Source organism: Xenopus laevis, chromosome 9_10L (assembly GCF_017654675.1).
Source record: "Xenopus laevis strain J_2021 chromosome 9_10L, Xenopus_laevis_v10.1, whole genome shotgun sequence".
In the NCBI taxonomy this organism is placed as follows: domain Eukaryota; kingdom Metazoa; phylum Chordata; class Amphibia; order Anura; family Pipidae; genus Xenopus; species Xenopus laevis.
Genome location: NC_054387.1, coordinates 62,591,577 through 62,735,755, shown reverse-complemented (window position 1 = coordinate 62,735,755; position 144,179 = coordinate 62,591,577). Strand labels below are relative to the sequence as shown.

The 144,179-nt window shown below is 41.7% G+C and overlaps 5 protein-coding genes and 1 pseudogene across 6 annotated transcripts; all 6 read right to left on the bottom strand.

Moving 5' to 3' along the window:
* Nucleotides 1–3,312: 3,312 nt before the first annotated feature.
* Nucleotides 3,313–12,275, bottom strand: LOC108701831 (annotated as a pseudogene).
* Nucleotides 12,276–17,889: 5,614 nt separating this feature from the next.
* Nucleotides 17,890–30,739, bottom strand: prkag3.L (protein kinase, AMP-activated, gamma 3 non-catalytic subunit L homeolog). Its single transcript, NM_001086963.1, is given in 13 exon segments — nucleotides 17,890–18,839; nucleotides 20,777–20,870; nucleotides 21,274–21,420; nucleotides 21,604–21,641; nucleotides 22,093–22,258; nucleotides 22,368–22,494; nucleotides 22,614–22,668; nucleotides 23,375–23,420; nucleotides 23,506–23,564; nucleotides 23,692–23,773; nucleotides 26,647–26,753; nucleotides 27,368–27,413; nucleotides 30,452–30,739. Coding segments are annotated over 13 exon segments (1,023 nt in total). The 5' UTR covers nucleotides 30,485–30,739; the 3' UTR covers nucleotides 17,890–18,816.
* Nucleotides 30,740–49,048: 18,309 nt separating this feature from the next.
* On the bottom strand, nucleotides 49,049–81,694 carry ttll4.L (tubulin tyrosine ligase like 4 L homeolog). 2 transcript variants are annotated; one of them, XM_018235711.2, is made up of 19 exons: nucleotides 81,504–81,692; nucleotides 76,850–78,265; nucleotides 76,341–76,432; nucleotides 75,983–76,046; nucleotides 75,499–75,623; nucleotides 62,583–62,693; nucleotides 61,568–61,644; nucleotides 61,229–61,423; nucleotides 60,641–60,723; nucleotides 60,381–60,509; nucleotides 60,184–60,306; nucleotides 54,996–55,094; nucleotides 54,643–54,777; nucleotides 54,145–54,282; nucleotides 53,469–53,562; nucleotides 53,172–53,382; nucleotides 52,809–52,876; nucleotides 50,862–50,929; nucleotides 49,049–50,172 (listed from the first exon to the last, which is right to left on the bottom strand). In XM_018235711.2, exons 2-19 carry the CDS (start codon nucleotides 78,178–78,180, stop codon nucleotides 50,016–50,018), a joined length of 3,300 nt encoding a protein of 1,099 aa, XP_018091200.1. In that variant the 5' UTR covers nucleotides 78,181–78,265; nucleotides 81,504–81,692; the 3' UTR covers nucleotides 49,049–50,015. The 2 variants fall into 2 exon arrangements, with proteins under 2 accessions (XP_018091200.1, XP_018091201.1); XM_018235712.2 differs by lacking the exon at nucleotides 75,983–76,046 and having other exon boundaries at nucleotides 75,499–75,627; nucleotides 81,504–81,694.
* An 8,255-nt stretch (nucleotides 81,695–89,949) lies between these two features.
* Nucleotides 89,950–97,669, bottom strand: cnppd1.L (cyclin Pas1/PHO80 domain containing 1 L homeolog). The gene is given in 8 exon segments (NM_001095880.1): nucleotides 89,950–92,947; nucleotides 93,841–93,958; nucleotides 94,186–94,247; nucleotides 95,241–95,369; nucleotides 95,756–95,876; nucleotides 96,014–96,095; nucleotides 96,230–96,332; nucleotides 97,462–97,669. Coding segments are annotated over 7 exon segments (1,194 nt in total). The 5' UTR covers nucleotides 96,258–96,332; nucleotides 97,462–97,669; the 3' UTR covers nucleotides 89,950–92,293.
* A 3,800-nt stretch (nucleotides 97,670–101,469) lies between these two features.
* Nucleotides 101,470–119,326, bottom strand: abcb6.L (ATP binding cassette subfamily B member 6 (Langereis blood group) L homeolog). The gene is made up of 20 exons (XM_018235710.2): nucleotides 118,936–119,326; nucleotides 117,950–118,490; nucleotides 116,998–117,135; nucleotides 116,458–116,641; nucleotides 116,208–116,300; nucleotides 115,907–116,099; nucleotides 115,689–115,810; nucleotides 114,690–114,799; nucleotides 114,468–114,533; nucleotides 113,420–113,545; nucleotides 113,256–113,332; nucleotides 112,739–112,802; nucleotides 112,567–112,652; nucleotides 112,306–112,363; nucleotides 111,880–111,984; nucleotides 105,625–105,799; nucleotides 104,477–104,589; nucleotides 103,461–103,555; nucleotides 102,960–103,028; nucleotides 101,470–102,183 (listed from the first exon to the last, which is right to left on the bottom strand). The coding sequence occupies exons 2-20, from the start codon at nucleotides 118,466–118,468 to the stop codon at nucleotides 102,027–102,029; spliced, it is 2,550 nt and encodes an 849-aa protein (XP_018091199.1). The 5' UTR covers nucleotides 118,469–118,490; nucleotides 118,936–119,326; the 3' UTR covers nucleotides 101,470–102,026.
* Nucleotides 119,327–131,061: 11,735 nt separating this feature from the next.
* retreg2.L (reticulophagy regulator family member 2 L homeolog) lies at nucleotides 131,062–143,836 on the bottom strand. The gene is made up of 9 exons (XM_018235709.2): nucleotides 143,353–143,836; nucleotides 140,765–140,871; nucleotides 139,690–139,720; nucleotides 135,347–135,491; nucleotides 134,492–134,576; nucleotides 134,277–134,408; nucleotides 134,045–134,139; nucleotides 132,612–132,747; nucleotides 131,062–132,137 (listed from the first exon to the last, which is right to left on the bottom strand). The coding sequence occupies exons 1-9, from the start codon at nucleotides 143,613–143,615 to the stop codon at nucleotides 131,638–131,640; spliced, it is 1,494 nt and encodes a 497-aa protein (XP_018091198.1). The 5' UTR covers nucleotides 143,616–143,836; the 3' UTR covers nucleotides 131,062–131,637.
* Between the last annotated feature and the right edge of the window lie 343 nt (nucleotides 143,837–144,179).

The window sequence follows — 144,179 nt, the reverse complement described above, 5'->3', positions numbered from 1 at the left end:
GTAAGATGACAGTGTCTGTTCCAGCATATCATTTGGTAACTGTAGGGGAATATGGTCAAGTGCAAAGGCACATGGCAAATTAAGTCCTTCCTGCAGAGCCCACATTTTAACTCCTTCTGGGGTAATAGCAGACATTGTGACTGAAATTCCACAAATCTTAATCTCAGCAGTGCTCTCCAAAATGTAACCCTTTCTTGGCAGGAATATCCAGGGCCACACTGTGGCGCTAACAGTATAGATCCTAAGCCTCCACTAAGTGGGAGATTTGCGGGCTTTGGATAAGTTAAGTGCCTCCACCCAGGGCTAAAACCAGATATTGGTGGCATACAACTCCCTGGGAACTGCAATAGCAGTGATTTTGGTACCAATTGTAGCAGACAATAAACCACACAATAGGTAGATATGCAGTAATATGTAATATTAGAAATGCAATATATGCAAATGCAATAAGAACAGTGAAATAACAATAATACAATGAATATTAGACAATATAATAAGTATCACCCTTTGTATGAATATGTCCACTGTCACTTTAAGAATGGTGAGTGTGCACACTAGGGGTCTGAGGGGATATACCAAAGTAGTAAGATCAGAGTTATGTGTTGCAACACTAGATTGATGCACCCCGGGGTGTGTAAAGTGAAGGTCTCACCAACTCCCAGTGATAGTGAAAGAAGAAAGATCCTGTGAGGCAGAGCAGATGCAGGGAAGCAGCTTGGAATGCTGGTGTAGGGAAAGGCTTCCTGAATTACTGAGGAGATCCACTGCATGTGTTACGTCCAGCTGCTATACCTTCCGACCAGAAACTAAAATACACAATAGTTCCGGGTTTCAGCCAGAGAGCAGATTTCAGTGCACCACCTGCAGGTAGTCAAGCTAAATGCAGGCCTCGCGAAAGTGAATGGATGTTGCAAATAGAATTCATAATGTATAAGTGGAGATAAGCAGATTCACAGGTAAAATGAGACATATGAGGGCTCCTAAAAATAGTAATAGCAGTAGTATAGTGAATTTTCTCACTCCCTATCTTCTTTATGTGATAAGCTGTTGGTTTATTAAGCATTTACTTTATTAGTATTGAAATAATTTTTACTGGTATAATGCAGATTGTGGTATTTTAAGCAGATTTTGTGTGTGTGTTGGGGACGGGACTGGTCAGCATTGTGGAACTTTGCTAGTCAAGGAACTGTGAGATAATAGGGGCCAAGTACAAAGCAAAATGCAAAGCAATGCATAAAAAGGACAAAATCCGGCATTTTTGTGCACACTGCATTTTGTAATGTGTAATTTGCTGCACTCCTGCAGCTGGCCCATTGAATAGAGGGTTGCCTGCATTAGACTGTGCTCTATCCAAGATGGGTGGACAGAGGAGGCACGTAGGTGTCCCTTCTCCTCACCCTACCTGTTGTTCCAAAACTAATTTAGGCAAAAATACAGACAGTAAGATAGAGATGCTCTTGATGCTGACCTCTGCACTGAGCACTGGAAAGAGCAACATTCCCCAGGACACAAGTGAGCACTAAGTGGCACGCTCTAGCACGTGCATCTCAGAAATTAAAAAATGCTGAAAAAAATGTGCTGAAACCAATTTAAACAATGTTTTGAGAGTGCTGGCTTTATGGTGTACTCTCTCTCTCTATATATATATATTTCTTCCCGGCTACCAGTTCTCTCGATAAAGTCATTATATGTGCCTGGGTGCAGAAACATCAAAAATTCTTGATAAATGTCCAAAAGGATCCGCACTCACAGGGCATATAAAAAAATATAGTATTTATTTTCAGAACTTCGACCTTAGGTCGAACTTTTGAAAATAAATACTATATTTTTTTATAAGCCCTGTGAGTGCAGAGCTTGTTGGACATATTTATATATATACATATATATATACATATATATATATATATATATATATATATATATATATATATATATATATATATATATATATCCCAACTTCTGTATTCCATAAAAAGCTACCAGCTTCCAGTCTCCCCCCACTCTGAGGCAAAGCACTTTCACTTATATAATTGGCACTTTAATAAATGTGGCACTGGCTCTCGCATACAAACAGAAATTATTTTTGATGAAGCTTAAGCTATTCAGTTTCAATAACAATAACCATATAACATAGCAAATCAAGCCATTAGTTGGACCAATTTTCTCCTATCATTCGGTGCCCTGTGTTATAATAACACAACTACCAAATAACTTAGCTGAGGAGACTCAATGCTCTGATAATTAACCGTGTGAGCATGTAGCCTACTTAGTTCCCTTTCACTCTCTTCTTCATTCTTCTTCAAAGATGCACCACATCCATAATTTTTGGATTGGATTGAAAATCAGATATTCTTGGAGCATGCTGGGAATGTGAGGACTAGCAGCACAAGAAGTAACAGGCAAATAAAAAGAAGAAGGTGTTGATATGAAATGTCACACCCTACAGACTTCAGTCACTGACATAGGCTGAGGGAGCAGTGGAGCCCAACCTCACTTCAACAATAAGAATATTTCTCTGCTCCCAACAGTTGTTGGGTTTGCTTCCTTAGTCAGTGATAAGGGCCACCACTACTCCAGAGTAAAATGATCCTCCAAGTAAGACTGGCAAACAGCTTACAGGAAGAATGACTACACGGTCCGGAAATCACTGTGTCCTCAAGACTATCCAATCAACAGGCATATAGGGAAGAATAAAAGAAGGGTAGAATTGAAACCAATGCAATTAGAGAAGGCAGGGGAGAGGAAAAATCCAAAATAGAATGAGTAGGAGTGAGAGAGAGAGAAAGGCAGAAAGTAAATGGAGAAACGTTTCTGAGGTTTCCTAGTGGGACCCGACAGACCAAGGCACAAGAGAAAGTATCCCACCCACTGGATACATTTTTGCAATGCAGTGGACAACAGTTTCATGAACGAGAGCAGCAGATCCGCAGTAGCTGAGACTTGTACACAAAGATATTTTATATGATGCCTGTTTCCCTGCTTTCTTAAATATGATACACAAGTTACACCTGAACTTGGCATCAAATAGGATAGGTTTCAGTACAAGACCCGGGGCACACTGATTTTATTCACTAGGGAATCAGCTTGTTTTAATCCAATGTACTGCCAGATCTAAATGTCCGACAAGAAGCAAGAATGACAATCATTTCTAACAAATAAATAACTGTTTATTGCATACAGTGATATGAATGAAAAGATAAGGTCCGTATTTACTTAGCAGCTATCATTACTGAAAAGGCTGGATATGTACAATGGGTTTAATCTTCATAGGGAAATTTGCAACAGTCAAAAAACTCAACCAAAAGCAGCTTCTATAAGTCACAATGTTTGGGCAAGTGCTGCTGTATAGACAAAGCTGTTGAGTAATGTAACACTTTGCTGTACTCATGGTCCAAGGAACTCGATGTTGGGAGTCTCCATGTCCAACAATGAAAGAGTCCAACGATCTGACAGTGAATCTATAAGAATGTTGGCCATTTGTAAAATTTTCATCCCAGTTCTGGTTCTTTTATTGAAGGTTTAGCTGTAAGTAACTGTTCTACTTCTACAGACCCTTCTAAACTCACATAAGGTTGGGAAAAGAGCTGGCTAAAGGGGTACACAGTGGGGAAGTGTCTAGTCAGAGCACTGGGAAGACTGTATGATTTGGCCATTTCTTCCTGATGGGTCTTCGGTGTATCTTACCCTCTGGCTGGGACCCAAAAATTGATGCCTGAATGCAGACCTCTTTCGAGCAAAGTTCCTGAATACACAGATAGTATTATGACATAATCAGACTTAGCATAGATGTTGAGGGTGAAAAAAAGACTTACAGTTAGCATGTTCAATGCTTACAATCTAATAACTTTTAGGGTGAAAGGGTTGAACTTGATGAACATAATTACTTGTAATTTCAACCCTCACCTATGATAGTGTTTTCCAGAACAAAAGAAAATAATCCTCCAAGAAAGGTTGGAACTGTCAATATGGACAGAAGAAACAAGTCAAGGATAGGCCAACCTGCAGAGAAATTGGGAGACAGATTGAGTTACTCTGCATGCCATGAAGAAGATATGGGAAGTGAGTCAGTCTTAAATCTGTCTCACACCAGTGGCTAATTGATCTGGATGTGCTTCCAGCCTGCATGGTATCAACAACGCCATGAATACAGCAAACCCCACAATAAAGATGTTCCTACCAGAGTCTATATCTGTGTACAGAAAATAGGAAACTCACCCACCGCCATGGCATATGTAAGGCAAAAGACTCCACCTGCAGGAAACACAAAAAGTTGTTGGCATTTCCATGAATATGCTGCATGTTCTGAGAGAGAGCAAGAAAGAGAGGCCAAGGCGGACAGGATGTCATTTGTAGCAAATCCACATACCGGACTCTTCTTGGCCAGGCTGGTGCAATTATAATTAGTGTTGCCTGGTGTTGCCTGATCTTTTTGATTAATCTCACAATTATTGCAAGGGGAGGAAAAATGTATGCCAATGTGAAATTCCAGGGCTGTATCAGGGCATCCAGAGCAACTTCTCCATGATTTGCCTTTAGGAATTTTTTTCACTTTGTTGTTCTTTATCGTGGCCATTAGGTCTATTTCTGGACTACCCCAAAGGCCATAGATTTGAGATAACACTTCTGGATTTAAACTCCATTCTGTTGGTGAAATTTCCTGGCCATTTAAAAAGTCTGCTATTGTATTTGTGAAGCCTTATATAGGTCTTGCTGTTAATTCTTCCCCAATACCATTTGCTTGCATCCATGGTTATTATCTTTGCCTGTTTTGGAAACAGATTGGTTCTTTTTTTAAGGTTTTCTGGTAACAGACACTAGTTGAGAGATTCCTGCTGATTCCAATTTTGGATCAAGAAGTCTTCTAGAGATTTTGCATGGGCTTTGGCCCAAGGAACTGCCTCTATTGAAGAAGCAAAATTTGTCTCACTGTAGATCTTCTTCTTTGAGTAAGCAGGGATATTTTCTGAATTATCTTTTCAGATTTTTATTCTGGATATTTTCTGAATTATCTTTTCAGATTTTTATTCTGGTAAAAAAAATCTTGCCTATCTTTGTATCCAAAAATCTTCTGAGTTGGAAAAAATACTGACTTTTCCCAGTTTATAATCCTGCCTAGGGACTCTAAGGTCTCTAGAATAAAATAAAGATATTCTTTTAAAATGGAAGGGGATCTTGCCTTATTTATTTTTCCCTTAAAAAAGCTGCGCACATAGAGCGCTTGAGATGCTGAAAGGGACTGCTGTAAACTGTAGATATTCCACTGAATGGTCTCCTTCTATGGCTACTCTTAGATATTTTTGATGACAGGGTCTTATTGGAACGTGAAGGTAGGCATTTTGTAAATCCAGTGTGATCATGTAGTCTCCTGGAGACAGTGATGCTATTACAGAGCGGATTGTTTCCATTTTGATTTTTTTCTATGAACTGGTTTAGGAACCTCAAATCTAGAATGGTTCGATATTGTCTGTCTGGTTTGGGAACAAGAAACATAAGAGAATAACCCTTAAAAACTTTTCCACTGGAGGGACTGGAATGATTTTTGAATTCTTGAATGGCTTCTGAGAGGGCTTTTCTTTGAGAACTGATGAGTGGCTTTGGGGTCAACTTTTACTTGTTCTGTGGTTTGGTTATAAACTCTATGGAATAACCCTTCTGGATTGTTTGAAGGACCCACCTGTCGTTTGTTATCTTTTCCCAGGCTGATATAAAGTTTTTCAGTCTGCCCCCTACTGGCCTGGTGTCAGGAGGAAAGGGGTCTTTGGTTATAGCCCTAACGTCCTCTGCCTCTTTGTTGCTTTCCCCTGTAAGAGAAAAATGTATCCCTACTGGATCTGATGCCTCTTCCTTGTGGTCTGGTTTTATGATGCACCTTGTTTCTATCCTGTGGAAGACCACTGACTCTTTCCTCTGATTTCTTCCCAACAAGTAGATCTAATTCTTAAGAAGACGATTTTTGGAAGCAATATCTGCTGCCCAAGGCTTCAGCCATAGTGCTCGGCTGGCCAAATTAGTATAAGCAGTAGTTTTAGCAAGAAAATCAATATTGGTTAATGCCGCATCTGTAAGAAAGTCTGTGGCTAATGAAAGTATTGGTAAGTCTTCAAAGAGATGTTCTCTTGAAGTTCCCTTTTTTAATCCTTTTTGTAATTGATTGATTCATATTTTTAGGGATCTGGCAACTGAGGCTGCTGTAATTGCTGGTTTGAATGAGGCTGCAACTGGTAGATATGACTTCCTAAGGGCTGTTTCAGCTTTCCTGTCCATTTGATCATTTAGCCCTTAGCTATCTTCCAGGGGTAATGTGGTTCTTTTATCGGTCTGGGCCACTGGGGGATCCAGCTTTGGTGTAGCATCCCAATTTTTTGAGTCTATTGTATCAAAGGGAAAGGGAGATTCAAATCTTTTAGAGAAGGATAGTTTTCTGTCAAGTGTTGACCAGTGGCTTCTTATTCTTTCAGATATAGCAGAATCTAAGGAAAAACAAAGCTTCTTTTTATTGTTTTCTGCAAAAAGCTTACTAGTCTTTTTGGGCGGTTCTTTTGATTCCTCCATACCCATAGTGTCTCTGACTGCTGATAGAAAAGGTTCGATTTCCTCAATAGGAAAAAGTACTACTACTACTACTCAAAGTAGTTCATCTTCCTCTAATTCTGATGGCATTTTCCTTTTAGAGGGACCTTCATCTGCTGGACTCTCTGAAGAAACGCCCTCAAAGACTGACTCCACCACATGTCTCCTCAATATGTGAATGCTTAAAAGAATCAAAGGTTCCTTGCATAGCGCCTTTCTGTTTTGTTTTGGTAGCCGAGGATGAGTAGAGTATCACAGTGCTTTATTAGCAGGCTCATGCAGCCATTACAAAACAATAAGCAACTCTAACACCACAAGCTGTATAGAATAAGTCTTGAGCACAGTGACATCTACAGGCCATTTGTATAAACACCACACTTTCATCCAGGTAACAAAATCTTGAATGGAAGGCACAGGACTTTTAATTTTTTCAGTACACAGTTTGCATAGTTTTTAATTTTCCAAGGGAATAAACACAGTCTGTGGGTTACTGATAATGATCAATCATCAGAGTTGTGAGAACCATCAAAAAATAGAGAAAGTGGTAGACAGTGTCGGACTGGCCCGGTGGGCCTGACCCTTAATGGGCCCATGCCGGGCCAGTCCCCTCTCCTGATCAGATTAGTGGGGGAAAAGTTTTTTCAGGCGCCGCACAGCGCCATCTGCGCATGCGCGCGGCACCTATTGATTTAGGAGCGGCAGCGCCTTTATCCATGCATGCTCGGCACGTCATAGTAGGGGGGCGGGGGGTCGGACGGGGCCCTGGACATTAGTCCCGGTGGGCCCTGGGCCCCCCAGTCCAACCCTGGTAGTAGATGTAGTTTAAAACTTATTTATTAGGACAAGCCTAATGTGGGCACTAACTCATATGCTTACTCAGTATACTCAGTATGAGTAAGCCTGTTAGTAATTCTACTGTATATCTTTTAGTTATGGGTGGTTTCTGATGTGGTATAAATATAATTCAGAAGTTTGTGCACTGTATAATTCCTACAATATATAGAGTATGAAGTAAAGCCTCCTCATTGTATCACGAGAGGTGTCATTTTTGCATGCATGCTATTGCTAAAAAAAATCAGCTTCTGACTACAGCATTGTTAGGCAATGGGTATTAAATCTGTAGCACTTTAGACTGGCCTAAAGAGAGCAGTCCTGAACTATAACTACAACAATAAGCATTTGACTTTTGACTTATACATAATGTTAGATAATTCTCAGTGGTTCCTGTGTGTGACTGTACATAACCTTCAGCCACATTTTGGAACATAATTAACTGTATGAGAATTCAGCTCATTCTACTGACATGGTAAGTACCGCATACCTATAGATGGGACTTGAAACCAAGGGCTCAGTTGGATTTTGTTCTCTCCAAGGCCAGAAAGAGAATCTTGAGTTCTACCTTCTACCAGCATGGATCCATTGTGCTTCAATCTGACAGCAGTAGGAAATGCTGGGAGCTCACCAATATGTTCCAGAATTTTAGAGGCAATTATAATGCATGTAACTGGCATAAAAATCTGTTGGAAAAAGCAGTGACGCATAAAAGGTCAGTAACAAGCCGCACAAAAAAGAGAAAAACCCTTAATTGTACACATTAATAGAATTATTTCAGTTAATTGAGGCTGCACATTTCAGACACACACATAGGGGCAGATTTATCAAAGGTGGAAGTGAATTTTCGAAGTAATTTTTGGGTACTTTGACCATTGAATAGTCCAACTTTAAATCGAATTTGAAAAAACTTCGAAATTAGAAGATCGAATTTTTGAAGTACTGTCTCTTTAAAACTTAGACTTCGACCTGCTAGAACCTGTATGGAGGCAATTGGGGGAGTTTGGGAGATCGAAGGTCGAAGTTAAAAAAATCTTCGATCAAAGTACAATTGTATTTTTCGAAGTAGGCTGATTTTGGCCCACTTCGACCCCAAAAAACTTCGACCTCCATTCGATTGGTATTTTTGAATTCGAAGTTTGATGTTTTTTTAACTTTGAACTTTAACCTTTGATAAATCTGCCCCATACAGTAAAGTTATGTTATAGGGCTCTATCTGTGTCCTCTTCTGTTTCTGGCACAGACATATCTAAACCCATCCTAAATACTGTTCTCATGATTAGCTCAACTACACATACAGTATAACTAATGACTGTTATCCAGAGAAAATATACAGCAGAGACAAACTAGAGATTACATTATATTTTATATATGTTGGTGAACAGTTTAATCTTTAAAAAAAAAAAAAAACTACTGACAACATGCGGAATATTGGCACATATTTCTTTATCCCTCCCTCCTTCCTCTTCCATGTGTAAACAGGCAGGTGGCATGAGCGCAATGTATGAGACAGGAAAGCAGTTAGTGAGATGAGTCTACAAAATAGAAACACCACAGGATAATATGGAAGTTTATATCTATACTCCTCCTTAGTTGTAGTGGAGCCCTGGGGAAAATAGACTTTGGGGGGGGGCTCAGTTATTTACAAAAAATAGCCCTTCGTCTATAGAGCTCATGTCTACTGTGTATTACATGAAGTATGTCATCTTTCCCTATCATCTACATCTTGTCCTTCTGTCTCCTCTTGTTGTGTTATGTCTGCAGTACCACCATTACAGATTCTGGTATTCCCATTGGTAATTCAGACACCATCTCTCCCTACTATACCTGCTATCCCACAGCCACAGTCCCTTCCCAGAGGCTATTATCCCCACTGTTACTATAGGCACCATCTCTCCCTACTATACCTGCTATCCCACAGCCACAGTCCATTGTTCCCAGAGACTATTATCCCTACTGCTACTATAGGCACCATCTCTCCCTACTATACCTGCTGTCCCATAGCCACAGTCCCTTCCCAGAGATTATTATCCCACTGCTACTATAGGCACCATCTCTCCCTACTATACCTGCTATTCCACAGCCACAGTCCCTTTCCAGAGACTATTATCCCACTGTTACTTTAGGCACCATCTCTCCTTACTATACCTGCTTATACCACAACCACAGTCTTTTGCAGATGGTGTTATGCCAGCTGTGACTCCATGTAACTCCTTTTCAAGGAGCATTATATTCTTTATGGCCCCACTATGTGCATCAGCATTGATGTCACACCCCCCCCCCCTTTCCTTGACAATAACTGGCTGATTACAACAGGTATAAGACAAGGGAGCAATGGGATTCATGTATCACTGGATGGGATACATACATCAAGGAAATGGCCCAGTTTGTTGAGGAAAACAAGGCTGCAGGTTTGTAACAAGAGAGGCCAATAATGGAGAGAGAGTGCTTGATAAAATCACAGGCCCACAGTTCTGCAGGATCCAGCCGCACAGACCAGTAACACCAAAGAAAGCCTGCAGCCCTCCTGAAACCACAAGAGCCCCAGAAACCTGCAGGAAACAAGAAATAATGAGTATTTAATCAAACTTGAGTTTCAGATGTTGCATCCTTTATGATTACAATTTGTAGAATGCTTTACCCACCTCCTTGACTGCTTGGGTGCCTTGCTGATGTTTGTCAAACCCACTGTCTTTGCATAACAGGGATCCCAGAGTGTCTACAAGAAGAAGTGAATGGTTATTATGCCTTGGAAGGGCTTTTACAGATTTGGGACATAATTTTTCAGGTAGTGAGTGTTGATTTACTGAATAGCTCCTGAATAGTCCCACAGAATTGTGATAATGGAATGTTTTATTTTGAGCTAGGACACTGATAAACAACTTTGGGCAATTATTATAAAGTTGACAGGAGATTGCTGGAAGTTCTACAATGTCTCAATTAGAATGCCAATCATTTCCTACCCGTGATCTAGTATTCCAAGTACAACTTGGCCTGGCTGAATTTAGTATTTACACACACTGAATCTGATTAATCATTAGTTATCTGTCATGTGCTTCTACTCTTCATGGCACAGAGCTAATTCATTGACACATATTCTCTGGAGAGACTGTCATATTTATAGGACATGCACCCAGTGGAGTTTAACGTTGTATCTGCCGACTGCTGTTTGTATTTGTATGTGTTTCACCGCACAGCAACGCATGTTAATTGATTTGAACACTTGTTTATATATTGAAATCAGTTATTAAGATTTGCGTTGCTGCATGTCAAACACAACTTGGGTATATAGGAACTCTGAGTTTCATAGGCCTTTCTCCCTGATACTATATTGAGATTGATGCTTCACTTGCACTTTCAGGATTAATAGTGCTCCTCTGCTTGTGAGTGCTATTGAGTTGGCCATATTGTCATGACTGGATGCTGATGTGCGTGACTGGGCACAGGGGACCATGTTAAACATACCTGGGGAAGAGTCTGAGGCCCTCTTTTTGTTGTGAAGCCATTTTTTGATCAAGTGATTCATTAAAAATACGTAGTACACATACACTATACACTACAGTACACATTTAGGGGCAATGACCATGAATGTTTTTGGTGATATTTTTGAGAAGGTGGTGTAGAGGTGGGGGTACTCTCTGAGTTTCAATTCTGAAGGCACATTCTGTTGCAGATCTAGATGCACTGTGATGCTATTTTGGGCATAATCTCTGTGCTACATTACTGGTGGGATTTGCTTTGATGTCAGGGCAGGATGAAGGGGTTGGCAGCAGAGGGTGCATGAATTTGGAGGAAGGAGGCTCAATTACACAGCGGTTTATTGCTGTGCCACTGATGGTAGTAAGTAGTAAACAGTATATTACTGAATCTATAGGCACAAAACAGACCCCCATGGTGTGACACAAACACCCTATTGGTTAACTATCACTAGGACTTCCCTTTCTTAATAAACTGGTCTGCTGAATTCTGATGTTATGTGAGCAGTAAAATATTTAATAATTCATAGAGCAGATATGACTGAAAGAAGATAAGCAGTGGAATTGGAGTGGTCTTGTAGATTAGCTTTTCATTAAATTAGCCCTCATCCTTCCTATATAACTACATCTTCCATTATTCCTTCTACACAGAAGGTAATGGTGCTGTGGGCTTCTATGAGACTTGGTGCCATCGTCATCTTGGATACCAAAGCTCCTTGACCTGACTCTGCTTGAGGGACACTCTATGAGTTAAATTTACAGAAGCACTGTGACATTTTGTGGAGTACTCTTTTCACAGCAGTTTTGGAGGCCACTTTGGTGGTCACACTGTGTTGCAGTTCAGGGGATACTATGTGCTTCTTGCAACAGTTCTAAAGACACAGACTTTGACTTTTTTGTTAATGATACAGATGTGTTTCTCAAGGTGGAAGGGGTTGAAATGCAGTTCCGGATGCATGCTTTTGATACAAGGACAGTCTAGCCCTCTGCATATTGGCCTTCTGGGATTTATATTTTCCACCTGTGGAAGGGAAAGGATCCTACCTAAAACTGTACTAATACTTTCTACCTTCAGCTCTTTAAAATTCCGAACATCAATTCACCTTTTATGAAAGTCTCGTTCTCTTGTGGGTGCTTGTTGAGAATCAGTGCTGGGATAAGTAATTCAAAGGTGGGAGCTTGGACAAGAGGCAGTAAAAAGAGATTAGAGCAAATTCAGAAGCACTGAAGCAGACTGTATCATGTGTCTGTCTATGGACAATATAATGTTTCAGGCCTGTGTACCCAGCTCTTTTGCTCTCCACATTCAAGGAGAAATCATTATCTGTATAAATACCTGGTGCCAAGCCCAGTCTGCAAGGAGGTGGCAATGCCGCATGCGAAGAGGCTGTTGGCTAGTAATTATAGTTTACTTTTTCAGAAGATATACAAAGTGTTCTATGGGTGATATTCAACCCATTGTCACTTTTACACTTCAGCCCCGCTGCCAGTGGGCCACTGTTGCTACTGACTGGCACAGACTGCTCTGTGGGGGAGGTAACAATATTGGCAGCAGTATAACTAGCAGAGGTTTTCCTGAACTACTACCAGTCATGGCCATATCAATTGCCATTTTAACACATGCCATTGTCTCACACACCTCGTTTTCTCTGCCTACTCTCTACCCAATTTGCACATGAGTGTAAACCATATTTTCCAACCCAGGATTTAACTATAGTAGAGCTAGAGGTAGATGAACTACAGCAATAAATCATACACAGAGCACTGGGAAGAGAGTCTGGCAGGTTTCAAAATGCATCTTCAGGACTACCACGTAGTGGCCCAGAATCCCCTCCAGTAGAAATGCTCAGGTAAATACTAGCCTGAATCTGTCTTCTCACTGTGGTCCCTTCAATCTAAAGCTAGTTTTGTCTGGGAGAGCTACCTTCAGCTATTATGCTAATTGGAGCAACATTCCAGAGGATATATATATTCTCAAAGGAAAATTTACAAGTCATTCTGAATTGAGAAAGCCAGATGGTTGTTGTTCAATTCCAAACATCTTGCTCTACCATTGCCATGCTACCCTATGAGAATATCTTTCCCTACTTGACCAGCTATTCCTTCACTCTTCGTACTCAACCTATGTTCCAGGGGACCCCCTACTGGAACTAAAGATGCAATGGAAAAACAAAACTCAAAGAAGAAATAATTGACTGTGTTCGGCACATGGCAGGGAGTTACTAATTAAACCTCAGCCCTGCTGAACAGAGCTTTGAGACATATGCAATTTTATGCTCATTGCTTCTTTTGACCCCTTACATGTGCTTCTGCACACTCGTTATTTAAAATTGTTTATGAAGGGGGATGAGTGGATCTAAGTTAATATTGAACTATGAGGTAAATTTATCACAAGGGTGAAAATAGAGACTCTCCAGTTCTCTATTCACTTGTATCAGATTTGTAAGTTCATATTCATCATTGGTGACATTAGAGCCCACCATAGTTCACTAGAGATAAACACACCAGTTCCAGCTTGACTTGTACAGAATTTTTAAGAGCCTGTTCAACAATTGGTGGTAACACAGCCATCCACTGTTCACTGGAGAGGACTGTCCAGCTCTCTATTCACTTATGTATTGATATTTATCTCAGGGTAAAAACAGCATCTACTATACCTTACCAGAAGGGGTTTCCATCTCTCTATTCACTTGTACAGAATTTTTAAGGTTGCAAATAGAGCCCACAACTTTCAAGTTCTATTCACTTGTATATGATTTTTAAGAGCATATGCATCAAAGGGTGACAATGTATTAACTTACATAACATTTTTAAGAGCATAATTATCAAAAAGTGAAAATAGAGCCCATCCATGTTCACCAGATTGAACTCTCCAGATACAAGGGTGAGACCACAACAATTCATCGTCCAGCAAACTTTATTTTATCCTTTTCCTTTGGCAAACTGTGATGAACTCTATTTCAACTCTTTTGTGCAACCTTCTTCAGGACTAGCATGACAAATATGTATGTCATATTTATCAAAAGGTGAAAATAGAGCCCACCCCTGTTCACCAGAATGGATTCTCCAGCTCTCCAGATACAAATGTGAGACCACGACAAGTCACCGTCCAGCAAGCTTTATTTTCACCTTTCCCTTTGGCAAATTGTGGCAAGCTCTATTTCAACTCTTTTGTGCAACCTTATCCAGAACTAGCATGACCAATATATATGTATAAAGGAGGGTCAATATATTCTTGGGAGCCTATCTGAACTCATCCAGGGCCAGGCAGCAACTACAGTAGCAGAATCCCATAAAATAAAATCTTACCAATGAAAAAACGAATGTAAATAAAGTCAAACTGCATTTTTAAAATATCTCAAAATGTTACTAGATGGTTACTGGGTGGAAATAAAAAAATTAACCCAAAGCATCAGTACTAAAAATGAACATGGGGGTAAAATAAAACCATTTATCCATTTGCCAGAAGTTATGTAATGCCACGTGGAGCTGAGCAGAGTTGTAAGACTTACGGTGAATATAAGACTTCTGTTTATGAGTAGCAGAAGGGGATGGGCCACAGACCCCACCCACTTCATAAGCTCACATAGTGTAAGGTCAAAACAATAACAGGTATTGTTGCGAAACATGCACCTCCCGAAATCCCACAGTCATCACTAATGAGTTCACAATTAGAAAGCAATATTCTGATTGTGTATTAATGTAGTTTTATAAACTCTTAATTATTTCAAAAAATAAAAACGTCAAGATGTATGAAATAAACCATCGGATTAAAGGGGAAGTTTATTTTACAATAAGATTTTGAATGGTGAAGATGTATTTAAATCAACAATTATTTGTAATAAATTAAACTTGTCATACTGATCAACAGAGCACATCTTGAATATGGCTCTAACCTGTTAATCAATAGGCCGTTTGCTTCTTAGACAGATGTATGTAACCAGTAAAGACACCCTGCCCCTCATTATCCAACCACCACTTACCTTTCAGGTCCCTCATGCATGGCTTTCCTATTCTTATGGGAAGGCAAGCACACAACAGATGCATGTTTAACTATGAAATTATGATGAGGAGGAGGGCCTCAGAGAAATCCAGAAGGTAGGTTGAAGTCCTTGATAATTCATACATTTACTAGCCCTTTACTTAACTGAAAATCTACAAATTAGACTAAATGCAAACATCCTAAAAGTACTACTGTCTAGAACAATCTAAAACTTCCACTTGGAGACCAAATCCTAAAGAAAACAAAAACAAGACCAACCTACAACCTAGCAAAAGTTCATTTTTATCTTGGTTTCCACAATTAAAGCGACATTGGTTGTCGATCCAGATTGGTTTATATGTACCTGAATGGCAAAGAAGAAGCTAAGCAGCCAAGGAGGCGAGTGGTGCAGTCTGTAGGATGGGACCCGAGAAGTTCTGGTACCACAGCAGATCATAGACATTTTAGCCCCAGCAGCTCTGCCTTGTGGAGGAGCCTAGGAACCGGCACCAGTATGGGACGCACTTGGTACCAGCAGGTCTTCTACCCAGTGACCCATCTGGACTAGAAACTTTTGTTTGCTTCCATTAGCCCCATCCTCTGATTAGGTATTAACGTGGATGTTCTGGCTGCCTGCACTTCAGTTTTCCAGTAACCCATGGCTCTCTGTCTGTGTCTGTCCCTGTATAAGGGGATCTGCTAAGCAGCATTTTGCTGCAAGTCAAGGTGAGAAAATATAATTTCATATGCACCAAAATCCAGGAGGGAGGCAGATATTATAGAAAGGAACAATGTGTCATTTTCTGTAGTGTAGAAATCATGTTCTCCAATATATACACAAGCACACTATAATCAGTACTGAAACATTGAGGATTTGGACAACAATGTTCATCTTTTGTTAGCATAACTGCCCATGACTATGACCAGTGGAGGATATACTAGGATATACTAAGTTTTTGGAGCCAAAGAATATTTGTGTAGAACTAAAACACAACTTTTATATCATTTATTGTGCTGCATTATGTCTTTCATGTTCCTAGGCTGCCACCTCTCCTATGATTAGTTAGGAACTGGGCATGGACCTGACCAAATGTGCTTCCACCAAAATTCTAATTCACTCACTCATCATGTCTCAGGTTTGTACACCTCACCTCTGACATAAATCTCTATCAAACCCAACACTGGCTTCTGTATCCAGTATTAATAACCCTCTTCTAGTATCTGCTCCTCAACATTAGCTCTTCACATACACACTTTTCAGAGCTTCACCCTTCTCTGTAATTTTCCACTATCCATCAAATTATCACCCAAACAGTCTCTTTAAATATGTTTTACAGTAGTCCCCCTAGTGACATTGGTGATATTGTTTGAAACACAATATGTTCTACTCCAGGAAGAAGGGACCAGGCTCTATTCAGTACCCCTCTTAGCCACGATGTGGCCTAATAAGCATGCACATCAAATATCAACCGAATTGGCCTTCAACCTTCCTCTATAATTTGGCCAAATTTGAGAGAACCTTTTCTTTATAGATAAAATCAACCAGCCTTAAAATGTCTACAGAGATCAATGTGAATCATCTTCTTGGTTATTTGTATCTATCCACATTCTCTGTGGAACCAAGGGAAATAAATCAGTCCTGCAGGATCATATTTTATACCTGGTTACATAACAGACTGAGTCTGGAAACTGCTCTCACTTATGTGAACTGGCCCAGCAGGGGATCTCTCTCTCCAGAGGAGAACTTAAAAGCAGAGACAGTCATCCCATAGCTGAAATATAATAGTCCACTCTTTATTTTCCAGCAAGGCTAACATTGCAAATCAACCCTTTCTGTTATTTAAAACCTCCCCCAAGCCAAGTGAAAATATCCTTTTCTCTAATATGACAGTTAATAAGATACAGGCTGTACTCTGCAGCCAACTCCAATCACCATCTTAAAATACCCAATAGGTTATTCATAGCAAGTACTGACATCAGCATTACCTATGGCTGAGCAGCCTGTAGCACACACTCCGGGATCTGCCTGTAGGTCTGGAACAAGCAATGTGGGACCCTCCAAATGTAACTAAACTACCTTCCACTGTCAATGGTTTGCTGGGAATTGTAACCACATCTCTAGGGCTCTCCATTGCTTTATGATGCTGTGACATTATATTCCATTATTGCAAAATCTAAGTATTACTACCATACTGAAAACTGCACGAGAAGAATTTATTTATAAACCTCAGAATTCCTTGCTTCACAATTTGGCCACTGGGGACATGTTCCTTGGCATCTATGGATATTTATGTATTTATTTTCCATATTAGAGCTACCATTCACTATTACCACTATTTAATGCAAATATATAAAAATGTAAGTAATGTCATCCAAAATAAATTCCCTCCATAATGACCCCCCTGCTTATCTGAAAGTCAAAACAGACACAAAAAAAGGTTGGAAGGATGAGGGCTGAGTAAACAGAGTTCATTAACTCTATTTAAATTACCGTATATACTCGAGTATAAGCCGAGTTTTTCAGCCCCCAAAATATGCTGAAAAACTCTACCTCGGCTTATACTCGGGTCAAGTGCAAAAACGGTCGCCGGCATCTAAGAGTAGTCAACGGCGTCCAAGAATAGTCGCCGGCGTCCAAGAATAGTCTCCAAGAATAGTCGCCGGCATCCAAGAATGGTCGTCGGCTTCCAAAAACGAGACGCCGGCACCTCCAAAGGGAGCAGAAACCCTCAATGTATTTGATTGAAACTTACTAGGAGCTGCTGCATTTCTCACCCTAGGCTTATACTCGGCTTATACTCAAGTCAATAAGCTTTCCCAGTTTTTGGAGATAAAATTAAGTACCTCAGCTTATACTCGGGACGGCTTATACTCGAGTATATACGGTAAGTAATGATAGAATACACAAGTTCCATTTATTTTGCTGATGTTGAAAAGGGTGTATATAGACATATACTACCAATTTAATGTTAATAAAGGGTAGCCACAAAACGTATTCATATGATAAACACACAAACATTATTTCTGTCATTTTTTAAAAGGTATTTATTTATTATTGTAGTATTTTTGCTATTACCCTACTGTGTTCAGTCAACCTTTATTAGTAGTAGTCTAAGCAAAGTCAAACCTGCTGAGTTCAGTAGAACATTATACAATATACATTCATAGTTTGGGACACAAAGCACTACAATGGTAAAGATCTTGCAATTAAATATCACGCTTTCTAGAGATTTTGCAGACTAAGTGAACTCAATGGGTAAATGCATAAAGGGCATTTTCTGGCATTAATTTTCTTTTCATTTGGTAAAATGCTGATCAGACTATTATTCCCTTAAAGAGAATTGCATAAGCCATTGGCTGACTGGTACCAGAAAATCCAGCCTTGAACTCATCAGCTCATGTTAAACTATGAATCCCAGGATCCCCGACAGCCAAAGGTGCCTACAAGATGGCCTTCCCTAAATTAGAGGGGTGTAAACATAATCTATATGTAGGTGACTGAATGTCCAATGATCCACTTCTTTACCAAGCATCGCCAATGCGTGGCTTCATGTGTGGCTGATGGTTCCAGCTGAGCCATCAACCCAAGAACATCCATCCACCTGACAACATCCCATACTCTGTTCAAAGATATTAATGAATAAAAAAGGTTCCTTTGTGGCATGTACCATGTTTGTAAAACAGTTGGGGATTGTCAGTTTATGAGGTGCTGGATGGAAGAGGCTTTGCAATATGAAAGATGTCCCATCCACCTCTCAACAACCATTCTTCATCTTTGGCCTCCATCAGTCCTTCATTGCCTGGAAGTATCTACCATAATCTTCTAGACCTTGATAGAATGTTTCTCTTTCAGACTATGTCCAGAATCATCCTTCTGGTTACAGAACCACAAATACATCCAATCACACCAATCCAATCCACGAGTGCAACATACTTAACATCCTGAGCTTCAACGGGTCACAAGGAATTGCGGTCAATACCTGCAGGACACAACAGACAATATTTAAGTCTACACAGCAACATGAGAATTCGGTGGCAAAGACTGGGAATGACCAGTAGACCATATTCTAGGGTGCCAATTGGGTAGCGTGATGTAGCAGTGCTAAGCGAAGCTATAAAGTAAATGGAATCTGACAACCTTGACATTATCAAATAAGTCCAATATAGATGAAACCTTTTTCTATGTAAGTGATTATTGTTACCCGGTACTTTAAACTTTAGTTCTTAGTATTTCCTGTTCCTGGAATGCTCTTCCCCCCCCCCCGATGGGTTGATTTTCCATTACATTGACCTAGTATGAAGCAGGATTATAAAGATATGGACACTTGAGTGGTCTACTGCACCATAAATCTTCTTTACGCAGTGTACCCAGGCTAAAAGTAATCAAGGCAAGAGAATATGAATAATAACAATGGGAAAGAGAATAGCACACTTGAATCTCGGTAAGTATTCTGAAGAGATTATATTCACTTGCCCAGGGTTAAGTTTAAAAACTATCTAATGCAAATGGTCCTTGGTTTCATTCCAAGTGGTTACATCATCACCAGAAATATTTTAGTAGCCCTTTAGGTTAATAAAACTAATACTGTCCTGAAGGATAAAACTTGTCTGATTAGGACAAAAGAAGACAAGGTGCTGAAACCTCGAGATAGAGTATATCTGAGTGGGAGAGAAATGATTCAGCTCTGTGATGGGCAATAAGGTGGCACCTGAAACTACCAACCAGCAGAAGAATTAAAGGCTAATTTATAGCATAATTTAATAATACTTAGGGTAAGTATAATGCTGTTCAGATGGCCAATTTAATTAACATGTAACTATATACAGAATTGCATGATGGTAAAAAGTACTGTGTTGAGGCCAAGGCATCACATTAGTCAAACTGGCAAAGCAAAGGACTCAACTAGCACTCAGTAAAGTAGCAAAGCACCAGCAGAGTGAGGAGCAGAATGGCAGAGCTTGGCATGCAGGGGGAATGGAGATAACATACAAATAACCTGATGTAATTTAGGGTAAAACATAGCTATACAATTTCATGTAGGTCGTAGGATGATGGAGGAGTCATGATTTAATTTTTGAGTGATTTATCATTATCGTAAAATATACTAGACCTCATTTACTACAATGTGGGCATGGTACACTTTGTACTTTGCCTGCAGATTGCAGCTGGAGCTCATATAAAGAACCGTAAATGTCTGCCCTTGGCAGTGATGAATCCAACGGTAGGATTCTGGCAATCTAGCATGTGCCAGGGTTGCATGGCACAGATGGCATACGGAAGACATTAATATTTTTATTTTTATAGAGGACTGCTTGCATCACCAATGTGGCACTGTGGGACTGGTAAAGGGTTTGTGCCCAATTAAGAAACAGATCAGGGGAGGAAGCTATCTATTTACATTGACCTCTGTGAGTCTGGAATGCAGTGTTGATCAATCAGATAGATATAGATGCAGTTTAAACACTCCCCTAACAAACCAGCTTCAACTCAGGAGCAAAACAGATGCTCCTCTGTCTGACCATGGGAAATATACTGGGGATGTACTTCCCAAGGGGGGCTCCGAATGTGGCTAAGTGGATTTGGTTTTGTGGCTGATGTTGGGGCTCAAGGACAGAGATAAATAGTCACAGGGATCCACATTTCCAAACACAGAAATGTAGGGGATCAGATATGCCAAATAAAGGGATGCAGGGCTACGTAGTTGTGGGATTCACACTGCCAAGTACAAAAGAGAGGGGTTCATCAAAGCCAAGTCAGACACACGGCAGAGAGGAGCAGTGCGGACAGTCTCCAACACCCACATTTGCTCCTGTCTTACACAAGGGGAAGCCTACCTGTGCCTTTGGGAGGAAGAGGAGGTGCAGGGTGAAGGTAGAAAAGAGCCTTCCCAGGGTTAGGAATTAAGGGCATCAATACCTGCGGGAGTGAGCACCAGCGCTTGAAGAATGTCAGAGAGAGACACAATACCCAGAGGACGACGCTCTTCATCCACCAGAACCAGGCGATGAATCTGGGATTGGGAGGAAGTGGCAAGAAGAAGACAGGATATGAGGCAGAATATACAGGTATTTAATAATATAAGGAATGTGAGAACGTACTGTCTGATTAAAGGTGAAAGAACAAAGCCAGACACTTGCCTTTAGGCTCTCGCTTTTACAGGGATACTGTCATGTTCATTACCCTTTATATTAGAAATCCTAAATAATAGTTTGATAGAAGCTTATGATACGCTGGGTTGTTTTCTGCAACATAAGCGATCATGCTTCCACCCACAGATCCATTACAGACATTATGGATCTAATGGTTTAATTTTCTAAGCCTTGTGCCTTTATAGTATTATTATTGTGGAACTCCCCAATTATCCCCACTTTCTGCAGGAGATGCTCTGAGATGCTAGGCATAATAGTACATACCTGTTCTCGTACAATTCGATCAATGACCACCTCCAGACTTTCATGGGGATAACACATGAGGACCCCCTCGATACACAGGCTACGCAAGCGCAGAGCATCTAGCACACTGATATCCAGGTTGTTATAGATCTTCTGTGCTGCAAGATGCTGAAAATAAAGAGATTTATGTACCCATATGTGGTATCAAGGGCAGAGAGGGAACTGTTAGGCACCAGGAAGAAATAATATGTTACAGGGAAAGCACAGACTTTGAGTGATGTCCTCTCTGACCTTCCGGAAGGAGCTTAGTTATTGATCTGCCATGCATTAAGGGAGTGGAAGAATACTCACTATTACATCGAAGCGGGAATATAGTCCAACCACCTGCCCTGCAAAACAAGCACATAAAGGTAACTCTGATACAAATAAAACACAGTGGGGCAGAGAGAAATAATAAGTGCTGCACAGCCTTGGGGTTCTGCATAAAAATGTAGGGATAAGCAGTGCTGGAAATCATGCATAGTAGGGACAAACTGGCCTGAGTATTTGCCATAGTAATGCCAAGGTGGTCTGTGAAGGTGCATAGTAATGCAGGGACAGATTGGCCTGCAGTGGTTTATAGTAAAGCAGGGACAGGCTAGCTTAGTGTGTTATTGCAATGCAGGTATGGTGATGCAGAGTAATGCAGGGACAGGCTGACCAGAGGAAAGTACATAGTAATACAGGGAGAGACTGACCTAAGGGACATACAAACAGTGTAATAATGCATGGACAGGCTGGGCCAAAGGATGCGCATAGTACCACAAGGACAGTCTGGGAAAGACTCTGCTTAGGACTCACCAGATTCATTCACTACAGGGAGGGCAGAAACTCTCCTCTCTACAAAGATTTCCAGTGCATTGTAGACAGAAGAAGTGTCCTGCACTACTGCTATATCCCTGAAAGTGCCGATGCCCAGCTCCAGGATGGTCTTCTGCAAGAACTGTGGCCTAGGCAGAGTGTCACCCTGCAAAGGACAAATGCATTGTGGCACATGAATACTGTATGTATTTGCATACATACTGTACTTGTAGTACATACTGTATACGTCCCGATAATACAGTGATTTGACTTACAAAGAGGTGAAGGAACTTGAGTAGGCGTTTATGCGTGAGGATATGCAAGATGTTGCCAGATACGGGATCCATTACTGGTAGCCGGTGGATCTTATTCTTGATGAGTGAATACACAGCTTGGAAAAGGCTGATGAAGAATCAGCAACATGATTAATAGCATCTTACAAGTCTCTCACTATATTTTACATTTTACAGTCCAAAACAACTGACTCCGACACAAAGCTGCAGGACTCATTGCTCTCTTACCTGTCTGCTGGGGAGATATAGATTAATGGCTTGAAAGAACTTTGCAGGTACACGTCTAAAGAAAAGGAGATCAGAAAAATAATACTTTCATATTTTTTTTTTAATTGCACCTTACTTATACATTTACTTTAATGTGTCACATGGTATACTGTAACCTTTAAGGATATTTGAAGACACTGAGGGGTTCTGTGACCATATAAACAAACAAGGCTGCAGTCTGAGTTATACAGGGAACTCTGAGTATCACTCCTATATTAAAAGGGATAATGTACCCCCTACTGCAAATTATAAGGATCTTAGATGACACTGAGGGGTCCTGGGATCATATAAAGGCACAAGACTGCAGGCTGAGTTATACGGCGAACTCTGAACATCACTCATATATTATAAGGGATGATGTACCCCCTACTGTCAATTATAAGGATCTTAGATGACACTAAGGGGTCCTGTGACCATATAAAGGCACAAGGCTGCAGGCCAAATTATATAGGAAACTCTGAGTATCACGCATGTATTATAATGGATAATGTACTCCTACTGTAAATTATAAGCATATTAGAAGTCACTGAGAAGTTCTGTGACCACATAAAGGCACAAGGCTGCAGGCTCGGTTACATATGTCAGGGATTTCTGGGGCTCATATTTTGAAGTAGCAGGAACATTAATTTTTATAATACTGTAGTTTTAACAAATCACATAAAAAACAATAAAGGTTTTGCAATGTATTCCCCATGTAGTGCAGACATCAGATCTCACATTACCTCTCCATGTTTCTATTTTGTGCTCCTCCAGTTCATATATCTGAACCTATAGCCAGATACAGAAAACAAAGTATGAGAAATAATATTAGAGACTAATATAACGGAAGAGAGGAGGAAATTGTGGTTCGTACCAAGGGCGCCTTGTAGTATCTGTGCAGGATATTAATGAAGTCGGTGATGGTGAGCATACCTGGGGAAAAGACAGTTGCATTGGGTCACACCAGTTGCATTTAATGAGATATTTAAATTGTATCAATGTTGTTAGGGGCCCCCCCACTCTTTTGTCATACCATTAACCTGGACTTGAGAGTACTTACCCACAAAGCAGTGTTGTTTACTGTCCCAGAGGGGAGCTGCCCGTACTCCATTGGCCACAAGTGCCAGGAACGCCTTCTTTATCTAGGGTGAGACAGTGAGCAGGAAACAGCGCCAAACAATAAATAAATCAGAAGGAAGGAGTGATATGACAGATTTGTAAGGGAAAATAATACAAAACAGAATACAGGGATAACTCCATGCCATTTTAAACCTAGGCACACGTAAAACCCACATGCTGTAGGGCTAGTAATCAGATGGCATGGGTTCTACATGTTTGCACAGAAACCAGTGTGGTCAGCAGCATGCATATAAATGAACTGATGAATCAGCAGGGATGATGTGAATTTCTTACATATCAACTTTCAAAAGACTTAGCCGGGGACCTTAATTAGGAAACGTGACCTGCACCGTTATCCAATCCCATTTTGGCCATTAAAACTTTATGATGTTTGTATGTGCAGCTATTAAAGGGGAACTCAAACCCCTTAAAGGGGGTTCAGTGTAAAAATAAAAACTGGGCGAATAGATAGGCTGTGCAAAATAAAAAATGTTTCTAATATAGTTAATTAGCCAAAAATGAAATGTGTAAAGGCTGGAGTGACTGGATGTCTAACATAATAGCCAGAACACTACTTCCTGCTTTGCAGCTCTCTTGGTTTACATTGACTGTTTAGAGACTTGGAGGGGGGGGCATATGGGTCATACTGTTGCTTTTGAATCTGAGCTGCATGCTGAGAATAAATTGCAAACTCACTGAACAGTAATGTCCCATGTGAAAAGCAAGAAGTAGAGTTCTGGCTACTATATTAGACATCCAGTCACTCCAGCCTTTATACATTACATTTTGCCCAACTAACTATATTAGAAACATATTTTATTTTGCACAGCCTATTTATTTGACCCAGTTTTTATCTTCACACTGAACTGTTCCTTTAAGGAAAAAAAATTCATGATTTTTTGGATGGAATTCCCCTTTTACAAGAACTTGACAGCACATTGAGATGACAATGACTGACTAGCGCCATTCCATTCTCTTTGGTTCTACGACTGATGGAAAGATAAAGGTGCATTTTTCTGTCCTCACTGTGAAGAACCCCCCACGTTGCTTCAAATGAAAGTTCTTTTCTTCTAGTCTAAAGGGGTGGCCTCTGCTACGGTGATCCACTTTATGGGTAAAAAGGTCCCCTGCTATTTGTCTATAATGTCCTCTAATGTACTTGTAAAGTGTAGTCATGTCCCCTCGCAAGCGCCTTTTTTCCAGAGAAAACAACCCCAATCTTGACAGTCTACCCTCATAATTTAAGTCTTCCATCCATCTAAACAGTTTAGTTGCACAACTCTGCACTCTCTCCAGCTCATTTATATCCCTCTCCAAAAAGTCCAAAACTGCACTGCATACTCCAGATGAGGCCTTACCAGGGACCTATAAAGAGGCATAATTATGTTTTCATCCCTTGAGTTAATGCCCTTTTTTATGCAAGACAGAACTTTATTTGCTTTAGTAGCCACAGAATGACACTGCCCAGAATTAGACAACTTGTTATCTACAAAAACCCCATGATCCTTCTCAGTTAAGGAAACTCCCAACACACTGCCATTTAGTATATAACTTGCATTTATATTATTTTTGCCAAAGTGCTTAACCTTGCATTTATCAACATTGAACCTCATTTTCCAGTTTTCCAATTTAGACAAATCACTCTGCAAAGTGGCAGCATCCTGCATGGAACCTATAGTTCTGCACAATTTAGTATCATCTGCAAAAATAGAAACAGTACTTTCAATGCCCACCTCCAGGTCATTAATAAACAAGTTGAAAAGCAAGGGACCTAGTACAGAGCCTGCGGTACTCCACTAACAACACTGGTCCAATTAGAAAATGTTCCATTTACCACCACTCTTTGTAGTCTATCTTTTAGCCAGTTTTCTATCCAGGTACAAATACTATGTTCCAGGCCAACATTCCTTAATTTAACCAGTAACCTTTTGTGTGGCACTGTATCAAATGCTTTAGCAAAGTCTAAGTAAATCACATCCACTGCCATCCCGTTGAGGCTGAAAACGGGATCCCTTTTTGAATAGCAGCACTATTCGCCATTCTCTAGTGACCATGCCAGACCTCAATGAATCCTGAAAAATTAAGTAAAGAGCTAAGCTCGCTAAGTACCCTGGGATGAATACCATCCGGACCTTTGTTTATTTTGTTAGACATATCCCAAAGCATAAAGTATGCATATACATATCATAAGCATAATCGCATAACTGCTTAATTAGCAGTGCTCTTATAAAATTCCATTCCATATAGGCCATTAATATAACCCTGGCACATCAACCTGGTACCACAGAGCTGATGTCCAAACCTTAGAATTCCCTTGAAGAGATGTACATCTCTTTAGAGCCCCTGGCACATCAAAAGACACTTCAATGACAAAGAGCAGGTGGATAATTTAAAAGTAACAGTATGAGTTGCCCTAATAAAGGAGCATTTTGTGGTACCCACAGTTATATTTTAAACACCTGCTGTTCTACAATCCAGCCAACAATAGCCGGCTAGTTAGCTAATGGCCTACAAGCCAGCAAGGGCATAACTAGAGATGAGGCAACCACTGCAGCTGCAGGAGGGCCCAGGAAGTATAGTTGCCCCATGAGGCTCTGATTCATATACAATTGAAATAAATTTTGTCAAAATAGCTCAACATCTAAACATTTTGGGAGACTAAAATTAGCTGTAGGGCCCAGTAAAATCTAGTTATCCCACTGAAAGCCAGACTGTATTTTTATAATTCATTGTAACTAGCCAACCAAATTCCTCCTGATTGCTTTCTATAAAGGTGAAATTACAATTATCAAGGAGGGCAATAACCTATTTAGCATTTTAGAAAAATAGTTGTCTTCTTTTGGTTGATTCCTCCAAAAATGTGTTTTTCTTTCGTCTTTGAGATCTCTTTACTGACCTGGAGTGTGGTGTCAAACACGACCAACTTGCAGCTAGTAGGAATGGCATTGTAACAGCAATTCTTCATCATGAACTCCATGTAAAGGCTGGCATCTTCCCCCAGATCTGCAGGAGAGGGACAGCATGACTAGGACAGAAATATTTAGATATTGATGCAGACAGGAGAAGGGATCTATGAGCAAGGCACTGAGATCAAGTGGAGGTGCTAACACTCCGAAAGGTCTATATTTAATATAAAACAGTTTTCTGTTAGAGATATTTACTTTTTTTTTTTACACACAATTTTCAAGCAAACCAACTGTCCATCAGTAACCCTGTGAGTAACCCTAGGGGACTGGATAACAAAAAACTGATATGATTACTTAGAACTACAGGGATATCAGCTGACTCAATGACATATGGGAAAAAGTATCCATTCCTGGCATGGCTGCAACTTTGGGAGAAATATATAAAACAGGTAATAATATTCCATAGCTGCCAAGCTGCCATGGTTTTCAGACTTTAAAACTTGCCCTGTGGGTGAGTGCCCAGAGGTAGTGCCCAGAAAGTTTAATCCAGTTCAAGGTGCTGAATGCATTAGGGCCAATTTAGCGCTTTAGCACTTGTATTGGGGGTCTTAATATATAACCCTGCCACCAATCAGATGCTCAGAGTCAGCCCACATGATTCTGGCCTGAGAAATACCTGGCAACACTGGGAAGTATACAAGCAGATCGTACCTGGGGCTTCATACAAGGGAGGTCCTGCTCCAAAGAAGATGGGCACCTTAAAGATAAAAGAGTGTGAGAGCTTATTACAATCCCACCCTATATTAACCAATGAGTGCCTTGAAACTGGAGTAGCAAGCGAAACTTCTGTTCACAGCATCCCCAGCAGCTTAGTTTTCTTTGTAAAATACTCTGCAATAAGCTGGGTATAATCAGCGACAGTAAAGTAATAACCAGCATGGCAGCTTCATTATATTAATTGTAAAATAGATTAATCAAAAAAAATCACATGCAAAATAAGCCATCTAAAGACCAAAATATACATTTTATGTTTATTTTTATTCATACAGCTCTACTTTTGTACGCAGCCCTATACAGTAGAACAGTGCTGTCCAACTTCTATGGGACTGAGGGCCGGAATTTTTCTACTCTACATGGTGGAGGGCCGATAACGGAAGCCAGTGTTAGCCACTCCCTGTTTTTAGACCACACCCACTTTAAACCACACCCATGTTACCGTAAGACCATGTCCACATTAATAAAACACCAAAAAACAGATGGTTGGTGCTCACTGTAGGGATCAGGGCTGGAACTAGGGGTAGGCAGAGTAAGCGGCTATCTAGGATGCCATCATTGAGGGGCGCACTTTTAATGGGGGTTTTTTTTTTTTAGTTTCATTTTTTTCAAGCGTTTATTTGATCATTTGTTTCAGTAATCATGGTCACTCAGTCGGGTGGAATTCCCCTCCTTCACCTTCTCCCTCTTGCCAGCAAGTAATAGCTCCTTCTGTGTGGTGCAGCAGTGCAGCGTGACGTGCGTACATGCGTCAATGACATCACTGATGCTGTTGGGTGTCAGAGAGAGACAGAGAGCTGGGGGGCTGCTTGGTGTGGCTCTCGCTGCTCTCAGCCTTGCACAGTTGCACTGAACTGAAGACATTCTTTCTATTACTGTAAAGTGTGAAGCTTCCTGCTGGCACAGCCAGGTACAGATTTGGGCCCATTTGTTTGCTGTTGGGCTGGGCGCTGGCACAGGTACATAAATACTTGGGGGCAATATGATGTGATCAGATTTATTTTTGGCTTCTGCTGACACAGGTAAAGATTGGGGGCAATATGATGGATGCTGGAGGACTGTATGATAGATGGCTGCTGAGCTTGTTGGTACAGGTATGGGGAGGGGCAGTATAATGGAAGGCTGCTGGCACAGGTACAGGGGGGCAGTATGAGGGATGGCTGCTGGGCTTGCTGGTACAGGTACAGGAGGCAGTAATATAAATGAAAAAGTGCTGTACATTTTCTTGCTTTCTTTATTTAAAAATCATGGTAAGGATGTAAATGGTAATGCAGGACTGATTGAAGCTCTTGCCTAGGGTGCCGAACTACCTTGGCCTGGTACCGGCAGGGATGTCACTCATATGTGAAAAAAGTTAAGTCATATTAAGACATACCCTTAAATCCATATGCCTCCTCCACCCCTGTGTATAATACAGTACCCCAGCATATGATTAAACACATTAGGGGCCCCTAACAATAATTTTCAGATGCTAACAAACCCCCAGAACAAATACCAGGCTTATGTTCCATTGGGATCATAGGGCAGGCAGAGTGTGGCAAACACAGGGAGCAAAGTCAGGCAAAGTATGACACACACAGGGAGTATAGGGAAAACAGAACAGAGCAGGAGACAGGGAAAACTATCAGTCTAATATGTACTACATACAGTGACACAGTGCTGGTGCCCCCTTACCATTTTGAATAAGGTGTGAACAGGTGAACAATGTGGGCAGTTTCAGTCTGGGTCTCAGGTGTGAACAATAGAGGTGTCACAAGTGTGAACAATGCAGGGGGGATTACATGTGTGAACAAAAAGGGGATTTGAGTCTGAATTTGAGGTTTAAACAATGCAAGGGCCAGTTAATCTCTGTACTGATACCTTTTAAATTTTACACAAGGTAACAGACACAGCAGGCAGACTTTGATATGGAGGGCCACACAATGGGGGGTCTCGAGTTGGACAGCCCTGCAGTAGAACTTTGTGCACTTTGCTCTCAATCATAGTTCTTCTGTAAGATCCTGGAGATACAACAGCCATATGTCAATAAAGTCAACCTCCATTTCTCCACAGCCCTGACCAATCACTATAAGGATACTGGGGCACATATGACTGCCCATAGTCTATAATGCTTTATTAAGGACACAGAGCCATATAGTGGTGGCATTACAATAATCTAATAGATAAATGAGTTGTTGAAAACAATTTAACCAATGTGAGATCCAAGCTCTTGTTCTGAGGCAGTAAATCCCAAGAATTGAAATGTCCATGGGATCCCCTGCAAGGAGTGGTAACTGTACCCAGATGAATAGGCTGACAGGCTGCAGCTGATAAATCTCCCTTTCTGTATCAAGGTCAGACAAGGGTCTCAGCAGGATCCCTTCAATGCATTGTCCCTGTCCATGCAGGTTATGCTTGCACTGAAAACGTTCCCGTGGATTGCTAAAAACCAATGCTCTGGTTGGTTGTTGCTCATGCAGTGTACCAGCTTTAGTTGTGTTTGATTGGCTGTCCAAGTGTACTCCAGTAGGAAAAGTCTCTAGGAAATAGGCACTTTCGAACTGCAGTGAGACTGCTGGGGGCAAAATTGTTGGGGTAGGAATCATGTTGCTTGCTTGTCATTGGATAAGGATCAGTGCTTATTTCCAAGGTCATGTTAAATCTCAGTCAGGCCCGGCAATCACCTTTTCCCCCAACTTTGAATGGAATTGTAGAACTAACAATACCTAATTAGCAATTAATATAGATGCATGATGAAATCTGCACTGGTGTCCTGTGGCTTTTATATATGTTTAGTTTTAAAGGGGCAGACATACCGTATATGGGACAGTGTGTCTAGTAAGGCCAGGTGGTGTCACTATCCAATAGCCCCAGCGCATTATTTCTTGCCATAAGATGCTGGCACCTGTAGCACAACAGCAGCCCCATCTACAGGAATTTAATGGAAGCCTAGGGCCCAGTACAATAAAGAAGAGCCCTGCTGTTGGCCCTTGAATTGGCCCAAGTGTGCAGGAAGCATATTATACTGTAGGTATCACTTACCTGCTGAGACTCCTCTTGCTCCATCACTTCCATCTTGCAGCCTTGGGTTGCTTGGAGCTCCTTCCTTTATGACTCCTATCCCATACTGTTCCCAAGCTCTTCTCCCACCCTCTCACATGGCATGGGTAGGAAGAATCTAACAATCCAGCTTGAGCTAAGTGGGTCAGACAGCTTTATCCCAGTCTCCTTGCTCTCTGCCTTTCTGTGCCACCCCCTTCAAATAAGCAGCACCCTATGGCCTCAGCCCCTGCTCCCCAGCTGTGATTCCTGGGGTACCCTCTCTCTGTCTATGCCGACTCCTGCCCTCCTGGTTTATTCTCTTGCTGTATCTTTCCCCTGTCTTCTTCATGTCTGAGTCCCCCCCCCCCAGTGTCGTGTTCTTCCTCTCCTCCTCCCTCCCTCTCTGCAGGTCTGTGTTGATAACATTTGCTCCCAGTATAGAATGTCACTGCTGGGCTGCAGCAAATTGTGCTGCCAGGCTGGAGGGTTCTGGGATGGCACCTTGCACTGGCACACAGACACCTGTGGGGGGCACTGCCTGGCAAGCCCCATATTTCTTTTTTATATTTTATTTAAATACCCCCACAATTTCCAGTATATATTAATAAAATATGGTTTTATAGTTATGTGTGAATGTAATTGCTGTTGAAAGCAGTGTCAGTCCCTTTCTGTAGCAGCCGAATGCTGCTTTCAATAGCTATTATTTACACCATACTAAAGCTTAAAGGGTAACTATTATTACAAAAAAAAAATGTAGTATAAGCTTCAATAACTCCCTCCATGTACCCTCCTTCCACTCTATGCAGGGACTTTGCTATCAGTGTATATAAATCTGCTAGCAGTGGCCTGTAACCTTATTCCATAATTGCACAACCCTGTTCTACAGGCCCCAGCTTTGTGAGATCTAATAATAAGAAATTATTTTAACCCCATCAGGGTGAATAAGAAAAGAAAAACAGCCTTATTTAGGTGTCTCTTGCCGTGTGATGCAACACTCCCCCCGGTAGCTGCCCCAGCTGGTTCCCATTGTCCCCTGTCTAAAATAGGTGGCCCAGACCTAATAATGGATGTAATCAGAATATTTTGATGATTCCAGGTCTAGTTACTGGAACAAGAAATGGGAAAAGAGAGGGATTCTCATTGGATGATTCTCTTGCATTTGTTGGGCCAGTGACCCTTGGGTTTTATTGCATGTAACCCTGATGTTGCTGGGATGTGTAGTCTAGTAGCATTAGGTACAACATAACGTTTGGTTGAGCAAACAGTGTTTTCCTCCCCTTTAGTTTAAATAGACATGTATGAAGGCTTCCAAGTAAATACATTAAGGCAGGGCTGTCTAACTGGAGGCTTACTGGTTAGATATGGTCCTCCAAGGTATTTTAATGGACCATGAGGTGCATAGGTTTCATTTGTTTAACTCATTATACCTATATATGTCCTGGGCTTGTCCAATGTATCCTGGGGGAGCTATGGATCAGTGAACCAAAGCAGAGTAACCTCACGAGTGAACCAGTGACCTTGCTTGCTCCTTGGATCACATTGCCCTTTGATCCCTTTGTTGTTAGAGCTGAAAGGCAGTTGTCTGGACCAGTCACCATGCTGGGTTTATTTTAGGATGAAGGGCACAGGTGTTCACAAACAAACAGAACCAGGGGGGTTTCTGGCCAAGTTAAATCTAATCTGATGACCTGACTGCTCATACTTAAACTGGACTCAAGCTGGGCCATCTCCCGACCTGCCACTAACCATTCAGATCAAATAAAGTAGTTAAAGAACAGATCAGCCGATGTTCTGCCCCTGACAGCAACTGTATGAAAGTTATGTCCGACCAAAGCTAGTGACAGTCTCCCACTGAAAAGCGTACGATCGGCAATACATGCAGAGAAATTTTGGAAGTAAAAAGAGGGACAACAAATTTTTTTCGCACATATTGCAGCAATTTTGACCACGCCCTTTCTGTGGCCACACCCCCTAATTACCATGTTCATTTTACAAAATTTGGCAGGTTATGAAAGTTTGAAAATAATTCTCCTTATCTAAACTGTTTTTTTGTGACTCAACATTGTTACAAAGTATATTATTTGTACCTGTTAGCTCTTCTGTGGTCTCTGCTAAAAGCCAATTAAGTGAGAAACTTTGTTTCTTTTTCTGGCTGTTCAGTGCAGAGAAAATAGGGACTTTCCAGTACAAATACGGAACTGCAGGTGGAGCTGTCAAAAGAGGGACTGTCCCTCGGAAAAAGGGACAGTTGGGAGGTATGCGTGCATGAGTATATACACACGTGTTGAGGAGGAGTGGTGGATAGTAGTACAAAACATACCTGCAGGTGGTGAGGGGGACAAGGGCTTGGACTAGGGTAGGTGACAGAAATGTACGTGCCTATCGCCCCCATTCACTGTCCTTCCTAGGCCTCTTCTACCTACCCCTAGTTCTGGCCCTGGTAGGAGTTATCACTGCTCAGTTCTATTGTTACATTCCAAGGAATCCAGGATAAAACTGGGCAGAGAAGTGGCAGTGGCCAGCTGGTGGACAGAATGCCAGAAGCTTAAGTTACTGATGAAGGAGGTGTCTCCTGTTGCTTCTTTATTCAAGAGTCGTGGGTGCAAATTTATGAAATAGAAGTAAAATTGAAATGAACTCTGAATTGTCTCTACTAAACATGATACACTGTTTAAAGGCACAAACTTTATTTTGAAATGATTGTGTCCCTTAAGAAAGCAGGCCCTTGTACTTCTCACAGAATGATAATGGCAAGACAAATGATCTGCCCTTCATCCCAACATTCCTCTCACCCCTCTGAGGGTGCACATGGCAACTCTTTCGTTTTAAGGGCAATCTGTGAATGCCCCGATGTGCAGGTCTGAAAGCACTCATGTCTAGGAGAAAGGAAAGTACTGGCAGTGCCTCTGGGGATATGAAAAAGGTGATCTGCCCTTCTGGCAGGAAAATGGCTGTTTTGCTAAATACTGCCGCTTATTTGGGTTAAAGACTTATGATTCAGGCCCAAACTTGCTGCAGTTCTGAAGGTGGGAGGACTTGATCCAATAATACAATATAATCTGTTATAATATTGAATTAAAGTACCCATCACTCCTGTATTCGTAAAAAAGTAAAAAAAAAACTTCACGCCATTGCAAATCATTCTTCTTTTCAAAGGGAACACTCTCATTGTACACTGGTAGCTTGGGTTGATCGCACATCTCTGAAATTCCCATTACAATATCTCCTCCCAGTTATTCATTCATTTCTTACTTAACCCATCAAATGTTTATTTAGAGATTCTGCGTTTGGCCACTAGGTGGCACATGCAATTAATCCTAACAGCAGAGAAAATTCTGCTAATAGACTTGGAAAATGGTTTTGCTGCAAAGACTCCATAAGCAATAACATGAAGCACATTGTCTCCATACGGCTCTTATGGAAAATTTGTTTTCCCCACCAGAAGTGCAGGATAACAGAGCCCATACTCCACATAGCGCTGTGCCTTCTACAGTAGTTGGCCCATTCCTGGTGAAGGGAGGGGGGGCATGCTGGGGCACACGCATGCACTTAATTGAGGCTTGCTTACCATATGCATGATGTAGAAATCGCATGGCCTAGTTCCAAAAAAATATTATTGTTCCTTACATCTGGAGTATGGATTCTGTGTGGCGCTTTAAATGACCAGTAGTGACAGAAAGAAAATATACTCTAAACTCCACCCAAAAACTTTTTGTATAAACTGAAAATGTCATTCTAATTGACTATCCAAAATAGACCTTAAAACGACTGCAAAAAGCAGCATTTGTTTATCACTTTCTCCTGGGGTCCTTTTGAAATAATGTAGTAGAAATCAGATCTCTTCCAGGGCTACATAGTTTAGGAGCCAGAACCATCAGTGCATCCAGGATATATATATATATATATATATATATATATATATATATATATATATATATATATATATATATATATATATATATATATATATATGCGCTTTAGGTATTAGTCAGCAAGACAAGTACATTTTGAAACAGGAAGGAGTTCAATGTCCTATGAGTTACATGTAGCGCTAAGCCAGCATTTATAGCAAAAACGGGTTCTGGCTACTCAGAAAACATTACTAAGATTGAAGTGTCTTTAGCAAACAGACAGCAGCAAAGTCTCGGTTTTACTAATGTGAGTCTCAAATATGACAGGGCAAAAGGGTACCAAGCTCATGCTGACCAGGTAGAATCTCTGACCTTTTGCTGACTTTTGATTGTGGAGCCTATACGTCAAAGAAGCAACACTCTTAGGGGAACATTTATCAAGGGTCGAATTTCGAATTGAAAAAACTTCGAAATTCGAATTCAAAAAGACCAACCAAAATTAAATTTTTTTTGGTCGAATAGGTCCGTATTTGGTTGAATCCGAATCGTACAAATCGAAGGAATAGCGCATTTGATCTAATTCAATTCAAAGTTTTCCCCTTAAAAACTTTGATTTTTCAAAGCCCACCAATTGACTCCAAGTAGGTTCTAGGAGGTCCCCATTAAGGCTAAAACAGCAATTCAGCAGTTTTTAGATGGCGAATGGTCGACGTTGAATTTTTAAAGAGACAGTACATGATAAATTTCGATATTCAATTTTTTTTAATTCTTTTCAAATTCTAATACAATTTGGACCATTCCCTAGTCGAAGTAAACAAAAAATAGCTTGAAATTCGAAATTTTTTTCATTCGAAAATTCACCTTGACTTTTGATAAATCAGCCCCCTAGTGTATGGGGTTCCTTTGTCCCAAATACATTCTGTACACAGAAATATCCTTAGTACACCGAATGAATGTCTTTCAGGGTACCAGTTTTGTTTTGTAGGTGTAGAAATCCCAGTGGCACAGTGTTACTGGCCTTTAAAGTCAGAATCTGACACAATGGTACCTATGGAAGGAATGTGGGCCCACCATCAGTTAGAAGGGCCCTGCCCCGGGGGTCCATTTATTAGCTCACTGGTCACCCGGGCCCCCTTGATGGTGGGAAAAAATGTTCTTCAAACAAATATTCCCAACCCTGCATACCACCCAATGTTTGAAAATGGGAAAGAGGGACAAAAACTCCTGCCCTGAGCCTATGCCCCTGAGCTGCCCTGTCTCTGCCCCCTTTGTGCCAAAACCTTACCCATGGTCTGCCTTAATACTGCCAAACATACACAAGCCCTGGCCCTTAATGATCCACAAATTGTTTATTTGTGTCTTTTGGTGCCCTCCTATGCCATGGGACCTCTTGTAGCCCCAATGGTGGATCTGGCCCACTGAGTTACAATAGCAAATCAAGTAGAGGCCTTCCTGTTGTAATGAAATTAAATTTTTGGGTAATCAAATGTTGAAGTGAGTTGTTATTTGAAGGGGGGCCATAGAATACTATTGGAGAACCGTACCAACAAAAAACAACCTAAATATGAATGCCATGGGTCTACTGAACAGTTTGATTCCAAATATGCGCACAGAGGCCCCCAAATGTATATACAGTATAGAATAGAGGTCAAAATTTTCATGGGCAAAAACAAGTAACAAAGAACAGTGCAGAATGCAATAAAATCACTGAAATCCAATAAAACCACTAAAATAAGCGCTTGTTTTCCCCCCCCTAGTTTAACCCCCTTCCTGTAATGGTTCCTTGGTGGTTGTACAGCAAAGGAATTCCAACGGCACACAGGACTGTGAGAAATCTTCAAAAATGTATTTCAATGCGGAGTGCGATGCAACGTTTCGGGGAGTAAAACCCCTTTGTCAAGCATACGTGATCTACATACAGAGTGCAAATAAATAGAGCAGTGCATTGTTCAATTAGCGTGTCATCATTAATTATCCAATCAGTGTAAGTTAAGAACCCATCTAAAAAAACTCTCATATATAGTTAAAATGATCCAATAGATAGTGTACAATACATAAAGTGTCATAAAAGTACATACAATAGAAAAACTAATACCCACAGAAGTGTACTCGATGAAAGGAACAAAATCACAATGAGTAATCAAAAAAATTACAATAATACTAACTGTGTCACACAGCAGCCATAAATGGTTAAATTAACCCTTGCAGGGATTCTTCCAGAATGAATCTTACCCTATACAGGGAAAAGGGGAGGCTGACCCTGCTTTCAAATTATGCTGCCATTTGTAGTAATTATCTGTAAAAGAGAAAAATTTAAAATTAAAAATTTGAAAACTGACTAAACTAAACAAAGTTAGATTACAAAAAGCATGACATGTTAAAATCCTCATTGAGTCCCTTCGGATCACGAGTTTGAAGAAGCCAAATCCAAAAACATTCTCTTTGGAGAAGTAACTTTTTGATATCCTGCCCATGCCTTGCGGTAACCTTTTCCAATATCTGCCATCTGACTTGTGACACTTGGTGACCATGGAAGAAAAAATGTTTAGCCAATAGTGTCTCTTTCTTTGTCTTGCCCTTCTCTTTGACATCACTATTACTATCTGCTTTAAAATTTCGTATAACAGATTTGTGTTCATTTAAACAAATTTTTATCGGTCTAGTGGTTTGTCCTACATAGGACTTACCACACGGGCATTTAATACAGTATATGACATTCTGGCTGTCACATGTGGAAAAGCAGTTAACCTGATGTTTGGTACCCAATGATGGGTGCATTACCGCATCACCTGCAATAATCCCGTTACAATGACCGCATTGCCTACAGGGAAATGTACCTTTGATATTAGTGGTTACATGCAAATCCCCTCTCCTAGTGGTGCGTGTTCTAATAATATCCCCAATATTTTTTCCCCGTCGATACGAAAATATGGGGGGAAGATTAAATATTTAAATAAATTTGACAGAGTTATGCACACTATTCAGATAGTTAACAAACTCCATCAAATTTTCATAACTGCTTGTCCATAGAAAAAACGTATCGTCCACATACCTCATGAAGGAGTGTATGTGGACTGAAAACTCACCATGGGAAAATATAAAGGTTTTTTCAAATTGGTCCATAAAGATGTTGGCATACGCCAGCGCCATGTTGGCACCCATTGCGCAGCCTTGGGTCTGTAGATAATACTCCCCCTGAACTCAAAATAGTTGTTAGTCAATACACAATCGAGTAGAGTGCATACAAAATTGATCATATGTGTTGGTAATGGTCCTTAGAGAATCCCTCTATGTACAGTTTGTGGCTTATCCGCAAAGAAAACCTTCAGTTTAAGCGCTCTGATAAACCTGAACACATCGATGGTTAAAGAAAAAGGAGACACAGTGTGTGCAGTGATAAAATTTAAACCCTTATTCAAAGTCTTACGTTCAAGTTCAGTCAGTTCATATGAGGAGAGGTTAAACACCATATTTACCTCCTCTGATTCGGCAAACGTCTGCGTCCCCGCCAACTTGGAGCCAGTTTTTCGAAGGCCCCTCCGGATCTTGCGTTTTCCACAGTCCGGCCTTTGCCTAAAAAAGGAGTGGAAGGAGTAGAAGAAAGTTGGGATATTATTAGAACACGCACCACAAGGAGAGGGGATTTGCATGTAACCACTAATATCAAAGAGAAGGGCAAGACAAAGAAAGAGACACTATTGGCTAAACATTTTTTCTTCCATGGTCACCAAGTGTCACAAGTCAGATGGCAGATATTGGAAAAGGTTACCGCAAGGCATGGGCAGGATATCAAAAAGTTACTTCTCCAAAGAGAATGTTTTTGGATTTGGCTTCTTCAAACTTGTGATCCGAAGGGACTCAATGAGGATTTTAACATGTCATGCTTTTTGTAATCTAACTTTGTTTAGTTTAGTCAGTTTTCAAATTTTAAATTTTTCTCTTTTACAGATAATTACTACAAATGGCAGCATAATTTGAAAGCAGGGTCAGCCTCCCCTTTTCCCTGTATAGGGTAAGATTCATTCTGGAAGAATCCCTGCAAGGGTTAATTTAACCATTTATGGCTGCTGTGTGACACAGTTAGTATTATTGTAATTTTTTTGATTACTCATTGTGATTTTGTTCCTTTCATCGAGTACACTTCTGTGGGTATTAGTTTTTCTATTGTATGTACTTTTATGACACTTTATGTATTGTACACTATCTATTGGATCATTTTAACTATATATGAGAGTTTTTTTAGATGGGTTCTTAACTTACACTGATTGGATAATTAATGATGACACGCTAATTGAACAATGCACTGCTCTATTTATTTGCACTCTGTATGTAGATCACGTATGCTTGACAAAGGGGTTTTACTCCCCCGAAACGTTGCATCGCACTCCGCATTGAAATACATTTTTGAAGATTTCTCACAGTCCTGTGTGCCGTTGGAATTCCTTTGCTGTACTCTGTTGTGGGGCTGCCGAACCTCTGCCAGTGAGCACCAGGCATATTGCTGTTATCTGTTGGGTGTGCGGGATCCTGCTTTGTTCCTTCCTTGGTGGTTGTGCCTTTAACAAGCCCGGGAACTACCAAAGCACATACAGTATTCACAATTCATACAGTATCTAGTAGACATTAAATGTCCAGTTGCCTTTGACTTAATTCTACTAGATCCTGCAGTGCTGTCCTACTTCTGTGGTACTGAGGGCCGGAATTTTTGTTGGCTTCCTGTATATGTGGCCGTCAATATGTGGAAAAAACATTTAGGAGAATGAAAGATAGAGTTTTAGAACATGTGGCATACAGAAAAGATGTTTCCTCAGCAATAGCTGACCATGTTTTGAGTGAACATAATGGGAATGAGAGGTGTATTTCTTTTCAAGGCATAGAACATGTGAAATTAGGAAAGGATGTTCACCCTGGAAACAGAACAGCCGGCAGGATTGAACAAAGATTAGGAGATCTAATATTATCTGGATAACTAACATAAAAAATATACATAATAATTTAAAAACTAATCCATTTTATACTCATGATGTGAAAGACTAAATTGAGGAGTTTGGAAAGTATATTTAGAGAAAAAGAAAAATTAGGTAACTAGAGATAAAGTAACACATTTCACTATTATATATTAGAGTGTTTTAAACATAAAAGATTTTTTATTGTGTTCTAAAGGAATCCAGTGGACATTTTCCAAAAAGTGTGTATAACTTGAAATGTTCTTGAGATGGCTTCTATTGCTGTCTATAAAGTTTGCTTTTGTTGTAACAAGAAACTATGCTCTGAGGAAGTGACCCTTTGAGGTTACGATACACTTCAGCAGCCAGTTAATCTAAGCACTGCACCTTTTGCCATAATGTAATGGTCTTATACAGATGAAAATAAAAGTTGGAATATTTTTACTACAATTGTGGCTGATCCATGGCTACAAATATAGTGTATAAATTGAAATCCTGTTGCTGAGCGGGAGTGGCCAGGATCCCACGAGAGGAACGGGAGATTGGTGTGTTAGGACTTCTTTGTCGCATACCCAGAGATGATTCGGAATTTTTGTTGGCCTACGTGGCCACAGGGCTGATAATGGAAGCCAGTGTTAACCACTCCCTGTTTTTAAACTACACTCACTTTAAACCACACTCATGATACCACAATTGTAGTAGCACACCAAAACAACAGATGGTTATCACCTATCACTCATACAAGTTAAGTCATATTAAGACATACCCTTATATCCATGTGCCTCATCCTCCCCTGTGGAAAGCACAGCACCCCCCCCCCCGGCACATGATTAAACAGCTTAGGGGCCCCTAACAACAATTTACAACCCCCAAAACAAATACCAGGCTTGAGTTGCACAGGCAGAGCAGGGCACACATGGAACATAGGGAAGGCAGAGTAAGGCACACACAGGGAGCATAGGGAAGGCAGAGTATGACACACACAGGGAGCACAGGACAGGCAGAGTATGACACACACAGGGAGCACAGGACAGGCAGAGTATGGCACACCAAGGGAGCATAGGGAAGGCAGAGTATGGCACACACAGGAAGTATAGGGCAGGCAGAGTAAGGCACACACATGGAGCATAGAGCAGGCAAAGTATGGCACACCATGAAGCATAGGGAAAGATTAGAGCAGTAGACAGGGAAACATATCAGGACCACTCTAAGATGAACAGTTCCTACAGTACTACATACAGTGACACAGTGCTGGTGCCACTCCAGCAGTTTTTAGTAGGTATGAACAGGTGAACAACGAGGTAACCAGAATAGTAGAAATAAAAGGGTATTTCAGTTACCCATTGGCATGTCAGAATATGGAAAGATGGCAGACTTATCATGTTCAATGTTCAGGAAAGCTTTCTACAAACATAAAGCCTTGCAGATATAGAGGCTACAACTCCCAGCAGCCCATTAGCAACCTTTTGCTGTTGCTGTGCTTTTCAGCAGCCTGACATATTGCTCAATATACCAGCTTGTCATATACTGTTTGTTGCATCTTACATTGATTTTGCATGACAGCTATGGACTCTGACTTCCAGGTAGTGGACATACTGTAACTGCACAAGTTTGGCCTCTGGGCGTAATTCCTAAGGCCCAGTTGAGACATATACAGTAGAACCCCCATTTTACATGCTTTAAGGGACCAGGAAAAAATAGTGCAAAATCCAGGAAAATGTAAAAAGATGTGTTAAAGCAACTTATTCTTTAAGTACTCAAATTATATACTGTAAGCACAGGAGTCAGTTTTACTTTGAAATACTATATTTACTATGTTAACAACAAGGGTTAAGCTTTTCTACATTAATGTTACACTATGGGGGGCATGTGGAAGGCCTCACTATCAGTCACATACACAACCTAAACAATACGTGTTTTGTGCTGCACACTTAATGGACTTTATTTACAGACAGAACTAAGGTAAAATATGCATCTGATTAGTATTTTAAGCATGTCATTTCACTAATAATATTATATACAAAGAGCCATTTTAGGAACATCAGGTGTAATATCTGGGAAAACTATGTAAAATCCAAGAAAAGCACCCATTGAAATGCATTATAAATGGTTGTGGACCAAAAAATACAATGTTGGAAGAGCTAAAATTAGGGTGTGTATAATTGAGGTTTCACTGTAAACACATAACAAGAGCCACAAAGGGAAAGGGATTTCTGCTTCAGGTCTTTAATGCCCTTCCTGATATGTTTCATTACTTATCCCATCATTCAAATTAGTGTCCCTTCTCTGTATGGATTGGGTTGAGTGGAGGGATTGATTGGATCTGGTTTATTAATGACTTTCTGTAAATAGAGCTCTGAGTATATGTTCCTGCCTGTAAGAATATCCTCATAGGATCACATGGCTCAACTTCTGGTTAAATGCAACCAACTGTGATCTTCTTCAAGATTTCTTAAAGGGCAATTGATATTTTTGGTTGAATCTGACCAGTGGAATTGAAGGGTGCCAAATCACATGACCATCCAGCAACAGTATAAATCATGGTGATTGCACAATATATATCTGAGTAGTCAGCCCTAACATAAAATTATAGGCAGTTGGTCTGGTATCATACCCACATGCCATTACCCCTAGATCTCAGAGAGAGCAATGTAGCACTTGCCAGTTTATTATACTCCCCTACGGTATAGTTCATACTATGAGCATGAGTTAGGCATGTGTGAAAATAGTTATATTTCTCCTTTAAGAAAGTTCTGCTTGTGGGATGGGCAGTAGATTGATTATTGACTTGTCTTCCAGGAAAGAGACGCAGGCCAGGCCTTATATTAATACCATTAGACAGTTGGATTAATCAGTTGGTTGAGCAGTGCTCTGTAGATGTAGCCTTCAGGAGTATGCCTGAGCAGCACAATAAGATTAGACTGCATCTAAGTAGATCCCTAAGTAGGTTTGGTCTTCTTGGACCTGTAAGTATGACCCAACCATGAGATCAGAGCAGTTATCATCCTTATCCAAAGGGAAAGCAAAATAGGATCACAGAGATTATTAGAAAGGCAAAAGAAATGCACATTGGCCCCTGGCTGACAACATTACTTGGTCTATTTATTCTTAGCAGTCATCATTCTAGGAAATGTCACCTAACACTTAAACATACGGAGCACTAGGATATGTTCCAGTGAGCATGACCAATACAAGTTACTTATAGAATCATGCCTTACAATTAGGGATGCACTGAATCCACTATTTTGGATTCGGCCATACCCCTGAATCCTTCGCAAATGATTCAGCCGAATACAGAATCCTAATTTGCGTATGCAAATTAGGGGTGGGAAGGAGAAACAAATGTCCTTCCTTGTTTTGTGACAAAAAATCACGAGATTTCCCACCCAAATTAGGATTCCAATTCGGCCAGACAAAAGGATTCGGCCGAATCCTGCTGAAAAAGGCAGAATCCTAGACGAATCCCGAACTGAATCCTGGATTCGCTGCATCCCTACTTACAATCCAGCCTTCCTTGCATCCTTGAACTGGTTATGTTTCTGCAACAGACTCTCAGTTCTACATGCAAAGAACAGATGATACACAAAATAAAGACAAGATCCAAAAGCTTCTTTGGCCTCATCTGGCTCCGGTGTACTAAAAAATATATATCCAAGATATATGTCCCAAGGCTCAATTAGTAGTTAAAAATGAATTTTTTTTATTACAGTTCACATTTAAAATGGTACATACTGACTCCGCATGGCCCACCTTACGCGTTTCATACCCTCCGGTATTTTTCATAGGAGTGTCAGGGTAACGAGATAAATGTGTGACACACAACTCTGGAGCAATGCAGATTGTGTGGTTATTCCTGAAATGGATGTCATCGTTGAGTAGGTGCTGTTGGATATAGTTGCAAAATTGATGACATCAGCAGTAGATAGAGAACATTCCATGTTTACACATTGGCACTTGCAAGGGGAGCAGCCACATTACAGCACTAGACAGGGGAAGTAAGATTCCCTTTAAAAAACAGTTGTGTCATCCTTGATTCTACTTATGGACCAAAGCTGGTGATCATGGCTCTGGTTATACATACTACAGCCTTGGCCTGGGGATTCTGCTACATTCCTGCAGCACCCTGTAGACCGGCCAACTGCCCATGCAGGAGCTTGCATGCAACTCAGTATAGGGGGTCTGTTATACCTGATAAAGCCAAGGATACAGGAGAGGAGGATGTGAGGGACACATTTGAAGCAAGTGATCTAGCAAGTCAGAATTAAAAGACAACATAATGGTTACTAGTTCTTCCAATTGTAAGTAGAGAAACCCATTAAACTTGTATAGAATGTCCACATTTTGGGAAAACCTGACAACCCCATCAGTGAGTGTGCAACTGTCAGACAGAAACTAGAAAATAAATTGTCGGCTCTGCCTCAGAAAGGTCAGCAGCTGCCTGCCCACCATCATCAACTTTTGAAACATGGGAGAAACATTCTTGGGGTGGGGGGGGGGGGGTTGGTCACAGATGGGGCGTGGTTAACTTAAATACAATTATCCAATCAAAAGTCTCATAGACAGATACATTGGGGTTTATTTAAAGGACTGTTTTTCCCAAAAGGCAGACTCCTCAAGCCAATATTTTAATCAAAACTTGACCTGGATGTCATGGCAATGGTCATAGAAATGAAGGGGAGGTGTTCGGAGTGTTTTGTTACCTGTCCAACAAGCTGGGAATTGCTCAAACAAAATATTCAGAACTTCCCTGTCTGCCTTGAGCCTATGGGGAAATGATTACTTTTAATGTCTGTTCCAGATTGTACACCATCTGTGTCTTGGCACAGTCAGTATCTGCAATCCTCTCTATCTTGCTAACGGTAGGACAATCCTAGCTGGCCTGATCTGCACTTACACTCTGGGCCTTCAAGTTCAACATTCTAATAGAGTTCTTGCAACATTCCAGTATGAACAGAAGAAAAAAAAGCAAACCACTGTTCCATGTAATGACTATTTCAGCACCTTTTCCGAGTGCTTTCCATTCTTTTTTTAGAGAGCGCCTGGTGCAAAACTCATTACCGCCATATTTTTAAAAAGGGCAGCTCTCCCCTACTATGTACCCTGAGAGCTGCTCATTCTGTAATCCCAAGAGCTCGCCCTGTGACAGCTGCAGGATTCCAGGCTTCAGCTAAGTCTACCCTGGAAGGACTTAGCGTCCCTGCGACATACAAAGTGACACCCCAGCTGTACAGTCAGCAAGGAGGAGGTGGGGGGTATAAGCTTATTTTTGAACACTTAACACTGAGAGATACTTAACCAATTTATGTCTGGAAAAAATTAGACATGCTGAAATTTTACTCAGTGTGATTACTTCCATTCAAGCACAGAGAGCTCAGTGCATTGCAGGAGGGATGTTCGCATGCACAGCACTCACAGGCATGAGCACTAGACAACACAAAACAAGGAAGTGAAATGACAAACAGATTTTCTTGCACATCATCAAGTGGCACCGAAACTTCCTGTAGAAGGAATATTAGTTCAGGAGGCATCTCGGTGTCGCATCAAGATAGCTGGCAGTGAACCACCACTGCACAAGAGAGGAGCAAGCGGCATGATTTACTGCCCTGTGCTAATAATAGGGCAAACCTAACGGAGATGCGGGAATGTGTGTAAATTACGGCCTCACACCTGTCAGAGCCACATCTTACTTAGCAAACCTAGGAACTCATGTTGTCTGGACATACAGTAAGGTCCAGGGCCGGCCTTAGGCCTATTGGACCAATTGGGCCCCGCGCCTCTGGGGGCCCCGCACCAGAGGGCAGCACAGGTAATATTTCCCCCAGCACATGATGCTGCCTGGCCTGCCCCCAACTCCTCTCACTCTCTTACCTTGTCTGCCCCTTTCCTTTCTATTTTGTGCCTGTATGCCCTTATTTTCCTAAATACTTGGTGTGTCGGGAGCCAGCAAAACTTTGTCTAGGGGCCCCGCCAACATGGTCCCAATTGGGCCCCACATTTGATAGGACCAGCCCTGGTAAGGTCCATAAATCTTTGGACAGAGACAACTTTTTTTCTAATTTTGGTTCTGTACATTACCACAGTGAATTTTAAATGAAACAACTCAAATGCAGTTGAACTGCAGACTTTCAAGCTTTAATTTAGTGGGTTGAACAAATAGATTGCATAAAAATGTAACATAGTAAATTAGGTTGAAAAAAAGACACACGTCCATCAAGTTCAACCATTTTACTTTTTTTTTTAACCTGCCTGCCAGTTGATCCAGAGGAAGGCAAAAAAAACATCTGAAGCCTCTCCAATTTGCCTTAGAGGGGGAAAAAATTTCTTTCTGACTATAAAATGGCAATCGGACTAGTCCCTGGATCAACTTGTACCTGTATTTCTTCACTTGCTAAAAAGCCTTCCAACCCCTTCTTAAAGCTATCTAATGTATCAGTCTGTACAACTGGTTCAGGGAGAGAATTCCACATCTTCACAGCTCTCACTTTAAAAAAAACCCTTCCGAATATTTAGGCGGAACCTCTTTTCTTTTAATCGGAATGGGTGACCTTGTGTCAGCTGGAAAGACCTACTGGTAAATAAAGCAATAGAGATTATTATATGATCCCCTTATATATTTATATATAGTTATCATATCTCCTCTTAAGCGCCTCTTCTCCACCGTGAACATCCCCAATTTGGCCAGTCTTTCTTCATAGCTAAGATTTTCCATACCTTTTACCAGCTTAGTTGCCCTTCTCTGTACCCTCTCTAGTACAATAATGTCCTGTTTGAGTGATGGAGACCAAAACTGTACGGCATATTCTAGATGGGGCCTTACCAGTGCTCTATACAGTGGAAGAATGACCCCCTCCTCCAGTGAATCTATGCCTCTTTAAATACAGCTCAAGACCTTATTTGCCCTTGATGCTGCCGACTGGCATTGCTTGCTACAGCCAAGTTTATCATCTACAAGGACTCCCAGGTCCTTTTCCATAATGGATTTGCCTAGTGCAGTCCCATTAAGGGTATAAGTGGCTTGGATATTTTTACATCCCAGTTGCATGACTTTACATTTATCAACATTGAATATCATTTGCCACTTAGCTGCCCAGATTGGCAGTTTGTCAAGATCATGTTGCAAGGATGCCACATCCTGGATGGAATTTATTGGGCTGGATAGTTTTGTGTCATCTGCAAATACTGATACCTGTACATTACTTACAATACCCTCCCCATAGTCAATGAAAAAGTTAAATAAAAGTGGACCCAATACAGAGCCCTTAGGGACCCCACTAAGAACCTTACTCCAAGCAGAGAATGTACCATTAACAACCACCCACTGTACCCGATCCAACAGACCTTAGTTTAGAAAGCAGTTGTTTGTGGGTCATGGTATCAAACGCTTTGGCAAAATCCAAATAGATCTACTGCCCCCCTCACTGTCCAGCATCTTACTTACCTCATCATAAAAAGCAATCAAATTTGTCTGACATGACCTATCCTTCATAAAGACAGGCTGATTGCTGCTCATAATGCCATTCACTAGGACAACATTTTGAATGTGATCTCTTAACAAGCCTTCAAATAATTTGCCCACCACTGGTGTCACTTACTGGCCTATAATTGCCAGGCAGAGATTGTAATCCCTTTTTAAATATTGGAATGACATTAGCTTTTCTCCAATCCATAGGTACCATACCAGATGAAAGCAAATCTGAGAAAATCAGAAATAAGGCCTGGTCTAGTGAGGAACTAAAGCCTTTTTGTGTGTGGGCAATTCCTTAGTTATATCCTTAGCAATGAAGCAAATCAAAGCCCTGGAGTTGATGTGAGGGGTGGTGGTGCTTGTATGTGGATGCTTTTGCTATGAATAGATAACATGCGGTCAAAGGAGCTCTCCATGCAGGTGAAACAAGCCATCCTTAAAGGAAAACTATACCCCCAAAATGAATACTTAAGCAACAGATAGTTTATATCAAATTGAATAACATATTAAAGAATCTTACCAAACTGGAATATATATTTACATAAATATTGCCCTTTTACATCTCTTGCCTTGAACCACCATTTCGTGACTCTATCTGTGCTGCCTCAGAGATCACCTGACCAGAAATACTACAACACTAACTGTAACAGGAAGAAGTGAGGAAGCAAAAGGCAGAACTCTGTTAATTGGCTCATGTGACCTTACATGTGGTTTGTATGTGTACACAGTGAATCTTACGATCTCAGGGGGCAGCCCTTATTTTTTAAAATGGCAATTTTCTATTTATTATTACCCAATGGCACATACTACTAAAAAAGTATATTATTATGATAATGATTCATTTACATGAAGCAGGGTTTTACACATGAGCTGTTGTACTCAGTATCTTTTAATAGAGACCTACATTGTTTGGGGGGTATAGTTTTCCTTTAAGCTGAAAAAAACAGAAAAAATACATCCGAGAAATTGCTACAATATTGGGAGTCTCAAAATATACAGTTTGGTACATCCTGAGAAAGAAAGCAAGCACTGGTGAACTCAGTAACACAAAAAGATCGGGACATCCACGGAAGACAACAGTGGTGGATAGTCGCAGAATTATTTCCATGGTGAAGAGAAACCGCTTCACAACTGCCAAAGAAGTGAACAACACTCTCCAGGAGTATCGATATCCAAGTCTACCATGAAGAGAAGACTGCATGAAAGTAAATACAGAGGGTGCACTGCAAGGTGCAAGCCATTCATAAGCATCAAGAATAGAAAGGATAGATTGGACTTTGCTTAATTAAGCCAAATTAATTCTGAAGTGTTCAGAGACATACTGTCTGCTCAAATCCAGCTAAATGCAGTCAAACTGATTGGGAGGCGTTTCATAATACAGATGGACAATGACCCAAAACAGACAGCCAAAGCAACCAAGGAGTTTAATAAAGCAAAGAAGTGGAATATTCTTGAAAGTCAGTCGTCTGATCTGACCCCAATTGAGCATGCATTTCACTTGTTGAAAACTAAACTTTGGTCAGAAAGGCCCACAAACAAACAGCAACTGAAAGCCACTGCAGTAAAGGTCTGGCAGAGCATTAAAAAGGAGGAAACCCAGAATCTGGTGATGTCCATGAGTTCAAGACTTCAGGCTGTCATTGCCAGCAAAGGGTTTTCAACCAAGTATTAGAAATGAACATTTATTTTCAGTTTTTTAATTTGTCCAATTGCTTTTGAGCCCATGAAATGAAGTGATTGTGTTAAAAAAAGCTTTAGTTGTTTTGTTCAACCCACTGAATTAAAGCTGAAAGTCTGCAGATCAACTGCATCCAAGCTGTTTTATTTAAAATTCATTATGGTAATGTACAGAACCATAATTAGAAAAAAGTTGTCTCTGTCTAAAGATTTCTGGATCTAACTGTAGCAATGCATTGCACAGTAGCAAATCCTTATCCACTTTCTTCTGAATGTTTGTCCCTGTAAGAAAGCACCATTTATAGGCCCATTATAAACACAACAGTGGGCCTGTGGAAGGAATTAAAGCACTTGTGACCTACCAACCAGTGGCACTATGGCACTTACACAAAGTATGCTTAACCAGGAACACATTCGTCTGCCCCTGTGCAGAAATATTGATGGGCCCCCAGGTTGTACATGAGCCTGCTGGTCCATCTCATAATGTTGCACACGGGAAGCAGGGGCTTGGTTTAGCACCAGGAGTCCACACTGAAATTAACAAGCCGGCTGGGAAAAAACCCATAGGCAAAGTCAAAAATGAAAACATAATGTCCCTTCTAAAAGGGATTATGCAATCTGCATTTAATACAATTGCTTTTAAAAGAGGCAGGCAAAGCAGTTTGCAAATGGGTGCTTTATTAATATATTATTTTGGCAAAAGGAAAAAAAAACCATGAAGTAAACAGATCTTACCCTTTGTATCACAGCAGAAGACAATGAAATAACTGCAGTTAACCCAGCGCACACTGTTAGCAACAGTAACCATTACTCTTGTGCTGCTCACACTATCAAGATACACATACTATGAAGCCATTCTGGCCACACATGTGTATGGTCAAACTGCACTGATCCGACAGGCCCAGCCTGTACATTTCCAGGTCAGCCAGTAATAGACACTGGATTGTCACAGTTTATTGTTTGCAGCAGAATTTGATTGCTTGAAACTCTCACTAAGGGTCATACATCTGGGGGGGTCATTGAGCATAGTGTAGCAAATGTCAGTGCATGTAGCCAGCAATAGACTACGTACCAGACAATGTACACAAGGGTTTAGCCCTGCTTGTGCAGTTTGGACAGGACCTATAATTATCACAGTAACCAGAATGCACCTACACATCTGTGCAGAACACAATATCATTACATGAGGTCTGAAGTGGGTACCAGCATTTAGCTAGTTGCACAATTAAACTCTATAAGCAGGGGGCTAAATGGCTCTCTGTACTGGAAAGTACATGATGCAGGAGGGTTCCCTTTAGAACAAGCTTTAGCAATATGAAAACCCAAACAGGATATTTAGCTACAGCTTGTTGCACATTTTTCCACCTGTTTTGGGAACCTGAGGCACTCAAGATGTTTTTCATTAATAAAATGCATACACTAGAACATGATTACGAGAGTTTCACTTCCAAGACTGTGCCAAAATCTAATTTATTGCCAGAAGAAGACCTTTACTCAGGAAGCAGCTAGAATAATGCCCCTCCAGTACCAATAGGGTTGGGGTTTGCCCGTGTCCAACTGCGTAATTATAATACTTTGAGGTAGATTCTTTAACTCAGGATTAGGGAGAGTAAGAGCAAGGCTTGTCACATGACAAAGGCCGATTGGGACACACTGGAGAGTGTCTTGGATAAAAGAGGTTGCTTGCTAAATTCTAGCTGGCCAGTGTCTCTGCCACCATTATGGCAATGGGGGCTCCCCAGCGATTTCAAGTTTTCCTCTACACAAGGGTCAGGCAGGGTGCTGCAAGAAAAAAAAATACAAATTTATTGTTGTTGGTAATGATTTCCCTCCCTATTAGCTTCTGTCAGTGTTCTAGTCCCATCCACTGGTTGAGTTTAAGGCTTTTCATTCCTCCCCCTGTAAGCGGACATCAATGTTTAGGTGCAATGCAGGAATGAGATTCTTTTGCTGCCCCCTGTAAGAAACCACACTCATTCTCATTCCATGAACAGTTTGACTCACATTAAAGGCACAAAGGGTTAATGCTGTCCCTTTCTGTTCTTTGTGGGATTAATGTAGAATATGTACAATATGCATCCCACCCAACTGCCCTCTGTGTAATGAAGTCGCAGGAAATTATTGAAACCACACTTACACAGAGGTTGTGAGTTTTACTGTTCCATGGTAGGAAAAGCTGTATGTTAGTGCACCCTCTACTGATCTTGGCCACTCAAATGGCTTTTAAAGCTGTGTGGATGCCTGTTCGAGTCTACTCTTTATATGCATAGGTCAATTTTGCCTTAGTCTTAAATTACCAATTAAATGTGCTAAATATTTACAGACCATCAAACCATGATGAATGCCTTTAAGATAGCAGCAAGCATGGCAGGCACAGAGCTCCGAATGATGCTCTGGATACAAAATAGGATCTAGCAGTTATTTGAAACTTGGCCCAGACCTGCAGTGTTATGTAGAGACAGTGCACTCACCCATGCCTCATCCCTTCTGATCTGGTAAAGCCATTTAGATACACGTCACTTTGAGCCGGGACTATGAACTGTGTGAGAAGAGAGAAGAGGCTAAACTGACAGGAGATATCAAGCTTTGCTCTGTGTAGCTATGTTAGTGCTACAGCTCCCAAGCTCTACCGCAAGCAGCATCCAGACTTAAAGCTGGGGAAAGTTGCTGACAAACAAACATTTGGTCGTGTTAAGAAGAAGTGATTTCTTAATCACTTACTTTGATGCTGGTGCCCACATTTGTCCATACACTGCTGGTTCTGACTGTTTAAAGGGGAATTCAAACCATTTGTAAAAAAGCTAGTACCCCCCCACCCCCACCCCAGGTAGACCTCCCTCCTCCCCCCAGGCTAACTGCCCCCCGGGGAAATGCCCCATACTTTACACTTACCCCTCGGCGCAGATTCTGCCAGCGGAGTTCCATGCATCCATTTTCCGGGTCCTCGGTAAACTGACTGGGAGATTGGCAATTTTCGTGTAATCCGCACATAAGCCGTTGTCGCAAACCGGCAAACTGCTCCAATTGTGCATGTGCCAAAATACTGATCTCCCAGTCATCTTACAGAGGACCCGGAAGATGGATGCATGGAACAGAATCTGTGCCGAGGGGTAAGTATAAAGTATGGGGAATTTCCCCTGGAGAGCAGTTAGCCTGGAGGAGGAGGGTGGGAAGTTTACCTGGGGTGGGGGGGGTACTCGATTTTTGACAAATGGGTTAAATTCTCCTTTTAAGGAGAAGGAAAGTTAATATATCAGTAAACCCTCAAAGTAGTGCTGCTCCGAGTCAAAAGAAACACAGCATTTCTTTCCTTCTATTGTGTACACATGGGCTTCTGTATCAGACTTCCTGTTCTCAGCTTAAACCTCCTTGCCCCGGGCGTGAGCATGCTCAGTTTGCTACACTTCCCCCCCCCCTTCCCTTATCTGCTGGAATATGAGCCCAGAGCTATAAGTGAGCAGGGAGAGACTCAGGCAGGAAGTGATGTCACACCAAGCTAATACTGCAGCTGCTATCCTTAACATACGGAGAGCTTCTAGAGCTTTTTACACAGGGATGGTAAAATATTCGTCAGAATAAATATAGCATTCTAGCTTGCACTATTGTAGCTAATTTAATGTCAATAAAATGCCTCCGTAGCTTTCCTTCTCCTTTAAGCAAACAACATCGCAGACATCTCCGGCAGGCAGATATCGCTTTCATTATATATACAAATAACCGACATTCTTTAATGGATGCATATTGAAAAGTTGCCGATTCACTTTTATGTGCATTAGTTAAAATATTGTGTTTGGGTTTATACCCCCTTTAATAATGAGTTTATCCTTATAATAATGGGTTTATCCTTTAGATATTATGCTTAAAATTATGTTTAAGCCAAACAGAGCTCTATTTCTGACACATCTACCTATTCCAAACATCTACTACTTTTGCTGTGCATTACTTTACTGAACATTTTAAGATTTAGTTTTGAAACCTTTGGCATTAAGTCCAGTTGATCTACATGACTGCCCTTCTAGGTCCAGCTACTTCATCTCCTCTAAAATGTCTACTTTGTACAACATTTTTTAGTCAGCCATATTGCTGAAATTTTGTGCTAAGACTTGCTAGCCATCAACCTAAAACACAGATCAGAGGAGACTTCAGGTAGAATAGCCTCTGGGAAGAGACTGTGGCATAGCAGGTATAGATGGTGCCTATAGTAGCAGTGGGATAATAGTCTCTGGGAAGGGACTGTGGCTGTGGGATAGCAGGTATAGTAGGGAGAGATGGTGTCTATAGTAGCAGTGGGATAACAGTCTCTGGGAAGGGACTGTGGCTGTGGCATAGCAGGTATAGTAGGAAGAGATTGTGCCTACAGTAGCATAAATGAGGTATAAAGTCTGCAGAAAGCAGAATAAAAACTGCATTCTACTCACCAGATGGGAAGGCAGCACTGTACCAGCATGGTAATTCATCAGGCACAAGCTTCTAAGCAGCTCTTGGCCTAAACAGTGTGAGGAGTAAACAAGTTAAATAAGGTCTGGCCACCATATCAAAGACATAGAGACATAGAATAACTAAAAACCTAAAAGAAGATGCAAAGTCTGAAACCATCTATTGCATCAGGCTGGACTAAGCACCAGGTTTACAGAAGACCTAAGGACATAATATTCTGGAAAACCATTGCTACAAAACCCCCACTCAAATCAGCCCACTTTTAAAAAAATTTCTTTGGAGAGAATTTAAAACATTCATAGCTTGTTTGTTCCTAAGGTAGCCAACTGGCAGCCTTTTCTCACCTCTTTCTCGGTCTGTGTAATATTTTTGCTCCCACTGATTGGTGAGAATGTTGAAGTAACGAGGCTGCTCGAAGAAACGCAGGTACCGAGAGGTAATGGGAGATGGGAAGATGCGTTCGAATTGGCCACAACGAGACAGCTCATCCTCAGTCTCCACCAGAACTCTCACATCTTCTGGCGTTAGGTGGTCAAGTACAGTGGCATAAAGATCCTGTGGAAAAAGCAGCATAATATATAAATAGGCCACCTCACACAAGGAAATCAAGAATATCCTCTGTGTATTGTGGGGTATTGTACCTTATCAGGTATCTTCTGTATGAGGTAATGGGCTCGCTTCTTCTTCTCTTCAGCCTCTACCAAACGCCCTTTGTCCTTCCCCAGGTTAGACACACTGACAGTAGAAGAGGAAGCTATTAATTTCCTTTGCTATAAAATTGTCCTGGACTCTATAGGGGCTCTGCAATATCGTCCCAGTTTCTACAACAGCCCCATAACCCTGCCTTGGCTTCCACAGCAGCACCATAATTCTGCACATGAAGTTTATAGACAGGGCCCAACTGATTGTCCCCATTATAAATATTTCTCCTCAACGAATTGTGCAGTGGATATATGCAGCTATACCTCTTGCATGTGTACATGCAAAAGTGCTCACAAAAGTTTAACTTTTGGACCACCTGTAGAGTTGGCTGGAATGCCTCTGCCAATGAATATAGCAGAGGGGTGGGTGGGTGTTCCCCCCCCAAACGTTGATGTTTGGTGGCTGAATAAAAGGGGATATTCCCCGACTGCATTAATCAGTGTGTGTGCGGATCCGTTTCTTATACACATTGGTTGCTAAGGGACCCGGCCGGGTCAACGGAAGGAACGCACCACCAACTGCAGGATTGGTGAACTACAGGTGTGCGGTAGGAGAATTACATTGTAATGAATATAGACCAGCAGCAATTCCCATCAGCCCTAAATGCAAACTAACCTGATGGAAGAGCAGCTAGTACTGCCACTCGTTGCGCATACTTCATCTTTACTGGGAAGGACAAAGCCAGCAAGGTTAAGGAGGTCTCGGATCATTTGGCCTTTGATGCTTATATCCAGTGGAGAGTTGGAATGAAGGCTGAAGGGGAACAATTAAGTAACATTATACACAATTATAATGAATAAAAATTTATATTTTACATCAATGGCATTAAAACCACAGGTCACTGTTATGGGGTCTATTTAACAAGAACGTTAATATTATTGTGGGCATGCATTGCAAGTGTATTATTCAGCCTAGCCCAAGTAGATGACGAAAAAATCTTACCATAAGCTGAACCCTAAGGCCCATTATCCTGAGAGAGTGGAAAGTCCTTGCACTTCTCTATGGTCAGTTCATGGAAGGAATAGTTTAACTAGGTACAAGTAGCTATTGTAACGGTCTACAAGGAGCAGCGTACTATTCCATTAAGCTAAAAGTAGTCCATACACACTGTACCTTGGGGAAATGTTGACTTCCAGTACCCATGGCTTAAGGTTCTCATCCAACATTATATCAAAGCCAAACAGTTCATGACAACAGTATGGGCTTTGCACGTACATCTTTACCAAACTGTTCACATAGGGATCAGAGCTAAACAAAAAGAAATAAAATTATATTAAGAACACAAATAATATATTTTTGCAAGCGAGACATTTTGTAGACATTTTAATTGCTGACATTATTAAAGGGCCCAAGATTCATACATACAGCAGCGCAATAAGTCTTCAGTTTCCCCAACATTGCCTATGTTTGGCATCATGTGCCCTACAAGCTGAAGAAGCTGCTCAGATAAGCGAAATTTAACTCACGCAATAATGGTCTTTATTACTATGTCTTTAATTTTCTCCCAGATTTGTTCGCTGTTGAACCCTTTCTGGTTGAGATAGTTCCATAGTGCCTTCAGCGCCCTGTACAGAGAGAAGGGTTAGCATTTATATGAATGAATATCCATACACAATAGCACAGGTATGTCCTTTTCGTGAGTTTCTTTTCCTGCAAACTACCACACATTTTTATGCAGTGCTACAGAAAACATTTAAACACGTGCATTAAAGGGTAACTATTTTAGTTAATGGAGAAGTTCTTCTTTAATGGAATCTGCTTGATAAGATAATTAGATTGAAGCTCTTAATTGTGTTCTAGCCAGTCAGTTGTTTTTCAAAGGAATTTATTTTTAATATTCCTACAAAGAGCAATAAAAAATTATTTTTAATACACATTTATGAATTTGCATTGCATGATTTGGTTTTAGATAACTGCACACTAAGGGGGTTATTTCTCAAAGGTTGTGTTTGTAAAGTTTTTTTAATACCTTGAATAAACTCATAACTCAAATGTTTTCCCAATTTATGAAAAAACTCAAATGGAAAACCAGTGAATTCTGGTTAAAAAATGTCAATACTCAAATTGATTAGTTTTCAGCGGAAAAAAGGGGGACACAGGGACAGTGGGGTATAGCTAGTACCACTAGGAGGCAGGACACAACCAAAAAGAAAACATTCATCCTTCACTGGCTATACCCCCAGCAGGCGGAGCTTAAGTCAGTTTATACCAAAGTCAACAGGAATATGTAATAATTATAATGTAATAAAAAACTGAGAACATTGAAAAAGAACTGTATAGTGTCTGACAGAAGTGAGGGCCTCAAACCAGGGAGGGAAGTCCTGTGTCCCCCAAGTGACTGAAGAGAAAGAGATTTAACTGTGAGTGCACAAAATCTCCTTTTCTCCCAATCAGCTTGGGGGGGGGGCACAGAAAGTGAGGATGTCCCAAAACTGTCCCCTAAAAACCCGGGTGGGAGAATGAGGCCTATGTAAAAGTAACCACCGCGGCCTGAAGCACTTTTCTGCCAAAGCGAGTGTCAGTGGCCGCAAAGGTATCGAAATGGTAAAATTTTGGAAAAGGAGGTCTTGCCACCGAGAAGTTGAGAACTGTGAACCAAGCTCGTCTAGGCCACCTCGGCGCTATAAGAATGAGGGTGGTCTGTTCTCGTTGCATCTTCCTGATGGTCCTGGGTATGAGTGGCATGGGTGGGAAGGCATACGCCAGGAGAAAGGGCCAGGTGTGTCGGCTTCTAAAGCCAGGGGATCCCTGTACTGGGGCAGGAAGGCTGGTACTTTTCTGTTGTGACTGTTTGCCATGTGATCTACCTCTGGAGTATCTCGTGAAAGATTTTGTCCTTCAGTAACCACTCGCCCGGGTCCAGGGACTGCCAGCTTAGGAATTCTGCTTCCCAGTTTAACAACAGGAATGTAGATGGCTGACAGGAATGTAGATGGCTGGAATGTAGATGGCCGACAGGCGGACTTGCTGGGTCTCGGCCCATTGGAAGTTGAGCTTTATTTCATTTAGTGCTCCTCTTCCTCTTGTACCACCTTGGTGGTTGATATAAAACACCGCTGTGGAGTTGTCGGACTGTATCTTCAGGTCTTGCTGCCAGTGAAGTAGTCCTAGTCGGATTGCCTGGATCTCGAGCAAGTTGATTGGCAACAGCTTTTCGTTCGGTTTCCATTTTCCTTGTGCTGACCTGCTCTTGAGAACTGCTCCCCAGCCGAAGAGACTCGCAGCTGTTGTCAGGATGTGCCAGCAGGGTTCCCCTAGATGTTTTCCCCTGGTGAGGTGAGTGGTTTGCAACCACCAGTGAAGGCAGGAACATGTTTGTCAAGATAGCCATATCTCTTGTATTAGGGATCTCCGTTTCCAGGTGGTAAGTATGTTCCACTGGAGTTCCCTGAGGTGGTACTTGGCAAATGGTACTGCTTCTATGACCATGACTCCCAGCACTTTCATCCAAAATTTTGCCGTATGTCATGGCTTCTGAAGTAGAGTCCTTACTAGTGCCTGAAGATGAAGTACCTTCTCCAGAGGGAGAGAGATCCTCTGTGTTTGTGTGTTGAACTTCATGCTTAGAAATTTCATGGATTGGCTGGGCGCTAGAGAGGACTTGTTCAGGTTCAGGATCCAGCCTAGTTACTGGAGTTTGCCTATGGCCTCCTGAATGGATTGTGCCTTAAACTGTAGGTTGTCCAGATAGGGGGTGATGGAAATTCCTGAATTGCGAATCACTGCTGAGGCTGCCGCCATGATTTTGGTGAAAACCTGCGTGGCCTATGTTAGGCCGAAGGGGAGACTGGTGAATTGGTAGTGGCAATTTCGGAATGGAAACCGCAAATATTTCTGATATGGAGGGGAAATGGGTATATGCAGGTAAGCGTCCTTTATGTTGAGGGACATAAGGAAATGCTGGGGGACATTGCTGTGATGACGGATCGGAGGGACTCCATTTTGAATTTTCATGGGCGAATGAAGTGGTTTAGTTCTTTGAGATCCAGGATAGGGCTGACTGACCCATCCTTTTTGGGAACTTCGTGAATCCAGGAATCTTGGATGAGTGTATCTGTAAAGCTTTTGAAAAAGTAGCCGGAGGGCTACGAAACGCGTCAAGCATTATGGTTCTATACACATATGGCGTTCTTTTCTTTTGTATTGAATTTTAAAGTGGATTAAATAAATATTGGATTTTACATAAAATACTCTACGTGGTGCTCCATGCTTTACAGATGAACTTTGACCGATGCTATCCGGTGCAGCACACTGAGTAGTTTTACCGGGGTGCTCCCTACAAACTGATTTGCTTTGCATCTTGGATGAGTGTGACACACACATCGGCAAAGTCATTTAGTCTCCCTCCTGTTGGTGTCGTACTTGGAAGTACAGCGTCGTGCTGAGGTATTTTTATCTGCGGCCTTTGATGCGTGTTTTCTGTCTTGCCAAGAAGGTCTTTGCTTGTTTGCAAATGATTTTTATTTGGAGATGACCGTGAGCTCTTGGTTTGAGGTCCACGAAAAAAATGCTTTCGGTTGAGGCAATAGGGTGCTCATACCTCCAGTGGCCCGACTTATGATTTTGTCAAAGAGAAGCCTTCCTTTGAAGGGGATGGAAGTCAGGGACTTTTTGGAGGAAAGGTCAGCTGACCATAACTTCATCCATAAGGACCTGCAGGCTGCTACTGCCAGAGCCGATGATCTGCTGATCCCTTGTGTTGCGTCCAGAGAAACCTCGCACATGAAGTCATTTGATTCATTGATTTGGGAAGTCCACTGTGAGAGTTTTTGACGTGGTGCTCCCACCGCAATGGCATTGATGAAAGAGTCAGACCAGGACCGGATGGCTCGGCTAACCCATGCCATGGCGAGGACAGGTCGAAGGGATGAACCGGATGCTGAGAAAATGGAGCGAAGTAGGCTCTCTAATTTCTTGTCCATAGAGTCCTTGAAGGAGGAGATGTCAGGGACTGGTAGGGCTGTATTCTTGGAAAAGCGGGAAACTGGTGCATCTACCGATGGAGGAGACGCCCAATTTTCTGTAAGCTCAGCCGGAAATGGATATAGTTTTAGAAAGCAACGGTTTGTTTAAAACCGTCTCTCTGGTTTATCCCATTCTTGTTGTATGATCTGATCAAACTGAGAATGGATAGGAAAAACCAGTGATGCCTTGCTGTGCCGTTTAAAAAGGGCCTTGGAAGAGTCGGCCAAGGCCTCTGGTTCTTGAAGATGAAGGGTCTCTAGCACTGAAGAGATCAATGAATCTACTGTTTCTGAGGAGAGTCTAGGTGACTCCTTCGCATCATGGTCTGGACAGCTCACCCTCCGAGCAATCGTGCTCTTCCCCCCGAATCTGGTAGGGTGGGTGAAGAATGTTTGTGAGGGTGCTCCCTCTGATGGGGAGGGAGCCCTGCACTTTGAAGGTCTAGGATTAGTATTGTCTAAGCGGGAAAATAGCTATGGTCTTTCCCTGCTCACCATGATAGAGATGACTGCCGGAAGACCTGACGTCGGCAAACACTGCAGGTAATGCGGTCAGAGCATTGCTGCCTTTCCCTCCCTACCCCTCTGAATACCCGTCTTGTGCCCACTGTGCCTTGTCTGCCATGGGTGTAGTGAAGGAGGGACGCAGGGAAGAAGAGGTTGAGTCCCCAGCAGACTTACCTGCAATGGATAACCTCACTTCTAGCTGCCTGGTCTCCTCCTGTAAGGGAATGGAGATGTCACTGTGGCTGGATGGTCTGTGCACAGCACCATAAGACCCCGGAGACGGTTCCCACTTTGGGGGGGGTTTCAAAGGGGCTCTTTTACTCAGAGTAAAAGTTCAAACAACCCCTGGTTGACCAGAGAAAAATCTAAGTCCTAACCTCCTCAGGACACAACTCAAACGGATTTAAGCTCCGCCTGCTGGGGTTATAGCCAGTGAAGGAGGAGTCCGTTTTCTTTTTGGTTGTGTCCTGCCTCCTAGTGGTATTAGATATACCCCACTGACCCTGTGTCCCCCAAGCTGACTTGGAGAAAATGTGCATCGCTCAAATTACTCATGTTTTCTAGTGAAACGCACCTAAAAAACCTGAACATCATGAAGGTTACAGACATCTTCAAATGGTTCAAGGGACCTTTGCCATTGGCTTCTATTTGACCTCAACTGGTTTTTGCTGGAGTATTTTCAGATTCAATCTATTTCCAGCTTCGGGGTAATACATTTTGAAAAATTCAAGTTTAAAAAAAAAAAAAACAAAACCAAAAACTACCTTTCTTTTTTTTTAACCCAAAAATTAGCGTTTTGACTGAAAAATACCCTTGAAAAACGTGAATTTTTCAGGTAAATAACTCAAACTTTTAATAAATAACTCCCTAAATATCTATGAATAATCAATTCAGGCCTTCTCCTATTCAACTTCCAGTCTCTCATTCAAACTACTGCACAGTTGGTAGGGTAAATTGGACTCTAGCACCCTGCTCATTGGTGAAAGCAGAAGCTGGTGAGTTGCAGAACATTAATCATTAAAAATAAATGAATAAATAAAAACTAAGACCAATATCACGGTTAACATCAAACTAAAAGTTAGTTGAGCCATAGTGGGCCTTATTGTCAGAAAATATGTTCTGTTATGCGTGTAACACAACTGTTCTCTCTCATCTTTGTCTATAATCCACCCCTAGCGCTTACCATTTGTGGCCCTGGCATGCAGTTTGGTCAGGGTTGGCCTGGTAGTCTGCGTTGTTTTTATTCACGCTGTAGTTTGTCAAGTGCATAAACTTATTGCTGAGGCTTTTCATGGAAGAAGAATACCTGGAACGAGAGGCCAAGTCATGTAACAGAAGCATGAAGTCCCCTCTAGAAATAGGAAACAGGAGCAGCCATACTTGCAGCTAGCAAAGCGCACAAGGCCATCTGTAAACATGTAGATTCTGAGGGGGTCGAAGGAGGTGACGTAAACATAGATTCGAAGATCAAACTTGCTCCCACTGATGAGGTAGGGCTTGTGTAGGTACCTAGGACACAAGTACATTTCAGTAACCAGCCTCACAATTTTGCCTTGCCTTTCTCTAGAACAGGAATACACACAAGGAGGATTTTCCTGCTACCATATTTATTTATATTATTTATAGACAGTGTATTTTACCTCTGCACCAACAACGGCCTTTTCTTGGGAAGCTGGCTCCACTTGTGTATAACTTGGATCCCCATCCCTCTGGCCGAGGCAGGCTGAAAAATATGCAGAATCATTCATTAGGGATAAGTGGAAACTGGTGAATACCCCAAAAATGCAGAGGAAGGGTCCCCAAGACTGATAGCTCACAAGTATATTCTCCGACAGAAGAAAAATGCTGAGCACTGTTGCTCCAGCCTCCCACTCACTTGAATGACAGTGCTGGTACTGCTGATTTGCATCATTTATATGCTCTAGTGAATGTTTCATTATAAATGTTATATTTGTTTTTAATAACATTTTGCTTGAAGAAATTTTTATTTGATTTAGTGGCGAATGTGATAGACATCAGAGTTCTGGCTGAGATAAAACTAAAAAGCCACCATAATTTTAACACACAAATATATTAAAATATACAAGGCTTATTAACTTATATAGGTGCTAACTTGCAAAAGTGCAGTTGCCAACAGCACCCAAGCAGGTCTTTGCTTTCATTTTCTAAGTTGTTGCAAACTGTTGGCAACTGCACTTAATTCAGCATCTGCTAGGCCTGGTACGTACCGGCTTCACAATCCACTTCTGCCTGTTTCCACCTTCCTCCCAGGCTTTCTTCAGTAGCTTGATGTCCTGAGGAAGTACAAATGACTGTGGGAAGAAGCTAAATTCTTTCTTTCCATAATGGGTTTGCATTTTTGAAAGATTGCGCCACAGACGGTCTTTTCTGCCAATCTGAAAGGAGCCTGGGAAATGGTTCAGCTGTGGGGGAATGGAAAATGTAATCATTTGCAGGTATGTTCCGAGTTATTAGGAAACAAGAAGAGAAGGCAAGAGAAACACATTTTGTTTAAATAGGTAATAAAGTGTGTTATTCATAACCAGCTGCATTGCAGTTCTAGATACCTTCTGATGTGCTTGGAGGGATTTAAATGCAGTGGATTTCATATGATGACCCCAGCATCCCAACCAGTCATGGTTTTCTGCAAGGCAAACATACACATCATAGAATTAAAGGTTGTACTTCGTAAAACTATAGGTTTTAAAGGGAAACTACTCTAATACAAAATCCAACATTACTGGCCCAACTAAATAAACAAAAGGGAAGGCCCAAAGTGCCTACCTCCTAGGACAGGGAAAAAGTAAAATAAATCTGAAGTACAGGGCAAAAGGATGAACAGTTTAAAGAGACAATATACCAGTGTATTCAACAAATAGAGTATGTGCCTTAACAGTCAGATCAAGAGTTAAGGGAAGAGGGTAAGCATATCATTTCTAGTTAAACAAAGGAGCCATTGCACACTGGGCATTTTGTTGCCTATGGGAAATCAGCACTGCCCCACGCAACAAAGTTCCCAAAAATACCTTTGCGCAGTGGTTAATGTTAACTGTATGGGTAAAACATTCACACAATTGCTTGAAATGGCAACTTCAGCAGGAAAGGAAATTTCCTGTAGGCAACAAAGTGACCTGAGTGCCCTAACCTAGCTACTTATAGGGCAGTTAGTAAGCAAAACAATGCTCAGTTATGGCTTAATACAGAATGTATATTTGGTATAAGTTTAATTTATTTTACTCATGTTTAGAAAACTTGTACACTGGTATATACTGCCTCTTAAAAATGCAGTGCCTCTGGCAGCATCAAGTAGGATCAATGGGAAAAAAATGTAATAGGGGCCTCCCACATTACTATGACATCTATAGGTAAACACCTATTTAGGGAGCAGCAGTCCTCACTGCAAAGTGTAGCTCCCTGCCTTTAAGGGTGGCAGAATGACAGAAGATGCACCATACTGGGCGGCCAGTGTAGGTCAGATTTTGGTCTGTATAAAAGAATGAAGGTGGATGTTGAAACAGTGGTGTCTGATAGGGCCAGAACAGATTTATTTACACGTTCCAGGCCAGCAGCTTTGTCACTCACTTTTTGTGATGCGAAAGTGAGACTGTGCAATAGCGTGCTTCACAACATTCGGGGTTACATTGCTCATTTTCCATTTAAGTAGCTTCCTCTGTGCCCACGGTAACCGCTCCACTATAAAAGAAAGCAAATATTTTTAGGTATAAATAATTTAGGGATGTACCAAATCCACTATTTTGGATTCAGCCGAACCCCCGAATCCTTGGTGAAAGATTCGGGCAATTACCGAGCTGAATCCTAATTTGCATATGCAAATTAGGGGTGGGAAGGGGAAAACATTTTTACTTCCTTGTTTTGTGACAGTCACGCAAATCGATTTCCCTTCCCGTCCCTAATTTGCATATGCAAATTAAGATTCGGATTTAGTTCCGCCTGGCAGAAATAATTATATAAAAATAATAAAAAATAAACAAATAAATAAATAAATATATATATATATATAATCAAACAGAATGGAATGCACAACCATTAGTATGCAGAAACCTGGGTGCTAGTCTGAGAAGTATGTAGACAAAATGCAGGGATTGACAGCACTCCAAGGAAATACATCAAGTCAATAATTCAAATGAAAGTGGAGATTTATTGGTGATCCAACGTTTCGGCTCCGCACAGAAGCCTTCGTCAGGGAAAGAAAAGCAATGCACAAGTGTTTGGGGGTTTAAATAGGGTAAAAAATGGCTCCAAGACACCTGTATACGATGCCTGTCACTCATCGTTTGTTATGCAAAGCAGTATATACATGTGGATACAAAGGCAAATGTTGTTATCCATGTTAGGTATGCCCCTTTGTATGGGAGAGTTCTGCTTATACACAGGGTGCGTCCTACCGTTACCCCACTCTGTCACATTATTCTGATGTGTAGCGAGCTACCCGTCCTATGCCCTGTATAGATGGGCTGGAAATGCATCACAAACCTACCATCGGCCGGAACAATCCTGATTTTTGTGGGAAATGGTGTGGGATTCTTAACAGATGCTCATTTGACCTAATACTTTTGGTGGTTGAACAGGTGGGGAAGGAGCTCTCGGCTATTAAAACAGATATAGGTCGACTAGAAGAACAGTACCTAGAGACCCTTAAGTCAGACAATACCAATGACTGGTTAAATAAACTATCCTATACAGTGGACAAATATAAGAGAGACCTGACAATATTTAAGCAAAACAAGCTAACAAAAGTCTCAGACGACTATAAGACGAAACGGGTTTATGGTTGGTTAATGGGACGCAGATCTGACAACTCTAGAGCTAGATTTCCCAGACGACGACATCTCCCCAAATCCCTACACACAGTGGACAGCTCTGACCAATCCACTGACTCTGATACAGCAAACGACACTAGTTCTGCCAAACCTTTTTTAGGGGTAAAAACACGATCCAGAAAAGGGAATACGGCAGAGGGAGGAGGAGACGAAGTACTAGACGCGGTGGCCATAAATCCAAAGGGAAAACCCCCCAGGGGCAAGAGAGTGTAATATTTAATTTGAGTAAACACATTTTAACCCCAGGTGAAATATCTCTTCTCTCTAAAGGTCTGTCTTTTGTCCCCACCAATACCCCTGACACTATGGAACTATTGGTGGACGTGCATAGATTCCAACGCAAGCTTAAACTAAAGGAACACTTTAAAGATGCCCCTGCCCAGGTGAGGCCACTATTTAAAAGTAGAAGCTCCTTTGAACCCACAAATACACCCGCACCCATCAAAACCTTTGGGAGCATCCTTACTTCCGACATAAGAAAGGGATGGGGTAAGGTCAATACACAAAACAACCTTAATTCGGCAGAACGCTCTGCCATTAAATCCCTCAAAGCTGACAACAATTTAGTTGTAAGGCCCGCTGACAAGGGGGGGTCCATTGTGTTATTGGACTACTCCTATTACAGGGAGGAATTACTTGGACAGCTGGGGGACACCAGCATGTATAAACTATTGCCAAATGACCTCACTCATACTTTTAAAAGGGAAATAGATGAGTTTCTGACACTGGGGAGAAATGCTGGATGGATTGACAATGATACGAATAGCTACTTGACCATTGACTACCCCCGTACGCCTATTATTTATACATTACCAAAAGTACACAAGTCCTTATCCTCCCCACCTGGCAGACCCATAATATCAGCAGTTGGCTCTCTATACCAACCAATTTCCACTTTCGTTGACCACCACCTGCAACCATTGGTCCACGCAATGCCCTCCTATACACAAGATTCTAGTCACGTCATCAGGAGACTAAAGGAACTGGGGGATATACCCACCAAATGCATACTTGCCACAATGGACGTAAAAAGTCTCCATACAGTGATACCACATGACCAAGGAATTGTATCCTGCAGGAAGGCACTGCTATCTACACCACCTGGAACAGTACCCATAGAATTCTTACTGCATCTGTTAGAACTCACCCTCACCAGGAACTTTTTTAGATTTGAGAACTCTTTTTATCTACAAGTGGCTGGGACCGCAATGGGCAGTGCCCTCGCACCCTCATATGCCAACTTGTTTATGTTGGACTTTGAGAACACCCACATAATTCCACGACTGGGGAACTCCATATTGATATACTTTCGTTATATTGACGATCTGTTCTTCATTTGGACAGATACAGAACCAGCACTGTTGGCATATCATCAGCACTTGAACAGTTTGGACACACCAATCAAACTCACCTTGAATTATGATATGACAAATATTGATTTTCTTGACCTAAACATTTTTATCCTGGACTCCAAACTGGAGACTAGACTATACAGGAAACCCACGGATCGGAATTCAATACTGCACGCTGCCAGCAACCATCCACCGTCAACAATTAGAGGCATCCCTTACTCGCAGTTCCTCAGGGTGATCCGTAACAACAGTACAAAGAACACAACAGAGACACAATTACAGGAAATGTTTATTCGGTTCAAGGAGAGGGGATATTCGGATGACCTCCTTCAGGGGCAATTAAACAGAGCGCGTCAGAACTCACAATCCGACCTCCTGACAAATGTACACAGAAAAAAATCATCAGCTAACCCCTTGATATTCACTACAACATTTTCTTCAGCCTCACGACAACTTTCATCCAGCATCAGAGAACATTGGCCCATGCTGAGTATGGACGATTCGCGGTCTCTCCATTTAGCACCAAGGCCCATGATGGGATACAAGAGAGACAAAAGCTTAAGGGACTTATTGGTCCGCACAGATTTCAAGGGACATGATCATAAAGAAACCAATTGGCTAACACAGAATAAAAAGCTGGGATGTTATAAATGCCCGAATTGTGTGACGTGTAGATGCCTGTTAATTGGACCTGATTTTCCACACCCCCATACTGGCAAAAGGTTCAAAATCCATCACAGACTTACCTGTACCTCATCTTATCTTATATACATCATTACTTGCCCATGTGGACTATATTACGTGGGAAAAACTTGTACGACTTTAAGGGAGAGAATAGCAAACCATCGGTCTGCCATCAGCAGGGCTCTTAAAGAGGGTAAGGCTCTACAACCAGTGGCAAAACATTTTCTCAATAAAGGACACTCTCTCCCTACATTCAGGTGCATGGCAATTGACCATCAACCCCCCTTGGTAAGAGGGGGTGATAGGGACCAGGCCCTACTGAGAATGGAGTCCCGCTGGATTTTGAAACTGGACACAGTTGCTCCCCGAGGTCTCAATGAGACCCTGCCTTTGGGTTGCTTTTTGTGAAACAATATTGACTTTTACTACCTTGTATCCTGTTTTGTTGCCATATAGCTTGCTACAAATGTTGCTTTTTTGTCCAATTATGTTTATTGTCATTTTGGTTTACCCATTTGTCCTCCCCTTCTTATGTAAACACAGCGCAGTTCACTCTGACTATATGCATCTGTTATGTATCCATATTTGCCCTGTCTGTCTGTTCCACTGATGACCACTGGGAGGTTAATTGGCTTAAGGACGCGGTGGTGCTTTAGTCAGTTCCCCTAACATAACTCTGCATGGCCCTAACGTGTTAGTACTACCCTGCCCTGCATGTGGGTCCCTATACCAAGGTGAGCTGAGCACAAGTAGTACGAAGGCCGGTGGCACCCATGTAACCCTAATGATGCGGCTGGGTAGAACCGCTGGCAGTAGGCAGCCGTTGGTTTGAGTGACTGCACACTCCGCAAAAACCCTCCGCTAACATTCGCCCACAAGCGCTGTCCCTGCTGGCTCCCCTTTGCGGTTGCTAGCAGTTGAGTGCTCGGCGACGGACATGGGTTGCCTAGCAACGGTACAACACCGCTCACTGTGGGTTAGTGGTGCATTTCCAGCCCATCTATACAGGGCATAGGACGGGTAGCTCGCTACACATCAGAATAATGTGACAGAGTGGGGTAACAGTAGGACGCACCCTGTGTATAAGCAGAACTCTCCCATACAAAGGGGCATACCTAACATGGATAACAACATTTGCCTTTGTATCCACATGTATATACTGCTTTGCATAACAAACGATGAGTGACAGGCATCGTATACAGGTGTCTTGGAGCCATTTTTTACCCTATTTAAACCCCCAAACACTTGTGCATTGCTTTTCTTTCCCTGACGAAGGCTTCTGTGCGGAGCCGAAACGTTGGATCACCAATAAATCTCCACTTTCATTTGAATTATTGACTTGATGTATTTCCTTGGAGTGCTGTCAATCCCTGCATTTTGTGTATAATATATATACCTCCCAAAACCCCCATGGCCCTGTCACCCACTCTTGGCAACCCTTTGCTCAGTATCACTCTCGACACTGCTGAGCAAATTTAAATATAACCCAGGAGCTGGAGGGGAAAGCAAGAAGAGGTATGGCTGACAGATAGCTAGATACGATTGTTATCCGTCCCTTGGCTCAAAACCCTGCATGTCAGAGTATAGAGTTTCTTTACTGCTGTGGAGATTAATTGTCAGACGGTCCCTAACTGCTGGGCAGGGAAACAATCATACTTGCAGGGGGGAGATGTTTATATATTTTATATCTTTTATATATCTGGAAGAGTCTATTTCCTATGACGGACGAATGGCTAGTTTCAGAGGGTCGATATTTGTTACCCCCGCCCTCTATGACGCCATAACGCTATAGGGCCCAAGGCAGGATGGACTATAAGGGCTAATGGTCAACTGTGGACAATGGTCACTCATATAACTTATACTAGGCTATACAAATAAATGATCTTTATTTGTATAGCCTAGTAGACTTCTTACTTAGAAGAGTGTCAGCATGTCTCTTATGCCCTTTTGCAGAAGTGTTGCTCAATAGCTGGCTTTACTACAATAGCTATGTTTAGCCAACAGATGTTTAAGAGGCTGTGGACAGTTGGAACCAGAAAACTCTTATGTTGCAAAACTGCACATTTTACAGGAATGTATAAATGTGTATGCCGGTAAGTCTCCTCGCCAGACCATGTATGGTATTTCTGTGTACCCCTTGTCACAATTACTGTAAATGCCTTCTGAAAGCTATATAACGCTTGGACCAAGAGGTGTGTCTTTGGTAAGTCCTTGGGTGACATTCTGTGTATTACTCCAAAAGCTTACCCAGACAAAACTGTTATGTTGTATTCTGCATGAATAAATTGCCTGACTATTACTAAAGGTTTTCCTTTACTGAGTTTTGTCTTACACGAGGTCAAAATGGTACTACTAAAATACCACCAGAGACCCTGTCTTACTTCCCAGTCATGCAGAACTCAAGCAGCTTTGTTTTTTTCCCTGTAGAGTAGTTGGTGACTTTGTAAAGATTTGTATTGGATTTTATTTGTTTTCAACTCCAGCTGCAGGGACAAAGATCATGGAGCCAGATTTAAACGGATTTAAACGGATAAACTGGCATTCTATTTACAGGATTTTTTGCTGCAGTCACTGGTTCTGCAGAGTTGGAGAAAGTTTGTATTAAACAATACAAACACTATAACATCCACATTAGATTACATGACAACACAGGACCCAATGCAGTCTGTATATTCTGATTATTAATCAATCAGTCTTGCTCTCTCGGCTTCTGGCAGATATTATTTGACTTGTGCGGTTTTTGCTTTCTTTATTCAGAATGACCTGTACAAAAATATATGTGGAATCATACTCCAATCAGCATAATTTGTTTAGTAAAACCAGCATGGGGTCAGAGACCTCATAAAGGTAAGGTGTCTACACGCTGTGCTTATTCCAATCAGTTTGTACCAAAGATATTGCTATAATAACTTATTAATAACTGAATAATAACCAATAAGATAGCAGAACAATAACAGAAGGATTATTCCCACCTAGACCAAATGGTCAACAATTCTTATAAGGACGGGAAGACGTGTCCCCCTATTGACTACAGAGAAACAGATTTAATGGTGAGTATCAAAAATCTTGTTTTCTCTCATCTCTGGGGGACACAGGGACTTAGCCGCCCCAGAATAATGGGTGGGAATGATTAGAATTGTATTGACACAGAGTGCAGTACTTTATGGACAAACACTGCCTCGGCTGAGGAGTACGGGTCAAGGTTGTAAAATTTTGTGAATGTGTGAACAGAGGACCAGGTAGCCGCTTTGTAAATCTGCTCCACTGAGGCAGAGTTGCACCACGCTCAGGAAGCTCCTACTGCTTTCGTCGAGTCAGCTTGCACATTTACTGGTGGAGTATTCCGTTTACGAATGACATCTTCGGATAGCCCTTGTTTTCACCAGATGGCTGTTTCAACAGCCCCCCCGTCAAAAGGAATAGACCCAGGTTGTGGTGGGCTATTCGACCTTGAAGCAGTGGGTCTGCTCTGGGAGTCAATCGTATCAGTTGATCTATCGACATGTCCTGTAGATCTGAGAACCATGTCTGTTGGATCCCGGCAGCGGGCAAGTACCTTGGGATTTTCCAATTGGTTCTGGACGCCATCAGATCTATCTGTGGACGCCCCCAGTGATGAAAGAGTTTGGCAAAGACGTCTGGGTGCAATTCAAATTCTCCTGCGTCTAAGCGATTTCGTTTTTGAGGTAATCGGCTTTTGTGTTGGATACCCCAGGGATGTGGATTGCAGACAGACTCACCTTGTTGACTTCCGCCCAGTAAAGGATTTGTTGAGCCTCTGCTAGGGCCGATTTTCTGCCGTGCCAATTTATGTATACCACATTGGTAGCGTTGTTGCTTTGTATCTGTACTGGTCTAGTTTGATCTGGTCTAGTCCTCCTTTCCAAACTGCCAGAATGTTCGCCTGTAGGGAACGCAAGTGCATCTGTGCAAATTGTATTGCCTCGATTGCGGAGACCATGACCCCTAGCACTCTCATTGCTGCATGGATTGTCGTTTTCTGCTTGTGAAGCAGTCGTTTGACCCGCTCTCTGAGACTTCTCTGTTTTTCATCTGGAAGGGAAACTGAGGATTGTGTTGAATTCTAGTCCTAGGAAGGACATCTGGTGACTGGGTTGCAAGTTGGATTTGGATTCATGGTCCATTCAAAACTCTGGAGCAGTTCTGTCGCTAACCGGAGATCCTCTGTTGCTTTCTCCACCGTTCTGGCTTTTATAAGTAGGTCGTCTAAGTAGGGTGTAATCGATATCCCTTGCAAACGTAGCATTGCCGCCGATAGAGCCATCAGTTTGGTGAAAACTCGGGGAGCTGCTGATGGTAATGTTTGTTTGCAAATTAACATGGAGATATGCGTCCTTTAGTTGAACTTGTTCTATTCCCCTGATTACCACAGGTAAAGTTTCCATTTTGAATCTGACCGATCGGACAAATTTGTTTAAGAGTTTGAGGTCCAGCATGGGACTGAATGTCCTTCTTCGGTACTGTGAAGAGATTTGAGTAAAATCCTGAGAATCTCTCTTGTGAGAGGACTTGTACTATTACTCCCGATCCCTCCATGCTGGAGATGCAGTCTAGAAAGGCCTGGGCCTTGATGATGTTGGAGGGGACTGTGGACATGAAGAATTTGTTGGGGGGGGGGGGGAATAGTGAAGAAGTCATTGTGAAAGCCCTCTAATACTCTTTGACTAAGGCATCTGAAGAGAGGCGGATTCATGCCTCCCGGAATCGCAGTAACTTGCCCCCTATTTGTTCTAGGGATGCCCCGAATCCAGGATTCAGTTCGGGATTCGGCCTTTTTCAGCAGGATTCGGATTTGGCCGAATCCTTCTGCCCAGCCGGACCAAATCCGAATCCTAATTTGCATATGAAAATTAGGGGTGGGGAGGGAAATCACGTGACTTTTTGTCAGAAAACAAGGAAGTAAAAAAAAAACATAATGCCCCTTCCCATCCCTAATTTGCATATGCAAATTAGGGTTCGGATTCGGTTCAATATTTGGCCGAATCTTTAGCAAAGAATTAGTGGATTTGGCGCATCCCTAATTTGTTCCCTTGATTCCGGAGGGAGTGCCCATTCAGGCCTTTGTCGATTTGTAGGCTTGCTGTGGGACTTGTTATTCTTCCATAATGCTTGTCCCCTGTCACTTGGTTGGAGCAAAAGTGTGATCTTTGCGATGAATTGCTTCTTCAAGGAAAACGACTGCTCTGGCCTTGAAAAAACCATCCTCGTCTGTAGGTAGTGGTTCTTCTACTTTTTGATTGGGGAAGGAAGGTGCTCTTCCTCCCTGTCGCTTGAGAAATGACTTTTTCTAATTCTTCGCCAAATAACCGTTGTCCCTTGAATGGGAGTGATGTAATCGATTTCTTGGAGCGGAGATCTGCCGATCAACTTTTAAGCCACATGGTCTGCCTTGCTGCTATTGAAAGGGATGAGGTCCTAGCTGTGGCTTGAGACGCATCTAATGTAGCGTTGCATATATATGCTGATGCGTCAACAATGGAGAGAATGGATGAAATGAGGTTGATCTAGGAACTACCTCCTGTATCTCTCTGAGGAGGGTCTCTGCCCAAGCTTGTATGGCTCTGGAAACCCACACCGAAGCCAATAGTGGTCGTAATGCCGACTCAGATGCTGAATAAATTGCTCTAAGGGTACTTTCCATCCACCTGTCGGTCGGATCTTTAAATACTGCGGCATCAGTAACCGGCAATGCAGTAGATTTAGACAATCGTGATACTGGTGCATCTACTACAAGAGGATTAGATAATTTGTTCATAAATTCTTTTGGAAACTGATAAGACATGGAAAATTTCTTGGTGGCTTGAAACTTCCGTTCTGGGAAGTTCCACTCCTCTTGTATTAAGTTAGTCAGCTGATCATGTGCCGAAAAGCATGTTGCAGATTTGTGTTGCCTTTTGAACAGGCCTGTGGTCTGGCTCTTCTCTTCCTGTGTTTGCTTAATATTGAGTATGTCAAGTAGTCCCTTAATAATGCAGTCGATATCATGTTGTGCTTCTTTATCTTTGTTCTCCCCTTGGGTCTCTTCCTCCTCTGATGATGCATCTGATGGAGGGAGTTCCCCTTCTGACTGGGAAGTTTTGATCTGCTGATGAGACATCCAAAATGTTATGTGGAGCATCAATCTTAGGGCTGTCTGCTCTATTGCGCTTGCCTGTGTGCTTGTGGCTCAGTTTGGATAATACCTTGCCCAGATTATCAGCAATGGCTGGAAGTTCATGCAGAGAGCCAGGGATTGGGATAGTTGAATGCCCCAAAGTGGTGCTGGGACCTCTTGTGAGGCATTTCCTCCTGTGCTCTGGGACGTGCCCTGCGAGTCTAGATTCCCTGACTGAGGGATACCTTGCTTGGGGATGTGCACCTGAATGGGAGGCGTACTCTGTTCCCCCAAGCAGGCTCTGCATAGTGGCTTGCCCTGGCTCCCAGAAAACTTTTTTGACATTTTTTGCAGGCAAAGTAAGTTATATGCGCTGCTGCTGGGGCTTTTCCCTCTGCCCTAGGGAATAAACCCCACGTCTTACCTTCTGCCATCTCACAGTGTGGTACTGTGGAATAAGCAGGTGTGTAGAATATGGCTGCTGCCCCTCTTTCACTCTCCCTGCATTTCTGTGCTGTGAGTTGAATCATCCGAAAGTATTAGTGCTGCTGAGAGCTGTCTGTGAAGCTTGTGGCAGTAAATGGCGTGGTATTAGGGGGCGGTGCGGACTCCTTACTTTCGCGTCTGTGAGCATTCAAGATGGCGCCTGCTTGGTGCGCTTATCATGAGGCTGTTCCTTAACTAAGATGGCACCTCGTGCCTGTGCCCTTCCCCCTGCGGCCGTGCTCCAGACTCTCCTCCAGCGTGCCTTCTAGAGGGAGTCGCACCTACCGCAGGGGTCATGGGGCTGCCTGTTTCAGGGGCGATGTGAGACACACCAACGCTGCTCTCACCTGGGACCCGGGACTGCCTTCGGTAAGAGACACTCTGTACTGATGGAGGGGCAGAAGCGAGAAGTTGAGAGTGGTGAGGTGGCCCTGCACTCACGATTGTGCTGGAGTCTAGTCAACCTAGAGGCTACGAGCGTGAGAGAGAGGGAACCTTCCCCCTTACCTGTGGGTACCGTTTACTTGGCGTGGTCCTCTCTGCTTGGCCTCAATATCCACAGGTCAGACCTTCTGTTTCCTGTGGGAAGCAGGGTATGTCCGAGGGGGCACCTTCAGCCTTTTCTGGACTGTGATTTTTGGCCCCGGTGGAATTCCCTCATAGGGGGCCACTCTCCAGGATGCAAGGGGTTTCTCATACTCCTGGGTTGCCCCGATCATCCAGGTGTGTTAATATTAGAAGAATCTTCTCTATGAGAGGTTTGTCCATCCTGCCGGGAGCAGGACACTTAGAAAACTGATTGGAATAAGCACATTGTGTGGGGTTAAGATGGACATGCCGCTTTTGAATAATTGACAAGTGTCCTGCCTCCTGGAGGCACAGTGACCTAGGGTCTCCGTGTCCCCCAGAGACGACAGAGAAAACTTGGCTTTTAAAATTTTCACATAAATGGCTTCTCTGACCCCTCTTTTGAACCAATCCTCCTCCCTGTCCAGAATTTGAACTTGGCAGTTTTCAAACATGTATCCCTTCCTTTACATTACAGCGGAGCCCTGACGTTTGTGTAACGGTTTAGTTTTTCCCACATACAAGTCGAAGCACTCCTCGCTGCACTGCATGCACACTGTTACTCTTCTTATATTTAGGTATTGGGACTTTTGGATGAACCAGTTGCTGCCTCAGTGTATTGCTGGGTTTAAAGAAGACCAGGATGCAGTATTTATTAAAGATTCTTCTAAGTTTTTCTGACACCCCAGAAATATATGGGAAGAGCAAGTTCATCCGTCTGTCCTGCTTTCCACCTTCACTTGTAGTTTTGGTGTTGTTCTTTCTCCCAGTTTGAACAAGGGCCCCTGTGATGTGTTTCAAGTCTTTTGCCTAAGCCTCTGTACTGTGGGGCATTGTATCTGCTGTGTGTTGTATGCCAGTGTGCTATCTTGCATATCTTCACCTGTAACCTTGATGTGGTGGTCCACTGTTGATGTGTTCAGTGAAAGTCTGTACCGTGTGTGTGTGTGTGTGTGTGTGTGTGTGTGTGTGTGTGTGTGTGTGTGTGTGTGTGTGTGTGTGTGTGTGTGTGTGTGTGTGTGTGTGTGTGTGTGTGTGTGTGTGTGTGTGTGTGGTGTGTGTGTGTGTGTGTGTGTGTGTGTGTGTGTGTGTGTGTGTGTGTGTGTGTGTGTGTGTGTGTGTGTGTGTGTGTGTGTGTGTGTGTGTGTGTGTGTCACATATCTGAACCAGGGTGTTGTCTTGTAGCAACAGTTTTTTCAGTGTTTCAATTGCCTCTGTAATGAGTATGCATGTAAAAAGTGAAGATTATAGGAACCCTTGGACTTTGCTTGTAAAATCCTGTGAGTTCTTGATGTGATGCTCTGTTTCCAACCAAAGGGACTAGGATGTTGGCTAGATATATGGCCAAGTTGTAGGTCACAGAGTTAATGCTGGCAAATTGGTCTAAGAGGGGCCCCTTCCGTATGTATTTCAGGAAGTCCATATATACACGGAGGGGTTTCAACAGGGTAGAGGCAATGATATGTAGCCCGATCAATAGCTTTGTCTTTTTGCAACGGTTTTAAGGGGTCTATGACCTTTTTCCTGTATCTGTTGGTTGGTCCCCTCTTACAGCTTCATGTGTGTGGTTAGAAGCATGGTCACCTTGACATGGTAATCCCATGTAGTAAATACAACTGTGCATCTTTTTTTATCAGTGGGCAGGACAGTGACATTTGGTGCTTTTTTGAGGGATGTCAGAGCCATCCTTTCCTGTAATGTGAAGTTTGAGTTTGGCATTGGCTAGGGCTGCAGGCACTTTAGAGCAAAGCTATTTAGCTTCATTTTGCGGTACTTTGTTGTTATGGATTAAGGGCTCCAGTGGCTGCGATAATATCTACTACTGGGATGGTTTTGGGAGCAACTGCAAACTTCAAACCCTTGACTAGGACTTCCATCTCAGGCTGGGTAAGAACCCTGTCAGAAAGATTCTTTACCCACTTTTCCTTGGTCCCCTCCAAGTTAATTTCTCCTCTTTTTGGCTGTTCCCAGAACGGCATGTCACATGCTTTTAGCACCTTTCCCTGGATGGTTTTATAACACCTCATAGGTCCAATCATGCTAATACAATCAACACCTTACCGCCGTGAGGTCTCTGATGCCATGCTGTTTTTACTAAACAGATCATGCTGATTGGAGCAAGATTCCAGAGTATATAACTACAAATATTTTTGTACAGGTCATTCTGAATTACGAAAGAGTCAAATGACTATCGAAACTTCAAGGAAAAGAAAATACAGCAAATACAGTTGATTTGACTTATTACAATATATATACCATAACCTTGATGAATGAGAACCTTCAAACACATACACCAACTGTAATTGTATTAGATTCTTTTAAGAGTAGGTTCAACCTGCAGCTCCCCATTAAAAGTCTGCTGCTCTGTGTGACCTATCACTGGTAGACATAGAGGCACAAAAAACGCTCTCAGATTAGCAAGGCTACATAATCAAAATACTGTGCAACCGTACCTTTTTCTTCTTGAGTGCCAAAGTATAATGTTGGTTGAACATTGGGAAAGAGACTCTTGGTGAAAGCAGGTTTCACTGTGCCATCCTTTTCTGCAGACATCTGGCCTATGGACTCATCACTTTGCCTTCCAATAAATACAATAATTACATAGAAGATATACATCATTAACAATTTGTCATCCACCTCATCCAATGTGGAGCATAAAGCAGGTGGTTATGTAGAAAAACAAACTAAATCTGACCTGGCACAATAACCCAAAGCAACCAAATCAGATGCAGTAGAATAGCACATATCAATGGGCTGTATAGTACTTTTCTCCAAAATGAACATCTGAACATACTTCAGATTATACTTTCCCAGTCTACTAAGACACATCAAACCCCTCCCACACCAGCTGCAGCCTGATAGATAAGGAGAAGCTCATTATACAAAAGGCACACTTGTCATATGCAGACATGGCCACATAAAATAAATGCACTTTACCTGGCTTGTGAAATGGATGATGCAGCAGAGGGGATTCTGGCTGAATTAATTTGGTCCACACTGCCTGTGTCACAAATCAAAATTAAATATGTTTTTTTCCATGCAAAGCGTTTTCCAGACATTTTGCTACTGTATTGAGCAGTTGGTTCTGTTAACATTTGAACTGCCCGATTAGCTATATGCTGGCTCTGGTGTCTTGACATTCCATGCTCTGATTGGCTACAGTTGATTGTCTATACAAGCCCTCAGTGTATCCCCATTTGTTGCTGAACCACATTTTCAATTGCCATTTCAGCAAACATTGGCTGTAAGTCATCAATAACTAAACTAAATTCAGTAAGATATGCAAACCACTTACTGTCTTCATCGTCCTCCTCTGCCTCGCTGTCATCCAAGTCATCTGGGAGCTCCTCCTCATCACCATCCAGTTCTTGATTTGGCACAGGAGACCTGCAATTATAACAAGGGCCGCAGCATGGGAAGCAATTGGTTATAAAAGATAAATAGCAGCTCCAGGAATTTGCACTAGAAGGCACACAAAGACATATGGCTCCTAATAACAATAACAAAAAGTGTGTCTATCAAGCAGAGTAATATGGACAAAATGGTACACAGGGAGTCCATTCCTGAATTCCAACCGCAGCAGTTCAGGTACCAGCAAAGCGAAGATTGCAGTGTCAAAATATTCAAATAAGTAGCAGTTCTTATATATCCCTTTTAAAGGCAAACATTATCAAAATCCTAAACATCCAGAAAAGAAACATTCTGTAGTTGCCTGTGTGTAAGTGCAATAAGTTGAATGTATTTTTAACCCCAACCCATCACACATGTAGTTACAACTTTATCCAATCTTTCAATAAAACTTACTGTAAGTCATCAATACGCTCAGGCTGCACTTGGGTTTCTTTGGAACCAGAAGTCTTGTTCAAGCGGATTGTGGAGATCTGGGTGGCCATTATGGTTATGTTGACCCCCTGAACATTATTTACAATGTCTGGCAGATGAGACTCGCTCTTTGGGGCAGGTGTATATAAACTGGGGTAAGAGATACTTTCAGATGAAGAACAAGGACTTGTGGCTTTGAAATGAGCAGCAGTCTCCTGGGTACAGACATTGGCTAAGGTACAATCCATAATTCCATTAAGGCAAGCATCACTAGATGCAGATGGCAAGAGGGTAAGATCTTGATATCCAGCTGGATTTAAGGCAGAAAGGACACATTTCTTGCAGCTGGTATACACAGTGTCATCACAAATTGTTTCTATTGATGAGGCAATCGGGGTTGTGTTTAAGAGGTCTCCCGTATCTGTGAAGGGCTTCACAAAATCATTGAGTTGAGTGTCCTCCATATAATTGTTTCCAACAATTTTCCAGTCAGTTTCATGGTTTGCTTTGGCTGCTGCTGCGCCCTGGTGGTTGGTGAAAGTAGGTCCTGTGTTAATACAGTTGTCACAATACAGCTGGGTGTCTTCTTTTGTTTGGCCCAAGTTTTTCAGACCATGGTGCAATGAAGAACTAGAAGTGCTAATTGTCTGTTTTCTATCTAATCGTGGATAGAAATGTACTTTGGCACTGCTGGGTCGTAAGAAAGAGTTTGTAACCAGAGCTGGTCTGGGGTTTTCTGAAAGCATCCTTTCTGCCATTCTGGATGGGTTTCTTAAAGAAATCTCATGTAGTTCTCCAGCTGCACTTGACAAGTGGCGCTGATCTATCAGTGAGGTGGCCATGGAGCTATAGGACAATTTCAGGGCAGGTGTGATCTGTGGATGCTTGTTTGAAGCTGTGTAAGGCCTCGGAATATCAACCTTTCGCCTTAGCCACAAAGACTCAAGACTCTGGAAGGATGTATGGCCATTCACAAATCTCTGGAAAACAAGCTCTCTATCAAATGGGTCACGGAAGGATCTGAAACGGTGAAAAGAGCCACTCTGTGGGATCAGTGGGGGAGTTGGTGATAGTGGAGCTACCCCCTTGCTGTAGCTGGAGTAAAGATGGACAGCTGGGGAGACAAAACAGTGATCTGGTCTAGTCTCATGAGTCACACCGACATATTTTCTCTCTAGCTTCCAAACAGGAGTGTACCGTGTCACGTGGTTCCTACTTTTGCACACACTGAGTCGGAATGGAGCAGCAGTTAACAGTTTCTCACTGTCACGTTTTGACCCTGCATGGTGCTGTTCTGTGCCAACAGATGCCATGAATAGCCATTTCACATTGGCTTGCCCTGTTACACACGAAACATGCCTACGTCGGCCTCCTTGCACATTCTCAAGTACTTTTACCCTGAGGAGAAAGTAAAAAATGCATTAAAGAAAAGGCAGCATGGCAAACACCGTAGTAAGCTAAGGCCTTTGTATATACTGTATGATTCAACAACCTCATGTTTTAGCAGTCTGCTGGAAATGTTTACTCATATGGCCTACCTTTCTCTGAAAAAGGAGCAATTCTAGCTATTGTATAACAGAGCATTACAGTGTACACAGATCCGATCTGATACCCATTGTAAGCAGCAGTCCTGCCCTGCTTTATGGCTGAGATTCTAGCTACCTATATAACACTGCATTTTGTGACAGTGTTTGTTTAAGTGGGATGGGGTGGTGTCGTTTGGATGCTGGTGGCAACTAGAGGGACACAGTTTACCTGATCCTGTAAAATAGCTTGCTCCATGGAAGGTCCAGTTCACACTTAAGTCACATATACAACATTTGATCTGTCTTCATGTAAGTGGATGAAATAAGATCACAGAGCAATTAGTACAGCCATTGTGAAGGTTTACTAGGAGACTGACTCTATATAAATGTAATTAATGCTTCACTGTGAGCTTCATTTCAGCTTGTTCATTAATCATGAGGAAGGGAACGTTGTATCGCATAACACTTTAGTCCAGTATAAGACTATCACATGGGGATGTACTGTCCATCATTTTTGTACTATCAATCCAGATCGAAACCCTAACATCTGCACAAAATCCTTATAAATTTGCCTAAACTGAAATTATTCACCTTCAGTTATCACATGACATTTAAGTACGGCTGAGAATGAAGCATATAGCTGAATCCCAAACCCTGGATCAGGGTCATCAAGTGTCAGGAAGGACAATATGGCAAGTGATTGTGGACTTATCAGCAACATTGACATTTATCAATTTGTTACTAATAGAAGCCCTGCTTAATGCCCTGTCTGTGAACCTCAGATAAACGCACTACCTCCACAGCTTTCTAATAAGAACCATCTTCCTCTACCAGGCAAATCAGGCTGGTGCTACAGGCTCATGACTGAGATACGTAAATGAAAGGAGCCTACAGCAACACTCAACTCATTTTCATGGGTTACCAATCAAGGAAAGTCCCAGAACACTAATTGTTAGGAGGAGGCCTAAAGCCCCAACCAGCATCAGACTGGAGCACTGGTGGCATACAGGGGCTACAACACCAACGTCCCTCCTGGCAGCCACTGGGGGCCCCCTTCCGAATGCCAAACTCACTGTCCATGTGTATTCCAGCCTATGCAATGGGACGCATGCCATTTGCAAGCTCTAATTTGTGGTATACATAACTTGGTACATACAAACCGGGAACAAAAATACTGAAGACATCACTAGCTTTAAAATATAAGGGACTGTCAAAAAACAAGCACATTATCTGTGCACCACACATAATCTAAATAAACCATATTTTACTATTAACTGGATTTATCATCAATTTACTTTAAACTGAGCTCTTGCTACAAGTGGTAACCACTGTGGTAACAAATACTGCCGTCAATAATAATAACATTTCCAAATACCATTAAACGCAGTACACATTCAAAATGCAAATTTGGGTGGAGGTCCCTTAAAAACAAGGTATTTTGCACTGATTGGAGTTTGACCATACATTACAGTGTTAAAGAAAGCATTTGTTTATAAAGCAGAGATTGCATAAGAGAGAACAGGGAGATATCTGTGTTGCAGTTCAGCTAGAATGATATCTTTGAGTAGGTTCAGCCCTTAGTTACAGAATACCTCTCTTTGCCATGTGATAGCTGAACAGAGACACATACAGCCCATAGCTTACAAAGATCTATTCAGCATATACTCGGGGGGGGGGGGGGGGGGGCAAAAACAACCCTCCTTGCCTGTGAAACGTTCATCACCAGACAACTTGGAAGGCAAAAAGGAGCCCTGAATTCACCAAATTTTGGAGAAGCGAACACTGTGGGCTGAAGTCTGTTTGGAGTGGAAACACTATCCCCACATTTGGAATTCCAACGTACTGGATCAGAAAAACAGATCCGTCATACAACTCCCAAAAAGGCTGCACAGAGGGATACAGAGAGTTATAACTCAATAACATTGGGGGTGGGGGGCAGGTTACTCATGATTTTCAACAAATAATCCTCAGGTTTTCTCCCAGCATCCTTCCCTCTCATGTTGGGAGTCAGTTCTGATATGTCACTACTATGAGAGACCTGCTTGGTATCTGTAAGTGACACTTGGACTGGTCTCACCCACCTGCACCACAGATACACAAACAGACAGGAAGGGAACTCTTTTAGTAAAGTGGACCATGATGCTCTGCTAGACCTCACCAGATGACGATAGGTAGAACACATGGTCTAGAGCAGCACCTGCACATCAGCAGTGCCCCCAAACACCCCGATCAGAAGCAAATACTGAGCTCAGGGTCATAGACTACAATATGCCAGAGCAGAACCAGACAGTAGGCTATGTTTATTCATTTAATTGAGGATACAAAATTAACTAAAGCCAAACCAAAAAAAAAAAAAAGTGTTACTTGGCTGGAATGAATTTGCATATATAAAATGATTCTAGGGAGGATATTCCATTAAAATATTTTCACAGTTAGAACTCAGCAGACCCCTAGAATGGACTAATACCCACTATTAAACGTAAAAGTACAACAGCATCTTTAAAAAGAACCGGGCGCCTAATTTGCATCGGATCTTTGCACTTAAGATATCAATCTCATGCAAATTCTTACTGGAGAGAAATATATGAGTGGCTAGGCAGTGCTGCATTTTTCAATGCAATACATTAAAAGAATAGTGGCATAAAAGATGAATGGGGCAGTGCAGCAAAGTTTGCCAAACTCTAGTAAACAAAGGCCACAGGCAAGCAATCAGATGTACCATTTCATACTGTGGCTGATTTACAGGAGCAAACGGTAACACTTGTCAAGTGACAGACGGGCTCTCAGTGGGACACAAGGGAATAAGACATGACACCTGCTGTTAAACATAAGGATACGTGCTTGATAGTGAATCTTCCACCCAAAGAGGTCCTAACATGTAGAGAGAACCCATTAAACAAGCTCCAAGTACTGAAGCTAACGCGAAGGGCTGCTTGGCATTACATACGGAACCCATATGTACAACGTTACGGCCCATTAGCCCCTTCCTCGGCAAGCACCACGCACACAGCATGTACAGAGGAACCTCGTGGCTCACTGATGTAAAGGCTTTTCCTCCCACTCACGAAACCACCTATTTTATATAAAGATGCAGAATTCATATAACTTACCGTTGAACTTTGTGCCAAGCTGGCAGCCAGCCTCACGTTGAGCGCAAAAGCTCCGTTCCACCCCGCCGCTCCCGAGCTTGGCGGCCTCGTCTCTCCTAGCAACCAAGCATCTTTCTAGAGCGTCTCGCGTCACTTCCGGTATAAAGAACAGCAAGCTTCTATAAGCGCCGCGCAGGATTCAATTTGGTATTGCGGTAGGCAGCCATCTTTGTACACCTTTGCGACTAATTTTACCTCATGTGATTAGCGTAGCCGTGACTCACAGTCTCACACACCCTTGGAGACGAGAAGTTGCGAAATATGTTATGTTGTTCGGATGCGGGCTAGAAATAGTTTCAGCAGTCTGTAAAAAGTTACATTAAATACTGACCTGGTACTCTGTGTGTGTGTAGTTTTTTTTTTTTTTTAAGGAAAATGGAGGCCAAATACATAGAAATAGAAATCATACTATTACTATTCTAACGTACTGCATAAATGTTTTACTAGAATGGTGTATACTACAAAAAAAATAAAAAAAATGATAGAATATTTGTATTGAATTAAACTGAATAAGTATCTGAAAACCAATAAAAATATTTAAAAAAAAAAGGAAGTAAAGAAAATGGAGGCATCAAGGCCCAATAAAATAATTTTGGGTCAGTAGCTATTAGACAAGAGATTATATTTATCCTACCTCCTTCTACTATATGTATGTCTGAAGAGAATATATATAGTGAATAAAGTACCCCCTCTTGTAAAATTTTTGTCACATGACTCACTGAAATGTGTGTATTATAATAAATAAAGTACCCGCAGTTGTAAAATATGAGGATATTATAAGTTACCGAGGAATTTCATGACCATATAAAAACATCGGCCTCGTGTTTTTATATATATGGAACGCCGAGGTAACTTCTAATATCCTCATATTTTACAACGGGGGGTACTTTATTTATCATAATACACACATTTCAGTGAGTCATGTGACAGAAATGACATCAGAACTCACCGTTTATAACTGATGACATCAGAACTCAGTGTTTCTAAGGATATCATTTATAAGATATTCATAGCTTTTGTGTATTATATATGTATACACACACGTATAATATGTATACAGCCTTCTGTTTTACTGTGCTTCACTACATTGGCTCTGTATAAATCCGTGTGATTATGATTACTACCCAGGAATGGTGGTGCAGCACTAAATTAAGAAAAGGAGCGACAGGCAGGATCTGAAGTGAGAGACTAGAATCTGGGGGTACCTAGGGCCATCATCAGGGGGAGGGACAGGGGTAGAGTTGCCACCTGGCCGTTTTTTTTGCAGGCCTGGCCAGTAAAAATGATTGTTCAACCCAATGTTATTAATAGGGAAAAAAGATAGTTACTGTATATAGGAAGGCCGGTATTCTTTTCTAGAAAAGGTGGCAACCCTAGACAGGGGGATTACTCTAATAAGGGTCCCCTTTGTAGAGGCTGGCTCTAAGTGACACAAAATTTGAACATCAATTGGGGCAGGGATTATATTGGAAAGGGCATGATTTGGTCAAATTAGGGGATTGGTAGAATTGGTATACTTCCCAAAGTTTGAAAAATGTAAAGAGTGACAAAAAGATCTGCCGCGTATAGTGGTAGCAATTATATTAACCACACCTTCTGAATAACACGCTTGTTTTAAGAAATTTGGGGGATTATGGAACATTTTGAACACATTTCTGGGGTTTTATGGTCAGGATGTATGTTATTACAGTTTTGCCAATTATGGTGAAATTGCCCTTTAAGTTGCTAGTCTCGGTTCCCACAAGAGACCTGCTTATCTTAAAAAGTTACAAATGCGCAGGTGCTGAGTATTCTGGGATCTCTGCCAAAAACCTCCATATCTAATTAAGGGGCATGTTAACTAACATTGGAGATAAATGTTTTCAGAGAGGTTGCCTATAGTAACCAATCAGATCTTTGCTTTTCATTTCAAACTTTTAGGTGACTGTTTAAATCTAATTGCTGGTTGGTTGCCATGGGCAACATCTCAGGAGATTTCCACAGATATTTATCTCCGATGTTAGTAAAGACGCCCCTACGTTTCAGAAACTTTGTATCTTTTTTTCTGGTGTCAAATACAGTGAAACCTCGATTTTAAGTACCCTTATTTTAAGTTCTCGCATTTTACATTTTTTATTTGTGGTCCCACCAATTTATAATACATTTCAATGGGTACATTTCCCTGATTTTAATGTTTTCCTGGATTTTACACAAAAATGTTGTTCTGATGTACCCAAAAATTGCTGTTTGTCCTCTGTGAATGTTATTATTAGTTAAAAAAAGAGGTTTAAAATACTAACCAGATGTATATTTTGCCTTGGCTGTGCCTGTAAATGGTCAATTTCCTTATACAGTCCTGCACCAATCACATATTGCTTTAGGTTGTGTAGGTGACTGACAGAGAGGCCTTGCACATGCCCCCCATAGTGTAACATTAACACTGTCAATTCATATGATATAAAGTTTGGAGAATATATATAAATCACGTAGCTCACCCTTCCAGTTTAGCCGAAGTACGTCCCTGCCCCAGCGGCATCCCGCGAGACTCCAGCAGCCGCACAGACTCTCAAGAAAAAAGTGACAATGGTGGCATAACAGTGCAGCTTAGCCTACGCGTTTTGTGCCCATACAAAATGGCACTTCCTCAGAGCGTTTTGTTTGGGCATGAAAGCATAGGGTAAGCTGCACTGTTATGCCACCATTGTCACATTGTTGGCCACAATAAAAGCCACAACTTTATGAAGTATACGCGTCTTTGAATACTGTTCCGGCTGAGCGCCCAAGCGAGGACTGCGTCTGTGTATTTGCTTAACATTAACACTGCAATGCTTAACCCTTGTTATTAACACAGTAAATATTGTATCTCAATGTAAAACTGACTCGTGCTAATATCTTTCAAGAAAGAGTGCTTACTTTAAGAAAAAGTTGCTTTAACAAATTTCCCTGATTTTTCCAGGTCCCCTGAAAAACATAAAATGGGGATTCTACTGTAGAAATAATAATAAGAATCTGGCTGTCAAAATCTGGACTTTTGGGAGCTATGTTATCTAAGGTGCGTGCTTCGGCGGATTGCATTAATAATTGAAGGGGAGAGGCGCCTCCTAACACCATTGTATGGGGCACCATGATTACTTATGGCGGCCAGGTAGTTCCAAACAACTTGGCAACAGCCATTGAATCTACCTTAAGAGAAGTAAAACTTAAAATTTAATATGGCTAAAAATGCCATATTTTACAAACTGAACTTACCGTATTGCAAAAGCCTAAAGTTTCAGCTTCTCAATAGCAGCAATGATCCAGGTCTTCAAACTTGTCACAGGGGGTCACCATCTTGGAAAGTGTCTGTGACACTCACATGCTCAGTGGGCTCTGAGCAGTGTTGAGAAGATAAGCTTAGGGGTTGTTGCAAATTATCAAGCAGAAAATGAAGTTGGTCTGTAATTTAAGATGATGCTACAGGGCAGATTTTTAATTGCTAATTGCACTGGTTTCTGTTCTGCCATGTAGTTATCTGTATTTATTACTAATCAGCCTTATATTGTGACATTTCTATTCTATGTGTAATATATATTTTGAGTCGGTCCCTAAGCTCAGTAAGTGACAGCAGCACAGAGCATGTGCAGTGAATCAGCAGAAAAGAAAATTGGGAGCTATTGGGGATTTTTAAAGCCACAGAACTTTACTGCTAAAGGACTGTGGTTGCCTTGGGCTGGTATAGAAACTCAAAACCTAATGTACAACATTTCTAGCTAATTCTTTAGTTAGGCTTTAGTTCTCCTTTAAAGCCAAAAACTGCTGAGAGTGACTGGCACAGGGTTTGGAGTTATAGGTTATAATCAGTGGGGTGGGCCTACAAATTATCATCCCCCTTTCCTTCTGCATTCAAAGGGGAACTCCACCCTAATTTTGTTCTTTGAACTGAATGAAAATGCTATGGAACTGACAAATAACTAGACTACCTGGGCTACCGAGGCAGAATCTCTCATGGAACACTGCTGTGCCACACACAGTAGTAGCACCAATATATGTGTACAGTATATTCTTATAAAAAATGTACATACATACATAGCCAATTGCAAATATGCTCAGGTGAGCTGTATTGAACACGCCACTTGTTTCTCTTGTTAAATATGAATGTTTGTTGTTCCCATCGCTTAGAAAGCCTTGCGTCAGCAGTGTCACAAGGCTAAATGTAAATTAAAAACCTGCTGTCAGCGTTCCATGACAGAACTAATGTGCTGTGTTTTCACAGGGACAATTATAATGCTGAACTCTGCCATTTTATTCATGTAAAGGCAAACTTAATTTCCTTTTACTCTCAGGACAAACTGCACATTTGCCTCAGTTTACATGAATAGAGAAAGGGTTTGAGCTTGTGATTGGATGGCCATTATTAAACTCATGTCATATATGTCTAATATACAGTGGTGTGAAAAACTATTTGCCCCCTTCCTGATTTCTTATTCTTTTGCATGTTTGTCACACAAAATGTTTCTGATCATCAAACACATTTAACTATTAGTCAAAGATAACACAAGTAAACACAAAATGCAGTTTTTAAATGAGGGTTTTTATTATTTAGGGAGAAAAGAAATCCAAACCTGTGTGAAAAAGTAATTGCCCCCTGAACCTAATAACTGGTTGGGCCACCCTTAGCAGCAATAACTGCAATCAAGCGTTTGCGATAACTTGCAGCGAGTCTTTTACAGTGCTCTGGAGGAATTTTGGCCCACTCATCTTTGCAGAATTGTTGTAATTCAGCTTTATTTGAGGGTTTTCTAGCATGAACCGCCTTTTTAAGGTCATGCCACAACATCTCAATAGGATTCAGGTCAGGACTTTGACTAGGCCACTCCAAAGTCTTTATTTTGTTTTTCTTCAGCCATTCAGAGGTGGATTTGCTGGTTGTTTTTGGTCATTGTCCTGCTGCAGCACCCAAGATCGCTTCAGCTTGAGTTGACGAACAGTAGAATTCATGGTTCCATCTATCACAGCAAGTCTTCCAGGTCCTGAAGCAGCAAAACAACCCCAGACCAACACACTACCACCACCATATTTTACTGTTGGTATGATGTTCTTTTTCTGAAATGCTGTGTTACTTTTACGCCAGATGTAACGGGACGCGCACCTTCCAAAAAGTTCAACTTTTGTCTCGTCGGTCCACAAGGTATTTTCCCAAAAGTCTTGGCAATCATTGAGATGTTTTTTTAGCAACATTGAGACGAGCCTTAATGTTCTTTTTGCTTTAAAGTGGTTTGCGCCTTGGAAATCTGCCATGCAGGCCGTTTTTGCCCAGTCTCTTTCTTATGGTGGAGTCGTGAACACTGACCTTAATTGAGGCAAGTGAGGCCTGCAGTTCTTTAGATGTTGTCCTGGGGTCTTTTGTGGCCTCTCGGATGAGTTGTCTCTGCGCTCTTGGGGTAATTTTGGTCGGCCGGCCACTCCTGGGAAGGTTCACCACTGTTCCATGTTTTTGCCATTTGTGGATAATGGCTCTCACTGTGGTTCGCTGGAGTCCCAAAGCTTTAGAAATGGCTTTATAACCTTTGAAATTGAACTCAGGTGTGATAAACCACAGTTAAGTTATTTTTTAACAAGGGGGGCAATCACTTTTTCACACAGGCCCATGTAGATTTGGAGTTTTTTTTCTCCCTTAATAACGTAAACCTTCATTTAAAAACTGCATTTTGTGTTCAATTATGTTATCTTTGACTAATAGTTAACGGTTTTTGATGAGCAGAAACATTTAAGTGTGACAAACATGCAAAAGAATAAGAAATCAGGAAGGGGGCAAATAGTTTTTCACACCACTGTAGCACTGCCCTTAAGTTGTATGCCTTATATATGGCCCATTGCGTGGAATGGACTCAGGCTATATAAGCTAGGCCTGATAGTGACAGTTTAGTTCTTCTCTTAGTTCAATGGAGTCTTCCTGTCAGTAGCAGTGACATGTGGATTCCATTGACTTCAATGACAGGGTCAGCGGTCACAGCCCTTGCACAGCTGCTACTGTTCTTTTATACTCCCGACTGAGGATACCTGCAATGCACATTACACAAGGTGGAAACATAAAGTGCAGATAAAGGGAAAGTTAAAGGAAACAGTTTTAGGAGTTCACCTTTAAGATCAAAACATGACTTGAAGGACTGTATGGTAGAAGAATGCAGAAAAGAAGCTGCTGTTTTTTGCAAGGCAACTGCCTAGGCAAGCCCAACCCCAACACAGCTTCTTAGGGCCATGTCAGACAAGGTGTTTTCTCCACTGGTGTGACATATCTACTCTGGCCAAAAAGCTCCTCATATGACATGGCCCTTAAGGACATGTTAATCCAAGAGTGAAAATAGGGCTCAGCACCAGAGGGAAATGTCACATCTCCATTTTACAGGGATCCTGTCATTGGAAAACGTGTTTTTTTCAAAACGCATCAGTTAATAGTGCTACTCCAGCAGAATTCTGCACTGAAATCCATTTCTCAAAAGAGCAAACAGATTTTTGTATGTTCAATTTTGAAATCTGACATGGGGCTAGACATTTTGTCAATTTCCCAGCTGCCCCTGGTCATGTGACTTGTGCCTGCACTTTAGGAGAGAAATGCTTTCTGGCAGGCTGCTGTTTTTCCTTCTCAATGTTACTGAATGTGTCTCAGTGAAACATGGGTTTTTACTATTGAGTGTTGTTCTCAGATCTACCAGGCAGCTATTATCTTGTGTTAGGGAGCTGCTATCTGGTTACCTTCCCATTGTTCTTTTGTTTGGCTGCTTGGGGGGAAAAAGGGAGGGGGTGATATCACTCCAACTTGCAGTACAGCAGTAAAGAGTGATTGAAGTTTATCAGAGCACAAGTCACGTGACTTGGGGCAGCTGGGAAATTGACAATATGTCTAGCCCCATGTCAGATTTCAAAATTGAATATAAAAAAATCTGTTTGCTCTTTTGAGAAATGGATTTCAGTGCAGAATTCTGCTGGAGCAGCACTATTAACTGATTCATTTTGAAAAAAATGTTTTTTCCCATGACAGTATCCCTTTAAGAAAGGGTGATAATAGAGAAAACACCATATTCACTCATTGATAACTATACTCCTCCCCTGTGGTGAACTATATTTTCACTTTTAATGAATATGCCTAGATATTAATATACTTTGTTCTCAAATCATGATTGTTAAATTCATTTTATAGTGTAATGAGCATGGCTGCCTTTTCCCTCTGTCAGAATATGTATGTTATATACAGCCTTCTATGTACAGCACAGTGGCATACCATGGCACTTTATAAATGCACAATAATAAACTGGTTTTGTTTTCTTTCTGTTACTGTGACAGGACAGGTGCTGCCAGCTAGTTAGTCAGCATTTTCCCAAATCAATTCTTTCCAAGCACTTCCCCATTTTTATATTTACTGAAAGATAGAATCAATTTAAAAGAGAACCAACGTTCCACAAAGAAATTGGTTTAATCATGTTCTCTCCTGGGCTTCTGTGCCAGCCTAAGGCCACCATTGATAACCTTTAGTATGATGCAGAGAGTGGTATTCTAAGACAATTTGCAATTGGTTTTCATTTTTTATTATTTGTGGTTTTTAAGTTATTTAGCTTCTTATTCAGTAGCTCTTCAACTTGCATCATAACCATCTGGTAACTAGGGTTCAAATTACCCTAGCAACCATGCATTGATTTGAATAAGAGACTGGAATATGTATAGGAGAGGCCTAAATAGAAGGATCAGTAATAATAACAATATATTTGTAGCCTTACAGAGCATTTGTTTTTTAGAAGGGAGTCAGCGACGACGAAATGAAAACCAGGGCCCTCGAAGATGCCCTGTAGTAGCTCTCCATGTTCATTTTTGCCGATTCACAGCGCACGCTTTGGATTGCGGTCACTCACCTGAGCTTAGGGACTAACTCACAATTTACAGTATATTTATAGATTTACATGTATATTTGTCACAATACAAGGCTGATTGGTCACTTTACATGGCAACCAGTGCATTTTGGATTAGAATTAATAATCAGCCCTGTAGCATCTCTATTACAGATTACCCTCATTTTCTGCAAAAAGATTCCCATGAGACCTAAACTTAGTTTCTGAACAGCAGGCCAAGATCCAAGATGGGGAGCTGCTCAGGACCTCGATCACAGTTGTTATAGGGCTGCTGAATCTCTGGACCAGTACAGTCAGTACAGTAAGTTCTGTATATAAAGGCTTTATTTCTTGAACTACACTTATCAGTGTTTCTGTGAAGGGCAAAAAAAAAGAAAAAAGTAAGACAGCAAGGCACTATTCTGGGCCGGTCTTACTGTTAACAAAGAGGTGCATCAACACATGCATTAGCAAACTGGCGCACCTTTACAAGCAATAAACACCTGTCCCTTAACAGGAACCAGCCATCCAATCACACGCAGCACAATAAATACATCAGACATGGCAGCTTGCAGTCAACAAATACTCATTTTATTGCAGCACAGGAAGTTTATTGGTTTCCTACAAAATAGTAACAACTCTGCTATTACAAACATGAAGCATAAAACAAGTGGTTATTTACCCCTTTGGGAATAAAGGGTCTCTGCACTTTTGCATCTCTAAACCCAAAGGGTTAAACTAAGTGTACTTTTAGTTAAAGTGCTGTAACATAAGTCTGCACCTCAACACTCCAGCTCTTGTACAACTGCAAGCCCTGAAGTGCCAAAGGTTGCTTATACAAGGTTTCTAAGAGCAAACAGGTATTTTATAGTCATACCTGTACATATCACACAATCCTAAAGATAATTACATGACACTGCAAATGAATAAATGTACTAGAATAATAAGGGCATCCCTGTAAACAGATCCACACACGCAGTCTTGTAATAGATGGGGCCGTGCCCAAGATTTATTATGCACAGGACAAAATGTAACGGACAGGATTTCAGTGCCAGTCCAGCAGCTTACCATGGAGACCTGTGATGAGGGGCTAAATAATCAAAACCTAAGAAATGCCTACGGAGACCTGTTGGGAGAGAACTGCATCAACTGGGCAACACAGTCCATATCCATTTGGATTTTCAAACTTACCACACATCTTGCATATTTTAGAGCCAGTGATAATAGTCGACCAGACATGGCCAGCTTTAGTTAGTGAAGGAAATCGAAGCTATAGATCTTCATGACAGGACTACCAAGTAGATAATAAAAGAGTGAGAATATGTACTGCTTATATGTCTACCGGTTTAAGGTGAGAGAAGTAATCAAGAGCCCCCCGGACAGGAAAAGAGCTGGTTCTTGCAGAATACATACAAATAGACAGCATGCACCATTACAGTAGACCAGAAAATACTTATAGAAGGTGCTCTGAAGGCCATACATGTCCAGGCAGTGGCTAGACGAAACCAGAACATGTATGGGAGCTTTTTCAGACGGGACAAAGTTTTAGAAAGTATTGATATAGTAACTACTGGCCTATAAATCCTTTTTTGTTTACTTTTGAACTTAACAGATAAACGTTTTTATTTTAAAATGAGCCCCCAGAATAACCTAACTTTCACCCTGCATTCAGTCTTATTTTGTTTCTAAATCAGAAGCTGAAAACTAGCTATTTTCTAGTCGAGCATAAATCTCATCGTTCTGACTGTAAAGACGGTCAAAGAGGTGTCTACTGATGTGCTCGCTGCATCTGCTCCAGAGGAAATCACCCAGGCATGAGCAGCAGGCAGCTCTTCCACCATCTTCACATTCACAGGGACAAGGAAATAGCTGCAATCAATTTTCAGCTTGTGATTTAGGAACTAAATGAGAATAAAAAGCAAGGAGAAAAGTGTGTTGTTCAGGACACCATTTCGAGTAATTTTAGATGTAAAAAAAAAAAATATTTACCTAATATTTAGTATTAGACCAAAAAAATGCACCAAACCTAAAAATTATGTATTCAACACATCCCTAATTTCACTTTTTAAAAACAATGCCTCCTTTAAGGATAAAAGACGTGGCTGCAATGTGTTAATCACATTGCGTCATCAATTTGTGCTGGTTCCCATAAAAACAACATACCAAGGAGCAATCAGTGCCAAGAAACTGCCACCAACATTAAGGGCCATTACCCTAAAACATCAACTAAAGTCAGAAAAAAAACATCTAACTGGTTTACAAATTATTTTCTTTGTGCTGCAAGTAAGGCTGCAGTATTCATTTTATATTCGTTGTGTATAAGAAAATATAGAATTCTTTCCTGCAGTATCTTTACATAAAAAAAACTCCCTAAATCCCCTCTAGAAATGGGACCACAACATTCCTTAGTCTGTCTGCCTGTGAATTTACCACTCAGTGTAAGTGCCAAACATACTATTCTGTGTGTATTTTGGGGTACTTCATTATCCAGATTTGTTAAGGGTTGGGTGCAAGTGCGAAACTACAGTCGATTTGGTGCTGATTCTCAGTGTATAAGGGCAAGGGTGGGATTGGTATTATTGGGAGCAGATCAACAATAAATGATATATATGTGTGATGTTATATATCAGGTGGAACAGTTTTTTCGACAAATATCATAACAGAAGATACACAATAGTCCCTGCTAATGGAAAAGTACCCTTAAAAGAAAAAAAAATTACTTGCCTGCTAATGGATTCAGTTAAGTGAAGGTTACAGCAAATGTGTTTTTTACAACCTCCTAAAAAGCATCACCATATTGAATAATAAGAATATAAGAAATGCCGTTTGTATAGAAGATATTTTTCACTTGAAAATAATTGGCTGGGTGTGTGTGTCATTTCTGTCTGGATGTCCTTGTGAGCCCCCTTTTTGCTAGCCGGGGACTATGAAAGATTTAAACCTTGAGAATTCAGTGGCGCAGAAAGAGTACTGGTTCTGTTTGGGATGTGCCAATTCAGTCTCAGGAAAAGGACTGTGTGATACGAATGGTTCCTGGTTTTCCCTGGAGTGTGAGGTTGGGTAGCTCCGACAGAACAATGCACGTGGAAAGCCATAATGAAAGAGTCCAGGTAAGGCACCAAGAGTTGGATAATTAGAATGACAGCGAGTGTGATTTTGCTGGTTACTGGTGTGATGGGAAGTGGATACCCGAGGATTAGAACAGAAAGGACAAATCCGGTCTGGGGGTGGGGATTCCTCATTATTAACACCTCCTGTATCGCTATAAGTGAGTGCTGTTAGAACAGAACCCCACAGGTACAAGGCAGTGGCTGTTACACCAGATCTCTTCTCCAGTGACTCCTCTTCCACAGACCATGCTGAAACTAACTCAGTAGGTAGGATTATTTCTTCGGATGATACAGGAACTGGAATGAGCAGTGGAAGCTGGGTTTGTTCACCTGAACTTTGATCGGAAATAGATAGTTCTGTACCGTTGATTTCCCATGTGGCCTTGTGGAACACAGCGATGGAAGCAAACAAGGTAGCAACACCAGTAAGGTACATTAGGCCCAAGATACAAGCAAGCTACAAAGGAGACAAACAGCTTAATTATGACTTTGTGTGTTCTGAGGACAAATTAAAATAAAACTAGAAGTAAGTGCACTTGGAATAAAACCTGAGAAGTTTGCATTGTGCCTTTAGGAAAATAAATCTAATTTTCCCCAGTACTTATTCAGGTACAGAGTTTTGCAGTTGCAGTTTTTCCAGTGGTGGGGCATGGGTATATGGCTTGGAGCCACACAAAGTGTTCTCTGGGATTTCCCTTCTTCATGCTACAGGAAGCAGTGCAAAGTAGCATGATGGAGCAAAAGCTCCCCCCTTGTTTACTTCCAATTCACTTTTACATTGCACGTGGATATCCGTATAATTGGAAAAAAACACTACTGGCTTCAGGGACAACAAACTTAGCTTTCGAGCCACAGTAAAGAGAAAGGCCCAGCAAATGGAATTACAGAGAATGCAAGCTCTGCATTTCAGAACCAGAAACAAATTGCACCCCCCTACCTAACCAATGGAAAGAGAGCAGCTTAATGAAAACTTTGCATGTGACAAAAATAAACTAACTTTCCCCCAGCCATGAGAACCTGACAGAAGCACAGGTTGAGATGTGTTGTACAAGGCAACAATATACTGTACAGGTAATAAAAAGTTTAATTCAAACTTTGCATCTGACAGAAATTAACTATCCCCCGTCCGTGAGAACCTAAGCACAGGATGAGATGTGCTGTACAAGGCAACAAGACTGTACGGTTATGAAAACAGATATTCTTACTTTAGAGGTGGCATCAAAACCTGCATGATTTGATGAGAACTCATTGTTTGATATTCTGAACAGGAAACATCCATACTGAATAGCATGCATTACACAGCCAGAGCTATTAGGCTTGCATGGCACAGGGGGCCTAAAAAGCTCTTACCTTTGTTACTTGCTGGCAGAAATCACCAAACACTTTCTGCCACAATCCTTGCTCGAGCAGAACACAAAAGTCTGTGTAAGTAAACCAGCCCCTCTTCATACCCTGTTTCTCTGCCACCCTGTGGGTGAGGGAAAAGCAAGTTAGAGAAGAAGAACCTGACAAACAGGGTGACATGTAAAAATGGTACTGCTGTCTATACAGCGATAAGACCGGATTAAATTCTTATCAAAAATGGCAGAGAAAAAAAACCTCTCAGCATAATGCCCAGAGCCTGCCAAGGGTATAATAAGGTGCGCCACCTTTTGTTTTTCTGAGACATTACAATCCCCTGAGCATACTTCTCACCTTCCTTCCAGCCATTTGAGCACTTCAAAAAATTCCCTGGGGTGTGTATACAGACTCCAGTCCTATGATGGAAGATAATGAAACAATAATTAGGGTCACCAATAGCGTCGGTTACACTAGTTACTTGTATGTGTCTGTAAATGAAAGTTACTGACAAAATAATTTCACAGTACAGGTATAGGACCTGTTAATCCAGAATGCTCGGGACCTGGGGTTTTCCAGATAAAGGATCTTTCTGTAATTTGGCTCTTCATACCGTAAGTCTACTAGAAAATCATTAAACAAAAAAAAAAAAACCTATAAGCTGGTTTTGCATCCAATAAGGAATAATTATATCTTAGCTTGGAATGAAGTACAAAGTACTGTGTTGTTATTATTACAGAGAAAAAGGAAATAATTTTAAAAAATTTGGATTATTTGATTATAATGGAGTCTATGTGAGAAGGGCTTTCCGTAATTTGGAGCTTTCTAGATAATGGATCCCATACATGTACTAATATAAGATGCATAAAATGTAGTTAAAAAATAATTTGATAGGTGAGTAATATATGGTGTTGTTTTTACATGGTGCTAAAAATAAAGATTAACTTTAATGTTTCAAATGGGTAGGTGGGTGGGGGGGGGCAGCAATGTCTTAACGGTCCCTGCCAGAAGCACAGTAGGAGGGGGACAGCCAATCACAGCCCTGCAGTCACACAAGCAAAGGCAGGCTTCAGTTCCTGCTAGCTGCTGATTTGTTCCTGTCCTACATTGCAGTGAACGGAGTGCCGTCGGCTCCCCTGCACAGCCTGGGAATTCAGGGAGCAGGAAGTGGAAGAGAAGGGAGGGATTATTGGGGTTTTTGCAGAAATATTCAATAAATCAGGCTGAAACGCTACTTTTATAAGCACAATTCTAAATGAGTATAACGCATTGGTCAGTTCTTATTTTTTTTTTACACAAAATGTCTCCTTTAAATATCTATTGGGTTAATTTTTTTGCCCAATATTTATGTAAAGGATGCTGTTCAAAAGTACAAAACATTTAAAAAAAAACTGCACTTATCATTGGCTTACAATAGCCTGAAGGAAGTTCATCTCCAAGGAGTTGACGAACTGCACATCTAGTCTTCCAGCTGCTCCCCACTCGTCATTAAACACCTCTTCTTCCTCACCTTCATCGTACAGGTACTTGCTGGCAACCATCTGCAGAAATGCCACATAAGAGGGTGTTTAGAGAATGTTTACCTTACAGCAATCTTCATCCCATAACTCTGAGCTGTATGGGCCAATATCTTCAGAGGGATATGGATACAGATTAGTGCTACGGTTTAAGGATTAAATAACATGTTCTACTAACAGTGACCATGCGCTAACACACACATACTGTATGACAGCAGATGGTACCCCAAGCTTTAATCACAAGACCAGAAAAGCAGGGTTTAATACCCTCAAACCATCGCTCTAACCAGACTAGCTCTGCAGTTAAAACCTTTCAGGAAAGATAGACCAGTATGGTTAGTTTTACACTTGCACTGCCGGAAGGGGAAAAAAAGGCCATATCATATTCCTATAACATCACTGAAACTCACCATGGATATGAGAAATAGATCAGATGAGGAGATTTGCTGCAGGTATTCAGGGTTTCGTTTGCGAATCCTTTCAATATAAATCAAGGCCAGCATCATGGAACAAGGAGAAATGCAGGCTTCCCTGTGAAACCACAGCAGTTGTTAGTACCAGAGATGAGTAGTTTTCTAATACCAAGATGCACACAGCTGCTAAAGCCAAAGTGAATCAGAGATAATGGACAGAAACTGCAGGTATGCGTACCATCGCACTAGACTCACCTGGACACGTGTGCAGCATATTTTTTCTGCAAGCGGCGAATGGGACTTGGGGCAGCCTTCTGAAGTAATTCCACTGCAATATCTGTTAAAGGGAAATATGTTTTATTATCAACTCCCCCCAAAAACTGTCATTTTCCCCCACAATTAACAACATTGCAGAACCCCAGTATCATATGGTTTCTTGCAGCTTTCCTGTCACTATAGACACCTACTTACCAGTCACTGGGCTAGATAAGTTCTCCATGGAGCAATCATCCTCCCAGCCATAGTATAAACGCTTACAGACCCTCTCGCTCAGCTGGGTATGTCCAGGCAAAAACTGTCAATAATGAAAAACAACTTGTAAACACAGGTCACAGAATGAAATGTTTTAAAACAGTTATTTAAATATTTGTTGTTTCTAGTTGCAAACAGGTTTACATTCAGTTCTGGAGAGACAAGTTCTGCTTTAGTGAGGAACAACACAGTCTATACTATGTATAAAGCCCTGTGAATGCCTAGTGGATCTAGAGTTGCACTTAGCGGACTCTTTACTGACCATAAGTGATGTCAACATTATTAACAGGTGAAGATGTAAAGCCTAGAAAAGCTGGCAACTGCAAATGGATCTTCCCAAAGACTAGTCCCACTGCATTATCCTTTATGAGTTTCAATGACCATTGTATTATTGGCTATACATATGTCCCCCACCAATGTGCAGGCACTACATATATACCTTGTATTCTCTCCTATAGGCACAACAAGAGAGATGGAGAGTGTAATAGTCTTAGGTTCGATTATAAGCTGGGCAAAGTCTGTAACCTTACTGGAAGGCCACGTGGCTTCTGATTAAACTGGCATGTTTATGAGCAATCTGGAAGCGCCACAGGGACTGGGACTGATGTCAATGATGTAATTGTCACAACACACAGCTGAGTAATATGCTTGTAATCTATATGGCCTGTCCCCCCTAAACGCAGTGACACTGTATATACTGTGCCCCTTCCCATAGTGTGCCAGTGACACTGTATATACCATGTGCCAACTCCCATAGGCATGGTGTGTCAGTGACTCCTTACATACGTGCGCCCTTCCATAAGCAATATGTCATGACACATATATTCCATGTGCCCCTTCTATGGGCAGTTACATTGTATATATTATATGCCCCTCTCACATTGTATCAGTGACACATTTATACACTGCCCCTCCCCCCACAGTTAGTGTCCCACATATACAGTGCCCCCACATGTAGTGCCAGTGACACATATATACAGTGAATGTGCCAGTGACACATATATACAGTGAATGTGCCAGTGACACATATATACAGTGCCCCCCACATATAATGTGCCAGTGTCACAAGGAAGGAGGTGTATGTTCCACGGAGCTTACAATCTATATACTTATACAGGGCACTGTAGCAAAACACAAATTTTGGGTACAGGGGGAACCAAACAATCACTCACAGGGAAGTCCTGGAAGTCACGTCCGACTCCGGCCCGTGGGCGGCTGCTCTCTTCCCGTGATAGGTGACCAGAGAACGAGCCGAACACCCTGCGCTCCATGCCGGCCCGCTTTTCGGACAGTGTAACCGGCCTACTTCACGGAATCCCTCACTTTCCGCTTCTTTTCCAGCGGCCTCTGCCCCTTGCTCGCCCTCCCCTCACAACCCGCTAGGCCCCGCTCCAACTCCGCGCGCTTCCGGGCTCTGACACAAAAGGGCGGGGACTTGAGTAGAGAAGACGCAGTCCCAAGTTTGTGCCTCCTGCAGACAACCACTGGCATCCTCATAGCAGCGCCCCCGCGTGGCCTTACAGGACAATACACGTCTCTCTGGAAATATTGGGAATTCAGCCTGAGTGACGGTCATAATCCTGTTAGGCAATGCGGCGCCTGGTCTGGCTGGGATATTAACCATTGTATCACCACATATGGGTAATTAGAATGAACCTGAAATTCTCAAAGGCCAGTCCCAATCTATTACTGGGGGTAACATGCACTAACTTCATAGCTGTGGCCAAACGACACCAAAATTGCACAGGCAGCATTGGTTGGGCGAGAATGTCACTCGTCTCGTTCTGCCCAGTACCCGTTTAAAACACTTTATACGGTCTGGGGCAAGTTTTATAAAGATGACTGACATTATTACCAATACATGTAGTTCAACTAAATTCTGCCTAAACACCCCTAGTGCCCCTCTTTACGTCACTCATTACCCCAATCCCATAACAGCCTGTTACAGCCCCGCCCCCATCCCATAGTGTTGTGCCTCTCATCACCCAAATCCCAAAAAACCGTTTCCTCCATTTGCACAGTCCTGCCCCCACCTCATCGCCTGCTAATTCCTGAGATACAGCAAATAAATACTAAAAATAAGGCTTTCCCAGAATCCAATGCTGCCAAAGGAAACAATAATATATATATATATATATGTGTAGGACAGCCATCAGAAATCACAAGGCCCCATACCACAACATTTCCTGGGCCCCCTTGGCTGCACCCACCGCAAACCCCACCTACAGGTCAGCCCTCCCCACAGGTCCGCCCCCCACCACACAGTAAAAAAACATTGGTGGCTAGGGTTCCCACATGTTAATAAAAAATAAAAAAATATTGCTGGTCAGGGCCCCCCATAAAAAAACATTTGTGGCCAGGGCCCCCCATTAAAAAATATTGGTGGCTAGGACCCCACATGAGAAAAGAAAAATTGGTGGCCAGCCCCCCCACATTATGAGAAAATTGGTGGCCAGGGCCCCTTAAACGTCCATGCCTTCCCATAGTCAGCAGCTCTCAGAAAGATGGGGGGCCCGGATAATAAAGTAAGTGTGGCGTGGCAGGGCCACCCTTACCCTCGGGCCCCCTACAACTCTCCCCCTGATGGCTGCCCTGTATATGTATCAAATTCATTTCTGCTAATGCAGAACCATTCCACATGCCATGGCTCTCTAAACTGTCAAATTCTCTCTTTTAACTTCCCAAGGCAGAAGAAATCCAGATTATTCCCAGCTACAGGGAATGTAACACCAAAATACAAATATAACCACTTGTATTCTTCTTGGTCTTAACTTGCTAGCTCTGTCAGTTGCAACTTCCATTAAAGCAGGGGTTGGGCTCTGAACTGGAGGAGTAAGAGTTTATTACACTCAATTCAAAATAAAACTTGATCTCTTAAATAACTTAGATGGCAATAGTTCTTAAAACAAAATGAGCTCTTTTTTGACTAAAAGGTCCACAATCCCTTTGCTGGTGCTAATTAGTGATGGGCGAATTTATTCAACCAGACATGGATTTGAGGCAAATTTCCGCATTTCGTCGCCCGCAAATGTTTTTGCAAAACTGTGCCGAAAATTTGCCAGCGACAAAAAAAATAGTTGCGCATCAAAATTGGCACTTGCATTTTAATTGTAGCGCATCAAAACTATTCAAAAGCCCATTGACTTTAATGCATTTGGACAAAATAGTCTCGCGTAGAAAAATTGTCACTCACGTCAAAATTATTTTGATGTCCATTCACTTCAATCCGTTTGCAAATTTTTTTGGTGTTTTGCAAATTTTTAGGGTAAACGGGACAGATTCGCCCATCACTAGTGCTAATTAGATGGTACAAACATCAATTACTTCAAAGACTTTTGTTCCTCAAATGGTACTCTTACACTTTCAACTGTAGTGTTCACAACACCCCAGTGTTAGCACTCACAGATCGGTGAACAAGTCCCCAGTGCTAGTCATTGCTCACAGTGGTGAGCACTTGAGTCCTTATACTGGCGGTACTAACCCTTCCTCATCTCCTCATTGGAGCCATTGGCTGCTCTACTAACTACCCTGATCCTGCCTCCCACTTCTCCTACGGGGATCTAATTCCATGCCAGGCTCTTCAGTACACCACCTCCAGCGAATGAGGAGCAGATGGCGACTATACTTTTAAAGACTAGGGAACCCTGACAACCACTGGCCAGTTACTGAACTGCCAGGGAAATACTTTAACCCAGGATAGGGAAACATCTAACCCTCCCGATTGTAGATCAGAACCACCTTTTCACCTGTACAAAACCCTACTAGTGGACAACCCCAAATAAAAGTTGGCAAACAAGACACAACACACACAGAGATCATACAAAAGATTGTTTATTTGTGAAGATCCAGTAATAAATATTGCTGCACAAATTTTATTAAACACCAGTTTCCCGATTTATCATGTAGTGCCATGGAATATAACAGTCGGCCTCAATCAGATACCGTATATACTCGAGTATAAGCCGTCCCGAGTATAAGCCGAGGTACCTAATTTTACCTCCAAAAACTGGGAAAGCTTATTGACTCGAGTATAAGCCGAGGGTGAGAAATGCAGCAGCTTCTGGTAAGTTTCAATCAAAAAATTGAGGGTTTCTGCTCCCATTGGAGGTGCCGGCATCTCGGTTTTTGGATGCCGGCGACCATTCTTGGACGCCAGCGTATATTCTTGGAGACTATTCTTGGACGCCTGCGACTATTCTTGGACGCCTGTGACTATTCTTGGATGCTGGCGACTATTCTTAGGCGCCGGCGACTATTCTTAGACACCGGCGACTATTCTTAGACGCCGGCGACCGTTTTTGTGCTTGACCCGAGTATAAGCCGAGGTAGCGTTTTTCAGCATATTTTGGGGGGCTGAAAAACTCGGCTTATACTCGAGTATATACGGTACATTGTACACACCTTACATTTCAAAGACACCCACTATACTCCCTTAAATAAATATCTTGAGCTGGGTTGGACTAGCCTGTCAGGGTCCCAGGAATCTCTCAGGAGGCCCAGGCCCTAGAAAACCCCTTTGAAAGTCAATCCCCATTAGCCCTTTCTTAGATATACCTTATAGCTGTACAATTCAAAATGTTTTACTTCTAACAGTTGTGACAGTGGGCTCCCTAGGTTCTCTGGTGGGTCCTAAGAAATCCAATCTGATACTGATCTTGTGTACATGAGTTAAAGTGATACTGACACTGAAAAATTTATTTTGAAAAATATTAATCTACATTAAAAGTTACCAATAGGTCATGTTGATTTGCTTTTTTACTGATAGTTCTACTGTTGTAAGTAATTGTTATTTGAAGTGCATGTTTTGCCAACCTGGCTGTCCCTTCTTAACATGTCAGTTTGAGTTTTTAAGGCTAACGGACTACTGCTGCACAATATGGCAGCCCCCTCATAGAGGAACAGAGTAGTAAGAAAGGTCATGTAAAAGCATCAGGTAAATACTTTGATGGCAAAATTATAACTATCATTCAAAGACAATGTTATGATAGATAATAAAAAAGGTTAATTTTCTGATGTCAGTATCTCGTTAATGAAAATTCTACAACTGCTAATGCTTTTCACTTCACTGTCCAATAAAATATTTGATGCCTTTTAAAGGGTAACTTGGACATTGATGTGACTTCTGCCCTTCAGAGGGTAGCATAGTTTCTGGGTTTCTCTGCCATTGCTCTGGCTTATGCAAATGGGTATGAGGACCCACTATCATTGGTTGGCAAGAAACTAAAGTGAGTGTGGAGAATGGGGGGGGGGGGCAATTATAGCTGTATCATAGCTGCATTGCAAAAAGCAGTACATGTGCCAATGCATCATCAGGTGCAGAGTTGGTGTGTGCAATGGACTATGATCCAGTCACTGAATCCCTTGTTTTTCACATACAAATACTCCTCTATAATAAATTCATTCGTTGTTTGTTCGTGGTTGAACAAGGATATCCATGCTGCATTGGCAGCTGGAGTTGCACTACAAAGATCAGCTGGTGAGGTATATTGAACATCCCTACATCAGAATATTAGTTTTCTCCATCCTACCCTTAGATATATTTCAAAACACCAATTTATATTTTAAAAAATGTAGCTTATAAATAGGAAGAGCTTTGCAATTCTTATGAAGACATTCAGTTGCATAAAAAGAGCTTTGCACCAAGGAAGCCCAAACTTAGCCCATCTAGTGCAACCTAGTTGCATTACATCTCTGGTTTTTCCTTTTTTAGAACCTTGTTTCAATGAATGCTCCTGGGCTAATGGCCTCTTCTGGCTGCTGGTTTTGGGGGCTGCAATTTTTCTGATGTCCGATCCTTTCTTTCGGAATCTGAGTCTGAAGAAGATTCGCTGCCATTCTGTTGCTTCTGCCACATTCCAGCATAGACTCCCCCCTTAAGCAGGAGCTCATCGTGTCTACAAAGTAAAATAAAAAGAATTAAGGGGGTCCTGAGGCGGAAAACTGCAGGTCAAGAAATCGGTGGGGTTTCTGGAAAGTGGGTGGGGCTTTGGAATAATTGGGGAGTGGTTGGGAGGCCAACTTATTATAGGATAGAAAACACATTTAGAATTTGTATAGCATCGCTACTAAATAAAATTCAGAAATTTATAGAGAATTGATAAAAATGGCATTTAAAATTGATATAGAATATTAGGCAAATGTAAATTCTTAATTCCATTGGCTAATAATACTATATAAATTCTAAATTTTATCTGCATATAATGCTATGTATTTTATGAATTCCATTTTTCTAATAATGCTACATAGATCCTTTCTTCAGTTGGCTAACAATGCTGTATGACTTCCATATTCTATTTACAACGCTATATAAAAGGCAACTTTGACTGCTGCTGTGCAGGGGAGAATGTGGGAGTGGCCTGTCACAACATTACAGAGCAAATGTCACTTAATGCTCAATACACATGTGCAGTGAGTGTTCATATGAATCTGGACACGGGAGGGGGGGGTTGTGAAAATTCAAAAATTTAAGGAGAGTTGATAGCTCTGCATCATATTGTATTCTTATATAGTGTTAATAGCAAATGGAATTTGGAATTCATGACAAGTTTCCAAATTTCAGGCAGACCCAGAGCCTGTTTAGAGTGTCACAGGTAGCCCAGTAATTTATTTGATATCGTTTTTCAAAAGTTATACCAGTTTTTTAAAGATTCTGCACAGAAAGAGTATTTACCTCCCACGTTCTACTATTTGTCCTTCTTTCAGCACAAGGATCTGATCAGTATTTATCACAGTTGAAAGCCTGCATAACAGAAAAATATATAGGTTAAAATGTAAAAAAAATGAAAAAAACATAGCTATATATAATACACAATATATAATATATGCTGCCTCCTAATACATGTTTTATTATTATATTTAACATCATATATTCCTTTAGCCATTATTAGGTGTTTCGAAGGGGGCAATACTCACCTATGTTCAACATGGCCTATATAAAGGGACTATGTACTGAAAATGTGTTTATCCTTCCAATCTGAAAATCTAAATTTCCTTAATTTTTTTTTTTGATTAATGTTTTTATTATATTTTACATTTACAATGTAATTACATATAACAAGTAAATAAAATAAACAATTATCAAGCATGCGTCAAATTATATGGTTCAAAAGTGAGAATTAACATTTCTAGGTTTTGTCATGGTTGGGAAGCAGGCAAGCCAAAGAGGACTTACCTATGGGCAACAACAATTGTTGTACGATGAGCACAGACTTTGGCCAGAGATGCCTGGATATTTCTCTCTGTTTCAGTGTCCAGAGCAGATGTGGCCTGTGTGGGAAAAGGAAGCAGCAGAGAGAAACATTATTAAACTGACAACTAATGATACAATTACATGGATATGTACAGGCAGACATTTGTAAAGTAATTCAGGTGTCTTGCAAGATGGAACATATAATCAAGTGTTACAAGATCAAAGTGTGTATCACTCTGGGGCATATTTATCAAGGGTCGAATTTCGAATTGAAAAAAACGTCGAAATTCGAATTCAAAAAGACCAACCGAAATTAAGTCGAAGTTTTTTTTGGTCAAATAGGTCAGTTTTCGATCGAATAGGTCTGTATTCGGGCAAATTAGAATTGTTCAAATCGAACGAATAGCGCATCCGATCGAATTCGATTCGAAGTTTTTCCCAAAAAAAAAAAACTTTGATTTTTCAAAGTCCACCAGTTAACTCCAGCTAGGTTCTAGGAGGTCACCCATGGGCTAAAACAGCAATTCGGCAGGTTTTAGATGGCGAATGGTCTAAGTCGAATTTTTAAAGAGACAGTACATGATACATTTCGATATTACAATTTTCAATTTTTTTTTCAAATTCAAATCAAATTTGGACTATTCCTTAGTCGAAGTACACAAAAATAGCTTGAAATTCAAATTTCTTTCATTCTTTCGTTCGAAAATACAGATACGAACAGGAACCATAGGTACACCTGGACAGTGAATAGGTTCCATTCAGGAGTACATATGCACACAGAAGCCTGCATGTAAATTATCTATTCAACCTTCTGGGCTGTTGCCCTTATTCACAACATGGACAAACATACTGTGCTCCAAAACAATTCCATCACCCTTCCACTGCAAAACCTGGATTCATGCAGGTAGGTGACCTTTATTCTAGCTGGAGAGCTGCCAGCTGAAGACAGATCTAAGCTTCACATGGTAGTTTTGACAAAGGCTATAACCATAAATCACCTCGTCCAGCAGAATAATCTGTGGTGCTTTCAGAATGGTTCGAGCAATAGCGACCCTCTGCTTCTCTCCGCCACTCAGCTTCAGTCCTCGCTCCCCAGTCTGTGTATCATATCCTACAAAAGTTATGTGATCAGATTTACACTTACTATTGCCCATTCTTTATAAGGCATTGATTTCACTAGCACTTTATATAGAATATATAAATGGCATCTTTAAATAAAACTTTATTGTGTAATAGATGGGACTAGTTTAAGCTACTTTATAGCCTTTTTATTTATTTATTTATTTTTTGCTGTTTAAGGTTTTTAAATTATTAGCCTTCTTATTCTGCCTCTTTCTGACTAGCAACTGAAAATTCTATCTGGCTGTAAAAGTCACTGACCATCAGAAAAAAACCAAAAAAACTGTTTCTCTATACCTAAGTAGTTCACAGCATGCCTAAAGAAGTACCAAGCACACAACTCAGAATGTTAACCGAGACCTTTGCTTATGAAGGGCTTTCCCATAAACACATTTTTGTCTCAGAGCGTTATACCTGCGCATCAGATTGGGAAAACATGCAACAAGCTAATCGTAGTAATCTGATAGTTAACTCTATAAATTAAATGCCATAGGGTCTCAAGATTTAATCTGAACCCCCCTGCAACATGTTACAACTGGATAGTGCTTTAAGGTGGCCATACACGTAGAGAGCCCTAGGTCCCAACGATCGGATCATAATGCAGCCAATGCAGGTTGGCATCTCTTCGTTGATCCAACGGGATTTTTAACCCTGCCTGATCTACATCTGGGGAACATCGGGGTAGCACATCAGAGGGCCCCACACATGGACAATAAGCTGTCGACTAGGTCTGTCTGCAGCTTTTATCGGCCCATGTATGGCCAGCTTTAGGTGTTAACTTGTCTGTGTGACCTTGCCCTAAGAGACACTGTAGTGATTAATATGGATTCTGAGACAATCATTTTGAGATGGCCTATTCTGATGAGTAAGAAAGGGATGCTTTTTCAAATCGTATGTAGATTACAATATTAAGTAGCCAACTAAATATACATACAGAACTCTCTGTCAATGCAGAAGAACCTATGAACATGTTTTACAGAAACATAATGGAAAACAATCTCAGGGAAAGTAGCAGACGGATTCTCACCATCACGGAAAGAAAGTATGCGTTCATGTATATCAGCAGCAGCAGCGGCTTCCTCCACCTCTTCATCTGTGGCACTGACCCGCCCGTAGCGTATGTTGCTCCTAATTGTATCATTAAATAGCACTGTGTCCTGAGGTACCACCCCAATGTGAGAGCGTAGGGATTCCTGGCGAACCTACAAGCAAAAAAAATAGATTTTTGTACTTACCGTTAAATCCTTTTCTCTTGTCCTACATTGGGGGACACAGGCACCATGGGGATGAAGATCCTGTTGCTTGGAGAAAGGACACTAAAAGGTTAAAGTGGCTCCTCCTCCTCCTGCTCTGGGCTTCATCCCCGCCTACCTCCTCAATCCTCAGTTTTCTGACCGAAGAAGAGATGACGAGCCCTACCAATTGCCCATGTGAAGAGAAGGAGCTCCTCCCCAATGCAAGCTAAGCACGGTATGAACCACCTGCTGTTTGAAATTGTTGCTATTTGAACAACAAAAATTATATAAGATATTACCTGATCAATATTAACATGAACCAATACAGGGAGGGAAGGCCTGTGTCCCCCAATGTAGGACAAGAGAAAAGGATTTAACGGTAAGTACAAAAATCTATTTTTCTCTTGCCTAGATTGGGGGACACAGGCACCATGGGGACGTCCCAAAGCTACCCATGAGGGCGGGACTTTTTACCCCTAGTGTTCAGGGAATAACCACCTGCAACACTTTCCTGCCGAAGCTCGCTTCGGCTGAGGCGATGTATGCACCTTGTAGAATTTGGAAAAGGTGTGTGTGGATGACCACACTGCAGCCCTACAGACCTGTTCTGCTGAAGCCTGGAGGCGAACCACCCAAGAAGTGCTGAGTGAAGAAGTAGAATGAGCTGAACCTGGAAGGGTGTGGTCTTACCTCGTACCTCACAGGCCTTCAAGATTGTTGACCTAATCCATCTTGCATTGGTGGCCTTAGATACCTTAAGGCTTTTCCGTGGTCCTTCTGGTAAGACAAAGAGGTTGTCTAGCTTCCTTCTACTCTTGGTAGCCCTGGTGTATGTTCTGAGAGAACGAACCACATCTACATATGTAACTGTTCCAAATATGTCTTTTGTTCAGGACAAAATGAAGAAACCACCAGGTCCTGGTTAAGATGGAACTCCTTAGGAAGAATCCTAGGTAGGTCTCAACACCGCCTTGTCCTTGTAAAAAATCAAAAATGGTGGACGACAAGATAGAGCTGCTAGTTCTGAAACTAGTCTAGCCAAAGTGATGGCTAATAGAAAACTACCTGAAAAGTCAGCAGAGTTAATGGAATCGAGCCAATGGCTCGAACGGTTGCTCCTGCAATACAGAAGGTACCATATTGCGATCCCAGGGAGGGATTGTATGACGGTATGGCGGTATCATCCTCAATGCTCCCTGTAGGAAGGTCTTGATGTTGGGCAGCATTGCAAGCTGCTGCTGCTGAAAAAGGATAGATAAGGCTGATACCTGAACATTCAGTGAGCTGAGTGCCAGCCCTTATTTCTAAACCCTCCTGAAGGAATAACAATAGGCTACTTTCGTCCCAGGACTGTGGGTCTTTGGCTTTAGATTTACACCAGGATATGAATGTCCTCCATACCCTGTGGTAGATGCGTGCGAAGACGGGCTTTCTGGCCCTTAGTAAGGTCGGTATGGCCTTTTTTGGAACTCCTGATCTGGCTAGGATTATGGCTTCAAGTGTCATGCCGTTAAATCCAGCCATGGTGAACTCAGGTGGAGGATCAGTCCCTGAGATAACAGATCCATTCTGTCTGGAAGGTGGAATGGTGCGTCCACTGATGAACTTATGAGCTCTTCGAACCAAGTGTGGTGTGGCCAGTAGGGTGCCACTACAACTGTTTCTACCCTTCTTGATTACACTTGGCAGAAGTGCCAGTGGTGGGAAGACATATGCTAGGTGAAACTGCCACGGAACCACCAGTGTGTCCATGCTAGGGCCAGAGGGTCATTGCTTCTTGTGAAGAACCTCGTAAGCTTGTTGTTGTACCTGGATGCCATTAAGTCTACTTCCGGAGTGCCCCACCTTGCCAGAATCAGTTGAAAAAACCTCTGGGTGTAGGCTCCACTCTCCCTGATCTAAGGTCTCTCGGCTGAGAAAATCTGCTATCCAGTTGCCCACTCCAGGGATATGAACTGCGGAGATAGCTGGTACCGTGTTTTACACCCACAGAAGAATTTGCTGTGCCTCTGCGAGGGCAGCTTGACTCCTTGTGCCTCCTTGGTGGTTGATGTAAGCCAACGCTGTCACATTGCCTGACTGTATTCTTACAGGTAGATCTTGAAGTCTGCCTGACCATTGGAGCAATGACAGGTAGATTGCTCTTAATTCCAGGATGTTGATGGGGAGTAGTTCTTTCTGTGACCAACGTCCCTGTACGGTTAGGTCTCCCAATACTTCTCCCCAACCTTGTAGACTGGCAACTGTTGTGATGACTGTCCACTGGTGATTGGGGAAGGGTTTTCCTGACGGAAGTGTTGTTGGTCAAAGCCACCAACTGATAGAGGTTCAAACTAGATCTGATAGGGGAATCCTGCAGTTTAGGTTCGCTCAGTTCCTCCTCTGGTGTTGGAGTAAGGCTCTGCATGGCTCTGGTGTGGAGCTGCGCATATGGAATCGCAGGATGACACTATAGTCCCTAGCACTCTCATGGCAACCTTAAAGGTACCTGATCCATTTTTTGCAGAGATGGCAGGAGCCCCTGCATGGAGGTGATCTTGGATTGGGGAAGGAAGGCTCTTCCCAATGAAGAATTTAGATCAAGCCCTAAATATTCAGTACTCTGGGAAGGTATGAATCGAGAATTTTGGAAGTTTATCTGCCAACCTAACAGCATTAGTGTCTGGAGATGAGTTGTGGCCAGTGCCATGGAACGGGCCTTTACCAGTTGGTCGTCCAGGTATGGTACGACACTCACTCCCTGCAGTCGCAGGTCCTCTAGAGCCGCAGCCATGACCTTTGTGAATAGCCTTTGCGCGGAGGATAGTCTGAAGGGGAGTGCCAGGGATTGCCAATGTTCTCCTGCCACTGAAAAGTGAAGGACCCAGTGGTGGTTGGGATGTATGGGGACATGCAGGTATGCCTCTTTGATGTCGATCACCGCCCTGAAATCCTCTGTGTCCAGGGACATTAGGACTGACTGGATGGATTCCATCTTGAAGTGGTGCTTCTTTCCATGGTCGTTTAGTGCCTTTAGGTCTAGCACCAGGTGAAAAGATCCATCCTTTTTGGGTACTATAAACAGGTTTAAGTAGAAACCGAAGCCCCTTTTACCTTTGAGGGACCGCCATTACTACCGCGGAGGCAGTCAGGGCGTTTGGAACCCCATGGAAAGCTGAGTGCCTGGGTTCTGTGGTAGGGAGCCTTGAGATGGAAAATCACCTCGGAGGTAGCTGAGCGAATTCTATGAGATAGAAATGATCTGTAGGACCCAGGGTTCCAGTACTCTATGCCGTCACACCTCCCGAAAGTGACTTAAGCGTATGCCAAAGGGTTTAGCTTTCAGGGGTGGGCACCTCCTCATGCGGAGGCTGTTTTGTCCCGTGCGGGCTTAGGTGCTGCTCTGCTTCCTGACCAAGACGTGCTCTGCCTTGACTGGAATCTGGGGCGGGTCGGAGCTTGTTGCTTTTCATGTTAGGACCTCTGGCTCTGTAGCTTGAGAATTTTCCTTCTCTGTTCAGCACCAAAAAGTTGTTTTTTTTTGTTTTTTTTTTTTTTTTTCCCCGAGAATGGGAGACCAAGCAGAGACCACTTCAAGGTAAGATCTGTTGACCAGTTTTTTAGCCAAAGGAAACATCTGGCTGCAATGGATTATGCCGAAGCCCATGTGACGAGCTTAGCCGCGTCCAGGACTGCTACGCAAATTTATATATTTGTGTCCGCTATCGGAGCTAGAAAGAGGTTGGGCCACCTGTTCCACCCAAACTTCCATTGACCTGGATACCCATGGGGTGGCAATAATAGGTCGAAGAGTTCTGCCTGCTGCTGTAAAAATCGACTTGCAGAAACCCTCAAGACGTTTGTTGATAGGATCGTTAAAGGAATCCGCATCGACTACTGGAATGGTGGTGGTCTTTGACAATTTAGAGACGGGTGGGTCCACTGCTGGGGGTGAAGACCAAGGTCTGTAAAGTAAAAGGATAAGTTTGAGTAAAGCGATGGAAAATTGGACTCTATGGTCTGGCGTTTTCCATTGTGCTTTAACAATGTCACCCAGCTGTTCATAGGCTGGAAAGACAAGAAGACTTCTTTTGCCTCTTGAAAATGTTATTGGTTTGCTAAAGGTGGGGTGTGCCTGAATCAGGCTCTCGACCTCTCATTGTGATCTAGGGGTATCCTGATCCTATTCATCTGCGGATAGGATCTGTCCCTCTTCCCAATGCCTCTTCCTGTTCATCAGGCAAAACAGGTGGGGAAAGGGGAGGTCGCTTTGTGACCGACTGCTGAGTGACCGGTCTGTGAGGCTCTGTAGATAGGTGCTGTAGGACGGTATCTAGAGTCTCTGGAATTCTGGCTAGGTTTTGTAGACCCGCTAGAGATAGAGCGCACACCATTCAGAATCCAAGCTCGTTTGATTAGCCGTAGCTGTCGCAGAGCTGGCTGGTAGGGCTGTGTGGGATTGTAATTGTGCAGTGACTGCTGCAGTCTTACAGGCTTCACATATTGGCTCAGCCAAAACACTAGCAAATTTAGGTCTGCAAGTAGCCCATGCCAAATACTAAATTGCATTGGTGGTACATGCAGTTGCCTGCTTGGGAAGGGACTGGTCATCTGCCCTGCCCGTCATGGCTATACTATGTAGTGCAACCCAGTAAGTAAGATATTGGGGAATATTAGGAGAGTCCAGGGGAGTGAACCACTTCTCCCTTAGAGTGCAATCTGTGGAGACAGAGGGAAGTAGTGAAAAATCCCACAGTAGGTCCCATAGAGAGAGGGAAGTGTTAATCCCCTAGAGAAAGAGTAAGGGAAGTGTAACTACCTATTCACCAAGGTAGGAAGGAATGGTACCTTGTTCTTCTCTGTGAGAGACAGTGAGGCTGGAAACGCTCAGTACTGGAGAGAGAGATGCGGATCCAAAATGGCTGCCAGAGAGGTTTCCCGGGCTTTGGTATGGTACCTTAGTAAGATGGCGCCCGTGAGGCGCGTGTGCAGCGACTCGTGCACAATGAAACAGACGCATCGCCAGATGGTGGCGCGAAAGATCGCTGGGAATGGCACTGAGTTACCAATGCGGGGACTACTTTTAGTGCTGTTGTCCCATTATGATCTACATATATAAAAGCATTGTTAGAATTCTGTTCCATGGAAAATATGACTTAATATTGATTCATGAGAAAATGTATATTGTAACCTTAACATAAATATCAAATAAAAAGCATGAAACAGGAGGGTGATTTAGACAAACTGTGTGTTGACAGTGTCTTTATATCTACTGATGACCAGCTAAAGGTCTACTGGTAGATCCCATCTACCTTTTGGACATCCCTGGCCTAGGGAAATCTTTGTCAGAGAATAGCAGTGAAAGTGAAACTTAAATGCCTAGGAAAATCTGTGTGAGAGAATAGCAGTGAAAGTGAAACTAAATGCCTAGGAAAATCTGTGTGAGAGAATAGCAGTGAAAGTGAAAGTAAATGGCTTTCTGCAGAGCTGACAGGCAGCATGTAATGGGGGGAGGGAGGAGGGAATTGACTTACCTCCTTGTGCCAGCCAGGAATGCTCAATAAAAGATATACCCTCCGTCGTGGCTACTGGTGCAGCCTCCGGAGAGCGGGAACCAGTGCCCAGGGTAGTGTGGGGGGGGAGCTCCCCAGCCTGCAGCCTCCGTAGAGCGGGAAGGCTATAGAGCATCTTCAGATCAGAAGTCCTTGGCTGGAGGGGTTCTGGAAGAGAAACACTGACCCCAGTAGTGGCATGATACTGAATAAATCTGTACCATTGCTCCCAGCCACGAAGTGTCCATCCTCCTTCTGAGGACACTAAAAGAAAACTGGGGATTGAGGAGGTAGGCGGGGATGAAGCCCAGAGCAGGAGGAGGAGGAGCCACTTTAACCTTTTAGTGTCCTTTCTCCAAGCAACAGGATCTTCATCCCCATGGTGCCTGTGTCCCCCAATCTAGGCAAGAGAAAGTAGGGATGTGCAAGCTCAGCATTAACACTGACAAAGAGAACTAAATTCCAGAAGAAGCAAGCACCATACATGGGCCAGCACTAGACCCATATGCCACTTACCTTGGAAATATCCTGGCCATCAATCTTGATACCACCTCCTTTGACATCATAAAAGCGGAAGAGGAGCCGTATAATAGTACTTTTCCCAGAACCAGATGGACCCACCTGAAGAACAGAATCATCAGAGATGAAAGAAACTTTTTGGTGGAAATGCAAAATTTTAGATTCTGTATTCTCCTGCTATAAATTAATTTGAGACTCTTTCGAGATTCTGACTTTAAGAAGTCTATGGAGGCATCTGTTCCAAGTTATTGTAGTTTATATAGTGGAAAGTGATTAGAAGAAGGGAATGACTGGATTCATAATATCTGGAGCCTTGGTAGCTGACTTGTGATTCACAGAATCTTCTCACTGACTCTGTATGTAAGGTACAACTTAGAAACACATTCAATATGAATAAATTGAATAATTTTATTGAATACTTACCAGTGCTACACTCTGTCCTGGGATCACTGTGAATGATATATCCCGAAGTATTTCTTTGCTAGAAAGGAAAAAAGAGACAATATATAAATTGTATGACTAAAAAGTTTGCTACTTGAAGGTTTTTATTAGCATATCCCCTAATAAAGAAATTCTGCAGTTTCCCCTGCACCTCAGATAGATAAAGGCCAGTTAGGAACCTGATTTCATCTACAAACTGTGTTATACAAATGTAGCAGAATACCATCCCCTAAACATACATACCCATCCAAATAACTGAAATGAACATTTTCAAACTCTATTTTTCCAGAGTGGAACATGAGCGCTGGGGCATTTACTGCATCCTTTACCTGAAGTAAGGGAGAATGGAGACATTGCTTTATCTAATATACTAACAAACGGAGTACTCATAGAACCTGTTATAGTTTAAACCTACCTCTTGGTCTTCATTGAAGAGTTCAAACATATTCTCCATATCAATGAAAGAGCTTTGTATCATCCTAAAAAATAAACAAAATGGCTTTTTGGCATCAAACATTTTATTCAGACATGGGTCAAAGATTACCTGAAGACATTTAAAGGGAAAGCAAACACCAAAATTCTAATTTCCTAATAAAAGAAAACAAAATGCTAAGCCACTTTCCAATATACATTTATTGAAAATGTGTTATTAGAATTGTTTTCTTTATTAGGCAAAAAATTGTTTTTTGAGTTGACATTCCCTTTAATGAAAAGGTTTTTCCTCAATTTCAGATTCCAGAGCAGTGAAGCCTGATATCCACCGGCCAAGAATCAGCCTTGTCTGGCATTAGCCTAAAAATAGGTACTCTCCGCCAGCTGTGGGACCCCTGAATAATAAGCAGCTTTAACATATTTTAGCTAAATATATAATTTTCCTGAATATTTGGAGCATTAGAATTATTCTGCTATGAAGCTGACACTGCATAGCTTACCTGTAGTAAGTTCCAAACCAATTCAAGGGTGTGTACAGCTGGATGATATAGGTTCCAAAGAGCACATAGTCGCCCACCTGTGTATCAAGTAATCAACATTTTGGGTAGTGCAGATATATAACTTAATGATCCAATTTCAAATGTCCTTTATGACCCTCACTTACCTTGAACTTATTTTCAGTAACAAAGTATGCACAAAGTAGAGAACCAGCTAGCAGCCCAAGCCCAATGATAAGATTCTGGGTCTGATTCAGCATGGCAAGTGAAGCGTTAACCTTCCATTCAGAAAGCTACAGGTAACAAATGCAATACAGGAGGTTACACTGATGGAAAGACTGTACTGTACATAAAGATATGTATTGAAAAGGCTGCACTGCTGAAAAAATGACTATGATGGGGAGGATTGTTTTGGGGAGCCTGCAGGGGTGGAGAGCATGGCGCAATCAGATAACACTGGACCCTATAGCAAATTCAATTTAGGGCCCCAAAATATTGTTAAGTTGACCTATTCTACAAAGATATATTGAAACTGCTCATTAATCAGGGTCTCACTGGGCTCCTTGCACTCCTGGGCCCACTGCAACTGCAGGGTTTGCTTCCTATTATGCCTCTGGGTGGAGAGGTTTAGGCCGATGGAAGGCTGCACTTCTGCACTGATAAGTATGCTTTCCTGTTTAGAAGGCTGTGCTTAGGGGTAGGAATGCTGCACTCATATAAATGTTTTGCTGCTAGGTAGGCAGGGTAGATTGGAAGGATATTTTAATGTGGAGGCCTTGTAGTTGTCAATGCTGAGTTGATACAGAATCTGATCTGAGGAGGATGAATTACAATATCTAAGCTTCTGAGGTTGGTGGATTAATGGGAAAGATGTGCTGCTATGGAGGATGGGTTGATGGTTATAGCAAAAACACATACTGGAAAGGCTTTGCTGGGGGGCAAAGTGTTTTGATGGGTAGGTGCATCCTAGAGTTGCATTAATTCAAAGCAGAATATTTTGCCAGTTTGTGCCATGTGTGCCAATAAAAATAATTAAACATTTATGTATTTTAGTATTTACAATGGGTTCAATGACTTATAGAGACATATGACATTCCATGTCTATAGAATTTGGAGTGTGATTTCAAAAATCAAAATGTAATATTTTAATCATGTTTGTTGGGGTTGTAGGCCTGCAAATGTAACAGGTTTGTTTATATATTGTAAAAGTCTCACCTGATATTTCATTATTGAGTCGTTAAATCTGTCGACTTCATAGCTTTCTGCATTATAGTACTTCACCTGCAACAGAACAGATATGCTGGGGTTTATTATACAGAAAGTATAGGGAGGGGATGGTTTTACTGCTATGGCATTTATAACATGGGATGTTCATACAGCTGCAGTTTGTACAGGGCCCACTCTCATGCCTTATACAAATAGTAATTACTTGGTTACCGTTTCAAAGTTCAGTAAGGAGTCTACAGCACGGGATTTAGCCTCATTGTCCCTGGTATTCATCTCTCGACGATACTTGGTCCTCCATTCGGTGATAATGATGGTCAGAGCTGCAGGGGCAGAAAATAAGAAGATGAGCTAGACATTATGCATAAACATTAAAGAATAGGTATAGCACTCACAAATATAATTTAGGCTCCTTGTCCTTTATATCAAGCCATAGTCTGATTTGTGTAGTGAATCCAACATTTCGGGGGGGGGGGGGTGAGGGCTTTGTGTAAACCCTCCCTTAATTCCTTCAAATATCTATGTACACATGGCCATAACTGAGCCTGTCATCCTCCATTTCATGAAGATCTCTCCCAGAAGTGGGTGTACTGGCAGGTATATTAAGAGAGATCCAAGAAAGGCTGGGTGGCAAGGTTATCTGTATTAAAACTCATAGTTCAATGCTGATCTAGAGACTTTTTGCCCCACTTAGTTCATACCAGTTTCTTTCAACTTCTGATCTTGCCTCGGGAGGAAACTTTAGGCAACTTCGGAAATGCCGAAGCGACTCATGTTTTCCAAGCAATTCAATTTACTGCTAATGGGAAAGCATTTGGAGGAGATTAGTTGCACGCACTAGAAGAGATTAATCTGCTTTGCAGGAGCCTAAGGCTAGGGCCAGACAACGTATTACATCGAGGATTCTCTGCAGGCGGAAAATCTACTGCTGTGCTCCGCCCCTAGTCTTTTAAACTGTGGTCGGATTTTGGCACGAAATGCAAAATGACGCGTTTCGGCGCTGATATCAGCTGCGTCTGCCTGCAAACAAGTAGAAACAAGGCTTCCAGGTGTAAGCAGACCAGGAGCAGAAGTGCAGCGGATTCTCCACCTGTGGAGAAACACAGGTGGAGATCCACCATCGTCTGGCCCTGGCTTAGCAGTCCAAATAGTTTTGCCTACACAGAGACACAGATCTTCATTCATGATCAGATCTTAGAGGTTCCTACTTACTTAAGTACAAGGTCATACAGATGAAAATGATCAGCCCAAACCAGGCATTGAAGAAAGATGTGAAATAGATAATTCCGATGATGATATCAGCAATGGTGGGAAGTATGCTGAACACAATATAACTGGAATACAAAAGAGGAGAGCAGAGCAAATATATTACAAAACAAGAGCATTATTTCTTAGCTGGAAATTCTATTTACTGGAAATAATATTTTCACCTGAGAAGACTGTTAATACTGCTGGTTCCCCTGTCTACGCTGCGGAGCACTTCACCTGTCTTGCGACCGAGATGCCAACGTAGGGAAAGAGAGTGAAGGTGGGCAAAGAGCCTGATCTGCACCTCCCGGTTGGTAAACTGCTGGACTCGTATCCACATGAAGGTCCGCAAATTGCTGATAAATCCGGTTGTACCTTGGGAAGGCGCAAGAGAACGGAGTTTGAGAAAATACAAAACAGATATTTTATCAGTGTTAATTTGGATATGCAGGGACTGGTCAGCACTGCAGTTCCCACAATTACCTGCTCCTCCACCTTGCAGAAACTTGAGAAGAACGTAAATGCAGACAGTCACAGCTAGCATGTGCCACGCAGAACCATCTGTTAGCCCATCCACTGTTACAAAGAGAGAATATATATCACATGATCTGTTCTGCACAGAAAGAAATGCTTGAATATGTGCTATTCCATTGGAACATGGGTTTATTGCCCTGTTGAGATGCTACTTAAACTGGCAGATGTTTCTGGGGACTTTGGTGTTCCAGGCACTTACCGATATTCTTTGCATATATGGGAACAAAGACATTAATGGCCCGCTCCAATCCCATCAGCCCCATGCACATAGCCACCAGTAGCTGCAATGGCACATTCCTACGTGGCCAAATGTATTGGATCACCAGCAGTAACTTCTTTCTGAATCCCTGCCAGGTGGATTGGTGTGGATCTCTCAGGAGAGGCTAAAAATAAAAGAGATACAATTACAAAAATCTGAATACATGGAGTATAAATGAACCAGTAACAAGATCAAGTAAATTAGGTGAAAGACAGAAATAGGGCCACACAGGTGACTAGGACATCTGAAATGAAGATAGACAGCCAGGTCTGGACTGAGACTCAAAATAGGCCCTGGCATTTCAGGTCCCAAACAGCCCCCACCAGCCCACTAAATACTGACTTTCTATGGCACCTTATAGCAGCCCCTCTGGCATTTGCCAGAACCCACACCCAGTCCGGGCCTATAGACAGTGTAGGGTAGGACAAGGAATGGCTCTGCCATCAAGTATCAAAATACCAACTTCTCATTTCTACTTACTTGTGAGTTCTCCACATCCCTTTCATCTTCATTTATCAGAAGAATATAAGGCTTGTGCGGTCTGCCTGGTGCACGAATTCCCAGCATGAACAGGAAGAGCGTGCACACATATCGTGTAATCCAGAGGCCAAACTGCATCTGAATCCCAAACAACAAATAGATATGTCACATCAGTACAAGGTATTTTGTGTGGCTGTCTCAGAGTCCCCTGATCTGTATAACTCAGCCTTCTGAATTGTACCTCACAGACAGGCCCGGCCCGGACATTTGGAAAGGCACCCAAGGCCCAGACCTAGGTCGGCAGGATTTTAGGGGCGGCGTGCTACACAACCACACCCACATTAGTTCGGAATAAATGGGGATGCGCAGAGATATAATAGTTTGGAACTTTTTACAGGAGATACAATAGTTTTTTACATTTCCTCTGCGCCAATCCCCCTTACTCCAGTCCAGACAATGAAAATGTGTGCGAATGTCAGCAGGCCTAGGGATGCCCGCTATGTAAATCTGGCCCAGAACTTCTCAGTAACTTCTAATACCCTTATACTTTACAGTTGGGGTACATTATCCCTTATAATATCAGAGTGATACTTAGAGTTCCCTGTATAACAAAGACTGCCCTCTTTGGGGTTGTGGTAGCACAGGGAACAAAAATAAGGGGGTTATTATTCTATATAAATACAAATTACAGTAAAAATTATAGATTTTTTTAACTCAGCTTCTACGATGACTAAGTCAGCTTTCCACCTAGTGGTACTTATTTTCAGTGGGTGACCACTGCGCTGTTTTGCACATGGCCCTATTTACCATAAGGCCAACCCTGGACAAATGGCATATAAAGAGATGCTAAACAGGGGCTGGGTAACATTTACCCTGGTTTAGGTACAACCCACTTCTTATTCAGTGCAAGCCTGACACTAATTCAGAGAGTAATGAGTACAAATAGACCTACCTTCTGTGGAACAGTATTCCGTGATAGCCACCACCAGTTAGGACTCTGCCATGAAATGAATGCCAGATTCTCTGCAGCAAATGCCAGTGCCCAGAATAATAACAGCACAACTCCATGGCCTTTGCTCCTCTCGCGCACTAGGGCCCTTGTCCTCTCCAAGTAAAGTAGCCACAAGCTGAATCCCCAGGCCCCTACAGAGAGACAGCCATGCACAATCATGTACCCATACACAATATCAGTGCCTGCAGCCTGCCAGATCAGACCTATGATGTATTGCAGTATCAGTGCCACAGACAGCAGTATCTGAAGGCGGTAAAGACGTGATCGTGGGATGTACTTAGGTTCCATGTTGGTACTGTGCCGGGCATATATGGCAGACTGTAAAGCTCCTAATAAGAAAGAGAAACTCAGGAGCACAGACGGGACCAGGGTGAAGTAGAAGCAAGGGGAGAGGCCTCTATCCAGCCAGGCTTGGGAAATGCTGCCATTGTGCTCGCAGTAACTGCCCAGTTTCACCATCTTCAAGTATGAGCAGGAGCCCCTGGCAGGAGAAACAACAGCAACATGTATAAACAAAGATAAACAACACTTCTAAATATTCAATTAGCAAGGCTAGCAGCAAAGGGGCCAGAGCAACCCACAGCCACAGCATTATTGGAAAAAGAGTTGTGGCAGCCCAGTGTCTGTAATTGTTTTAGGTGTGAGGGGTGACTTGGTTAAACAGTTGCCCCAAAAATGTATTTGGCTAACTGGTTATGTCCATGTGCAGCATCTACTGAGGAGTGAGAGAATTGTAGTTTAGCAACTGCTACAGGACTGCAGGCGCATTTAACTGTGGTGTAAATAGGATTACAAAACACTGACAGGTTGCTGCCCGGCTTTCCTTCCCTTATGACAGTGCTATGTGATAGTAAAACAGGCAAATATAAAATAATTGAATAGTAGTGCCAGAATGGGGGAGGGGCAGACTCTAGTGCCAGACTCACCGTTCAGCTTTTCTTTAAGAGCTTCAAATCCCACAGCTACAGGGAGGTCTCTCAGGCACAGTAATCCGGCGCTACAGACGCTCTTTCTCTCTATCGCTCGCACACAGAACTGTCTCTCCACTAGCTGTGAGTTTTCAGCCGGTTCCGTGCAGTCTCGTGGCGTCAGTCTCTCAGTTCTAGGAGCAGTCTCTCTCCTTCAGCCCGGCCAGTCAGGGCGCATGCTACCAATCTGCCGCTCCAGTGGGTCCTAGTGCTGGCGGCTGTGACTCAGCAAGACTACGGGGCTCGGCCGATTGTATAACCCTTGGCACCGTGACTCAGCGGTATCCCATTCTGCCGTTGCCTTCTTACCTCATTCCACAAACAATAACAAATCGACCTCTGGGTCGCTGTCACCTATCCAACCAATCAAAATACCAGCACTTACTATGTGAACCAATCACTGATCGGATTTGGAATATCTCGCTCAACGTCAGCCAATCAGGGCGAGAGCCAGGTTCAAGCTCGTTTATGAGGGCTGACATTTTGGTCAGGGGTCAGATAAGTGGTCATCCTGAACCTTTAAACTTATAGTAGCAAATCCAGTACAGAAAGTAGTCATTCCCCCAAATATTACTGCCATTAGATTTGTCGCACAGGCCACGCCCCATATCATTTTCCTGCAACTCTGAATGTCTGTATCTGAGGTAATTTCAGGCAGGTTTTAAGGATGTTTCAGTTGGTAGGTGTCATGATACAGGCCTGTAATAGTTAATAAAACAGGCCAAGGTATCATGAGAAATATTTCTGCCAACATCTAAATTTAGACACATAACAGGCCTCTTTTCACTATGGTCAGAGGGGTCAGAGCTGTAATGCCCTCCTCCATGCCCTGGCTGATAAGAGCCATTCCATGGGGAGGGGGAAGCCCAAGGAGTGAGAACAAAGTTCCCAGCAAGACCCTCAAAGGTGAAGTGAAGGTCACATATAATGTATACTCAAATATATTTATCTTTACAGAACCCATACCTGTTGTACCAACAGTATAAAAAACTGGTGATGGGTTCAAGGCAATTTCATCTTTCCAACGAGTCCTAACATGACTAGGTTTGGTACTCTGTATATTAGATGTGGATATCTGGGCAGGGGCAGGTCACACAGTATTGATGTTTAGTATCTATGGAATCCCTGAGAGAATTAATAACCAATGAATATATCATCTCTCTCCTATGTTCCAATGGAGAGTTATGGTCATTATATTCTTGGTCCAGTTCCTACTCACAGGAGGTCATACAAACTCAATCTGTGTCCTGCTAGGCCACGCCCCCTTACATTCCTGAGGGAGGGGGGAGTGTGCAGTTACCTGATGCCCTGAAATCACTAATAAATAGTCAGCTCTTCTGACTAAACTTTGGATTTACTTTGGAGGACCAATTGCAATTGGAAGTTATCCCGTTTGTTTCCCCTTGCCTCCAGGACCAGGAATTCTATTCTTTGGAGTTAAGTATACGTTTTTCATGTTTTCCCTTTTATTTTACAACTGTTTGTAATTGTATTATTGAATGTATGTCTCTTTTTGTAACATCTTTTTTTATATTGCACTGTTATACCTTTTATAATATTAAAGAGAATTTAATAAGATTGTCTTTGATGCTCTAAACGAACCTAGCCTGAAAGAGTGTAACTGTGAGCCTTAACCCTCTGCATGCTGAAGTACTTGTTGAGTCAGTAGGAACTAACTGACTATACTGAGTGTTTAATGCATTGGTGTATTGTGAGTTATTACCTGTTAGAGAGAACAGGGGAATAGTCACATTAGGTTTCTATCGCCTGTGAATGATAGATGGTGGCAGCGAATGAGTTTTGTGGGTGTTGGTTGGTGTTTGGGGTGCTTTTGTGTTAGTCTAACTTGTGTGCAAGGTGGGTGAGAGACTGAGTGAGTGACCCCTGATAGCCACACCTAAAGTCACGTGCGGTTGGAAGTACCGTGTCCGTGACAGTAGGGTTGACATTGATTTATGTGCAAATCACAGGGTGCGAGAATCTTGGCCTTACAATGGGTGACAAGGTGATAGGTGTCTGTAAAATAAGCTATTTTTATAAAGAACATTTTCCCTGTTTTTTTCCCTTCAGGGAAACAAAGGGTTTACTATTATTGGTGACTGTTTCTCATGGAGCTAAAATAGGGTTGGCACCTGGTCGGTTTTGACCCGAACAGTTCGGTTTTTGTAAGGCCTGTTCGGGTCTGAACTTTCTGTTCGGTTTTCAGCAGTCTGAAATCCGAACAATAATCTGGTGAAATACAGGAAGAACATTTAAATACAAACATACTCACCGCAACATGGCTTAGTTACTATCAAGTGCAGTTAATCTCCTATTATTACAGCAAAGTAATCTAAAAAAAATATTTATTTTCTATATTGGCATTGCTGTATTTCAGAGCTTTCTGGATAACGCATTTCTGTATAATAGATCTCATACCTGTTATTAAAGGATTAGGCTTACGCATCAAGCAGAATATAGCTAGAGATAGGGTTGCCACCTGTGTGGTTTTGAACTGGGCATCAACACGTTAAAACATTGCGAATACTGGATAGAAATCTAGCCAGTTGCCCACCTCTAATGTTATCATGTCTGTTCCTAAACCCCCAATGCTATCTGCCCTGGCCCCCGTGTTCAGGTTTAACCATCAGCAAAGGTGGCAACCCTAAGCTAAAAACTTCCAAAAATGTATTCTCTTGTGAATGCTCCTGGTGAAACTAGGAACCAAGAAGTGGGTAAATGGAGTCCCTGCACTGAATACCAATGCCTGGGCCTCTTAAGCAGGAAGTTTTCACCTTTGAATAAACGTTTAATATGATGTAGATATTGATATTCTGAGACAATTTGATAAGCCTTCTGTGTAGCAGCTCTGTCTCCAGTTTGGTATTTTAGCAGCTATCTAGTTGCTAGGGTCCAGATTACCCTGGCAATCAGGCAATAGTTTGAACAATAGATAGGAAGTAAAGGTGGTAAAAAGTAACCGTAACAAATAAAGTTGCAAACGAATAGTTTTTGGCTGGTGGGGACAGTCACTCCTATTTGAAAGCCGGAAATAATGAAAACCAAATGCATAGTTGTGAAAGTGAACTTAAAGTTTAACCACCCCTCTAACCAATAACGTTTACACACCCATTACAGCTCCTGAATTCTTTGGGAGTCACCAGTGTTGCTACCCAGCTGGGGGTTTGAAAGTGGCTGCTATAAAGTGCAGCAGTGATAATTGTGTAAGAGAGCGAAGTTCAGGCCAGTGTGAGTCAGCAGCACATATAAACTCTTTATCAGGAGGGTGCAGAGAGGGGGCAACACCAGTTATTTTGTTGCTGTGCTGTAGAGCAGAAATATCGTCATATCCACTGGAAACCAGGCAGAGCTGTCTTTAGTGGGAGCACAACTCTGGGTCCCACAGAGTTGCAATTGGAAGAGTGGGAGCAAGCAGCCATGATGGAGCCGAGCCTATTTATGGATGTAATGTACAATTTTCCGACACAAATGGCGATATTTTTTACCCATACGTCACAGCTTTTTACATTAATAGTGTAAAAACCCCTAATATCATCAAAACTCCCATTTAAAAATTTTTAGGGGATCTGATAAAAATGGCTTAAAATTTTAAAATCAGGGAAATGTATTAAGATTTTTACATTGGTGGGACCACAAAAACAATGTAAAAGGAGAAAAAAATTAAAATAAGGGTGCTCAGAGATGCTACTTGTACGGTTGCCACCTGGCTAGTATTTTAGTGGTCTGGCTAGTAAAAAAATCGTTAAAAACTTATTCATAGGGGGAAAGGCAAAGCTAATAAGAAGGGTGGCAACCCAAGCTGCAAGTTAACCATCATGAATCTAAATCATACATAACACTAAATCATCAATTGTAAACTTGGAGCTGCTGCCTCGTTTAACATTAAGACTTGATGATCTGGAGCAAATAGTACCCACTGGTGACTAAGAAATATTTTTATTCCAAAAATCTGGCTTTTAGTGCAATAGTGATGGTAGTGGTCTTTGTATATTTTGTTTGAACATCCCCACGATAACCCCATCCCCATGCTGAAATTGCTGTCCGTATGATTTCCAGCTTGGCAGGAAGGTACTAGGCAGCAAAATCTGTTGCATGCACCAGTGCAATTCTCTGGCAGCCCACTCATAAGTCAACCATACCATTATTGCCAGATGATCCTACAATTGATGATTCTCCACAGGCCGAGAATCTGCTCTGCCCCTCTTGCCTTTTCAAATGAGGGCAGATTTCGGCACAAAATGCAAAATGTCGGGTTTCTGCGACAAAATCCATCACGTTTGCCTGCACCCTAGAGGAAACAATGCTTCCGGGTGCAAGAAGACCAGAAGTGGAAGCGCAGTAAATTCTCCGTCTGTGGATATCCGCTATCATCTGGCCCTGGCCTAAAGGCCCTGAGACGAGGAGATTAGTTGCCACGTAATTAATCTGCTCTAGTGCGAACAACTAATCTCCGGTGATTTAGGGCAACTTTAGAAAGCCAAAGTGACTTGCATGTTTCCCACCATCAATTTACATCACATTGCAGGGTGACTAAATTTCTTGTGTGGTAGTGGCCTAATCGGGCCACTTTTTACCCAGCAGGATTAAGCCACATACCCAAAAAATAAAAGTGACAAAAAATTCTTTAACAACGTTTATTTAACGAGTCGATACAAGAGATCATCAAATACACTGTTTTAGGATTAGTACTTTATTGTACATTGTACACATATTATATACACGCACCCACACACAAATGCCCAAAGTAACTCACGGATCTACACATATTCCAAATACAATTCTATAGCTATACAAACATGGATACTTCCACATGGGGTTGCTGTTCACGCACACATACTTTTACAAGCAGCCTCTGACATACAAACACATATAGGGGAGGTATGACGGAAGTGAAAAACATTTCTTATGCTTCTATTAGTCTGTCTCAATGATGGTGATGGGGTTGTTAAATTTTCAGTTAACTTTAAGTATGATGTAGATTTGTAGAGAGTGATATTCAGAGACAATTTGAAATTGGTCTTCATTTTTTTGTGGCTTTTGAGTTATTATAGCATTTTATTTAGCAGGTCTCCAGTTTGCGATTTCAGCTATCTGGTTGCTAGGGTCCAAGTTATTTTATCAACAACGCATTGATTTGAAAAAAGAGAGTAGAATATGAATAGGAGAGGGCATGAATAGAAAGATGAGTAATACAAATAATACATTTGCAGCGACCCCTATTTGACAGCTGTAAAGAATTAGAAGGCAAATAACTTGAAAACTATAATAAATAATGAAGACCAACCGAAACATTTCTTAGAATTGACCATTCTATAACATACTAAAAGTTAACTTTAAGATGAACCTCTCCTATAAAAGTAACTGTAAACAAATGCAGTTTTTGCACAGCCAATATGATGTTTTCAAAACAGCATCACCAGCTGTTTGCAGAAGATGAAATCTGTGAGAAAAGGAAAGTCTTGTGATGCTGGTCTGCTTAAAAATGACATTTCTAAGCAAACAACTTACCTCAGCTCACTTACTGAACAGAATGGGGCACTATTATTTTAAATTCAGTCAATTGACAGTTTAATAACTACCGATCATGTGAAAACTATTTTAAAAAGTACATTAATTTGTTTTAACAACTTACATTTCAAAATGGCTGGGATACTGTAATTCAGCTAGATCACGTCTCTACTACTATCACTATAGCGTGATTGCTGCCTACAGTTGTAGGAATTTTCCGGTTTGTGACAACTTTGCATGCGCCGAAATTGACGGAAATTGCCGAAGCGTCAGAAGACAAACACTCGGAAGATGGCTGCCGTGAACTCAGATCCCTGAATGTGCACCAAGGGGTAAGTAAAAAGTTAGGGGCATTTGCCCAGGGTAGCAGATAGGCTGGGGGGGGGGGGTTTAAATAAGGGTTTTGTTTCTCCTTTAAGGGTCGAATTAAAAATTAGAATTTTCAAAACTTGTCAAATTCAACTAGGGAATTATCCAAACTCGATTCGAGTTTTTTTTTAAAAAAAAATGGAAATCGATATTTGAGATTTATCATACTCTGGGCATTTAAGAATTTGAAATCGACTATTTGCCACCTAAAGCCTGCCAAATTACTTTTTAAGTCAATGGGAGAGGTCCAGGGATCAATTTGGAGATGTTTGCAGCCTTCCTGACATTTAAGTTTTTTTCTGAGACAAACTCAAATTGAGTTTGATCTAGGGATGCACCTAATCCACTATTTTGGATTCGGCCGAACCCCAGAATCCTTTGCGAAAGATTCGGACGAATACCGAACCGAATCCGAACCCTAATTTGCATATGCAAATTAGGGATGGGAAGTGGAAAACACTTTTTACTTCCTTGTTTTCTGACAAAAAGTTACGCGATTTCCCTCCCCGCCCCTAATTTGCATATGCAAATTAGGATTCGGTTCTGCTGGGCAGAAGGATTCGGCCAAATCCAAATCCTGCTGAAAAAGGCCGAATACCGAACCGAAGTCCTGGATTCGGTGCATCCCTAGTTTGATCAAATTCGATTCAAGTTTTCGGGTTGTTAAATTAGTTTGAGTTTAATAATTTTTATTTTATTAATAAAGTCGAATTTCAAATCCATTCGAATTTAAGGCAGTTTAAAAAAACATGAATTCAAAATTCGACCCTTCATAAATGTGCTTCCCTATGTCTGGGACTTTGGCTAGTATCAATGCTTCTCCAAGAGCCTTAGTTCAACAGCTAAAGGGCAACGCTTTAAGCAGACCAATGTATGCAATTATTGGCATAGCAGATAAAAAGACAACAGTGTGGAAGTGGACTGTCTGTCTTTATATCTGATATGCAAATAATTGCATGCATTGGTGAGTGCGTTGGAAGCGAGTTCCACCTATCACCACTCCTTGTGTGTCCAATAGTGCACTGATCCTAAAATATTATTAGGAGGGGTCTTTTGTCTGCTGTTATCGGCTGGATGCCAATGGCAGTTAAAACACCATGTGTGCCACTGTATGGCATGATGAGTTTATATCTGTTTTACTAGGTTGTAAAAGTGACCTTAAAGCAATTCAATAGGAAGTTACGGGTCAGACAAATATAATTCATTTTTTACACAGTGGTTATCATACAATATCTGGTGGGTCACGGTAAAATATAATAGAGGTTCCTAGCAAACAAAATATTTGATTATTAACCGTGTCAATTAACTGTATTAACCTCATACATGTCTCACACATTCTTATATTACATTAATAGAAGGCAGCCAGGGAAAGGTAAATACATTGGGGATGCATGTCTCAATATATAGCTGTAATAATTGAACCCCTTTTTATTTCTTTATATATAAGTGCCAGGTTGTTTTAAAGGCCTTTTTGCACATTTTGTTACAATCAGATTTAGATAAACAAATATTTAGGGACCGTGGCTTAAAGCCTTTGAGACACCTATGACTGTACAATAAGCAACATAGGTACACTTAAATTACAACTCCCAGTTTTTTTTAAGCATCTGGAAGGCCACAGGTTACCCAAACCTGGTGCTGAATATATCACCAGCGACATTTGTGCTTAAGCACACAGGCTGACAACCAGCCAGTCGACATCATGTGAGCCAGGAGGCAATATCTATTAGTGCACTTTATACTAAAGACAGAGTCATTGTAAAAACTAACATAAAATATAGTGTTTTATTATTTGTATTTATCAGCATTAAAGGGGTAGTTTCCCTTTAAATTAACCTTTAGTATGATGTGGTCATAAAGATATATTTAATTGTTCAAAAAGGACTATTCTTCTGCATTGGAAGACAGTTGACCCCCCCCCCCAACCCTTACCTTCTGGAAGATGCAGGTCAACAATACTATACCTTACCAAAAACTGACTTATACAGCAAGGGGATATCCAAAAAAATGAGAAGACATTTGGGGTGGGTGGATGGAGAATGAAGACGCTCTATTCTATAAAGCAGAAGTGTACTTAAAGTGATGGCTCCACAGGCAACTCTTAATGCTTCTTTACTGTTCTTGTTTTTCCTTTTTTCCCTATGTATGTTTTCTTTTGTATTGTTAAGAAAAATAAAAAAATAAAAACTTAAAATAAAAAAAAGGTGTTTTTAATTGTTATTTTTGAATATGAAACATTTTGTACAGTGGCAGTCCAGTTTGGAATTGCAGCAGCTATCTAAAGGTTAGGTTGCTAGGATAAATCAGACCCTAGAAACCTGCAAGTGGTTTAGATGAAATATTGGAAGTTGAATAGGAGCAGCCTGAACAGAAAGAAAAGAAATATAAAGTAACAACAATGCCTCACAGAGCAGTCATTTTTTTTGGTAGCTGGGGTCAATAACCCCCCCCCCCCATTTAAAAGCTGGAAAGAGGCAGGAGAGCAATGGAAATGATTAAAAAAAATAATAAATTAAGACTAATTGAAAAGTTGCCAAGGATTGGACATTCTATCACACTTATACTTAACTTAAAGGTGAATTACCCCTAATTCTGCTTGAATTAGCCCCATTAAGAACTTGCCACAGGATAAAAGAAACAGATCTCTTCCCACTTCTTACCTGGTAACAAAGATCTGATGCTCAGTGCTTCCAATTCCAAGGCTGCTCTCTTTCCCATTGTCAGGTTGAGAACATGTTTTTTTCATCGCACCAATCTCTATGGAGGTTTAATTAAGCTTTGGACACTAGCAAGAGCCTCATTAACACTGCTTTTGGAAATTCAACCCCTTCAGATCCACTTTTCACCTCAACTCCGGACCACTAGAAAAGAGAGCAGCCCAGTGACTGAAAGTGATTAAAAAAGAGGGAAATTAGATTTATTTGCTCTGGTGTATACATTTGAGGTTTCATCTTATACATACTTCAGGTTTGTTTTAACCTTCATTTTCTCTGCATAACTGATGAAAAACTGAAAGACCAAACACTTTTCAGGAAATTAAAGGAGGAAGCAATATACATTATTGTTTAAAGTGCTTTAAAGCTAGGTTTACAGCATGCACAATGGCAGCTAATATCAGCCTATATTACATATCACCCTCACATTAGGTGGCTTGGTTGTGGTTATAAAACACAGAGGAAAGTTACCCACAATGCAAATAATTGCCTGCAGTACAGCAAGCCAAACAAGTGAAATCAAAGTCAGACAGCAATAATGTGAGCAATAAGATGCTCACATTATTTGACCAACAACCAATCACAAGCCAATAACGGTCTCAACATCTGAAGAGAAGAGCAATAATGATAAACAAGATGGTAAAGGGATACTGTGACAGACACCTATGTGGGTCTTATCAGGTTGTCATGCACCCAACCCAGACCTGGAAATGCCAACCTGCGTCTTTAGGAAATAGGAAAGTACCCTCATCATAAACCAAGTTGGGATGTCATATGAAGGGGTGGTGTGCCTTCAAGTTTTTATACTTTTTAAATTAACGGTCTACTTCTTCTGACTCTCTAGCTTTCAAATGGGGGTCACCGACCCCATTTAAACAGCAAAATACCTGAAAGGCTGCAAATATATTGGTACTGCTACTCATCTTTCTATTGAGGTCCTCTACTATTCATATTCCGGTGTCTCATTTAAATCAATGCATGGTTGCTAGGATTATTGGTATCCTAGCAAACAGATTGAGCAAATCGCAAACTGGAGAGCTGCTGAATAAAAAGCTCAATAACTCAAACACCACATATAATAAAAAATGAAAAACAATTGCAAATAGTCTCAGAATATCACTCTCTATGTTATACTAAAAGTTAATTTAAAGGTGAACAATCCCTTTAATCTGAGACAAGTTGAAGGATATGCACTATGATATATGCTGACCCAACCTGCACTAGCATATTAATAACTGATCCCTGACCAATACCTATATTTTTAGCTACTACTTCAGTTATTCATATGCTAGTGCAGGTTGGGACAACAGGTACCATCCTGTGGTCCAAATAAAAGTGTTTACTTATATATGTAATATTGGGTAGAAAGGTGGTTTGGGGGAAAATATTTACTTTACTTCTGAAAGAAAAATGACTTTTTTTTGTAGTTTTATGGCTGAAAGTCTAGGTACATACTCAGTCAGACAAGGCACAGAGAAGTGATAATCTTTATCTGAAAGGGTTGCTTACATTTACAGCATTGCAGCTAGAAGAGGTCTGTGCTACTGTGACAGAATATTCTGTTATACAGATAGCTAGAATCTCAGCCATAAAGTAGGGCAGGAAGGAAGGAGATTTAGGGTAACGTCACACTGGGAGATTCAGGGAGATTTAGTCGCCCGGCGACTAATCGCCTCAAACTGCTCCCCCCTGTCTTCTGCGGTAACTTCGGTCGCTTCGTTTTCCAAAGTTGCCGCGAGTGCCATGCCGCAGGCAAATTTTTAATCTAGCTGGCGGAAGACAGGGGGAAGCAGTTCGGGGAGATTAGTCGCCCCAAAGAAGAGACGAATAGTTGCCGGGCGACTAAATCTCCCCGAATCTCCCAGTGTGACCTTACCGTAAGCAATTTAATTTCATTACCCTCTGAAAGCATAACATTGACAACAGATTTAGTTAAATCCTTTTTCTCAGTACTACTCTAATTCACTTAATTGCACACATTGTTTTCAGGCACATAATACAAGCTAAGGTAAGCAATTTCACATGCTTTTATTACATCTTAGATGTCTTTGATTTACAAACTCCTTATTAGTCTGGTCAGGAGCAAAAAGAAAAAAAGTACCCCTGCCACCCTCCCCCCGGACACCTGTTGCTTCACAATATATTTAACATCTACCCTTTTTTTTTTTTTTTATAGAAGGACAACTTATAAATTAATTTTCATGTCCTCCTAAAATAAGAGCAAAACTACTAACAATAATGTCTGTAGCTAAAATGCATTAAGTGCTTTCAAGGTGAAAACTATATATTTTTCTGAAAATTATAAAATACTCCGATATTTCTGCAGTTTTTATCATTAGAATAGAAAATTCTCAATTTTTTTACAGAACCGTTTAAGGATCTAGGTTTTTCCTTTACATAAGAGCAAAGTGTACTCTAGTCCAGTGTGGCTATGTGCTCATGGGTCTGCCTTTTACTTAAAACTGTAACAGACCTGCTTTGGAAGTATGGGGTTATCAAATATGGGTGCCCTCCATATGTTGTCAACAGCTCCCAGCATTCCCAGTAACCCTGTGAGCTAGCTGGGGCACAGGGATTTGCAGTTCACAATAGCTAAAAGGCCACTGCTTTGATATGCCTACGGTATCATCAAGAGCAGCCCACGTACTCGGAAGTATTTAAAACTATTCACAAGGTACAAAAGTGCCGACACATCCAAGTCACAATAACCGTGAAAATAAAAATATTTAAAAAGTAATAAATGCCTGCACCCTATTCAGTATAACACACTTACAAAACACAGCCGGGTTTGTCCAGCTGTGCACAGGTTAGCAATTTTCAGATGAAAAAAAAAAATGTTACATGAAGGGGCACATTTACTTTGCTCAAGTGAAGGATTAGAATGAAAAATACTTTGAATTATTTTTTTGCTACTTCGACCATCGAATTGGCTACTACAACCTTCGACTACGAATCGAACGATTCGAACTAAAAATCGTTCGACTATTCGATAGTCTAAGTAGTATCTCTTGAAAAAAAACTTCGACCACCTACTTCGCCACCTAAAACCTACCGAGCACCAATGTTAGCCTATGGGGAAGGTCCTCATAGGGTTTCCTTGCAATTTCTGATCGAAGGAAAATTGTTCGATCGATGGATCGAATTGCGGTAAATCCTTCGACTTCGATATTCAAAGTCAAAGGATTTAACTTAGATGGTCGAATATCGAGGGTTAATTAACCCTCGATATTCGACCTATAGTAAATGTGCCCCGAAGAAGAAGAAGAAGAAAAAAATACTATAAAGTGTATCCAGGGGTGCAAAGCAATTAAAAAAGTAAGATGTTTGTCTAGATTAAAAATAAACCCTTTCCCTGGGGAAAGAGATGGGGAAAAGCTGAACCCTTTTATCCAATGCCCATTATGATAGACTGTTTTATGTCTTGCCAGATAACATTAAAAGGAATCTTGGCCTTAAAATTAGCTTTTAGTAGGATGTAGATAACATTCTGAGAAAATTTGCAGTTGGTCTTAATTTTTTTAAACTTTTCTTGTTCTCCAGTATGGGATTGAAACTGCATGCTCAGTGCCCTAGCAACAGTCCCAAGAGCAACAACGAAAAATATAGTAAAAATATACTTCAGGACAATGGAAAATCAGTGATTCAGCACATTTGTGTAGGTCCACTAGCCCACAGTAAACATCACATTCATCGCAATGGCAATTTGCTTAACATCACTATGGTCCAGGCCATAGCCACCTCCATTTAAGGGAAGCAATTTCAGAAATTTTGATGCCCGTGCCATTGTCCTAAATGTTTTACAGTTCCTCTAATCACTAACGATAACAAGCCAATAGCATTTTATATTTCACTTTGGAAACAGGCAGGATGGAAACTCAAATGGTGAAGTATTAAAAGGATAAAAGAAAAAAATGAAGACCAACAGCAAAGTTGCTTCAGTTACTTTTGCATGTAACAGACTAAAAGTTAACTTTCCCTTGAGTAGAGTTGTCTATCAGATACTGTGCATGTAGATAATATCAGAGAGGAGCCTTGTGTTCCTCCCCTACACCTCTAGTCTTTGCAGGCCCTAGGAAGCAGGTTTCTCTTCTTCCATTTGAGAACAGACTGGGGTTTTGGATGTACTGGCAGCTCGGTACCTCTCGGCCTCTTCCAGCTCCTTCTCCATCTGATCTACCTCCTCTTGCTCCAACAACTCAAAATCCTCTCCATCATCTCCTGGTTCTTGTACTTCAGAAAGAGGGGGTCCCAGAATAGCAACTGGCATTATGGGGCTCTGCAAACCAGAGGGAATAGCCCCACTGCCCTCCCTCAAGGATTGGACTTCACCTGCCAATCCAACTGCTTGTCCCTTTCCATTGAAGTGAGTGTTGACAAAGTGCAGAGGGGAGGTTAGTGAAGGTAACAGCTCTTCAGTTTCTAAGTTTAGAGTATGGACAGGTGAGTGTGCCATATCAGTTTCAAATAAAGGCTTCTCTTCAGTTGGGCGCTGCTCTAGCCACTGAGACAAGTCACTGGACTCTTTGGGTGCAGAACCTTCTTCTGTCACAGTGCTCTGTTGGTCTAGATCTTAAAAAAAAAATAGAGAACCATGGTAAAAGGATAACTTGGAAGTTATTTCCATTGTACTGATATTGCCTGCTTCTTGTCATTAAAGGAGAATTCAACAATTTAGCCAAAAAACCATACCCCCCCCCCATTTAGAGCCTATCCCCCCCACAGGCTAGCTGCCCCCCGGGGAAATGCCCCTAACTTTATACTTACCCCTCGGTGCAGATTCAGGCATCAGACTTCACCGTAGCCATCTTCCGGGTCTTCGGTAAGCTGAGTGGGAGACCGGCAAAGCGGCGAATGTGCAGTTGGAGCAATTTACCGGTTTGCGACAACTGCACATGCGCCGTAATGGACGAAAATTGCCGAAGCGCCAGAAGAAAACACGAAGACCTGGAAGATGGCTGCATTGAAGTCCCATGCCTGAATCTGCAACGAGGGGTAAGTATAAAGTTAGGGGGCACGCTCTCTTTTGCAAAATAAAGCTCTCACCTTCAGACACATCTGTTAGCTGGGGTGTGGTTGCCCTAGAGACTGAAAATCCACCACTCTCCAAAATGGAGGCTTCCTCATCAGACAGCTCAGAGTCCGTAATGGATAGAGCTAAGGCCGTAAGTCTTACATCCATCTGCAAGCAAAGAACAAATTGTTATATTTTATCTACTGGCTGCAAATGTACATACAAATACCCATAAAGTTTCCCTATATTTCCAAACTGCCCACTATGATATCCTGCCACTTTTGGCCCGAAAAAAAAAAAAACATCCACATGTATATTCTAAGCAAACTTTCATTCACAAATTCTTTCCTGATGGCTTCCTGAAACAGAGAGTTTTTCCGTTGTAGCTGCTAAATAGATAAAGACACAAAATTAGATGTTTACAGAAATCAACAAAGACAAAGACTACTCCTTGGGGAATATCACCATCTTTCCCTTTTGTCTAGGACTTGCATTAGGCTTTGCTACTTCTTGTAATAATGCATATGATGTACATCAGCTGGTTAAAAAAATGGGTCTGCCATAGGTTAAAGGCAGCCATACATGAACTAATCTGGTAGGCTCTCCATAGTGTGAATGAGGGACCACACAGTGTGCAGGTGCCCATCATTGTTCAGATCATTCATGCAAAGAGTCTTGAAGTGAAAAGGAGCCACATTGCATTGTATGATATATTTTTTAAACCTACAAGTTGATCAACATCCATAGTACATGGATATGGGTAGGGATCAGCTGGCCACAAAGGGCTTACCAATAATGAATTGTGTATGTATTTTATGGTATGTGTAGGGCCATCTTAAGCAAACTGTTTAATGAAAAAATAAAACTAGGTAAAATTGTGTTTGACCTTGACCTGCATGCTCAGCAAACTAAGTGAATTAGTTATGTCCCATGTGCCCCCATGTTGGTGAGTAACAGGTTAGAGAGGTGCAAAGGAGGAAGTCGTGTCCTGGCTATAATTTAAGACATTCCTTCACTGACATTTTCGGCTAACTATATTGAATTTTTCTTTTTATGTTTCACAGCCTTCACAGCATCTTTTTACGCAGTCTTATATTTACACCGAACTGATCCTTTATAATCTAATAGCTCTCTGCTACTCCTAAAGATCTTTTGCTTACTGCTTCTTTTCATACTCCCTCTCATGCTTGCTAGCAAGGCATACCTGGAGCTGCAGTGAAGAATCCCTTAGATCCTTAAAACCCATATTGCATGCCTACAGGGATGATTCATAACTTGAAAGGCTTAAATTTAACCTGAATGTCTATATGGTAGGAAAGGGAAGCTTTTCCCACCAGGTATCTGAACAACCAAACTTCACACCTACATGTTCCATGGCGAGAAGAAAGCCCAGCTCTTCAAAGCAAAAGTGCTAAGCACAGTTTCACCATGCCAGCCAATAATTAGTTGCTAAAAACAAACGTACCTCAGGAGAAAATCCAGAGAGCTCAATCTCACTTTCACTTTCTGTTTCAGCTACCAATTCTTCACCTTGTTCAGCTTCTTTTTTTGCCTGCCTCTCTGGGAAGAGAAAATATATACACATATGTACGGTATATACACAAATTGATCTGAGAGCATAGTTGAGCCCTTATAGCACTGCCCTCCTCTAGCATCACACACTGCTGTGACAGGTTGGACATAACCACTTCTCTTACTCTTGTGTGAGCGGTGCAGTCCTTCTCCCTTCATGCTGTAGTCCAACTTCATGAGAACTGGTTCAAGTGCTGTATACATTCTCTGAATCAGCTCACGATAAACGACTACTGGCCACAACAAAACACTGAGCACTACAAGAGAGGGTAATAGGAATAAACAGGGATTACTATCGTAAACACTGCCCTAGTGCTATATTTCTAAATTATTTACTTACAGATTATATAGGAGATCATAATCCCTGGCACATAATGTCCGACGGTAGCCATTACAGCACAGCCTGAGCACACCACAGCGCAAAACTGAGGCAGAAAGAGGAAGAACATCAAACTAAGTCACTGGGTGGTTAATATTTTTTCTTGCTACTGATGGACTACAGCATCTGGTATCCTGATACTGCCAGAGCATGTTGGAAAATGCAGTTTAGTAACAGCTAAAGAACGGAATTGTGAAAATGCCTAATGACTTACATTTTTAAAGGTAAGTCCTATTGGCATGAAACATGAGCCCATTTGAATTAGCCCATCTAGAAATCTGCTAAATACCTCCCCCGTTTACCAATACTTGTAACAATAAAAAACAACAGTTTGACTGAGATTTGACTGGGCCTTGCTTAGTTTGTTTCATACTGAATTTCCTTTGTCCATAAAGAATGTCATGGGATCAGCTCTATATCCTGCCCCAATGGATGACCACTGGAAAGAGAGCAGTTCAGAAAAGGATGTACATAGAATAACAATTTTCTCTGACATGTCCAGCCCAGTCAGATATGCTAATGGAACTAGTGCATAAAGATCCATGTTTAATCCTGAGTGGATTTACCATTTAAAGAGGTGTGAATTTGGCAAAAAATACAAACAAGCCATCCCATCATGTGCAAATTTGGGTGCTGCCCTGCTTGCCTTCAATAACTCTATAGTATCATCAGATTTCAAATAACAGGCACTGTTTTAACAAAGTCCATTATACAAAGGAAGAGTCTCACTGAATATTTTTGGGATTTGTTGCCTACAATGTTACTGGATATTAAGTGACTGTAGAAAGGTCAACAGATGAGAACAACTCTACTCACAGTGCCAGGTTTCTGCTTCTTGTAGAGCACCAGCTCCTGGATGTACTGCTGAGAAGTTATCCAGCTCTCTGCTAGGTAGTGGCACAATTCAGGCACACTTAGAAGGCGGGGGTGCCCTGTTGCAGCCATAGATGATAGGACTTCACTACACACAAATAAGTATGTTTATTAAAGGTTTAAGTGACTTCTGTTTAGAACTATAACAATAGACTCTCCCCAACTTTTTATGTTATTCAGCGACATTCCTGGCAAATAAACCTTGTAGCTAGCACTTCTGCCAAGCTTAAAAGCACGATTTTTACAATTTCATAAGCTGCTGCTAAGCAAACTAGAGGCACTGGCATGGGCGGAGGGTGAATTTTGTCCTTGGGGAGGCTACTTAACACCTTAGGGCTGAACTTCACAGCACATTGATGTCCGATTCGTCTCCAGGCAATTACACGCATGCGACGTGCAGAAGGTGATGAACGGAATGTGAAATAACAGGTACAACCAGCGCCGATCCATGCCTTTATGCCGCCTAAGGTAGCCCCCTCCTCACGGCGCTCACATTTTCTGCGCAGGAGGGGGTCGGGTGCTGCACAACGCTAGTGCAGAGAGTGCAATTGCACTCTCTGCACTAGAAGAGCTGAATTTCCAGGTTGAAAACCGGAAATTCGGCTCTTAGTTACCAGGAGCGGCATTTTTGCCGCCCCTGGTAACCAGGGGGGCGCTGCCGCCTGAGGTGAGTGGATCAACTCGCCTCATTGGTGGAGCGCCCCTGGGTACAACTACATGTATGCGTCTTCATCCGACAGTCGGATACATGTAGTTTGTACCTGCAATTTTTGTTCCATTAACTTCTACACATCGGACACATCATGTGCGTGTCATCTCCTGGCGACGAATCAGACATCAAAGTGCAGTGGAATTCAGCCCTTACTTGTCAGGACTATTTGGTCTTGCATGTCCAGTAAACACATGGCATGTCATAAATCAAAGTATCCCAGGAATAAGTAAATGCCAAGAAACTTCTATGCTTCTAACAAGTGTCAAAATAGGTATGTCTAGTGCTTATTCCCCCTGCTTATCTCACTGCTGATTTGAAAACACTGACAACAAAGCGAACAGAAGGAAGTTTTACACTGAGAATCTACTCTATCTATCTAGCAAGGGCCAAAAAAGCGAGTATCTTTAATTTTCCTGTTTAATTTTATCTCCCATTTACCCAGACAAAACCCACTAAATGCATTTGAATATCTATGAGTGTTGAGTGGTATAGTTGAACACCAGCTTGGGGCTGCAGGACAGTGCTGGGCCATTCTGGCCGGGCTCCCCAGGCAACTCAGCTGATGGAGTCACCCCCTCTGCTCCACGGCACACAACACGGGAACAAGTGCTGGATTGAGTGCGCACGTGTGCGGTTGCGCGCAAACAATCACTCGCTTGGTCGTACGCAAGGGAGCGTGTGCAGATAGGCACGCATCAGCAGGAGTGAGCTTGGCCCCATTAGTGAGGTAATACTGTCGGACTAGGGGTAGACGACATGGAAGTTACATGCCTGGTGCCCCCCAAGTTTTGCACCCTAGGCACGTGCCTCTTCTCCCTACCCCTAGTTCCGGCCCTGCTGCAGGATGAACCCTGGTAGTAGCTGAAGTGGATTATGTGGGTTCTGGAAAATGCCAGAGGGGCTGCTATAGAGTGCCATAGAAAGTCAGTATTTAGTGGGCTGGTGGGGTCTGTGTGGGCCGGTGGGCCTTTGTATACCTGAAATGTCAGGGCCTATTTTAATTCTCAGTCCAGCCCTGCTGACAACCCAAGCACATGATATAGTTGGGTTGAAGTACAATGACATACATTATGGCACAGTGGCTCTGGGTTCAGACACAGAAGAATGCAGACGAGTGGAGAGGATGTTTCTTGGCCTGCATTTATACAAAGCTCAGTGTGGTATTGGAGAAAGCAGTAGCGCAGCACAGATACACTCTCTCAGGATGGACCCCCAGTCTTGTCTCCCATGTTACCCTTTTTTTTTACTTTTGTAATCTACTTTTCTATCCTGTCCTTACTCTATTCCACTTTTCATTTGACATCATTAAATCTTCCACCACCTATACATTCCAGCGTTTTTAACCCTTTTTCTCTCGTTTCTTTTTGTTTACCCATTTTTCCCTTATATTACTTTCCAGCAAAACTTGTAGTTTTTCTACAAAACTTGCATTTTGGTGACACCTCTCCCATGTTTCTGTGATCTAATTTAACTTGCTTCACATGAAATGCATGATTTATTATTTTCCTATTGTTTCCTGACCGGTTGAGAAAAGGGCTGAACAGAATTCATATGGCAAAAGTATAGTGATAAAGTACCTGCATATTGGCCCTTGCACACATAACCTGGGGACTTTTAGATATTCATAGCTGCATGCACAGATTGATTGGAAAGGAAGACAGACAGCACAGCAGGAACTTCAGCGTTTTCGCTTCAAAGTGTAAGTCCCGGTCCTGCCACAAGAGGATTGGTTAGGCTAGAGGAGGGCTCAAATTTCTTCATCCAGTTCAGCCAATCACATAGTAGCTGAACCGGGACTTAGAACTTGAGGGGAAAAACTAAATCAGAAGCTGCAGTTTTAACTGTGATCGCAAGCTCTGTTGTGGACAGAATAAATAGTTAGTAAACTTTTGATTTTTTTTTTTCTTTTCTCCTCATTTTTTTTATCAGGCAGGTTTGGGGAGGCTTAGCCTTCCCTAGCCTTTATTAAAATCCGCCTATGGGCACTGGGTTCTATCCTTCCCAGTATATGGCATAGTGAAAGGATACAGTAAAGTGCAGGTATTGACTGGGCAGCGACTGTTCTGGAGACCCATTTATCATGGGATAGTCACAGCTAGAGGCCCATTTATCAAAGTCCGAATTTATCTCATTTTCTGAAAAATACTCTGACCAAATCGCCCAGGTTTTAACCCCTTATTTATCAATACATTTTCCTGAAAATTTCCTGTGCGGGAAAAACAACCAAAAAATTTTTTTTATTATTTTTTGCCCGAAACCCACAAAATCTTTGGATTACTAAACGAAACCTAGCGCTGATCAAGATATCTTCGAGACTTCTGCCATTGACTTATATGCAACCACGGCAGTTCTGAGATGCTGGATTTTCTAATTCTGACTTTTTCTATCCTTGGGGTAAAATAAATCCTGAAAAAGTTGAGTTTTTCCCCCCCCCACTAACAATTCGAATTTTATAGTAAAAAAACATGAATTTTTTGGATTTTTGGCAAACGGACTTTAATAAATAACCCCTCCAATGTCTAGCGCACCCCCATGTGATGTCCCATGTGTGAGCCAAAGGATCATAGAAGATGACAACCCAAAGGTTGCCTTATATTTATTTCTACAAGTAACAGTTTGGTATCATTAAGATTTGATACTGGGAAGAAAAGAGGAGGCCCCAACCCAGACAAAATTGCTTGATTTCACTGCAAGTTTATTTACAAACAGAATAGTGCTGTATGAAGCTGCAGCTACCTTAGAATTCTTCTCAGTTACTATAGTAGTTAACACTTGTTTGAAATTCCCTGTAGGGATAATTAATAAAAGCTAAGCACAACAACTTCCTATAATAGCAAACAACATGCAAGTAAATCATTGTACTCAAGAGAGCCACTTTGACCTAAGCCATCTGATAAGGAATTGTAAACACAATATAGAATATCTTGGGTTAACTTTACATGTAAATGACACAAGTTGCAAGTGCCTATTAATTAGACCTTTAATGATAATAAATTATGTATGTTATATTAGACCTTTGATAATTATGTGATGCTGCATAAAGCGATGTCATACCGCAAGGTCAAGTCCTTCAGGTATAACAGGTATAGTTTAATTTCATTACTTGGGTGCTGAGTAGGAGCACAGACATGACAATATGGAGATTCTGGCAAATGTCAGAAGGGCTGCCATAAACGTGTGCTATATTTTGGGTATTGGGGCGCTGCCTGGTCCACAATGCACTTGAAATGCTAGGTCCTATTTTGATTTACAGCATAAGCAGAGATCAATTAGCACTCAGCTGGTAAATGCCAGATAAGTCACGTGCCTAGCAATTCCCCAAAATAAGCATGTCCATCACACGTGCCAGCATCTGTTGCAACTGTTGACAGCATTTTAAAGATTCCAGTATGACACATGAATAACACATTGGCAGCAGATGTTCTCTCTTTGTACAATTGGATGCATAGAAGCCAATGGTACATGTAAACAGCAGGGAATGGTTATAGAAAACAAATGAAACAAATGAAATGTTGATACATTACAATGAAATATTGAAGTTTCATGTTCACACAGGTGTTTGCTTGGTTCATACCTATCACTGGAAAACTCTCCAAAAGATGGTGCTGTAAAAATAAAACAATGTTGCATTGTAACAGTATAATAACGATGACTGATATTTTATAAAGTGCTATACAAGGGCAGTTATCCTGTCTAGCAGGAACCATGTATATAGCACACAGGTCCCAGAATTATACTGCTCAGCATGCTAAAACTAATACTAGCCCAAGGGGCCTAACATCTGGATCCATCCATGTGGATGGCTGATACACAATGCCAAGACAATACGTCTTCATAAAACAATTGGTGGAAGAATAGCAGTAGATGTCATCCATGTACTCATGTCATTTTAAATGCCATCTCTCTTTGATTTATTCCCACGTTACAATAAGATGGAGCTGGGCCATTAGTACATAGAAAGAGCTAACCAAAGAAAAGTCCAATATGTCCCTACTAGAGGTAGGTCCACTGAGCAAGGTTAATAGATTTAACTTGTTTCATTTTATATTAGTGGTTTTATGAAAATGTTAAATGCCAAATTGTATTGATATTTTTGTATCTTCAATGTTGCTGTTATTTTGATCTTGAATCTGCTGTCATTCAATTGTTCTATACAGCGGCGATTCTGGGGCTGCTGCCCCGTGAGGCAGTAGCCCAGATGCGGCCCCCCTCCTCTCTGCACTTAAAAATTAGCGTCAGAGTGGATCTAAGGGGGGCAGCATCACTGAACGCATTAGCACTCTTTGCACTAGTGAAGACGAACTTCCTGGTTAAAACCCCGGAAGTTCGGCTCTTAAAGTTACAAGAGGTGGCTTTTTGCTGCCCCCTGCAAGCGGCCGCTCACTGCCGTTTGAGGCAAGGTTCTCACCTTGCCTCATGGCAGGAGCGGCCCTGGTTCTATAGTATTTTGCCTGTTTAATAAAATTCTCAATTTGAAGGTATAACAGCCATGTTCAGGAGCAGAGACCTTCCCAGCATTGATTACAAACACTTTTTACCCTGATATGCCCAGGAAGGCTTGTCTTTACTATTTCACCACTAGAGCAACCAATGAACAGTCAAACAAAGCCATTTTTTCCAATTTATAAATGAAAGGTAATAATGGTTACCTCTGAAGTGTGCTACCAGCCAGGGCTTCCAGCGTGCCACACAAAGAACTAATAGCATGAAAAAGCTTAACAGAAACACAGGTCTTGGGGACAGATACGAGAAGAGCCTGCAGAGGAAAAAAGGGAGAAGATATCAGCAGAACCAGTGGTACAGGTAACAAGATGTTGATTTGGTGTAAGCAGCACCACAGATCCGTGAGCTTGTTTGTTATATAAAGGATCAAGTCACTCCTCTTATTGACACAAAGGTTCAGAGGCAGAGGACAAACAAACTAAAATTAATGCTTATGTTTGAAGGTCAGGCGTACTGTATCTGGAAGGCTGCTGTTAGGATTATTAAAATTATGAAGAAAGTAAAGTGGACTGAGCTGCGGAAACACAAATGAGACACCAGTGCCAGAGGGAGTAAAGTAGTGCCCCACTTTGAGAGACAAATCTATCCCTTTGCACTTAAAGGGGTTGTTCACCTTTGAGTTAACAATTAGTATAGTGTAGAGAGTGATATTCTGAGACAATTTGCAATTGGTTTTCATTTTTTATATCAGTTGTTTTTGCATTATTTAGCTTTTTATTCAATTTCTCTCCAGTTTGAAATTTGCTAGGATCCAAATAACCCTAGAAACCATGCACTGATTTGAATAAGAGAATGGAATATAAATAGGAGAGAGGCTGAATAGAGGAGTAATCAAAAGCAGCAATAACAATAATGATGTAGCATTACAGAGCATTTGGTTTTAGATGGGGTCAGTGACCCCATTTTGAAAGCTGAAAAGAGTTAGAAGAGGAAGGCAAATAAGTAAAAAAACAACAATGAAGACCAATTGAAAAGTTGCTTAGCATTAGACATTCTATAACATACTAAAAGTTAACTTAAAGGTGAACCACCTAGTTGGTTTCAAATAGATCACCATAAATAACGACTTTTTCCAGTTACTTTCTATTTGTAACCGTTTTTTTTTTAATATTGAAGTGTAAAATGTCATTTTTCACCCTCTAAAGCAGCTCTGGAAAGGGGGTTGTCGACCCTGTAAACTGTTCTAAATTGATACATTTAGTTGATACATTTCTTATCTTTGTCCCTGCTGAGCAGAATGCCTGAGATGGATTTGATTTTGATTTGATACCGGAGTTGGATTTTGCAGCTGCTGGAATTGATACAATAGTTGCTAATACTCCAGAGATGCTGCTGAGAAATGTATCAACTGATTGTTGCAAAATTGTAACAGTGCACCTGAATTCCATTAAACTTTAAACTTAGAGCTTGGAAAAACACTAAAAAAATAAAATAATGGAAAGTAACTGAAAAAAGGTCTTTATTGCTAGGGAACAATCTGAAAACAACTGAACTAAAAAAAAGTGTTTGGAAAGTGAACAACCCCTTTAACGGAGTTCTTGATCACTTGAATGCCCCTTGCAGCACAACTGAGTAGTCGGATTAAACATCTGCTTAAATCATGAACATTCTAATGGTCTCAGTTGCAGGTTGTTCTAGCCCAGTGATCCCCCAACCAGTAGCTCGTGAGCAACATGTTGCTCCCCAACCCATTGGGTGTTGCTCTCAGTGGCCTCAAAGCAGGTGCTTATTTTTTTTTTTTAATTCCAGGCTTGAGGCAAGTTTTGGTTGCATAAAAAACAGATGTACTGCCAAATGGAGCCTCCTGTAGACTGCCAGTCCATTTAGGGGCTACCAATAGCCAATCACAGCCCTTATTTGGCACCTCCCAGGAACATTTTGCATGCTTGTGTTGCTCCCCAACTCTTTTTACATCTGAGTGTTGCACAAGGTTGAAAAAGGTTGGGGACCCCTGTTCTAGCCTAACAAAGCAGCTAGCATCCATGAGCCAGCACAAGCATTTAACAATATTAAAAGGGAGTCTGGCTACTAAAGAAACCAGGTTTTTCATAGACGAGTATAAACATACATATGTATATAAGTTAAGCTTATGTTTTTAACGTGATACTGACATGTTCCTGTATGTCCAATGTGTTAGGTACCCCTGATACACTGGGGAGTGCCTTACATAACGGCAACCAATAATCTATTGGAATGTCCTTATCCTTTAAAGGGGCGGTTCAACTTAAGTTATCTTGTATTTTCATTGTTTAATGTTTAGCCTTTTTCTTCTGACTCTTTCCAGCATTGCTTGGATTTATCACGATTCAGGGGCGGTGTCACATAGCAGCACAGAGGATTTTTCTTAGGATCAGTGAGTGCTCCCTGTTTGTTTAACTCTTTCCAGCTTTCAAATATGGACCACTGACCCCCCATCTGAAGACAACTGCTGAACTTTTTTTGTTCAGCAGCTCATCGGTTTGTAACTTCACCTGATATGCGGTTGCTATGTGGTTATATACCCTAACAACCAGGCAGTGATGAATAGGAGTAGAAACTGAAGTATTTAAAATAACAACCCCAATAAAACTGTATTCTCCAAGGGAAATATATGAATTGGCTGCAGGTGTCAGTAACCTCCTCATTTGAATGCTGAATAGGAAGACAAACCATAAAAAAAAACCCGATACAACATGAAGACCAAGTGAAACGTTGTTAAATATAGGCCATAAATAAGTATAGTAAAAGATCTCACCAGAAGACTCCATGGAGAGCGGCGGCTGTGAGTAGGCTAGGCAGGGCTCTTTCCCACACCAACAGGCGCTGGACAGCAGTGAGCACAGGGGCCCATTCGTCCAACTGAAGGCGCAAACTTGTCTCTAACTGCCTCATATCATCTTCTAATGAACCGGGGGCACTGCTGCTCCTCTCTTCCGACTCCCCACAAACCCACGACGTAGCGTCCTCTCTCTGCATTGTTTTGACGGCTTGGACTGGAGAACAAGCAGAGCTAGTCATATTGTGCGTGGCTCAGGCTTCGCTTTATCCGCCGACTCCAGGAAATGGGAATAAGGTCTGCCAGTGAGTCGGTGAAGCATTCCCCATACTGCCCCAACAGTCCCAATTCTCTAAACACAGCCCGCACTCCCGGATCACTACGTACATGTCATAACAACAAACGCCTCGGCTCCTGTCTCACAGTAAATCCCGATGTCGCAAGTCTCATCACGCGAGACTGTTTTGTCATAAGCGAGCGCAGTGAGGCGTCACGCAGGCGCTTTTGGGGCGTGACAAATAGGGAGAGCGTATTAGTTCAGTGTTGCAAAATAAAAATTGGTAGTTCTTGTTGGTCGGCTCACAGTCTTTTTCCTCTGTCTGCATCCACTTTTGTCTCGAGGGAGAAATAATTAAATAATTAGTTGTTTAAAGGGGTTGTTCATCTTTTAGTATGATATAGAGAGTGATATTCTGAGACAATTTGCTACTGGTTTTCATTTTTTATTATTTGTGGTTTTTGAGTTATTTAGCTTTTTATTCAGCAGCAATCTGGTTGCTATGGCCCACATTGCCCTAGCAACCATG

Bases quoted from the DNA above. Each gene is read 5' to 3' on its own strand.
- ttll4.L (XM_018235711.2), bottom strand. From the start codon at position 78,180: ATGGCATCTGTTGGCACAGAACAGCACCATGCAGGGTCAAAACGTGAC. The intron at 61,424-61,567 runs GTATCTAGAACT...ATTCCCCCACAG, and splicing joins CCCTCCAAGCACATCAGAAG to CTGAACCATTTCCCAGGCTC. The intron at 54,283-54,642 runs GTACAGTGTGTA...GTTCCCCTTCAG, and splicing joins GAAGTCAACATTTCCCCAAG to CCTTCATTCCAACTCTCCAC.
- abcb6.L (XM_018235710.2), bottom strand. From the start codon at position 118,468: ATGGTGAAACTGGGCAGTTACTGCGAGCACAATGGCAGCATTTCCCAA. The intron at 117,136-117,949 runs GTAGGTCTATTT...TTTGGGATTCAG, and splicing joins GGAATACTGTTCCACAGAAG to ATGCAGTTTGGCCTCTGGAT. The intron at 103,556-104,476 runs GTGATTTATGGT...TTTCCCACACAG, and splicing joins AGATTATTCTGCTGGACGAG to GCCACATCTGCTCTGGACAC.
- retreg2.L (XM_018235709.2), bottom strand. From the start codon at position 143,615: ATGACTAGCTCTGCTTGTTCTCCAGTCCAAGCCGTCAAAACAATGCAG. The intron at 134,409-134,491 runs GTAAGTAAATAA...CCTCTCTTGTAG, and splicing joins TATGATCTCCTATATAATCT to TGCTCAGTGTTTTGTTGTGG. The intron at 132,748-134,044 runs GTACGTTTGTTT...CTTTGCTTGCAG, and splicing joins TCTCTGGATTTTCTCCTGAG to ATGGATGTAAGACTTACGGC.